The sequence below is a fragment of the Mesoplodon mirus genome (assembly GCF_964341445.2).
Source record: "Mesoplodon mirus genome assembly, chromosome: 19".
NCBI lineage: Eukaryota > Metazoa > Chordata > Mammalia > Artiodactyla > Ziphiidae > Mesoplodon > Mesoplodon mirus.
This window is the reverse complement of record NC_138995.1, coordinates 29377704-29521882: the sequence shown is the minus strand read 5'-3', so window position 1 is coordinate 29521882 and position 144179 is coordinate 29377704. Positions and strand designations below refer to the sequence as shown.

The window sequence follows — 144179 nt, the reverse complement described above, 5'->3', positions numbered from 1 at the left end:
AAGTGACTAAGCTGGCATTTGAATCTCAACAGTCTGTCTCTCTCGGGCAGGGGGTGGCAAAATATGGCTCACAGCCCAGCTCCAGTCCTCTATATGTTTTTGTATAGCCTGTGAGCTAGGACGGGTTTTCACATTTTTTAAAAGTCGGAGGGAGGGACTTCTCTGGTGGTTCAGTGGTTAGGACTTCGCCTTCCAATGCAGGGGCTGCAGGTTCAATCCCTGGTCAGGGAGCTAAGATCTCACGTGCCTCAGGCCCAAATAACCAAAACATAAAACAGAAGCAATACTGTAACATATTCAATAAAGACTTAAAAAAAAAAGACGGAGGGAAAAAGTGTGCAACAGAGACCATATGTGGCCCACAAAGCCTCAAATGTTTAAGAGAACAAATATATCAAATTAAGAATTCCCTGGGCACTCCCCATGTGGACACAGGAGTCACAGAGTAGAGATGCATGTTTAAGTGGCATCCATCAGGCTCCTCTTTTGCTCCAGGCGCCAGCTAAGCACCTTCGTGGATATTACCTTGTTGAGTCACCTCACAATCTCCAGCATAGAGATGATTAAAAGGAGGCCTAAGATAACGACATGGCCAAAGTCATATTTTAAGAGACAGAACCGGTGTAGAATCACAAAATCATGGCTGAAGAGGCATCTAACATTCATCTGTTCCCAGCTCCTTGTTTTATGGATTCAGAACACAAAGTAGCCAAGTCCCGGGGAGGCCGGGGACACTCGGGGTTAATACCGCAGCCCCTCGCCAATCCCTTGACCAAAGGTTTACCCTCTGCTCCACCCTCATTTCCAAACTCTCCGGGAGTCTACCAGCCCCAGCATCCAGCCCATTTCCTCTCCCCTTCCTGACCTTCCACTACACCCACCGCTGCCCTGCCTGCAAGGACGACTCCAACTACAAATTAAGTGAAGGGGAAAACTGAATTGATATGATCTGAGCAAGGGAAGCACAAAGGCCCCAATTTCCTCTCCACATTATACAGGAAGATCTGGGCCTCGTGGGGAGCCGGCGCAGGGCCTTTTGATGTTTGCCTTCCTGCAAGAAGGCAAAGCAGAAGGACGGGAGACGCCTTCACCTCCTCCATGCAAACTCACAACATCAGGTTTCCAATCATGCCTGAAACAAACCAGAGATGAAAAACCAAGAAAGGGAGCAAAGAAGGAAGAGAGAGACATGGTTGCTGAGAGAGTTTTAAGGACAACGAGACCCTTTAAAACTAACGACAGCATGTGTTAAAGAGCTTACAAACACTCTCCCAACACAGCCCTGGGCTGAGCTCCTAGGGATGTATCAACAGGGAAATCAGCCTGAGCTCGGGCCTTCCTGCAGCTCAGCTGGGCCCATTCAGGATGGGGACGCCAAGGCCTCCTCCCTAGGCTGGGATTTCTAAAAGCCCAGGGCCAGAATGCTGCCACCGGCCAGAGTTTAGACTCCAGTTCACATAGTCAATTCCACCAGCCATGGCGCTGGGTCTGTAAATATACCTTGATACCCTCATGCCCAACTCAGGTATCTGTGGTTCAGCTTGGGACATGTGCCCGTCATGGTGGCACTTAGTGAAGCACCAGTCAGTCTCTCTTTCTCTCTCTTCGCTTTCTCATTCTCTCAAACTTTTTGTTACAATGAGGTGGGTAGTTAATTTCTGTCTAAATAACCTTGGGCTTATCCTGTAGCACTAGTAATTCTGGGCCATTCCAAGGTACCAACTGAAGATCAAAGGTCCTATAGCATTGAAACACCTTCCTGCCTTCACTCACCACATTGCCACCAAAACTTATTTAGGAACCGTGGAAGAAATGTATCCAGACAAGAAATCGCAGTAGCTTTTTCCTTCCAGAGAGGGGGGAATGAAGTAAGATCCCTTTTCTTAGTTGAATCCTTTATGGCATGATTTTTTTAAAAAATCATAGTATCTCAAACAATACTGTCATTATTTCATAGATGGTGGAACTAAAGGCTCAGAGAATTTAGCTGACTTGTCCGAGGACCACATGCTACAAAGTTATGGAGCCCGACGTCCAGCCCAAGCTGTCTGATTTAAAAGCCTGAGCCCTTTCAGATAATATCCACACATATTCATCTTAAAATGGCCATGTGGGCCATTTGTGAAAGCAGAGTCATGTTGAGCCTAAATGTTCCTTGAAAATAATATCAGAGTAACCTGGATTTGGCACCTGCCTGAACTTGTACTTATCAATGTTGTCCATGTTGCCAGCAAAGCTGGAAGGTGAAGGTCTCCAGCTGCTGATGTACCTAAGTATGAGCATGCTTTGCCTGAAACTGGGAACCCGTTACTATGGGGAAGGGATAAGTCATTATAAAGGCAATTAAATGCTCACCTCCATAGCTAGATGCCAACATGTAGGCCTTTGTGCATGGATAACTTAGCTCTTTGAGCAGGGGTAAAAATCTTTAGTCATATTTTCTCCCAAACCTAGGGGTTACTCAAGAAGTCAGCCTTGGTGACTCCTACACAGAGGCCAATGTGTGTGGCCGTTGCCCGAAACTGGGGGGACAATGGCACGTAAAGCACATTGTGGCGACAGGCAGCCATTGAATCCGATCTTAATATTCTAGTCCATGAGCCTGCAGTTTCACTAGAGCCTGGTATTGCTTTTTTTTTTTTTTTAAAGGCAGGCAAACGCCACACACATTCTTTCAATTTCTAAAGGGAAATTTGACTCGAGCTGTAGAACAAAGGATGAAGAAATAGAAGTAAAAGAAAATCAAAGAAAAAGTGATTTGGATTCAAGGGGATCAGATGTTTCATTTACTGCAGGTTGAAGACCTTCAATCAGTCAAATGAAAGGAACATTTGTATTAAAATACCTACGAGGCAGAGAGAAAGCCTTGATCGGGCACGGGCGAGTTAAGTTACAGCAATCTTGCTGAGAGATATGAACCCACCTTCGAGGCTATCTGTTCCCAATATTGAAGGTTTTCTGTGTTACAAACCTGAGATGAAAGGTAGTTGTTTTGACGTCTGGGTCTGGAAGCCAGACGCTGAAATTAGCAGCATTCTCAAAGTGTGTGTTGCAGGGACAGGGAGCCCGGGATGGAGTGAAAATGTAGCTGCTTTATTAAAATGAAAAGATGTTTAATGCAACACTGAGGGTCCAGTCATCCATGCAGGCAGGGTATGGACGGGAATTATGAAAACACCTCCTACCGGATGGGAAGGGGCAGGGAAGGAGCGCTAGACAAGGAATCAGGGGACGTGGGATAGAGTCCCTCCTCTGGCCCTAGGATGGTAGCTCCATGGTAACAGGGACTGGGCCTGTCTTGTTCACAGTGCCAGGCATATTGGAGGTGTTCCGTAGATAGATGTCAAATGAATGCATGGATGAATAAATGAATGTGCCGTTGGGTAAACTCTTCTCCTCTTTGAGGTTAAAAGTCTTGTAAAATGAGAGGGTTGGACTAACTGAGGATCTCCCCAGTGGGATGGGCACAATGATGGTTGGGTACCATATGGATGGGATTGGGTGATAAACCTGAATACAGCATTAAATCATACTGATGCACAGAGGGAGAAAGGTATCTTTTTTTTTTTTTTTTTTGCCGTACGCGGGTCTCTCACTGCTGTGGCCTCTCCCACTGCGGAGCACAGGCTTCGGACGCGCAGGCTCAGCGGCCATGGCTCACGGGCCCAGCTGTTCCGCGGCACGTGGGATCTTCCCGGACCGGGGCATGAACCCGTGTCCCCTGCATCGGCAGGCAGACTCTCAACCACTGCGCCACCAGGGAAGCCCAAGGTATCACTTTTGAGCTCTCTTTCAAGCTTTCTGCTTCCCCCCAAGAGAAAGTCACCAGTCCAAAACTCGTATGTCTTTAACACCTCTCTTATGTTCTTAGACCTCCCTTCATAATAGTAAGAGAGGACGACTCGGGCTCCCATCCCTCCACAGGCAAAGGCATCCAACTAAAGTTAATAACACGATTCTTTCTTTTGTCCTTATTTTTACAGTTACCCATTTATGGCAAGTAAAAATAGTTTTTCCTTTACAGAACTGATTTTTTAAGGCTTCTTTATCAGACAAACATAGATAAGAAAACATGGATTAATGCAAAGAAATAATATTTCAAGAGGGATGCAGGTAAGTCAAACACCTTGACAGTGAGATCGAACGCCTTTGCTTTGGGAACTCCTGTTCCAACTGACCTCCAAGTTTCCCTCTAGAAACGCTCAGCATCCGAACTATGCTCCTCTGGTTTGTGTAGAGCAGATGCAGCTGTCTCCAGCAAAGAGGCAGCTGTAGCTCGAACTTTAGGATGATGGGCCCATTCATTCATCTAATATTTCAATAAATATTTATTGAGGGCATACTGTGTTCGCTGCTTTTCCAGGTACTGGGGATAGAGCAGGAGGAAGAAAATAGACCAAAAAAAAAAAAAAAAAAAAAGATCTCTGCCCTCATGGAGTTCCTGTTCTAGAGGTCTGGGGCAGGGCCAGGGTCAGGCGAGGCAAATGAGGCACCAGGGTGCAAAATTTAAGGAAGTACCCACTATCAGGGTCATGTATGACCTGGCCCTGGCTTGAAGACAGTGCCCCATCTTGACCATAACTTGACATACTTTGTCATCAATATGAGAACCATGGATTCTGCCTCCTGAGTATCTGCTGTTTGGTCTTAGGTGGGGCCTCCAGCATCAGTATTTTGCCAGAATTCTCCAGATGAGTCCATGAACATCATGATTGAGAACCACTGAGTTACAGACCGAGACCAAGAAACCTTTAAAATTTATAGTCTGGCATTTTTCAAAAGCATCTACCAATAGATGTTTACCAAGCCAACTAACTAGTAAGTGAATGTCAATATGTTACCATGCATCAGAGTGACAAAAATAGCTCCTTTCTTCTGTGCACTTGCTAAAGATCAGGGCCTCTTCTGAGTTCCTTACACTTCTTGACTCATTCAGTCCTCACAACCACCTCCAAGAAGTACGATTATCATCATCACCCCGTTTTGCAATGAGGAAACAGAGGCAGGGAGAGTTTAAGGAAGTTGCCCAAGGTCACCCAGAAAGCCATGCTCCTAACCACTGTGCACGACTGCCTCTGTGGGAGGGGCCGTGATGCTTGGGTCCTTAGGCACAGGAGTAAGAGTGAAAGTGAGGGAAATAGGGGGTCATTTGCATATTAAAGATAGCACATAGAAAGAGTCATTACTTCCACCAAAAAAATATGTCCTCTCTCATCCTCTCCAAACAAAAGGCCCACTCCAGCTTCGTTTTGCATCCACATTTATGAAGGCCATGACTGTATAATAATGTTCCTCCATGCAGGAAAAAACAACAGCAACAATACAAACGCAATACTACACAGCAACTGTCTTCCCTTCCTACTGTTGGGGGAATCTTGGGGAATGGTGGGGAGTGTGGAAAATTGGGAAGAGGAGCCTGTTCAATGTCTCCAGACGGTCTGACTTATCCAAAGAAACAAAAAATTCAGACCTAGTTGTGAAAACTCCCGATTTCCATGTGGGCTCTAACTTCTAAATAACTGTGTGGGGCAGATAAGTGTTTTGTAAAACATGAATGTGAAGTCACTGGGAAAGACCAAAGCTGGAGAAAAGTCCCTGGGGATCTGGTCTAAGATCACTGTGTGATCTGGGACCAGTGGCTGCATTTCTCTGTGCCTTGAATCCAAAGCCGTAAGAAGGATATAAAAAATATCACGGATTCATTCTTCAACTTTTAGTGACAATTTCTATATATTTAACACTGTGCCAGATGGCAGGTTTAAAGATTAAAGCAATATGCTTAGCACTGAGAGAGAGAGTCAGGGACAGCGAACTCTAGGTCCATGGAATGAGGGCTGCTATGAAATCAGAAGGAGGAGTTCTGCCTGGAACAGATGACATTTAAACCAGGCCTGGAAGGCTGAAGTGATGCTCCCTAGCAGCAAGGGCAGAAAGAAGAGGACTTTTCCTTGATACCAAAGTGCTCTGTGTGCCAACACAGCATGAATCTTTCATGAGTTCAAACATCACGCATGCACGCCCATAAATAGTTTGGAGAGTGTGCAAATTGGTACCACAAATCCAAAACTGCATCTCTGTTTTATATACGAGTTACTTATCTAAGTGTAAAACCAGACTCACTGGGTTTTCCCCTGAGCTACTCCCCCTCTTTAGTCTTACTAGAGTCACGATGTCCAGGAGCCTAGGTCAGGCGTGTTGGGATCACCTCCAACCCTCCCCTCTTCCTCCTCTTCCACGCTCGATCCAGAGATGTGTCCCTGCGATCAAGCGGGTGTCCTCACCCACCGCCCGCCATCAGGCCACCACCATCCAGTTCGACCACTGTCTCCTGTGTGCACACTTGCTGTTGTTTTCTCTCTGCTTTCCTTGTCTCTCTTCCAGTCGGTCCATTGTTGTTTCCAAATCCAGATCTGACTGCATTGCTCTGTGGCTTTAAACCTCCAGTGGTTCCACTGGCAGCAGGACAAAGTGTAGCATGACATCCACGGCCCTTGGCACTCTGGGCCCTGCATACTCTTCCTCCTTCACCATCCTTTAGTCCACAAGCCTCTAAAACAGATGCCCGCACGTGCCTTACAGTCCTCCAACCAAATGCTCCACAGAATATGCCTGACACTTTCCTACCTCAGTGACCTGCCACCGGCTCTTCTCTTTTTTTTTTTTTTTTTTTTTTTTTCTTGCAGTGCACAGGCCTCTCACTGTTGTGGCCTCTCCCGTTGCAGAGCACAGGCTCCGGACACGCAGACCCAGCGGCCATGGCTCACGGGCCCAGCCGCTCTGCGGCATGTGGGATCTTCCCGGACCGGGGTACGAACCCGCGTCCCCTGCATCGGCAGGCGGACTCCCAACCACTGCGCCACCAGGGAAGCCCCAGAAAGTCATTTTTTGCAAAAGCCTCAATCTCAAAACGCCTTCAGCAAGCATGGAGACCCACATGAGGAAAAAAAGAGAATGCAATTTTACACGTTGGAAAAAGGCCCTGAGCAGAAGACATGAAAGCCACGAGTTGGCAGTAGGTGCTGCAAGGTTGAGCAGGAAACCCATATCAAATGGGAGGTTGGGATGTTTCTGGGACGCATATGGGCCCCAGCCCTGCTCAGGCTGATACTTGCTTCTGAGGGGCGGGGCAGCCAGTCTTCCAGAGGGCTCAGACAGCCGCATGTCCCCAGACTTGTTCACAGCCAACGAGGGAGAGGGGACTGGGCAAGGCCGGCTCTGGGATGGGGCAGGTAAGCCTGCCAGGATAAGGCGGAGCACACTCAGGGCTGTGCCCTTATCAGTCACCAGGGAAGAGAATAACACTTCCAACTGGGGTGTCTCTCTTTCTGCCTTGAGCATCCAGACACTCTCCTTGTAAAACAAAGTCTCAAACTCAAACCCCTAGGCCGGGTAGGTGACATTAATGTCACCTAGTAGGGACAAGGATGAACAGACTATGTCCGTGACAGGCTGACTCAATTCCAGCTGATGGTCTCAGATCCGCTGATTTTTGTAGAGATGTCAGATATTGGAATTTTCATGGGAAATCTTGTTATTCAAATGTTTACTCGGTTTTAAAAAATACCATACAGTGCAAAAGAAAGAAGGCCTCCAGTGGCTGAACTCTGATGTCTGGGTTCAGATTAAGCTCATTAACTCAGAGCAAAAAAATATGACCCTTAAGTCTGCATGACTCCCTCCCTTTGGCTGATAATTGAAATTCTGTCGAGTTGGATTTTTCTTACTGTCTAGGTATTTAGCCCTGCAGAGATGGGGCTTCAGTATGCACTAAAATTCACGAGTATTTCTCTGTGCATTCTTGTGTATCTGTATTTTTATCCAAGAGCAGTATCCATATCATTAAAGAACAAGAAGAGTTCTTAGACATCAACTAGCCTTGTCGTCCCTCCACAGGTTTACACTGAGGCCCCGCGGAGGAGACAGGCTTACTGCAGCGCACAGAGCAACTTAGAACATCTGATCCCAGGCTCCCTCTCTAACCCTTCTTGGCGCACCGCGGCTGTATTTATACAGCATGCACACCCGCGCCGCTGTGTTTGTTTTCCCTGGTCCTGAGAAAAAGCCCACCGGGTTGCCAGATGTGCCGAGCTCAAGGGAGCCCGAGGAAGTGGTTTGCCAGCGATGAGAAGCAGGCCTGGTCTGGGTGTAATCGACACTTCACATCAGCCTCGCCTTTCTGCCTGCAGGAGATAAGAGGCCGACGTGGAGGAAACTGACACACAAGCACGCACTCCGCACCCTGAGAATGGTTTCCTCTGCCCTCTTACAATCTGCGGGCTTTGGCCACCCAACCCACGCCTAGGCACGTGCGAAGCCTCAGGACCTCTCAGCCCACGGGGGAGGGAAAGGCACACCCCTTGGATAGGTCCAGTCCTTTGCTCCTTCCTTCCATTTCTTGGGGCCCCCCCTTTCCTAGAGTCTCTTTTGAAAGAAGGCACCTGACATACCCATTTCTGCTTTATGTGTCGGCTCCTGCATTTCTCTAGGGAACCTACAGAAGCGAGGCCAGAGCCACACTCAAAGGTGTGAGATTCCAATGGTGGAATTACAGGCTGTTGGCCATGAGGGACTTCCTGGTCCATGTCAGACGATCCCTCTTGAGGGACCCCTTACTCCACCTTCCGGTAAGGTTGCCCTGAAACTCAAGGGGCTGTATCTGCCTGTGTCTTTCTTGTCCCACGTGTCACGTTTATTCTCACGTGCTCAACTACAAAATCCCTATTTTCACTTAAAACAATATACACACTCATGTGCGTATTTTGTGTGTACGTAGAGAGAGGAGGGGAGGGGAAGGGAGGGAAGAGGGAGAGTGAAGCACCTACTATGTGCTCAAATCCTCCCGACAATCACGATCTTATGAAGTAGGGGAGTTTTTAAAATTTATTTTATTGAAGTATAGTCGATTTCCAATGTTGTGTTAATTTCTGCTGTACAACAAAGTGATTCAGTTATACATATATACATTCTTTTTCATATTCTTTTCCATCATGGCTAAAGAAGATGTGGTACATATATACACCATGGAATATTACTCAGCCATAAAAAAAGAATGATATAATGCCAAATGCAGCAACACGGAGGGACCTAGAGATTATCACACCAAGTGAAGTAAATCAGACAGAGAAAGACAAATACCATATGATATCACTTATATGTGGAATCTAAAATATGACACAAATGAACTTATCTAAGAAACAGAAACAGACTCACAGACATAGAGAACAGACGTGAAGTAGGATTTATTATCCCCGTTTTCCAGATGAAGACCCTGAGGCTCCTCCCCTCCTCTCCATCCCTTGCCTTCATCTCCTTCCCCCTCTGTCCATTCCTCCTTTCCTGCATCAGTGTCATCCTCATTCGCTAAGTCTGAGGAGGTCCAGCATTGTGCACGTGCATTTCTGTCCTGCACAGACAGGGCTGTGGGTAGGCACTCTGTCTCAGCACGGGGCCCTGTACAGTGGAGGTTGTGTTGGATGGACGCCTGGCCTAGGCAGCTCCTGAGGAGTCACAGGATGCTGCCAGATGCTCTTTTCCTGGGCAGATGTAGCCATGGAACAGAACACCACTGTGGTCAGGCAGCCTGGGGGAGAGGAGCCCCAGCTGCAGAGTCAAAGAGAGCAGGGCTGCCCCTGCTGCCTGTGCCACCTCGGGCTAACTGAGCAGCCTCTCTGTATCCATCAAATGGGGTAGTAGTAACTAGTTCTAGTACTAACTACTAGTAGTACTAACTTGTACTAGTGCTAACTAACTACTAGTACTACTAGTAATACTAACTAGTACTAGTACTGGGTTGTTTCGAAGAGGAACTGGGATAATGGAGTATTTGGAGATGCACAGAGACCACAGATGACACCCAAAAGGATTTTAGATGATGCTCAGGTAAGACAGTACGTATCACTGATTCACACAGTACGTACGTTATGTCCTTGTAAATTCCCTCTGACCCTCCTAATCACATCAAGAAAGTCTCCAGTTGATGCTAGTGTGTGTTTAACACCTAACCAGGGTTTTCTTTGTGTTTTAACAAAGAGAGAGAAGACTTAAGGTGCTGAGTCTATTCTAGGCAGCAATACCGAGGTAGAATTTAAGAAAAAATTTTTGATGGAGGTAATTTATATGGTTATTGGCTTTCCATTTACACTGGTGTTATAAGTTTCACTTTGTAAGTAAATGGATTTAAGTTTCAGTAAAAGCAGGTCCACTTAAGGGGGGTGGGAGCACTAAGTAGAAAAGTTTCAATGACACTCATATATGGCCGAAGTTATAAAGGGAGCCACAAGTGATGGAAGTTTGGAATCACTGAGAAAACCCACATCAAGGGGCTAGCACAGTGATTGTGACCATGGTTTTGGTGTCCACCCAAGAAGTGACATGGGTTCTGAGAAGCAGGACGTGATCCAAATCCAGACCCTCTCTCCCGTTCCCTCCATCACCAGGAGGCAGATTGAAGAAGAAACCATAGTTTGTATAAAACTGTGTGAGGGTGGAAGCCTGGACCAGCACTCGAGCTGGTGCCAGGGCACTGGGGCTCACCAGCCTGGCCTCAGCTCTTCTGTGTGCCCTCCCCATGCCTCAGTGTCCTCATCTAAAACAGGTAGGACAAACTAGATGGCCCTTCCCACTCTGAGGATCTGACAATCCTTGCTTGTTTAGTCCGTCATTTTTCTCTGTCAGGTTCAAAGCCAGATTCTCTGATGAGAAGTGATCTTCATCTAATGCAGCCCTGGGCTTCTTCTAAGGAACATCACTACAGAAAGATGTTTGATGCAAAAAATGTCTGGGGTCAGAGAAGTTCACCTTTCTAAGTCTTAGTTCCTCCTCTGTAAAATGCTGTTCATGATAGTACACACCTCCTAGGATCTATAGATTCACTAAGATTATGTAATGTCTCACAACATGTGGGAAGTTACCTTGAGATGTATGTGGATGGTATGTGGACAAAGCATTAACTGATATTGACTCATAAAGCAAGTTTCCTCATTGCACCAAGGAGGAGTCTCAGTCTGGTACTAACACGGCTTAAACACTTCCCTGATACTTGCCTAATAACCCCTAACTAAAGCAGAGAGCAAAACCTCAGGCTCTTGGTAGGCAGCAGGGTCCAACTGGGATGCTAGAGGGATCCTTAGAGGAATATGAAGAATTTATCCCCAGGTGAGCCTTGGGGACAGAACAAGAGCCACAAGGTCAGTGGCATTTGAGCTGAGCCCTGAAGAGGGAGGAAGATTCCTCCAGGTAGAGCAGGCTTGGGAAGATATACAGGTATGAAGAGGGGCAGTTCCCCCGGAATCAGAGTGTCTTAGCCTGGTTTGTACCATGGACACCCCTGGTGAGGCCCATGAACCCCTTTACAGAACAATGTCTTTGTTTGACTGTGATTCAACTCCTCTGGGTACCTCAAACAAGTAGAATCATATAGTATTTGTCCTTTTGTGACAGGCTTATTTCACTTAACATCGTCAAAGTTTTTGACAGATAATGTTTTTACAGGCATAAAATTTTAAAATAGGATTACAAAGAAAAAACATATTAAATGACAGTTATTCAAATAATTTTAAAAGATATAGGAATTCATGTGCTTCTATTAACCTTTAAATAGCAAGACATAGAGGTGGATCTAATAGTTATTATAATTTCAGATATAATGAGTCTATTTTAAGATATCCTAGAGCAACTATAAATGTGACATTAAATATCTATGATTTCTGTTGATGACAGAAGCCACATGTGTAGTGCCAATATGGTTATGGTTTGTTACCTACATTCAAAATTTGAGGAAATGCTAACTTTCAGTTAGGAATTAGAAAAAAAAAAGTGTATGTGTGTGTATGTGTGCGTGTGTGTAGAAATTTTTCCCATCTAAGTTCACAGACTCCCTGAATTCTGCCCCATGGATCCTTTAAGGGGCTTCTGCTCCATGGGACCCAAGTTAAGAAGCCCTCTACCCCAGAGAAGGGGTGTTTTTATTCTCCACCAGCTTATGTCCATCTTGGTTCAGAAGTGAGGCAAAGGCCAGATCCTTCCAGCCTCCACCTAGCCCCAGAAACAGGCCCACTATCCACACCAGTGGCTCAGTTTCTGATGCACTGGGGTGCACAATGGGGCTGATTTCTGGACACCAAACAACCTTCCCTAACCCCACTCCCACCCCAGGCATTGTGTTTGGGCTGCAGCCCATGAAGGGGAATGATTACCAGAGAAGACAAGCCCGTTTTTGCTCTGAAAGCTCCTCCCTTTAGTCTTGTGGTTCATTTCTATTTGCTGTACATACAGCATCCGATGAAGATGAGGGGATGGCCTGAAACACGGGAGAGCCTCAGCATGTGGACTGGGGTTTTAACCGACAGAGGAGATGCGCTGCCCCCTTCATAGTAGTTGTTTAATTTTTCTCATCTGCAAACAGGCTTTGGATTGCCAACCTTTAATTAGGATGCAGTTTTCTTTTCAAAAGCAATGTGTTCTAATCAATACCATCTGAGCTGGGGCAGGGGGTGCTACAGAAATTATAACTGCAGCTGAAAAACCATGAGACTTCCAGCAGACTAACCATGAAGACCTTCTGGAAGGCAATAGTTTCCATGTGCTTCGGAGAGGAGGACACGCCTCGTGGACAATGTTCCCTGGCTTCAAAGCCAAGCCACCGTGCCGTGGCTTCTGCCTTCTTGTGTGGAGGGAGGACTGGAAGAGGCAGTGTCTTAGCTTACATGACCTCTGCCCTGGCATTTTGACTTCAGAATCAAGAAGGTACAAGGAGTGAGGTTAGAAGGATTTCCTACTGCCCTGAGACCTATCAGCTTCTGAGAAGGGAGCTCCTAGAAAAGAAAATATTTCTGCACTGAAATGTCTTGACATCCCTGTGACTGTTCCCTCACCCCCCAGTTAGATTTGCCAGATAAAATACAAGATGTCCAGTTAAATTTGCATTTCAGATAAATAATGAATAATTTTTTAGTAGAACTCTGTACCGTGCAATATGCTAAAATATGCAAAAACATTAGGGCTGTTTCTCTGAAATTCGGATTTCACTGAGTGTCCTGTATTTTTATTTGCTAAATCTGGCAGCTCTACACTGACTCAAACTGGATTCTGGAACATCTCCTTGGGATCTTGGGAAAGAAACACTGGGCCACTCTGGGACTTACTGAGGTCAGCTTACAGACATCTCTGCAGTCAGCACGATGGTTAAGAACATGAACTTTGGGTTCTTAAAGACTTAAAGTGGCTTCCAACTCAAGTCTGTCATTGCCTAGTGGGTTGCCCTTGAGAAGGTTACTTGGCCTCCCAGAGCTTCATCTCTGTCCTCTGCAGAATTTGGAGACTGAAAATCAGGGCTGATGTTCAACCATATCCAGATATGGTTAGTGGTCCAGCTTGTCCTGGTTGTTTAAAACTGAAAGCCCTTCCCAGGTCAGTTGTTAAATAGCCTCCCAAGCCCCCCTCCATCTTACCAGCCACCCTGGCTCCCCCTACGTCCTCCAAAGCTGCACCTCTTCTCATCTTGCAACGAACAGCTAACGCAGAGAAGGGCTTGGCTCCATGTCCTTTCTGTTTGGCCCCTATTGTAATGTATTGATAGTTAAATAGATTGACTATCACTCCCATTAGGAAAACCCAGCTCAAAAGGTTGTTGTAGGATTAAATGAAATAATGTAGAAGAACTGTGGGATACAGGACCTGGCCCATGGGGGACAGACACACATGAATGAATAAATGGATGAATGAATCTGTATACTACTTATAAGTGAGACCCTTGATTTTCGTTGTACATAGAAAAGTTATTCTCTCTCTCTCTCTCTCTCTCTCTCTGTGTATATATATATATATATATATATATATATGTAATTTATATATATGTAATTTATATGTATTTATATGTGTATATACACACATACATATATATGTGTATGTGTGTGTGCCAGAATCACTAATTATACCTGCTTTGAGAAATCTTCAAGATCATTCTAGTTCCAATTCAACTCCTTCCACTTTACACAGAGGAAAACTGAGATCTGGTTTAATTTACTGACTTATCAAAACAAGCCTATCTCTATGCATTGGAGAATAATTGTTTTGAGGAATCGTTGGAGCGATTTTTTTGTTCAAAAATATCTCTTTCATCCAATGGCCACAAAGCCTAGAATTTCCCCATTAGCATTTTCGCCATCTTTTAAAATTGAACTAAGAATTATCATGATATTTCTCAAAGTCCACTCTCTTGAAGCTGGAAATGACCCAGGGTCAACCAGAGAGACTTAAGTGCTGGGCTTGGGGGGAGGTGGGTGGTAGAAAGGAGATTCTAAATGAAGCTGAAATGGGACCTAGGACTTGTCAAAGACACATGTGGCCAACTTTAAAACTTTGTAACAGCCTGGCTATGCATTGAATTGTCCCACTATGACAGTTGTACATTTGTGCTATTGCATAATACAGAAGGACAAAATGCATAAATACTGACTGATTATTTCATTCAAAAGAACTCCAACAAGAAAGCCAGACCCCTTGATGTAGTCTTATGCTAAACAAAGCTAAAAGTCTTTCTTAGAGTCAAGGGTTTTTCAACTGGATGGCTGGAAATGTTTTTCACAGATCTACAAAGCATGGATGGTACAAAAAAGCCTCAAAACATCCAGGGGCAAAATGTGGCTGGGACTGTATCTGTTCATATACACGAATTGCCTCCACCACTTGGGTTAATGCTAACTGCTGGAGTTCAACATCCCTTGAGTTTGAATGTGGCTTTCTCTGCTGCCAGTTAAATTCAGCCCACCTACATGCTATTTTGGGGATGGACGGTTGCTGGTACAGACTAGACTGTTTTCTCCAAAACATAATAAACACAACCTCCAATAATTTGATTGGCTTAGTTTGGAAGATCAGAGTCTTAGGGAAATGAAGAAGGAAATTTCTGGAAAAACAGGGTTTCAAATTCTGAACTTTTCTTCCAATATCAATATTGGTGATTTATTCATATGATCACTAAAACATCGGTGGGGCGGGGGGGCGGGTGGTGGTGGTAGAAAGGAGATTCTAAACGAGGGATTTTTCCCATCAGAGTCTAATTACTTTCATTGTCCTTTCTCTGAATTCTGTTGTATTCCACTCTACCCATTGGCTGCCTGTTTTAATTAATTTTGTCCTGTATTCAAAGGTTTTGCTTTTGTGCCTCTCTGTTTGATTTAAATTCCTTTTTGCAAATAAATAAATAAATAAATATCAAAGCTAATGAGGCCCTGAAGATTTGAGATGTAAATATCATATGCAGATTCTTTTTTGGGGTCCCAGCTCAACGGAAGACCAAAAATAACACTTGGAAGTTTGATTAAGAAATCTCAGCCCCCCCCCCCCTTCCCTGTCTCCCTCCAGACACTCTTTCTGCTGGCAAATCTCAGTTATTTGACAAAAAAAAATCATGCCCCACACAAGCAAAAACCCAGAAGCAAGTTTCAGAAGCAAGTTTCTTTCAAGAATAGCTCATCCGGGTACAAGATTGTGCTGAGCTATTTGAGATGCATCTCCCACTGACAAATTCATGTCCATCCAGAGAGGTTTCCTATGTACACACTCACACACTCGTATAAACTCACACACCTACACACACGGGTGCTCTCTGGACATATGCGCCACTTATGCTCACACATACAACACACACACCAACTCATACAGACACATTCTGTATACACACACCTTCACACATACACCAAACACATGCACACACACACACAAAATCATGAACGCTGTCACACAAATTCACCCACATTCCTACACACAGACACCCACACACATATTCTCATGCACACTCATAAACAGCGCACACATTTTCACACACAAACTTGATTTCATACACGCACTCACACACATGTTCACTCACACATAAACACACACACATTCTCACACCCAACACATGTATCATGCCTCGGCCAGCCCAGGTTTCCCATCTCAAATCTATGCCACCTGGATTTGACCCATATCTCCAACATCCTCTCCAAAGACATCTTTGCAGGGCATCTCAGGAACCCCCCTCCTTTCGGGTGTACATAGGGCCTCCCGGGGCACAGTTATTAAACTGTATCTGAAGAGCTCTTACACTGTGCAATCTGCTTTTGCCCAGGATATGTGTATCCTTTACCGAGAAAGTCTGATTCATTTCCCAGAAATTTTCATCTCTCTATTAATCTTTCAGGATATGGTTAGTGTTGTGATATTTTCAGATATTGTTTTCGGGTGGCTGGGGGGAGGGGAGGGCGGATTTCACGTGGCTGTCCCCTGGCAGTTTCTGAGATTACTCAGTGCTCTAAGCAGCTCAGAATTGTGTGACAGCATTTCCATGCAAGGGACTTACAATCATGTTTCATTAATTCGACGTGAATGAAGCCTCATTTCTGGCCTTGAGGAGCTTAAGATTTATGTGAAATTAATAACAGAACAGATGTCTTCACAATTTGGTTCCTCTGGAAAAAAAAAAAAAAAAAAGGAACCTGATTACTTTGAAAACTTCAATGCTGGAAAATGCAGACCCAGGGAGTTTTTACTCCAGGGTAAAGAGTTACGCCTTGATATGGTCCACATCTCAGAACTAAGTGGAATTTAAATGTCAGATTTATATTAAATAGTCATATTCCCCATTATGACATATATAAACAACAGCTTATTACTTTCATTAATAAGATGTGTTGGGCATTTAAACTAAAGCTTCCGAGATAAAGCTGGCACCTCATAAGCAGGAGACACTGGGGAGGTATGGGGGAATATGCAAGCAGCCTGGTGTTGAGCTTGGTTTCTGATAATTTAATCATCGATTCCTCCTAGGAAAACAAAATGCATCTGTGCTCACACAAAACTCACCGCTTTCCAAAGGAGTCATCTCCCGCGGACGTTTGTGCTGAGGGGCCAATGCTCCCCATTTCACAGGACATTTTAAGTCTTGCCTCTTTATTTTATTTTTTCCTCTTGCCAGAAATCTCCTTTTTTTTTTTTTTTTTAAATCTATGCTTCTATCTCACTAGGCGCCTCTCCAGCTGAATTTTAACATTCCTCCAGGCTCAAGTGTGGCTGCACAACAGCAGGGGCTCGGTTTTTACTTCTCAAAGTCCAAAGAGGGAAAGTGACATGGAAAGATCACCCATGGGCATGCTCTGGAGGAGGGGGCGAAAGAATAAAGACCCCCAGGCACGGACGGTTGGACGGATGGACAGACCAGAGTTCCCCTCTCTCTAGCTAATTAAGTTAAAGAGGTTGTGGGGGGAGAGGGATATTAAATTGCAAAGTCCAGAGTTAAGGTCCCTACTACGACGACGATGACCCTTTCCTCTATTCCCAGCCTACTGTGTCTCCTTTAAGCCACCACGTCCCCCATTTCTTCCATGGAGAAAACAAGAGCATTGAACCAAACTACCGGAAGGCTCTTCACGTTCACATCCTCCATTTACTCTAATTTGGGGCTTTCCTGACACTGACTCTCTTCCTTTCCCTCCTTTCAAACCTGGACCAGGTCAGGGGGTCCCCTGCTCCAGTCACTTCTCCAGACTGACCCATAGATGATGGTCAAGGGAAGCTCTCAGCTCCAGCCCCGGCGCTTCCTAAGGGCATGGCCTTCGGCAAGACACAGAGTATGTTGGACCCCCTGTCTCTTTACCTGAAAGTGGATAGAATAACGCTCGCCCAGGGCTGTTGTGACAGTGATATGAACTGATGCTGGAGAGTGGAAGAGACTGTCCAGCTCTGCTCTTAGGATTCCACAGCTTCACAGGGATGACAAACAGTGGGCCTGAGGGAGACAGAGGTACCCAGGAATGACATTAGGAAACTGCAGGCTGCCACAGTCCCTACCACCACCCCACACCCACGCCTTGAAAGAGGATTGTCCGAATCTTCTCTATCCTTGGCTGATCTTGGGCTATGGGTGCACAGCAGTGGGGACCAGGCCAGATTGCAGAGGGTAGGCCCTTCCAAGGGGTCAGGGGCCTCTCAGAGTTCAACAGTTGTCACCCCAGGGGTGCATGCCAATGGCACTGTGGGGAAAGGCTGGCCCTCCTTCCACCACTTTTTTTTTTTTTTTTTTTTGGCCATACTGCACTGTTTGCAGGATCTTAGTTCCCCAACCAGGGATCGAACCTGGGCCCTCGGCAGTGAAAGTGTGGAGTCCTAACTACTGGACCACCAGGAATTCCTTCTTGCCACCCCTTCGAGGAAGCTGGAACTATTGAGTTTTACGCGAAAGTCTTTCTGGGTTTTTTTTAATACTTTTTTATTGAGTAAAAGTCACACAATATAAACATATTATTTTAACCATATTTAACTGTGCAGTTCAGTGGCACTAATACATTCATATCGTTGTGCAACTCTCACCATCATCCATCTCCCAAATTTTTCACCTTCTAAACTGAAACTCTGTCATTCAGAGTAAAGTAAGTCAGAAAGAGAAAAACAAATATCGTATATTGACGCATATATGTGGAATTTGGAAAAATGGTACAGATGAACCTATCTGCAAGGCAGAAATAGAGACACAGACGTAGAGAACAAACGTATGGACACCAAGGGGGCGGGGCAGATGGATTGGGAGATTGGGATTGACGTATGTACACTACTATGTATGAAGTAGATGGCTGGTGAGGGCCTACTGTATAGCACAGGGGGGAAGAAAAAGGTACAATCTGTTTGCAGGACACAGATTAAGTTAACCTTAAGAATACTTCCTGGTGGGCTTCCCTGGTGGCGCAGTGGTTGAGAGTCCACCTGCCGATGCAGGGGACACGGGTTCATGCCCTGGTCCGGGAAGATCCCACTTGCCGCGGAGTGGCTGGGCCCGTGAGCCGTGGCTGCTGAGCCTGCGCATCTGGAGCCTGTGCCCCGCAATGGGAGAGGCCACAGCAGTGAGAGGCCCGCGTACCGCAAAAAAAAAAAAAAAAAATGTCAATGAAATACAAAAGTGCATTGGGGGCTTTTTCAGGAATCATTCCCTTTTCACTTTTGGATGGTTGGCTGTTCCTTCCCTCAAGCCTGCCTGCACTCAGAGCAGACACTCGAACCACCCTTTTTCTCTGCCATGGGGGAGCCCTTGTCCAGACCCTTTACCATCCCCTTGGGAGACTGGAGGGAGGTGGGCTGCAGGTGCCTGCTTGAGGCTTCCCTGTATCTTGAGTTGCCCGAGTTAGAAGGCAGGGGTTAACATCACCTGGGTACATAGCCCAGAACTGCAGAATGAGGGGCGGGGTGGAAGAGCAGGGGGAAGGGAAGTGAGAAAACACAACCTCAGAGTGACTGGGGCAGCACTGGTGAACCAAGGGAAACAGGAGCGACACAGGGATGTTTTTAACTCAGAAGATGAAAATGCAGATACCTATGGGGCTAGACAAGGGACATAACTGAGGATGTGGGGAAGATGCAGGGTAGTAGGGAGTGCTGGGGATTGTGGTGAACTCAAAATCAGTCTCCCCTTGAAAGGGGCAGCTGCTGCTCAGCTTCAAGATTGTTTATATGTGGGATGCAAGCTGGGTGTCACCACATCTTCTGATTTTTTTTCAAGAAAATCCAGAAATCTGTATTTTTTAAATGTGGAATCTCCTGGTTTTGTAGTGGCTACTTATTATTTAAATATTTAACATTTTTAAATATTTAAAGCCCTTGTGTGGGTCACCTCTATGACCAAAATAAAGCATTTGTGTGGATAAACTTTGGCCTTCAGTCCTAGGAGACAACTATTAGCCCTCAGTTTTGTCCCTTCTCTAATTTCAATATCCATCCATCCATCCATCCATCCATCTGTCTATCCATCCATTTATCCATGCAACCAGTTATTCATTTATCTATTCATCTATCCATCCATCTATGCATCCATCCATCCATCCATCCAGTGAATATTCAGTAATGCTCCCAGGTATAAGGGAATGTGATAGAAATAGAAATAAGTCTACCCCCAAGTCCAATCTTATCTCCAGCCCCATTCTGGTCTTATCTTGACTTGACAGAGGGAGGCAGCCAGATATAGTTTTTAAATAATAGTGTGTGTGTGTGTGTGTGCACGTGTGTTTTAAGCACAGACCAAGGATCAAAAGTCAGCATGTGGGATCTTAGTTCCCCAACCAGGGATCGGACCCACGCCCCCTGCATTGGAAGCAGGGAGTCTTAACCACTGGACCACAAGGGAAGTCCCAAAAGTCAAGTTCTTGAGGCCTATCCTGGCTCCTAAGCTGCATGTGACCTTGGGCTCATGCCTTCCCTTCTTTAGGCTTCTTCTTTCCCATAGCACAAGCTGGAGAATCTTCTTTGATACTTGAAGCTGTCACCTGTGACCATTTCTGGTCCGTTTCTTTCTTTCTTTTTTAAATAAATTTTATTTATTTATTTATTTATTTATTTTTGGTTGCGTTGCGTCTTTTGTTGCTGTGCGTGGGCTTTCTCTAGTTGTGGCGAGCGGGGGCTACTCTTCATTGTGGTGCACTGGCTTCTCATTATTGTAGAGCACATCTTGCTGCGGAGCACAGTCTCTAGGTGCGCAGGCTTCAGTAGTTGTGGCTTGTGGGCTCTAGAGCTCAGGCTCAGTAGTTGTGGCGCACGGGCTTAGTTGCTCCGTGGCATGTGGGATCCTCCCCGACCAGGGCTCAAATCTGTGTCCCCGGCACTGGCAGGCGGATTCTTAACCACTGTGCCACCAGGGAAGTCCTCTGGTCTGGTCCTTAACCTCATTTCAGGCCCAAGGCCAATGCTAACCTTTGTGCTTACGTCACCTCAGTCTTAACAGGTTTACCTATTAAGCTGGTCTTAATAGGCTCACCTGCCTGAATCTGCCACAGTTTCCTCCCTGTGCCCCACCTGGACCATAACCACAAGAAACGTCTCCATAAATGCCTCCCCAGAAGGAGGGAAGAGACGCCTGAGACAGGGCCTGAAGATACGGGCTGATCTAAGGCTCCATGGGACCGCAAGGCACTCTGGGTGGGCTCTTCTCCCAGGGAGCCCTTCCTCTCAAAAGGTACCCGGGTGGGCTTCCCTGGTGGCACAGTGGTTGAGAGTCCGCCTGCCGATGCAGGGGACACGGGTTCGTGCCCCAGTCTGGGAAGATCCCTCATGCCGCGGAGCGGCTGGGCCTGTGAGCCATGGCCGCTGAGCCTGAGCGTCCGGGGCCTGTGCTCTGCAACGGGAGAGGCCACAACAGTGAGAGGCCCGCGTACCGCAAAAAAAAAAAAAAAAAAGGTACCCAGGTTCATGCTAAATATTTGACTCTCATTCAAGTAGCATCTCTCAGGAAAAACTGTTACCTTGGCAGCGATCTCCTGGACCTCAGGCAGAGGTATCAACCTGGGAGGACATTTCCGCTGATGGGGAAAACTGTCCTGTCATTCTTGAAATCCCATCTCTGAGGCAGTGTTTACTTCTCTGGAGGCATGAGGAGGGAACACACACTTCCACAAGTGCATCCAGACTTGGTCTTTGGCTGAAGAATGAAACATTAAGTCATTTATGTCAAGAGTTGCAAAACTGCAACATAGCTTCTAGGCTATTCTTTATTAAAAGCTCAAGATGGTACCTTTAGACCACAAATGCATACTCACTCTGTGTCTGTTTCTCTGAGTTCAAGGTTCCTATTTCCTTTATCTGCTTATCTTTTCCTGTGTGCTTATCCTTCCTTTTATGGGTCTGTATGTTTCCAGCACGTATTCGCTGATTTGGGGCCATTTCTGGTCTGTTTTCTGGGGCTTTTATTCAACTGCCCTTGAAAATTTATGGGTCTCCAGCGGATCATTTGACCATAATTTAACATTTGGGTTTCCTCAACTCTTTCAAATGTTCTTCTTTTATGGGGTTAGCAGCCCTAAAAGGAGGCAGGGATGAGAAGACATGCTTGGGTTTGTTCTGCCTTTGTTTAAGCCTGTTGCTGAGAAATAGTGTATACTTCGTTCACCATCTTATCTTTCCAGCTTTTGATTGATAGCAAAGTGTGGTTTTTATATAAGAACTAACCAAATTTATTCAATAGATTATACCTTCATTTTACCATTATGACATCAGGCAAACAGATAATCCACACACACAAAAAAAGCTTTGGATTTCTTAAAAGTGAATTTAATTATAAGTAGTCATGTGTGCTGGAGAATTATAATTATGAAAAGTCGTGTTCTGTAAGTCTGAAATGACAGATTATATTTCAAAGGCTTATTGCAGAGGAATTAAAGGACCCAATTTATTAGTTGTAAATGTACGATTATTGCAGATTTGCTTTTAAAAAAAACCCACACGCACACACACGATCACAGTATATTGTAGCTGGATTTACTATGTCTAATCCTTTCGACAAGAATCATATTTGGCACCAAAAGCTGCCACTTGGTTAATTTGTTTGTGAGACAGAGACAGGCAACTAATCTTCGTCTTCTGATCCCTGAATGGCAATAATTTCAAGGACTTTGCAGGCATGTTTTACTTCCCTCATTCCCATCCTTGCAAAGTGATTAAGAAGTTGATGTGGATCAAAGAACAGAAATATTGTTGTCAGGGAAGAAATTGAGATAGTCTCGTGGATGCTGGTAAGGAGGGTGGGGTGGGAGGTGCAGGGGCTTCAAAGAACCTGGAACTGGACTACATTTGTTTCTGCAACAAACATTTTTGGGGGTGTCTACTATGTTCCAGGCACTGTACTAAGTACGTTCTGTGTGTTTTCTCAATAAAAACTCTCAGAACAACCCCCTGAGGTCACAAAATTGTAAGCATGTCTTACAGATGGGGAAACTGAGGCTTGGAGACATCACCAAGCAACCTGCCCAGGTAACTGAGTTCCTGAGTGATGGAGCCAGGACTTGACCACAGATCTGTCTAGCTCTCATGTTTATGTTGTCACCCCAGGCCCCCCATTTCTCTCGCTCGTGGGACTCACAGGCTCACTGGAGAGAGAGTGGTGGGCAGTGTGCATGTCCCAGTGGCATTAAGCGGGGTGGGAGGGCTGTGTTTATAGCACTCCCCAAGACACAGAAAGGGAAGGAGGAATTAATCATGTATATGGGGATGAGGAGGGGACATCGGGAGGCCTAAAAGGATCAAGCAACGCTTTGTAGCCATGACATTGAGCCAAGCCCTGGAGGACAAGTAGGTTGCTCCAGGCAGTGGAAAAGCATTCCCAGCAGAAGGAACAGCCTCTGGAGGAGACAGATTCTGAGGTGTACAAAAAACGTGTCTTGTGTTTGCAAACACTTGCATGATGAGGGCTTAGGGTATAAACGAGAACAGGAGAGAAGAGTTAGAGGCAGGGGGTAAGCTTGGAATAGAAACAGGGAAGAGCTTTTAATGCCCAGCTAAGGAGCTTAGACTTTCTTCCGTAGACAATGGGGAGCCATAGATGGTTAAGGAGCATGAGTTGGTGGTATTGGGGGAAGAGATCACCAATCACTTGTCTACAGGAGCCAGGCGGGATATGGATATGAGCAACGCAGGCCTGGAGAGGTTGCATAAGCCTGAGAAAGCACACTCTGTCTAAAGCGGTGACCGCTACTCAGCTCCAATCGACGGTGGACAGGGAGAACCAGATCCCCGAGTTCTTAAGAGAAGCTAGAAGTAGCATCAACTCGGTAGATTGATTTCAAACAAGCCCCATCTCTTTCCTTATGCAGGACTCTCACAGGGTGAGTCCCCAGCTCCTCCCATCATGTGTTGGAGCCTATTTCCCACCCACTAAACCTGCTATGACCCACTGAATGTGACAGAAGGGAACATGTGTCCATTCTGAGTCTGAGCTCAAGCGGCCTTGAGGACAAGCCTGGACCAGCTTGCGGAGGATGGAGACCACGTGCAGTGGGGCCATGTCATCCCAGCCTGGCCTGCCTAGACCACACCAGCTCCAGCGAGCCACCAGCTCTTCTGGAAAAAGAGAAAGCCCAGCCCAGAGCAGCAGAACCAACCCCCAACCTGTAGACTAACATAAAATGATCGATGTTTGTTGTTTTAAGCCACTGAGTTTTGGAGCTATTTGTTAGGCAGCCATAGCTCACTGATACAGTAACTAATGTGTATTTTTAAGAACTCTGTGCTGATGTCTCCCCCTACCCCACCCCCCAAAATGGAAGGATCAGAGACTCAATACTCAGCATTTCTTGTTCAGCAAGCATCAAAAAGTGTTCAGTTCTAAGTTGCTGGATGGGGCAGAGGAGGGAAGGCCTAAGAACACCTCACACACTGCCACCTGCTCTGTCCTTCCCACAGGAGGCTGTGCCAACAGTGGAGTCCACCGTGGTCCCAGGATCCCCCACTGGTGCACAACCACCAGGCCCTCCTGCTCCCTGTTCAAGCAGCTCCCCCAGCCTCCACCCAGCTCCCCACCTGTAGTACCTGCACTCAGCAGACCCCAATCCAGCCATCTCTTCCTCACCCTAGACCCCCAGCTCCATTTGTCTGAGGCTGTGACACCCAGGAGCTTGAAGCCCCCAGCATTTTAGTCTGAAGTCACTCCCATTTTAGTTCCAACACGATTTGCACATTCTGTGGACACACCAAGCCCTCAGGCAGGCTGCACAGGTCCCCCAGCCTCCAGACAGCCCGCTCCCTCCAGGCCCTGCGTTTGTGGCTCAGGGGACAGTGGTCACAGGGCTTGGGGTGGGCTCTCGAACTGGATCCTACTCTGCCACCCTGGCTTTGCTGCCATGGGAATTAGAAACGGCCTCCTCCAGCAGGCGTGGGCAGACACAGGAGGTCAGGGGCTTGTCTTAGCTGGATGTGAGCCCCACTCAACCCCCAGCCAGGGCCCCTGGTTCAAGATGAAACATGACATCCATCAGAACTTGAACCAGCCCAGGCTTTCCTGACCCTTGTCCCCAGCTATGAATGCTTTTCCTCCTCGGCCTTCAAGGCTCCACTCCAGGGATGCCTCCTCTGGGAAGACCTCCCTGACCCCCTCTCCTGACCAAGCCCCTTGACGCCCTGGGAGTCACCCCTCATCAGCTTGTGCCTTGTCCTGGGGGTCTCTCGACGCCTGGCAGGCACCCCCAGTAGACTGCAGTCTCCTTCAAGGGCAGGGAGGTGTGGAGTGGGGTCCTCTGGGAATCAGAATTAAGGGGAACCTAGAGTCTCAGAAAGGAGGCTGGCCTCCCTCACCTCTACTCTGCACAGCTGGATGTGCTTGAAAAATGAATATTCCCTCAGGAGCCTGGGGCACTGCTCACACGTGCACTTTGGAAACCCCCAGCCGTTTTCCAGGCCTTCCTGAAATCCCTCCTAGCTGCCTGCCTGCAATTCTGCCCTTAAGTCTCTCCTGGATTCCGTGACAATGAGCCTCCACCAGGTGAAGGAGGGGGCAGGGACCTCCCTGTCAACCCCTCAGTGCTGGTCACCAAACGGGGAGGCCAAGGACCAGTTGAGTTTGATGAGAGTGGAGATGGGACATGGGGAAAGTGCCAGAGTTGGAGCCTGACTTGGGCATCACAGTTGTGACTCCAGCCTGCGATGGCAGTTTGCGGGTCTCTGGGCTACAGCTGGGAGGGCAGCAGACAAAAGCCAAGCTGTGGGTTTTCCTCTTTGAAGGGTTTCGCTGACCCGAGGGGGTGGTACTTACAGGAAAGGGGATTGACTGGATTCTTAGAAAAACAATAGCCAGAGCTTACTGCTGCGGCAGAAGGATTGGGGTCACCAGCTGGCTGTTTGATACAGTGATTGGTTCCTGCTGCTTTGGAATTCAAGGGCAAGAGGCACTTTGGGGCCTCACCTCAACCTCGGGCTCCCAGGCCCCCTCCTGAGCACCCTTCCCGGATCCTATAATATGTAGGATGTTCTGATTGTCCATTTCTCCTTCCTTCTCACTTGACTTTGCTTTCACTGGAATGTGGCAGGGGATAAAGTCTCAGAGGCATTTATCTGAGCCATGGAGGGAACTTTTGGGCGGGGACAGGAAACAGATAAATCATCTCAAGCTCAAAGCCATTGGCTTTCTGCTCTCTGCCTGAGGGCAGCTGCTTGCTAATTATAGAGAGGGGTAGGGACCTGGCTCGGGTGGGGAAGGGAGAAATTCTGGATGAGGGTTGGTAGAAGAAAGGTCATCCCTGCAGGTAAGAAGCCACCTACACAAAATCAAGAGATCTCAGAAGGGCAGTGTCAGAAGAATCCACAGGATCCCATAGTCATTAGAACACAATCCAACTCCTTAGCTTGGCCAAACAGCAGGATCTGTCCCCAACTTCATCTCCCTTTATTCCTACACTGCTTCATTAGGGCTATTTGGGTGCAAGCAACAGAAATTAATGCTGGCTAACTTAAAACAAGTGGGCATTTATTGGAATAATAATAGCAGTGGTGGCAAAAACTAGACAACAAGGGCAGGCACCAAGATGGGAACACCAGGTCCGTGGGACCCCACAGTTGGCATGCCTGGGTTCCTAGTGTTCTGTTTATATTTATGTCATTCAAGATTCCCTGAGTGTTCCATTGGCTGAGCCCAGATCACAAACCCAGACCTGCTTGTAACAGAGAAAGGGTACCCAGAGGAAGGGCCTGGCCCAAGAAGGCACCAAGGACCCATGTGACTTCTGAAGAGGGAAGGCAGGTACCCCAGTCTGTCTTCCCAGCAAGGGAGAAGTTCTCCAGCAACATTGTCCTCAGTGGAAGGAGAGAAGTATCCCCAAAAAGGGGATGGGCAGATGTTTGCAGACCAAACCCATGAATGTCTCGTGTGTCCTTCACTCTGCTCCCACCACAGGGCCTTTGCACCTGCCATCTTCTCTGCCTTGAACATTCTGCCCCTGGTTCTGCACATGACTGGTTCCTTTTCTTCCTTCAGGACTCAGATCTCACATCAGCTTCTCTGAAAGGCCCTTCCTGACCACCCATTCTCAAGTTTTCCCCATCAGATCATCTTGATCCTGTTACCGAGTCCAAGCTCACTCTGCTCACCACACAACAGGCCAATAAATCGGGAGACAAGGTGTTGAGATAAGAAATAATGACTTTATTTGGAAAGCTGGCAGACTGAGTCCTAGTGTCCCCAGAAACCATCTTATCAGGGGTCTGGATGCCAGTTTCTCTTATAGAACAGAGAGGGGGTGGAGGTGAGGAAGTAAAGTAAAATGGCCATTAATCTTGCAAGATATCTCCTAGCTTGGCCCACATCAGGGAGGGGATGTATTAATTTCTTCTTTTCTGCAGCCATTCACAGGTGAGCAGGGATCCCTGTGGCAGGCCATCATGTATGTTTACAGCTATAGACAGCATCCTTTTAGTGATTATAATAACAAAAGCAATGAAAAGCAAAGGTTAAAGTAAAGGAAACAGAGCCAACATGGAGTCAGATTTTGCTCTTCACTGTTACAATCCCATCTTCACAGGTCTTCCAACCATCGAACATTACTTTGTTTATTAGTTTATTAATTTGTCTGCTTTGTATTGTCTGTCCCCTTCCCCCGCCACCAGAATGTAAGCCATGAGAACAATGACTGTAGTTAATCACTGCTGTATATCCAGTGCCCAGTGCAAGGCTTTAATAAACATTTACCAGGGAAACAAACAAATAAGGACAAAGAGACCCAGACAGAGAAGGTTGCTTGGCCAAGGATGATCAGAGAGAAGACACTGATGTCCTCAAAAATGCAGAAGCCAAACCTTACCTGCTCTGGGGCACTGGATGGCCCCTGGCTAAAAGCATGGGCCCAGAGCAGATTGCCTGGGGCAGTGCTCACTAACTGTACCTCAGTTTCCTCTGTGCAAAAGGATATCTCTCTGTGTAAAGGGATAATCATAATAATATATTCTCAGGGGCGTGTTTGTAGGATCAGATGAACTAATACATAGAAGGTGCTTAGGGCAGAGCCTGACATTATCATAATGCAAGTTGTTACTATTCTAGACCTTCTGTGTCCTTATCCCTGACAGATCAGTGCCCCATCCCCCCCTCCTGCCAACCAGGATGAAGAACAGGCAAGCAAGATAGTTATAGTAATAATCCAACAGACAAACAAACTGCAGCATCATAAGACCAGAGGCCGGGAGATCCTGCCACAGTGATCCAGCTCACCTTGGCAGAGCCCTTCATTTATTTGCAAATAGCAGGTAACAGATGCCAGGTCTCCTGATGGCAGATATGCTTCCTTTCTGCTCATCCACATGCCCTAGAGCTGGGAGGGGAGATGTCTGCTGGTTCGCTGGGTGGTCATGGGTGAGTGACTGCCACTTTGTGGACCTCGGTTTCCTCCCCTTTAAATGCAAAAATGAGAATCTCGTATATGAAGTGGGTTGATGATTTTATTACTGAACAGGTGGGGAGCAGGTAGAAATACATTGGTAGAAGTCCCTTTACAGTCCTGCTTCTCAAACGTAAACTTTCCTTGAGTTCAGAATCACGCCTCCAAAATCTGGCTCATTAGTTCTAAAGTGGAGTCCTGGAATGTTTAACGAACCTCCTCGGGTGATTTCTGAGGTTGAAGCTGATAGAGTGTGATTGCTCACTAACGCCACTAGATGGAGTCACAAGCGTAGATAACGGTCTAACCCAGCGGGCTCCGAGCCCTGAGGCTGCTTCACCAAGAGTAGCCACTAGATGGCGCAGCCCGTCTGCAGAAGGAGCCGCTCCTCCACGGTACGGGGTTGGGTGGAGGATAGCCTGGCCACACGATACCAGTGGTCTGAGAGGTACAAACTTCCCTGCTGAGGTGGGTTATAGCCTCAAGACGGAGCTCTGGGGTCAGGGGAGACCTAGTTCTATTTCAGGGTTATGAACATCCAACCCAGCCTGTTCCATCAGAACCCCGTCTGCCCGTCCTGGCACTTGCCCCAGTGTAAAGGCCTTGCATTCAGTAGGTGCTCAACAAAGACTTTTGATCACTTGAGCTGATACCCTCCCCATCCCACCTACACACACACACACAGAGGCCTGTTTGATGAGCCCTGTGGGGAGCACAGTCATTACAGTGATCAATTATTAAGTGCCTACTACACGCATGCCAGACACTTTTTTTTTTTTTTTTTTTTTTTTTTTTTTGCGGTACGCAGGCCTCTCACTGCTGTGGCCTCTCCCATTGTGGAGCACAGGCTCCGGACGCGCAGGCTCAGAGGCCATGGCTCACGGGTCCAGCTGCTCCGCGGCATGTGGGATCCTCCCGGATCGGGGCACGAACCCGTGTCCCCTGCATCGGCAGGTGGACTCTCAACCACTGCGCCACCAGGGAAGCCCCAGACACTTTTATTTTAATGTTCTTTTTATTTATATATATATATATATTTTTTTTTTTTCTTGGCTGTGCAGCATGCAGGATCTTAGTTCCCTGATCAGGGATCGAACGCTTGCCCCCTGCAGTGGAAAGACAAAATCCTAACCACTGGACCGCCAGGGAATTCCCCAGACACTGTGTTAAGGGTTTCATAAACACTAACATATTCTATACCCAGTCCTGAGAGATGATTATAATGACTATTGCACAAAAAAGAGAGAGGTGAAGGCATGAGGTGAAGGCATCTGGAGTCACAGGGTCAGTAAGTCATCGGCAGCACTTGACTGTAGTTACAGAACAAGGGCTCTGAATCAAGGGCTCCCTGGGGGTGAGTTTCAAGCTGGCTTTACAAGTAGGGTAGAGTCATGGAGGGAGGACATTTGGAGAACACCCCTGAGCAAGGGTGAAACCGGTGAGCTGAGGGCAGCAGAGGGCAGCGGGAGGTTTGGCTGCAGGGGTGCTAGAAGGAGGTAGAAGACAGTGGGGTTGGGGTGCTGGGCTGACAGGACCCAGCAGGTGGGAGAGTAGCAGCTGCTACGGGGGAAAGAGTCACTAGACTCAGGTTCCAGCGTTATATGCTGTGTGTCCTTGGTCAAGCTACTTGCCTTCTCTGGGCTCATTTTCCCCTCATATTCGTAGCCTAGTCACAAGTTCATTGGGAGGACTGAGTACAGTGACCTGTGTGAAGGTGCCTGCCTCACTCAGCCCTTGGAACAAATTGAGCCCCTGGGGGTGGCTCGATTTCTTTCCCTTGTGTGGCCCGGGCAAATCTTCCTGTGTGCCTCCGCTTCCCCCATCTCTCCAGGGTGTCCATGTAGTGTGGTGGTTGGGTGCGAGGACCCTGGTGTCAGAGAGCCCCGAGGGGTATCCTGGGGCCGATGCTGCATTCAATGACCTTAGCAAAGTCCTCTCTCTCTGCCTCATTTCTTCAACTGTAAATCGGAGATGCTAACCATATGACCTGCGTCAAAAGAGCACTGTGGGAATTCAACGTCCATAAAAGACCTGACCCAGTGCCTGACGTGCAGTCAGCACTCAGGTTCCCTTCCAGTGGTGACTTCCATTAAACTGAAAGGTGTAATCAGACCTTCTCAAGGATCTGTGCAGATCTGACATGCTGGTTAGTCTTTTCTTTAGTTGACAGCCTCTTACTTCCTTTTCTCTTTTCTCCCCCCTACTATACCTGCCTGTCATCTGGGGTGCCCTGAGCGCTCGGGCAAGCCCCATAACCTCAGACTATGCTCCGATTTGGGCCTCCCCTTCCCCGGACCGCCCGGGGCCTCCCACCCTACAGAAAGGCAGCCTGCAAAGGCTGCTGATGACAAATGAATGGGCTGCTCAAATATGTGGCCACAGCAGGGTATCACTCAGGATTCCTCTTTGCAGCCTCCCCGAATGGGGTGGGGGGGGCAGGGGCAGCCTGTTTGAACATGTCCAAGTACAAGTACAGGGAGCTCACTGCCTGGTTTTCATCTACCTACCTGTAACTCACACTTCTCAGGGCCATTCAAGCAGCGGTGGGAATGTGGACCCTTCCTCGCAGATGCCCTGGAGCCAACGGGGCAGATCTGCACTCTGCCATCTCTTCCACCACATGGCGCCTGCACAGGAAGACCAACCCCCAGGAGCTGAAGAAGGGGGGTTCTCTGCCTGGCTTAGCGATGTGCAGACAGACAGACAAATCGATATCATCACAGTCTCATCCACTGAACATGCTTACCCCGGGGCTGCATCCTGCCAGCAGAAGCACCTCAATGGTGAGCCTTCCCAGGTATCACAGGGATTCCCCTGCACACTTTCAGGTACAAATAACATAAATGCTACCCAAATCAGATTAAGTCTAAAAGGGTTCCTCAGACTGAGAAATCCAAGGTGAGATGATTTCAGGTAAAGCTGGATCCAGGGTCTAAAGTAGTGCCTCCCAGTCTGTGTCTTCTTCTTCTGCCCCCACTGTGAGGCCGGATTTACCCTCCAGATAGAAGCCAGCAAGTGGCTTCTGTGCCCCAAGGGCTGGATACTCCAATTGGCCAGGCCTGGGCCACGTGGGAGGAAGGTATGGTTTCCCAAGGAGAACCCAGTGTGCTGTGAACAAGAAAGGAGAATGGGGGCCAAGCAGGCACAAACAAGGGCTGCGCCAGTACTACATTCTGTCCTGATGATCATGGCCAGAAGCCACGCATCTGGACGAAAACAAAGGCAGGGGGAGTGGGGAGGGGCAGAGCCCCAGGGGAGGCAGTGACCCAGGGACTCAGAGACCCCGTGTGGATGTGGTGGCGAGGGGATGGAAGGCCGATGGGCAAGGTGGGGATGGCAAGGACGGAAGTCGATGGCCCACTTGGCTTTCCCTTCCTAGTCAAGGTCGTTTTGCTGTCTGCAGGTCTTTGTGTCCACTCAACTAGTCTAGGTTAGGCCAAACAGGGTTTCACCTGTCCTCTGTCTCCCCGAGGTCCCTTAGGGAAGCCGTTGTCTAAGCCTAACTTATGGACCCTTTAAGGCCTCATTCCTTCTCTTCACTGTTGGGAAGTCTACCTGACATCTACCCCAAGTTTCTCCTGCTGTTGGTTACAAATGAACAACTCGGCCCTGTGACTCTCCAAAACCTAAAGCAATCTGTTCTCACCTGACCTCCACATGGCAGAAAAGGGAAGACTTAGGATGGCCACCTGTGTCTTTATAACACAAGAGAAGCCCCAGAGTGTTGAGTCATCCAAAATGACTCCAGGTCAGAGCCCCGGGTGCTCATTCTGGCCTTTCTTTCTACTTGGGGACCACCACACCATTCCCACCTCTGCTTACTGGGCCTGCCCTTGCATCTCCCCACATCTAGGGGCGATTCATTAACGTATTCAACCATTTATTTGACAACTATTAATTCAATACCTTCTATATGCAAACCCTGTTCCAGGTACCAGGGCCACAGCTGACATTATGGTACAGGAGTCAATAATCAAACAAGAAATTAAAGTTAACACGATTGTTTCAAGACAGCTGTAGACGCTTGGAAGGAAAAAACACAGGGGGTGGATCCTTTCTGTGGATGGTCAGTCAAGGAAGGCTTCCCTGGGGAGGCAGCATCTGAGCTGAGACCTAACGGATGAGAAGACCTGCAGGCCAAGAGGACAGGCATGTCAGTTGGGTCCTCCAGGAAGTACATTCTGGGATGGGGTCAGGAGTTCAAGGAGTTTGGGAGGATAAGGCCAGAGAAAGAAAAAGAGTGGGAATCAGGATGGGGCAGAGAGTCTCAGCCTCCAAGACAGCTCCTCTGGAGCTGTCCAGAGGGGAGCTCTGGAGCCCTGGTACCCTATGTGCTCAGTCATAGTCTGGGGCTTTGGCCAAACGAGCATGGTGTAGGCTCAAAAGCTCAGGCTGATTCCTACAGCTGTAGGCAGTCAGCTCACTGCACTCTTTGCCACTGAACAGCATGTTCTTTCTTGAAAGAAGATCTATGGCTGTCACAAGAGGGTTGCCATCTTTCAGGGACAGAGAGAAAGCCAGCGTAGCTGCAGATAAAATGTGCAGGAGAGAGGAGATGGCGGGCGTGCTGGTCAATTTCCATTTTCTCCTCCAGGTGGCGCTCCACCTCCCTCCCCCTTGGACTGCTGGGGCCAGCGCCTCCCGCGCTGGGGAGCCCCGCAAAGGAGGGAGGGAAGGAAGAGAACAAAGGAGGGTGTTTATTCCTGGATCCCTCGGCAGGAGGTCTCTTGGGCTGTCGTTTCGTTAAAGGCACCTGCTCTCCAATAACTGCGTCCTCCGGTCAACCTTCTGGGCCAGATGATCACGGTCCTGCTTCTGGCCCATTAGTCCCCCCTACCTTCCACCCACACACTTTGTATTTAATCCCTTCCTCACTAAGCACTCCTGGAATTAGCCTCCTCCAAGAGTGCCATCTGCTCCCTCCTGGGCTCTTGACTTTATGGAGAGGACATGGCTTGGAGTCTATAGGCCTGGGCCTAGGGTTGGGGTCCCAGCAGGAAACCAAAAGGTACCTGGGGTTCCCTGGCCCCAGAGAAGGTCCTGCTACGCTCCTCTAGGATGGAGCGTGTTGGCACACTCCTGTGCCCCCAGGACTGCTTCTCAGATGTCCCTGGGACCAGAGACAGGACAAAATGAGGGAGGGCTGTGACCTCAGGCAGAGGGTCTGACTGGTGCTGATTTCTCAGCTAAGTCTTTCACTGTATCAGTCAGGAATCTCAGGTTGCAAACAACAGAAACTCAACTCAAGCAGACTTAAGCAAAAAACAAACAAACCACATACAAAGTTAGGAGGAGAGGCTATATTGACTCACAAACTAAAAAGCTCAGGATACTTTGGCTGCAGGCAGGGCTGGATCCAGGAGTTCAGCCGATGCCAGCAGGAGCTCAGCATCACCATTTCTGTTCTCTTTGGTGTAGTTTCAATCTTAGGAAGCCTCTGTCCTTAAGGGCTCCTCCACCATTGCATCACACCATTTATAGCTGAAAGTGTAGGCTACATCCCAAATACCTCCAGTGAATGTCCCAGAATTACTTTTCATGGGCTCCAGTGGACTCATAAGCCTTCTTCTGGACCATCATCTAGCCAGTGATATTGGATCTGCTTTTTAGCCAGGCCTGGGTCACATGGACCCACGATCCAGGAGGTAGGTCACATCCACTGAACCTCATAGACCAAGAATTGGTTAGAGGAGGTTTCCTGAAAGGAAAATTAAGGGGCCACTACCAAAAGGAGGACAGGATCTTGGGAAGCAATAAACAACAGATGGCCAGTACCCCCCCACCAGGGCCCAGTCTTCTCATGTTTGGTATCTCCCATCCTTGTTTTCCCTCTTCATCAATACAAACTTTATCTTGATGCTGCTGTACCCCAGCAACTGGAACAGTGTTCATTAAGTTTTCCTGAATGAACGAATAAATGAATGCATGGCAGAAACTGATGCCATATCCTGGTGTCATTTAACTGAAGCCTGTATTAATTTCTTAGGGCTGCTGTAACCAAGTAGCACAAACTGGGTGGCTTAAAACGTCAGAAATTTATTCTATCATAATTCTGGAGGCTAGAAGTCCAAAATCAAGGTGTTGTCAGACCCAAGCTCTCTCCAAAGGCTCTAGAAAAAAATGCTTCCTCGTCTCTCCCAACTTCTGGGGCTCCTGTCAGTCCTTGGGATTCCTTGTCTTGCAGCTGTGTCACTTCAAACTCTGCTTCCATGGTCACATGTGTATCTCTGTGTGCAAATTTATTCTCTTATAAGGACACCAGTCATTGGATTAGGGCCCACCCTAATCCAGTATGACCTCATCTTAACTTGGTGATATCTGCAAAGACTCTATTTCCAAATGAGGGCACATTTACAGGTACTGGCGGTTAGGAGTAGAACATACCTTTTGGGGGGGGCCCACAATTTTTACCTGTATTAGTATTGGCTGAAAGATGCTGCAATACCAACTGTATCCCCAGATCTCAGTGGTTTATAGTATTATGTCAAAGTTTCTTTTTCCACTTACCAAGTCTACAGTGGGACTGGTTGCTTTCATTTTGTGGTTCTGCCACATCACCATGGGGCTCCTGGGGTTACCATGGCTCCCAGGGCAACCATGGCAGGTTGCCAAGGCAGAGAGAGCTAAAGGGATACACAGGGGTCCTGGAGTGTATTGCATGCACTCACCGACAAGTTCATTTCCACTAGATACTGCCTATGCTCTCCTGGTCCCCAGGGCCTTAGTCACTACTGGGCACTGCCACTGCTCTGCTGGGTATAATGGACACCTGTTTCTGCAGTTGTCACCATCTCTAAATGGGCACCAAGCACCTACACTGGGCACCAATGCCCTTGGAATGCCAAAACTACACAGATTGTGAGGAGGCCCAGTCAAAGCTGCCCTGTGCCAGAATTGCCCAATGTCTTACAAAGGTTTTCGGGAAAATGTTAAACCTCAAATGGGACAAGTGATGTAAATGAGCAAAACTGAGCTGAGTCACATGCAAGGCAATAGAGAATGGTGGGGACTGTGGCAAACCAAAGTACATGCCTCAGCTAATTGTTGCCATGTGGACATTGGCACCCAGTATTGCCAGATTTGGGGGAATTTCTGAAAGAAAACCAGAAGGTCAGATTTTTAGATGAAGTGTCCCAAGTTTCAAAGTGCTGTTCAGGCGGGATTCAGCCCACAGGCCACGAGTTTGTAAGCCCTGCTTCAGTGAGACAACTTTTTCCATTTTCACTCCTAGCTCTCTGCTCTCCAACTTGGCTCTCTGGTTATCCAGAGGATGTGGACCTGAGCCAAATGGGGCCTAGCCAGGAGGCAACCCCCTCTCCCACTGACCTCAGACTCACCCTCCCCCAAATAGCCAAGGCTTCTCCCTGGGTCAGGATGATGGGCTGGGCTCCTCCTGTGGAGCGAAGTCCTTCCCAAGGGGTGCCTTTCAGGTTGACTTCTGGCCAGCCAGCAGTACATGCCTGCCAGGCAAGCCTGTACTTCTCTGAAACCCACTGACACCCAAGCTGCAGAAGCTTTTCTGGTTCTTATGATACAGACCAGATTCATCACCCTGACTTCCAAGGCCCTCACAGGCAGATTGTTGCTGACCCTTTCAGCCCATGACTTTGCTCCTCAAATTGGTCCCTGCTAATCCCCAGTCCCATCTCCTCACCCTCCCCCCTCACCCTCAGTTTTCAGATAGAGTGCATCTTGCTGTCCTTCATCTCTGGACCTTTGTAAATGTTGTTCCTTAGACTGTGCCTTCCACATCCCTCCCCCCACCCCAATACTCTCATGTCTTGTAGCTCTTCAGGTGTCAGCCCAGAAGTCCCTTCTTCCAGGGAGCCTTCCCTGACCACCTATACTAGTTTAGGGACTGAGATCAGGTGTTCCCACACCTGCTGGAGTTCCCCATCACAGCTTAGCACCTAATGAATTCTCCTTCCTGAGGGAGGAATGGGACATTCCTCAGGGACAGAGACCAGGACTGCTGGGTTTCCAGGTGTTTATCTAGCACCTAGCATTATGCCTGAAGCCAAGTAAATGCTTAAATAGTCATAGAAGGAAGAAGAGGGGAAGGAGAAGGAAGGAAGGAAGGAAGGAAGGGAGGAAGGGAGGGAGGGGCCTTCACTTTGTTTCCATCTCTGTATCTCTTTCCATTTCTGCCTATCTCTCTCATCTCTCTCTCTCCATCTCTAATCATCTAAAATCTCTTTCTCTGACGATCTATAGGTGCAGCTGATCATCTGTTCCTGACCCTTCCTCCCCATCTCTGACCTACGCCCCTGGGAGTGCAGGCCGTCCGGCCCGCCGTCCGGCCCCCCGTCCGGCCCCCCGCGCGTCCCTCCAAGAACCGCTGCTCTCCAGCCTCAGGACGTCAAGTGTCTAGAGTGGTCGCGCCAGATGTTTCCCAACAGAGGTTCCATAGGTTTTGCGCCCGGATTGGGGAGTAAAGGTTGGAAGGTCGCCGCACTGATGGTTCTCGCAGAGGCCCAAAGCTCTGGCTGAGGGGAAAAGAGGCGGAGAAAGGAAAAGAAAGGAGAAAAGAGGAGGAGGGCGAGAGGGGGAATGGGGCGGAGAGGGGCGGGCCTGAGCGCTCCCCTCCACCCGGCGCCGCACTGCCAGCGCCCTCCCAGCCCAGCCGGCCACATCTGGCGGCTGCCCTCCCTTGTTTCCGCTGCATCCAGACTTCCTCCGGCGGTGGCTGGAGCTACGCATCTGGGGCTTTAAACATACAAAGGCTTTGCCAGGACCGGCGAGAGCTGGCGGCGGCGGCGAGGGCTGGGGGCCGGACCATGCGCCGCTGAGCCGGGCAAAGCCGAGGAGACCGAGTCGAACAGCCCCTGGGGGCGCAGCGCTACGCGGGGGAGCAGGCGCCAGCCAGGCGGCGACGCGGCCACACGCACCGAGCCAGCCACCCCCCGGGCGACGCGCGGGGCCCGGGAGCGCAATGACCGAGGCGCGAGTGGCTTGGGGCCCGCTGGCCGGCCCCCTGCGGGCGCTCTGCGTCCTGGGCTGCCTGTTGGGCCGCGCCACCGCCGCGCCGTCGCCCATCATCAAGTTTCCTGGAGATGTCGCCCCCAAAACGGACAAAGAGTTGGCTGTGGTGAGTTCCGAAGCGAGCCTCATCCAACCGAGTTTAGACAAACTTAGGAGGTGGAGGAAGGGCCACCCCTCCCCCCATCCCCACGGAGGGCACACAGCGTGGGGGAGGGGCTTCAGCAAACATCATGCGGTGGTCTGGTTCGCGGGAGGAGGGGCTGGGGAGCTGCGGTAAGAGGAGAAGCCCAATTTGGCAACTTTCAGGACACAGCGGGGGGCGCGGGGGGTGCTTTGGCAAACCGCTGGAATGGGCCCCCTTTGCAAATAGTAAGGACATTGTCTAGTATCCGGGATTTGGCAAAGGGGGGCGGCTTTGTATACATCTCTTGGACACATCTGGGGGGTTGGCTAACGAGGCCGTTGGCCAGCGTCCTGCTAGGCCTTTGGCAAAAAGCCTAAAGGGGTCTCTTTTGCAAACGGTGGAGGATCCTTTAAACCCCTGTGGGACTTAGAAAAGAGGGGCCTTTGGCACAAAAGTTGGATAAGTTTTTGCACACGTGAGGGTGGGAGCTCTGAGCAAAGCGGAACTTTGGCAAACGTCTGGGAACCTTTGGCACACATCTGGAGAAGGGCCTTGGACAAACCGCTCCCCGGGACCTTTTGGCAAGCATTGGGGGCAGGAGGGAAGAGGACAGCGCTTTTTCCAGTGGCTCAATGAGCAAGTCGGTCAAGGAGGGTCAAGGATTGGACCTCAGAAACTTTCCTCGAACTTCTCCGGAGGGGTCGGAGGACAGAAGGAGAGAATTGGCCGGCAGGGCGGAGGGAGGGGCGGCACGAGGGCCCTGGCGCGTGGGGCGGGGGCGGACTGAGGCCGGCTGGGGTCGGAGAGCGGCCAGGGAGCCCTCCCTCCTGGCGGGGCTCCGAGCTGCGGCTCAGATGTTGTTTTGCGAGCGCGCGCTCGCACGCGCGCGCGCCTGGCCAGAGGGGCATCCAGGCCACCACACTGCACAAGCAGAGATGGGGGCAGCTGAAGGGCCCTCCCTCTCACCCTGTAAGCGCCTCGGGCTGGGGACCCCTCAAGATGTTCTTTCCAGCGCACAAGACATCTGCCACGTTATTGCTTCAGCCACCTTAGAAAGCCCCTATTCTCCTTCAACGTGGTCCCCAAACTGCCCAGGACAGGATCCTCGTGCCCCCTGGTCACCTGGGGGGCCCCTTCTCTGGATGTGACACCACCCCTGCCCCTTTTCCAGCATCTAGGTCTCTGCCTTCTCTGGACAAATGGGTTGGGAGACCTTACAGTTTTAGGGGGTTATTTTTCTCAAGGGTCTGGAGGTGGTCTGCATAATGAGGGGGCAATGGCTGAGGGCGAGGGTGGAGCTTTGGAGCACTGACAAAGCTACCTGGGTCCCCATGCTTTCTACAGCATATGGAAGTCCATGTTGCCCAGAGGCAATGCAGTGGGGACGGGGGCTTGAGAAGCCAGGCTTTGAACTTAGTCTGCCTGGCCTCAAATCTGGGGGTGCACTAACCAACTGGACTAGTAAATCTTGGGCAAGTGACTTAACTTCTCTCAACTGCTTCTGCAAACTGAGGGTAATAATGGTACCTGTCTTGGGGTTCGAGGAGAGGTAATCTTAGACACTTTGAAGGGTACCTGGGACATGGTAAGTGCTCAATAAGTATTAGTCATTATATTGTTATTATCATTATTATTATTATACCCTTTATTTCTTCTTTCCTAACTACCCTCTCAAACAAGGTTAGGGCCCCAGTAATGAGATCTCCTGGCTCCTCCCACCATTCCTATCACATATTTAATTTTCCACTTATTTGTGGTCCATCAGCCTCCCCACACTGGGATTTAAACCCTAGAGACTAGAAACATCTGTCGTGCTCACCACTTGACCCCCAGCACTAGCACCAGGCTTGGCGCCTGGTACGTGTCAAAAAGTATTTGTTCAACAAATAAATGAGCTGATTGGTCCCCGATGCCCTGCAGGGGCCTGTTTGGTTTTGGCCTCCGTTTGGGCAGAGCCTGCTGCACAGGACCTGAGGGACAGGACTGTTTTCTTCTGGGGAATGGCAGATTCAGGATTTGAACCCAGGACTGACTGCTGCTGGAGCCCTGGCACATAGCCCTTGAACCTCTTTAAAGAAAAGTGAGGAAAGTAATCCCTATGTCATCAGCAGTTTGGTGGATTAAAAGAGACGATGGAGGTATAGAGGGGTGGTAGAGAGGTACAGTTCTAAGCCTGGCCTCTGGAGCCAGTTTGCTTGGGTCCAAATTCAGTTCTGCCATTTGTGAGCTGTGTGATCTTAGGCAAGTTTCTTAACCTCTCTGTGCTTTAGTTTCCTCCTGTATGATGGACTGTCTACATGATAGAGTTGCTGTGAGCATTCAGTGAGTTAACACAAGCTGACATTAGTGCCTGGGCCCATAGTAAGCACTCAACATGTGCTCCCAAGCCGTGCTCTCTACAGCTTTTATGTCACTCGGCTAGTGGGTGACAGAGCTGGTTTGGGAACCTGGGACTCCACCCAGTGCCCTTGGGTCCCTGACTCCTTTGGTCAGTACTATGCCATCCTAACGTGGCTGCCTGTGCCGGGGTGCTTACTTCTTCCAGCAATACCTGAACACCTTCTACGGCTGCCCCAAGGAGAGTTGTAACCTGTTTGTGCTGAAGGACACGCTGAAGAAGATGCAGAAGTTCTTCGGGCTACCCCAGACAGGTGAACTGGACCAGAGCACCATCGAGACCATGCGGAAGCCGCGCTGCGGCAACCCCGACGTGGCCAACTACAACTTCTTCCCCCGCAAGCCCAAGTGGGACAAGAACCAGATCACCTACAGGTGCCGGGGCAGGGCTGCGGGAGGCAGGGCCCTGGGCCAAGGGACACCGCGTCTCATTGGGCGTTGCCTCCCCGCTCCGGGGACCCGGGAGCTATCTTGGGAGGACTTGGCCTCTTAAGGAGCTTGCATGCAGAATTCTTAGGACCTGGAATAAGACAGACCAGGACTTGAATCTCACACTTACTGGCTGTGCAGCATTGGACTCCTTCCTTTTCAGCGCTCTGAGCCTTGGCTTTCCAATCTGCCAAATGGGGTTGAAATGAAGCCTTACTTACGGCTTGGGAACTGGATCATATGTATAAAGGGCTTTTAGTGTCCAGCATGTAGTAAGAGTGTAATAAATGCTAGTCACTATTATTATCAGATGAGGTCATTGGGGCGGGTAAAGGGAACTTGATGATTGGTTGCTAATTGGGTTTTTTGTTGTTATAATTAGTTGTTAATTGGGCTGCGGGCTCTGTTCTGTACGGCTCATGTTGGACTCCAAGGATGAGATCTCTGTGCTGTGTCCCTTAATGCACTATTTACACCCCCATCCTTCTCCCTCGGCCAGAGGGAAGGAAGAGACGCCTGAGGCGGGGCCTGAAGACACAGGCTGATCTGAGGCACTGCCGGACCTCAAGGCACTCTGGGCGGGCTCTTCTCCCAGGGAGCTCTACTCAACATGCACACGCATTGTCTGCCTGTGCATCCACACTCACATGCACACGCTCGTGCACACAGACTCGCACACCCCTCCCATGTATGCACACCCTTGCACACACACACACCCTTGCACACACGCACACACTCACATGCATAGGTACACGCACGTTCCTTTGCACACTCACGTGCCCTTCTGCCACCTCCAGGATCATCGGCTACACCCCTGATCTGGACCCTGAGACAGTGGACGACGCCTTCGCTCGTGCCTTCCGAGTCTGGAGTGGTGTGACTCCACTGCGGTTTTCTCGGATCCATGATGGAGAAGCTGACATCATGATCAACTTTGGCCGCTGGGGTAGGCAGAAGAGGGGCCAGCAGGGGGGTCAGTGCAGAGACAAGGGGGCGATCCGGACATTAGAGAGGCACAGGGGACTCCTTTCCAGCTTAGCTTGGAGGGCAGAAGATGAGACACTGGAGAGCCACGTTGATAGGAAGGCAGTGACATGACTCCCTGGAGGCCGTGTGAACCTGAAAGCAAATGGCTCCCCATCTCCTGTCCAACGTGGTAGCCCCTGGATCCATAGGGCTACTTACTTTTAAATTAGTTAAAATTAAATAAAATTTGAAATTCAGTTTCTCTGTCACACTAGTCAGATTTCAAGTGCTCAGTAGCCACATCAGACTATTAAGTTGGACAAAGAACATTTCCATCATGGCAGGGAGTTCTATTGGATGACACTCAGAGACACTGAGGAACTCTAGATATGAGAGTGGGTCAGATGGACCAGTGTAGACATGAGAGTAAGTGGAATAGAACCCAGGATCCAGGGCGCCATGTGTGTTGGGGTGGGAACACTGGCAGTAGTGTAGACACGAAGGTAGGCAATGTAGACATTGTGAGTGGTATGTGAGGAGGGTAAGTGACACAGGCACAGGAGACAGTGTAGGCATGTGGCCCTGGGTGGCAAAGCAGTTATAAGGGTGAGTGTTGTGGCCACTGGGGATAGTGTGACATGAAGGGAGGTGATACGGCTGAGGGAGAACAGTGTGGACTTGAGGGTAGATGGTATAGACACTGGACAATGAGGGTGGGTGGTGAGGAGACTGGTATGGCAGTGTAGGTATGTGGATAGCTGTAGTGTCATTGGCAGTAGTGTAGACAGTAAAGGTTGGTGGCAGAGATTCTGAAGGCTGTGTAGACTTGAGGGAGTAGTGAGACCATAGGATGGTGACAGTCAAGTCAGCAATACTCTAGACTCATTGTGTCCCCAGTCCTGGATAACCCAACAGGACAAGGGAAGGGGACAGATGCTAGGTGGGCTAAAGGGCCCCAACCATGGATGGCATGTGCTTGGGTTTCAGTGCCCAGCGGGGTAGCTAGAAGCTGAGATCCAGTGTGTTTCAGAGCATGGAGATGGGTACCCTTTTGACGGCAAAGACGGGCTTCTGGCTCACGCCTTCGCCCCAGGCCCTGGTGTCGGGGGAGACTCTCACTTTGACGACGATGAGCTGTGGACCCTGGGAGAAGGGCAAGGTAAGAAAGTGACCATCCACGCGCCCAAGCCTCCTCGCCCGCCGGTCCTCTGCATGCCTCCCTGTCACCTAGCAACAAAGATTTTGGCTTCCCTGGCAACCGCGGACCCCTCCATCTGCTCAAATGGGAGGGGGAGGGAGGTCACACACCCTGGTGAGTCACAAGCCTGGTCTCCAAAGAAAGGCCTGGAGAGGTTCACCCTCCACCCTGTGTGGCCCCTCAGTGGTCCGCGTGAAGTATGGGAACGCCGACGGGGAGTACTGCAAGTTCCCCTTCCTGTTCAACGGCAAGGAGTACACCAGCTGCACGGACACGGGCCGCAGCGACGGCTTCCTCTGGTGTTCCACCACCTACAACTTCGACAAGGACGGCAAGTACGGCTTCTGCCCCCATGAAGGTGAGTGTCCTCCTGGCCCCAGGCCTCCACCTTCCCGGCCTCCACACTCTCCAGGCCTGGCACTGCCAGTCAACCAGTGTCCCCTCAACTTCCTTCAGGCCCCATGTCCTGATCTGAGCCATCACTGTGCCCCTCTCATCTGTTCCATTATTCAGTTAATACTTTCATTAAATCAATTCCTTTTTTTCTTTAAGTTTTATCATGAGTAATAATATTTTTGAACTCACCAGTTTGATGCACTAATTATTTTTTTCTAACATGCGTTAGAGGAACTTAGAATGATGAAAATGCCCAGCGGATCTCTAGAGAACCACTCTCTACCCTCCAGCAGGATTGGAGGTTCAAGGGCATGAGGAGAGGCTTGGGGGTAGATGAGAAGCCTCGCAGTGGGATTGGGAGGCAAGACTCAGACACCAAGGCTGGTACCCAGCCTGGCTTGGGGACGCCAACCTAGGGAATTTCAGCCATCACTTCTGGTTCTGATTTGGACTCTGAGTATGTGTGTGTGTGTGTGTGGCGAGGGTGGGGGGGTGTCTGGGAGCTGTTGCGTCTGCCTTTCTTGGTCTCCATCTGTCTTTGCTTGTGGCTGCATCTCTGTGTCTTGGCAAAGGCATTAGGTTTGACGCAGTATTTGTGTGTGCCTTTTTGTCAGTGCTTGAGACACAAGCTTCAGATATTTTGAAGCAATGTAGAGGGAAAAGTTTTTTAAAAGGTGAGGGTATTGACATACACACTCAATCCTTTTTCATCTATCTATCCTTGACACACTTCATAATCAGAAATCATAAAAGGACAGCATACGTACTTCATACTCTATCAAGTCATCGTGTTTAATGATTCTAGAGATTGAAAGCTGAGAAAGTTTGGGGAGAAGGGGAGAAAGTCCAAAACCTTTTAAAATACTTTTAAAAAGTATTCACTATCCCATAAAGATTCCCTGTCTTCTTGGCTGTAATTTTACATGTTTGTGAATCTCTGTGACTTTATTGCAACTGAACCCTAAGCATTAGCCATATTGACAGAAGGAAAAAACAAAGACCTAGTTAACTGTGTTCCTGTTTACGCTTTTGGTACCAAAGTGCACGCAATACTTTGTATTAAGTAAGAGTTCAAGACATTGACCATCAATAAGTCAGAAATATTTAAAACCAAAAATATTTAATGTATCTTGCATTTCCCAGTAAGGATTTAGATGGCGTTAACCCTCCCATGTGTCAACCCCTGTGTTTAGAACAGAATGTCTTGATAATAGAAGTGGAAACAGCTGGAATTCATAAGTTAGGGAAGGGTTTTTCCCTGCCCTGAACATTAGCCATTGATTTGGTCTTTAGCCAGATGCAAGTACGCACGACATGCACGTGTTTGGGTCTTGGGGCAGAGGTTCTGGTTACTCAGCCCCTCCTGACTGCTGAGTCAGCGTCTGCTTCTCTCCATCCCTTTGGGGGCAAGGATCTGAGAGGAGATGGGGGCTTCCTGGGTGGTAGAAATGCAGCTGATGGAAGGCCAGAGGTGGAGACTGGCCTCCACTGAGGTTAACACCATCCTGCCCACCATGGATGATATATTTAACAATTGCCTTTCCCACTTTGAGGTCACCAAGGCATCTGGCCTCAGTGTTTCTTCCTCCATTCATCCCCTTGTTTCTGGCATTGCAGGAGAAGGTCACTTGGTTGGGGAGACGGGAGCAGTGAGGGTATGGGGCCCCAAGACCTGTGCTGGGGTCACCACGGACTGGGCTCAATTCTGGCCATGGCGGAGTTAACGGGGGCTGGTGAGGTCACCTCTGGCGCCGTAGTGCACAGATGGTCCTTGTTATGCACTTGTGGTTTTGCTAGTTGGCAAATCCAAAGACACACCATTTTGTAGCTTTGGGGTGGATGAGGGTACAGGGGAGCAGGGGAAGACCCCAAGACAGATAAGCCCAGACTCTTAATCCCACTATCTGCCCTGAACTCTCTAGTCATGGCCCAAGTCTTGGGGAGGTCAGAGTGGGAGCCTGGGGTGTGACTTGAAAGGTCCCCAAAAACACCACGTCCCTGTCCTGCCCTCCATCTCCTCTTCTCCTCCCTCGTGCAGGGACTGCAGCATCCAGGAAAGGGCCTGGGGTTGAAAGGAGGTGAAGCTTTCTCTGTGTGCACGAGCGTGTGTGACAGAGGAAGGGAGAGATTCCGATTCAGTGTGTTTTGTTGTTTTCAGTTACAGCCCTCATCCAGTTTTTCCGTTTCTATGACCATAAGCAGTTCTGGAACCAGCTTCTGCAAACCTCAGTTTCCCGATCTATCAAATGGAGAGACTCTTGCCATCCTGCCCACCATGGATGATATATTTAGCAATCCGCAGGGATGTGGGCAACAACCAGCCAGAGTGGACAGTGATCCTGGGGCTGGGGCAGGGATCTGAGGGCCCCACTGTGTGCCAGGTGTTAACTATTTTATTGCTGGTGTCGAGGAGCCGTCCATAAGGTCCCAGGGGCAGGATGGGGTTGGCCATGTAGGCAGGGGTAGTTACCCCCTGGGAGCTCAGAGGAGCAGCAGTTTACCAGCCAGGATAGACGTTTTTTTAACATTTTACCAACGCTACAATTTCCCTGGTATGAGCGGGCAGGTGGGCAGCAAGCCAGCTCTGCGCCCAGGCAGGTGCCCAGCAGATGCTCCCGTGGGCAGATGGGCGGTCTCCCTCACATTCGCATCCTCCCCCTCTCTCCTGCACCCCAGCCCTGTTCACCATGGGTGGCAACGCCGACGGACAGCCCTGCAAGTTCCCGTTCCGCTTCCAGGGTACATCCTATGACAGCTGCACCACGGAGGGCCGTACCGATGGCTACCGCTGGTGTGGCACCACCGAGGACTATGACCGCGACAAGAAGTACGGCTTCTGCCCCGAGACCGGTAGGTGTCACGCCTCTCCCTGTCCTTCGATAGCAAACCCACAGGAGCCCTGTCCCCACCTCCTTTCCCCAGGACCGGGGCGCTAGTCAGGGTGCTTAGCAGCTGGTCCAGCACGGACACCAAAATCAGGACAGACGCTGGGCACCAACAGCCAGTTCAGCTGAATTGGCTGGTGATGTCTAATGTCAGGTCCACCCAGGACCCTCTGAATGGCCCACAGTCTCGCAGCCTCCCTGGCAATTGTCTCTTCCTCTCTCTGATCTCAATGTCTCTATTGCCTGCCTTTCTTTGTCTTAGTCTGTATCTCCTTTGGTCTCTGTTTTTCAATAAGGACTCCCTCCCTCCTTCCCTTCTTTTCTTCCTCCTTTCCTTCAGCAGACATTTGCTGAGTCCCTGCTCTCTGTAGGAGATACAGGTAGGTCTCCCGCGAGACCATGTGTGATGGAGCTCCCGGTCTCGGGAAATGTGTTGACACCTTCAGCTCTGCCCAGCCCTCTTTGCCTCTAGCCGCTGTGGTCCCATCCATGGGAGGCTAATTAAAGCTCTGGAATCTGGCTGCCTGGGTTTGCACCCCAGCCCTGCCACTTCCTAGCAGCATGTGCCCAGGCAAGTTACTTAATCTCTCTGAGCTCCAGTCACCCCATCCATGAAATGGGGGGTAACCTAGGGTCCCAGCCTCACAGGGTTGTTGGAGGGGGCCAAGGGGGTGAGCGGTGTGTAAAGCACTTGAACACGTGCCCCGGACTGAGCAAGTACTCAGTAAGCCTGGTTTATTAATGGCCGCATCATATCATTGCTCCCTGGTGGTGGCCCCAGACCCCCCGCTGCCCGCTGACCCATGTCCCTAACCCCACAGCCATGTCCACTGTGGGCGGGAACTCGGAAGGTGCCCCCTGTGTCTTCCCCTTCACCTTCCTGGGCAACAAGCACGAGAGCTGCACCAGCGCCGGCCGCAGCGATGGGAAGTTGTGGTGTGCGACCACGGCCAACTACGACGATGACCGCAAGTGGGGCTTCTGCCCCGACCAAGGTAGGAGCCCTGGCCATTGGGCAAAGACACTGCACACCCCGCCCCGCCCGCGACTGACCTGGAAATCTTCCAGAGTCCCCACCCACCTCAGCCACAGACACTGCCCCCAGACACCCACCTACCCTGGTAGAGACACTGCCCACAACAGACCCGCCCACTTGGCAGAGATGCTGTCCGTTCCTCGTAGAGACAGTGTCCCTGCCTTGGCCTTGTTCCTCCGGGCAGAGACATGGCCTCCGAAATAAGATCCCGTCCATCCTAGTACCCGATTCCTGGGTGGGAACCAGCTTTCCCAAGGAGATGCTGCTTTTCCCTCCCACATATGTACCCCTCCAGGTGGGGCTGTCAAACCCCAAAATGTCTCAATGCTGGGCACAGGGAGCCCTGCCCCAGAGAGATGATTCTCCTGCGAGGCATTCGCACTCCAGCAGAGAGCTGCCTTCAGGGAGCCAGGTGGGCAGAAGAAAGGAAAACAGGAGGAGCCTCATCTTTGCTCTCTCCACCCTCCATGCAGCACGGGGAATCGTCCACAGCCCTCCTGCCCCATGGGCGCCATCCTTTGCCAAGTTGTGAATGGAGGGGTCCTCGTCCGTGCTGGGTGTTGAAAACACAGCTACCTGGGACAGTTCTCTGCCCTCCAGGACTCACAGGCTGGAGCGAGAGGGTGACCAGGAGACAGGTCATGACTGTACTGTGTGGTCACTGCAGTGAACAGAATCCTTGGGGGCACTGTGCCCACTCTAGGCTGTAGGGCCCAGTGTCATTGGGTTCAAGGCCCCAGATGGCCAGGTGAGAGTGCTGGTCCTGGGCCAGCCAGAATTAGGTCAGCCTCTCTTTAAGTTACTTTTCTTCTTTTTTACTCTCAATGAGATGGAACTTGGAGAACGCCAGCTGACAGAGGCTGGCCAAAGGAGTTTTTCTCATCCTCCACCAAGTGCCATGCTAAGACATACCCTGATTTTACCTGCTGCAGTCTCTACCTAAAGGTGGGGTTCTCCACCTGCCTGAGTGGTTTAAGGCTCCAGAGCAGGTGTGGTGCACCTGGGGGGTGGCGTATTAGTGTCCTAGGGCGGCCATAACAGGGTACCGCCAACCAGGTGGCTTCAAACAACAGAAATTTATTCTCTTGCACTTCTGGAGTCAGTCATCTAGAAGTCTAAAATCAAGGTGTGGGTAAGGCCACATTCCCTCTAGAGGCTGTATCCCTCCAACCTCTGCCTCTGTTGTTATTTGGCCATATATGTTCATCTCTAAGTATCTTCTTTTCTTTTCTTTTCTTTTTTTTTTTTTTTTTTTTTTTTTTTTGCGGTACGCGGGCCTCTCACTGTTGTGGCCTCTCCCGTTGTGGAGCACAGGCTCCGGACGCGCAGGCTCAGCGGCCATGGCTCACGGGCCCAGCCGCTCCGCAGCATGTGGGATCTTCCTGGACCAGGTCATGAACCCGTGTCCCCTGCATCGGCAGGCGGACTCTCAACCACTGCGCCACCAGGGAAGCCCTATCTTCTTTTCTTATAAGGACATGGGTCACATTGGATTAAGGGTCCACCCTACTGCAGTATGGCTTCATTTTAACTTGCATCTTAATTTATCTGCCAAGACTCTGTTACCGAATAGATAGTCACAGGTACGTGGGGTTTGGAGGGACACAATTCAATACACAACAGGGTGTGACAGTAGGGTTTGCCCACTGTCTGGCTTGAGCTTGGGCAACCACTCCAAGTGAGAGTCTTTTTACTGCTTCCCCTGGAGCAGAAATGGGGGTCCCAGGGGTTACCTCTTTGGAGACCCCACAGAGCAGGTTTTGTCCTTAGTCTTTATAGAGAAAGAGCCAGGAAACAGGATTTTTAACAAATGGGACTCTACAGAGAGGATTTGCCGATGCTACATGCTCCCCTTTATAGCACACATGCAGCCCACCTGGAAAGGGACAAGCGGACTTTGGTTGACTCTCCTTGAAAACAATAGGCATGGTCTGTTAACCCCAGAATTCTTGGGAGAAGGAAAAATCAGTACATGTCACCTCCACGCTCTCAGTCCCACCATGGGGATGTCCTCAAATGTCGCCATCGCCAGGGCCAGGCCTGACTTCTCTCTCATCTCTCTCCCTGTCTTTCTGTCCCTCCTCCCCTCCCTGCGGGCCTCAGGGTACAGCCTGTTCCTTGTGGCAGCCCATGAGTTTGGCCATGCAATGGGGCTGGAGCACTCAGAGGATCCCGGAGCCCTAATGGCCCCCATTTACACCTACACCAAGAACTTCCGCCTGTCACATGATGACATCAAGGGCATTCAAGAGCTCTATGGTAAGCCTCAGCTTGGGGTCCCTGGGGCAGGGATCTGGGGAGGTCATGCCACTGGGAATGGAGGCCCAGGGAGTAGAACCATCCAGGTCCCATTTGTCTAGGACTGCAGGAGACAAGGGCAGAAGTGTTAACCTGGTCCAGGTGTGTCAGAGCAACTCTCCAAGGGGGCTCTTGGACAGCCCTTTCCTTTCCAAATAACACCAGTGTCTGTGCCCCACTTGGTTCCCCAGAGCCATGCTGTGAGGCAGGCGGGGCAGAAATGGACTCTCCATTTTCTAGGTGGGTCAACTGAGGTCTGAGAAAGGTAACCCTCTGGCCCAAGATCAACCAGGTTTATGCATCCAAGTGAGGTTTAGAATCCAGGAGAATTAGCTAAACACAGGGTAGAGTTTCCCAGTGCCTGGAATGACCTTAGTGATACTGGGGTGCAAGTTTCTAGTCTTCCTAACGACTCTTCTATTTTAACGTGTAATAGGATCAATACAACTAGTACCTGAAACTAAGGATTTTATTTATATTAATGCTTACAGTGAGGCCAGAGTTTACAAAGTAACACCATTTTAAAAAAAGAAAAGTAAATATATAATAGTACTGGTGGTACCTGGACAAAGCTGAAATCATGAAACTGGCTCTGGAGTGATGAAGTGTGGGGAACATTGGACTTGGGGAAGAACTGCAGTAGAGTGAGAGGCTGTGGGTTCGAGTGCTGCCTCTGCCACTCACCAGCTGCAAGAGATGGAGCCAGTCTTTACCTCTTTCGACTCAGTTTCTTCATCTCTAAACTGTGGCTGGTTATCCTAAGGAGTGAAGGAAATGCTGGACACACGAGTATCCCCTCTGACCGCCGTGACTCTCTTGTGGGCTTACTAACATGAGCTTTGGGTTTAAATATTTGGGCAAATCATATACAACCTTTCTGGGCCTCAGTTTCCTCATCTGTAAAATGGGGGTAATAATGATGCCTACCTCTTAGGGATGTAGAGAGGACTGATTCTGAGGATGTCAGGGAAGAGCATTTGTAAAAGACGAAGGGCCACAGGATTCTGGTTTCGTTCAGTCTCCTCTCTCCAAGTCCAGGCCTCATCCCCCATCCTCCCTGGGCTGACACCAAGGCCAGAATACTATTCTTCTGATGCTTCACAGGTTGGGTGGGCCAGCCTAGGGGCTCAGCCTGGTAGGGAGAACCCCTGGAGCTGGGGAGAGTCTGAGGTCAGGTGTCCTCCCCCAGGGGCCTCCCCTGACATTGACATTGGCACCGGCCCCACGCCCACGCTGGGCCCCATCACTCCTGAGATCTGCAAACAGGACATCGTCTTTGATGGCATCTCTCAGATCCGCGGGGAGATCTTCTTCTTCAAGGACCGGTACGTGCGGGATCTTGCTTCTTGTCCTCCTTGCCCTCTGCCCATTCTCCGTTATTCTCATGCCTCCATCTCTTGCTCAAGGATCCCACTGTGGGCTTCACAGAATGGCCTGTATGAGACCATTTTTGCTGCGTGTTAGATAGATGCTGGTGGCTACCACAACAGGCATTTCTTGTGCCCTCTCCTAGTCTGTGGGTCTACTAGGTGCCTTGGCTTCGGGCTGCACTTTGGGCTCAGGTTTGCTCTGCATGTCACTCATTCTTCTGGGATTACCGGCTACTTGTGGCAGATGGCAGGAGCACAAGAGGCCAAATCAAACCACACAAGCACATTTAAAGCCTTCAGTCTCCGCATGTTTGAGAATATTCCACTGGCTCAAGCAAAGCACATGGCCGAGCCCAATGCCTACTCTAGGGGATAGTACTGCATAGTCGTGTGACAACACACATGGATGTATACTTCTAAACTAGGGATGGAGGGAAGAATTAGGAACAATAATCCAGTCTACCACAGGCCTTCTCCTGGAATGGCCTTGACCTAAAACGTTCTATGTATGAGGAGCAAGTAACCACAGAGTAGAAAGAGGTGGTGTGCTTCGTGCTATAAATAAAGGCCCTGGGCTTCCCTGGTGGCACAGTGGTTGAGAGTCCGCCTGCCGTTGCAGGGAACACAGGTTTGTGCCCCAGTCCGGGAGGATCCCACATGCCGCAGAGTGGCTGGGCCCGTGAGCCATGGCCGCTGAGCCTACGCGTCCAGAGCCTGTGCTCCACAACGGGAGAGGCCACAACAGTGAGAGGCCCGCGTACTGCAAAAAAAAAAAAAAAAAAGGCCCCGACTCAATCCATCAGGGCTGAGACTCACCCAGCTATCCTAAAGGCAGGCAGAATCTAGGACTACGTTAAAGGGTCCATCCATCATCCATCAATCCATTCACCTGTCTGTCCATCATCCATCCATATATCTATTATCTGTCCATCCATCATCCATTGTCCATATCCATCATCAAGCCATTCATCATCCATCCATCTGTCCACCCATAGAGCATAATAGCTGAGAGAATGGTTCTGGAGCCAGATTGGCTGAGTTAGAATCCTGGACCTGCTACTAACCAGTTGCACGATTATAGGCAAGTTAATTGTGTATCTCTTTTTAACCTCAATTTCCTCATCTCTAAAATGGGACGAATATTCCAACCTATCTCACAGGGCTGTTGTAAGGATTAGGTGAGCTTAGTGCTTAAAACAGTGCCTGACACAGACTAAGTGCATTCAAGTGTACTAGCTGTTATTATCGACAAATAATTACTTACCATCTACTGTGCCAAATCCTTTGCTAGGCTTTGGGAGCTGGGGGTGTGAGGTGTTGTTCTAGAGGCGGAGGGGCTGCTTAATGCCTGAATCGGTGTCCTCAAAAAGAGGTCAATGGATCTCCCACACAGAAACCACCTAGGGTGTGAGGGTTAAACGTGTGAGTTTCTATCCCCACCCTCAGGCCCTCTGACTGGAATCTCTGGGAATGGGTCCCAGGCATCTGCATTTAAGAAAATTTCCCCAAGGGAATTCCTGGCGGTCCAGTGGTTAGGACTCTGAGCTTTCACTGTCGAGGGCCTGGGTTCAATCCCTGGTAGGGGAACTAAGATCTCACAAGCCATGTGGCACAGCCAAAAAAGAAAAAAAAAATTTCCGCAGTGATTCTGATGCACATTAAAGTTTGAGCACCCCCAGTCTGGTTTAGGGAACAGAAGCATAGAGGACTGACATGGCAGAATGAAAGAGATGTGACTGCAAGGGACATTAGCAAAATGCTTGTGGACACGTCCAAGTGAAGGAAAAGCTCTGCAGGTGAAGCAGCACTCAAGGGGAAACGTCAGAGGAGAAGCAGATGCGGATGGACGTGATGGGGCTGGCAGGGTGGGAGCGTGTTTGAGACGAGGGAACTGCAAGAACAAAACCGTAGAGATGTGAAAGTTCCTGGCTTATCCCGGGAGAGCCTGGTGAGGCTGAAGATGTTCCAGAAACTCTTGTGAAGGGGCTCCTCTGCTTCAGGCGCTGGGCTAGGTGCCGGGGGGCACATGCCAGTAGGGAGAGAGAGGGCAAGAATACAGAGCGAGATGAGACCCAAAATGCAGTGAGAAGTCAGGTCCCTCAGGCCATGAATGCCCAAACCAGGACATGTAACAACAGATGTCAGTGCTGTCCTGCAGCCCCCATGACAGGGCTGGGGAAGGGGTGAGCCCAGGGGCCCCATGCCCCAGCACCACCCTTGGTCTGGAGCACTTCTCCCTAAAGAAGCCCTGACCACACCTGCAGATCTGCGTACAGAGTTAGGAAAGGGTGCAGTGCCTAGGCCAAGGTCAGAGCCATCACCGGCCTGACACATCACACTTTCTTTCAAAAGGACGTTGATGAGTGTTTAACGGATTCCTTGAATTAATCAGTAAATATTTAAGCGCTGACCATATGCAGAAATTGGTGCTAGGCATTGTGGGGGACAAGAAAGGCAGTACTGTAGGATAATTAAACTCAGACTTTGGAGTCAGATGTGGATTTGAATCCTGGTAATTCCATTACCTCTCTGAGCGTCATTTGCCAAGTAAGGATTGTGATACTTTCCTGTATCAGGATGTTTTGGCTGCAAGTAACAGAGAATCCCAGCTCAAACCAGCTTAAACAATGAAAAGAAATTACTCCCACATGGTACAAAGTCCAGGGGTAGGGCTGCCTCCAGGGGCAGAAAGAGGGTCACTGATTCAATGATGTCTTTGTCCACTGCTCTCCTTGGCATTGACTTCATCCTAAGACTGGGTCCCTCAGGGTCACACAATGGCTGCCAGTGGCAACTGGGGCTATAAACTTCCTTGCAAACATCCAGCAGAAAAGAAAGAGAGAGACAGATCTCCAGATGTGAAATATAAGTGTATGTGTTCAATCTTATTGTGCCAACATAGGACATATGGCCACTGCTGAATCAATAACAGTTGCCAGGGAATGCTAAGCTCCGATAGGCTTAGATCCGTGGTTCTCAAACTTTGGCATGCATTAGAATCATCTGGAAGGCTCTTAAGACACAGATTACTGGGCCCCAAGCCCAGAGAGTCTGATTCATGGGTCCTGAGTGGGGCCCAATAATTTGCATTTCTAATGAGTTCCAGGTGTTGGTCTAGAGATCACACTTTGAGAGCCGGTAGCTTAAACTCATCAGAATGGGGATTAGGTCCACCTATAGGAAAGGAGGGGCCATAAATGTGGGAATTTTGTGAGGAAGGATGATAGGGAAGTAAGATAATAGATGCTGGGTAGACCACTGTGAGTGCATATTATCTTATAATATTGACATTGAAATTGACATTTTACAAGCCACATAAAGTGCTTGGCACTTAGTAGGCCCTCAATAAACGATGGCTCTTTACTACTCCTTTACTACTCCAAAGTGCCTGAACCCATCATTTCAATTCAGGAAATACTTTTGAGCGCCATCAGCCTCTGCCTGAATTGGCTTTGAATCTGACAGGAAAGATAAGACACTTAAAAAAAACAAACAATCAAGCTACTCTTCTGGGCACTCAGTGTTGATGATTTTAAGAGGCTCAGAGGAGGGAGAACACAGTAAGGGACAGAAGTAGTTAGGGAAGGCTTCCTGGAGGAGGGAACAGGAGGGTGAGCAAAAGGTTGCTTCTCAGCCCTGGCATCTTGCAGAGGGGGCTCTGCCCATTCTCCAGTCCTTCTCCACCCTTTCTTTGATCTTCCCTCCCCCCCTCCCAGGGAATCATCCAGGGATGTTTCTGAGAGGGTTTATAGAGGCATGTGCAGTTACAACTGCAGAGTGACTGAAGGTGTGGTTTCCTGTGTCCCCTTCCCCCACCCAGGTTCATTTGGCGAACAGTGACACCACGTGACAAGCCCATGGGGCCCCTGCTGGTGGCCACATTCTGGCCTGAGCTCCCGGAAAAGATCGATGCTGTATACGAGGCCCCACAGGAGGAGAAAGCTGTGTTCTTTGCAGGTGTGTGGGAGGGGAGCTGCCTGGCCCTCAGCTCTCCTGTACGGATCCACTCTTTCAACCATCATCTGGGAGATGGGTTCAGACACCCAGCATCAACTAGCATTGGCCCACAGAACGACCATTTCAATAACCTTTTAATTCCTTTTCAATCCTTCTGATTCCTTTTCCAGAGGGAAAAGGACACTTTAGTTCTAGTGTCTTTAACACCTTCCTAATGCTAGTGCCTTTGGCAGATGACAGTTTTAATTAGAATTTTTTAAACACCTATTTATTTTCATTTTTAATGTTTAAATTTATTTCTATAGACTTCAAAATGAATTCCTTGAAAGCAAAATGTTAATTCAAGAGTTAAGTAATACGAGGAGACTCTATAAGTGGTAAAAATCATCGAGGTGGGGTCACATGGGTAACATTTGGGAAACCCTGCTCATTTAATCTTTATTCGAGCACCTATCATGTGCCAGAGATGCAGCCCCTGCTCTCAGGGAGCTCATGAACTAGTGGGGGAGACAGAAAACCAGGCTGTTATGAGGGAGCTCAGGAAAGGCTGCGGTGGAGGCGCAGGGGTGGCTTCCTGGGGGCACTGAAGCGCCACGGGCGCATGTTCCACCAGCCGGCTTCCCAGCTCCTCCATCCCAGAGTGACGAGGGCAGCTGCTGGCTCACAGGGGACCTTTGTGCAAATTAGAAAAAGGTGCCTATTCACAGCAGGTGTGGCACTTAGAGTCTCTGGCTTGGTGAGTGGAGCCAGGCTAGGACTCACTCCCGCTTACCTTCTTGGCCAGGGACCTTCCATAACCGATTTGTAAAACCTTATATGTGGACCCTGATTCTGGACACTGAATCCGGAACTAGGCAGAATTTGTGTCCCTGCTGAGAAAGGCCACAGTGGGGTCCCTGGCAGATGGATGGTGGGAGGAACAGCCTCCAGCACCTGCCACCAGCCCACCCTCTTCTTCCACCCCAGGGAATGAATACTGGGTCTATTCAGCCAGCACCCTGGAGCGAGGATACCCCAAGCCACTGACCAGCCTGGGGCTTCCCCCTGATGTCCAAAAAGTGGATGCTGCCTTTAACTGGAGCAAGAACAAGAAGACGTACATCTTCGCTGGAGACAAGTTCTGGAGGTAAGGGAGGGCGGTGCACAGGAGAGCAGCACCGCCAGCTGCGTGGACAGAGAGAAGACACTGGCTTTGAGCCTCCTGGGTTAAGTTTGGAGCCTGGTGGACCACGGATGCCCCCTCTCTGGTCTCTAATCTGCCAGGGTTATTGGCCCTCTGAAAAGTCACCACGGGGTGAACTATTCTTGGACACATTACTGGTACAATTCTGGTTAGATCCTCCTTTCCCTTCTCAGAAGTCTTTGGATTGGGCCCATGTCCGTCTGGTCTGGAGCCCCATATTTTAGAGTGAATCACTGAAGAAGGGAGTGATAAAAATAAAAATAATAGCTGCTACTCTGATGCTATGTGCCAGACACCATTCCAAAGGCTTTATGGGGTGGATATTATTATTACTATTCCTCCCATTTTACAGGTGAAGAAAGGGGTTCAGGGAGGTTAAGTGTCTAGCTTAAAGTCACACAGCCAAGTAGTGGCAGGCTGGGATTTAAACCCTGGAATTCTGGCTCCCAGAGAACATTCTTCACTTTTCTACACTGTACCTGAGATAGTGGGGTCCCAAGAGGTGGGGGTGGTGGAGCCAGGGATGGCAGATGGCAAACATAGGATGAAAACTGAGACGGGTGTCCACTGGAGCCAGCATCCAAATCTGGCCTCATTGAAAACAGTGGCACCTTCTGGCCCATCTGCCACAGGCTCAGTAGCTGTGGGCTCAGGCTGGCCGGGGGCCAGTGTGGAAGCAGGTAACTCTCTGCTCCAGCTCATCTAAAGGGAAGGGTCTGATTCTGAGAGGCCACGGTCAGGCCTGAGGGTCAGGGAGCCTGATCTCCAGGAAAGGTTAGTGAGAGGCAGCCCGGACCTCAGGAGTTTAATTTTAAATCTTCACATTTCCTAAGTGAGGAATCTGAGGTCCATAGAAATGAACCAACTTGGCTAAGTTATTTATAGGCAAGTGTGTTGGCCACAGATCATAGGATTATAACCGCTTCTTCTGGCTTCTAACCCTGGGCCCCCTGCACTGTACCCTCAGGGTCATTGGGTCGGTGGGGGAGGGGTGATCTTCCTCCTTCCCTCCTAGCGTCCCCATGTTTCCTCCCGTGGCTGCATCTGGACCTTTGTCTGCCACCCCTGGAACAATCCTGCTTCCCTCCCAAGGCCTCTCTCCTCCCGTCTCCTCCCCACCACCCGCCCCCAGCTGCCCTGCATTCAGGAGCTGTTTATGTCCCAGGCTGCCGTGGCAGGGTGGAATTCCAGACATATCGCTAAGATACTTAGCAACTTAAGCTGATTGATATCTCAAGCCTCAAGAAAGGAAACAGTCAGCCAGGAAACCACGGAGCAGGCACTCTGCCCACAGGCTCCAGAACACTCTCAGGCACGCGCACGTACTGTGGAAGGGCATCTCGGCTCAGTAGGCACTCCGAATCTCCAGATCTTAGAATCATGCACAGCAAGAGGCCCAGCCTCACAGAGCAGAATCATAGAACCCTTGTCTTTGAATCATGGTGTTGAAAGGACATTTATAATCACCCTCCAGCATGTATGGTGAATGTAAACATATGAGAACAGACGTGTCCACGTGCACGCGCGCGCACACACACACACACACACACACACACTGATGCTCATGCTGTGGTGGTACCTTGCTGGGTTTTGGGCAGAGTTATCTGCTTCCCAGTCCTTTTCCACAGCAAGCCCACCTCACAAAGCCTGGATCTGGGATGGACAGCCTGCTCTACGGAGGAAGTTCTGTGAATCTTCCTTAAAAGCAGCAGAACTGAAACATCTATTGGAGGATCTGGGTGGGGTTTCCAAAGGAGATGGATCTTTTTCCCAGGAGAGGTAGTTAACGAGCTCGAGACACTGGTCCTGGTGGAGTCTGCCGATGCCCAGGCCTCCTTTCTGGAGAAGGAGAGAACGCTCCAGAATGACAGAGGACGAGCAGCTGCTTCCAGATTGGGCAAACCCTAGGTCATGCCAGGGAGTGCTCAGCCCTTGCTTCTAGAAGCTTCCACTAAACCCACAATAATATATTCAATATCTCCTATGTGCCAGGCAATTACCTAGGTGCTGGAAGACAGTGGTCAAGAAATAGTCGCTCTGTGGAACTTACAATATCGTGAGGGGAAGAGACATAAACACATACAAATAAAATAGTGATGGCTCTTGTGACGGGACCTGTACCACATCCCACGGCTGTACATTTCACCTGTATTTCTCATTTAAGGTAGATGCTATTATTAGCTCCATTTTCTAAGTGTAGAAACTCAGGCTGAAGTGCCTCAAGGATATACCTTTGAAAAAGCTTGGACACAAATGTCTGTGTTCTTTTTTGTGTGTGTGTGTGTGTGTGTGTTCGTGGGCCTCTCACTGTTGTGGCCTCTCCTGTTGCGGAGCACAGGCTCCGGACGCGCAGGCTCAGGGGCCATGGCTCACGGGCCCAGCCGCTCCGCGGCATGTGGGATCTTCCCGGACCGGGGCACGAACCCGTGTCCCCTGCATCGGCAGGCAGACTCTCAACCACTGCGCCACCAGGGAAGCCCAATGTCTGTGTTCTTAACACCTGCTCTGCACTGCAATTCTACAGCCAGAAGGGAGAAGTTCAGAGGGTCACAGAGAAGCCTTTCAAAAGAGTGCACCAGCGAGCAGGAAACACTGTAGGAGGAGGCTCTGGGGACAGAGAGGAATGTGAAGAGGTGTGGTCCTGTTCAGAGCCAACATGTTCTGATGGCTCCATGCTGTATTCTTCCTGGAGGAAAAGAACTTGGAAGCAAATTGATTCACTTCTCCAAGCTTCAGTTCCCTCATCCATCAAATGGGGTCGCTTCCTGCTGTCCCTACCTTCCGTGGGTAGGGTGAGAAAGAAATGAGGGCAAGTTCAAGGACACATAGCTCTCAGCCATCATCACTCTAGAGAATGTAGTTTGGGAGGTCAGTGCAGGTGACATGGATGGATTGCTAGAATTTTGAGCTGGGAAACTTGGTTTTGGTACCCCAGGTCATGAGGAAGCATGCTAGGTTTGGCAAAAAGAAGTCTCATGACAGAACTGGGATTAGGGAGGCTTTTCTGGCAGTTCTGAGGGTGATGGGCACAGGGGGAAGACCCCTGTAGAAGGGGGCTCAGAGAGGAAGCTGCTTTTGGCATCTGGGGCGGAGGTCATCAGGCTGGCTGTGGGGAAGAAGAGAGTCAGCTATGAGGCTGATGCTTGACTGTCACCGGGATGGCATTCAAACACAGATCTATCTAGAAAATCAGCATCATGAGGGCAAGACTTTATCTTGTTGATTACCATATCCACAGTGACATAGTGGGAGCTCATTAAATATTTACAGAATAATAAATATATTGAGTGTAAGTGGAGAAGCAATGGCATGAAAATAACCCCAGCGTTTAAAAATTCTCCCTCCAAATTAAAAAGACACAGATGTTGCTAGCCAGAAAGAAGAATATGCCAACTAATACTCAAGGTATTTACACAAATTAAAGGCAGAGCCCAAGACAACGACTTGCCCTGAGAACTGCGATTGGGACTGAGGTGGCAGGAAGTCGCCCTGTGGCTGACAGGGTTTGGGGTCACGCACCACCTTGTACTGTAACCTCACGGTCCCAGCCAAGACCATCGCCCAGGATGTGGACTGTCAGCTCCACTTGACAGATGAAGAAGCAGTATTTGTCCAAGCTGAGCCGTGAAGGGCAGTGATGGGGCAGGACCCTGTCTCTGGGCTCCTGGGCCAGTGCTGTTTGTACTGCAGCAGGGATCAGAGTTTGTAAGGGAACTGACATTTCCCAGATACCTACCCAGTACCAGATACTGGGATAGGCACTTTGCATGTTTTACTCTGTTTCACATATATGTTAATTAAATACATTAAATTAATTATAACCCATTTTACAGATGGTAAAACTGAGGCTCAGAGAGCAGTTTGCTGCCCTGAGTCAGACAGGCCGGGGTTGGACTCCCACTTAGAAACTGGGTGCCCTTTTTAAGCCTCTGGTCTATAAAATGGGTATTATGGGGCTTCCCTGGTGGCGCAGTGGTTGAGAGTCCGCCTGCCGATGCAGGGGACATGGGTTCGCGCCCCGGTCCGGGAAGATCCCACATGCCGCGGAGCAGCTGGGCCCGTGAGCCATGGCCACTGAGCCTGCGCGTCCAGAGCCTGTGCTCCGCAATGGGAGAGGCCACTACAGTGAGAGGCCCGCATACCGCAAAAAAAAAAAAAAAAATGGGTATTATGGCAGTGACTGTGTCTTAGGGTTGTCAAAAGGATTGAGAAAGTATATGGAAGGTGGGTAACACACTGCTTAAACGTGAGCAGTAATCACAAGATTGTTTTCATGGGACTTTCCGAAGTCACCTAATTAGTGAGTAGTGGAATTAGGATTTACCCAGGTCTGACTCACTGCCCCTCAGCTCCAGTCAGTGGCCTCCCTGAAGGGCTAGGTCTGGCTTCCCAGGCTCACCCAGGAGCCATCATCCTGGCCCTCCCATCAGGCTGGGGAAGGGCTGGCCTTTAGGGATTCCCACAGGTTCACCATGGCCATTTCCTTGCAGATACAATGAGGTGAAGAAGAAAATGGATCCTGGCTTCCCCAAGCTCATCGCAGATGCCTGGAACGCCATCCCTGATAACCTGGATGCCGTGGTGGACCTGCAGGGCGGGGGTGAGCTGCCCAGGCCTCTGTCCACTTTCTAGGACTCCCTGCCCCCCAGACAGGGCCCTGTCCTCGCAAGCACACACTCCCTTATTGTGCAGGAAAGCATGCGGCGCCCCGGGAAAACAAACCAGCCCCTTCAACCCAGTGCTGGGAAGGCATCCAGACCCCTGACCTCTGCTCACTCAGCTGGCTCCAGGCAATAAGACCCAGAAAGGCCCCTCACAGCTGCAGAGCCTGGAGCCAGGGAGCAGGGAGGGCGGGAGGCCTGCTGGGAGTGAGAAACCTGGGCTCAGTGCCCTGGATTCATTCTGGGGTTTGATCCAGGCCCTTTTGGGTTCCACAAGAGGCCTTGTGACTGCTTCCCATTAGCAGAAGGATGGCTCCATTTGAGACAGCACAAACTTTGTTAGGCCCTGCTGCTGAGGTGGCAGAGATATCCCATCGGCTCAATTTGTCCCTGGTCCCTTGCTGAATGAAACACCAAACCAGCGAGGGATAGAGTTTGGAGTTTCGAAACCATATTCCTGAGGAGGCTTCTGGGAAGTCTCTAGGGCCCTGGAAATGAGTTCAGTTTGGCTTTTTAGAGGAGATTTCAATTAAATTTCACAAAGATGCTTCTTGAGTTCCTATCACACGCTAAGCACATGGCCCTGACCTCCAGGGGCTAAAGGTCTTACATGTCCAGGAAAAAGCAGGATACAATCAGGTGCTAGGTTAAAGATTATCTTCAGAAATAAATGTCTACTGAGCACCTACTATACGCCAGTGTTTGAAAGGAAGAAAATGAGATCATATATGTTAGGAGTAAGAAATCCCAAAGCCCACAGGGGCCAAGCTGGTGGCATGAATAAGTGAAGCGGGCAAGGCAGACAGTAGGGAGTGGTGGGCTCTGTGGAGCACCAGAGAGCACATGGCTCATTTTCAGGGAACAGTTGCTTCTCGGCTTCTGGTGATCTCTGCCCTGCAAGAAAAGGGGAGCAGTGTTATTAGATATTCTAACTCTTTTAAAAGGAAGTGAGAAATCTGTATTTTCATATGAAATTTCCAGATGTTTACATGTTAGCCAGTTATTCAAAACAAAACAAAACAAAAAACTTGTGTGAACTAAATAAAACCAATCTGTGGGCCCGATGGGGCTAGCAGCCTCCCGGTTTGCCACCTCTGGAAAAGGAAAGTGCCTAGTTTGGAGCTTGCGCTCAGTGGAGTTCTGTTATTTATCTTAATTATAGCATATATCATCTCATTTAATCCTCAGAAGCCTTAAGAGGTGGTATTGTTATCCACATCTTAAAGATGAAGAAACAAAGACTCGGAGAGCATAATTCCACAGCCGTTTCCCTTCTTCCAGCCTCACAGGGGTGTCCTGTGATTTAAAAGCTTCTTCCCTATGGCAGGCAGACTTGTAAAGCTCTCAGGAACCTTCCCTGTGCCGTAATGCCTGAGGATGGCTCGGTCACAGCCTCTTCTCTTTCTCATCCCAGGTCACAGCTACTTCTTCAAGGGTGCGTATTACCTGAAGTTGGAGAACCAAAGTCTGAAGAGCGTGAAGTTCGGAAGCATCAAGTCCGACTGGCTGGGCTGCTGAGCTGTCTCTGCCTCCCCCAGGGCCTGCCTCTCTATCACTTTCTGCACACTGGGCCCCGAGCACCAGGGAAGGACCCAGATGGGCCTGGCAGCCCTCAGCTCTGTAGTTAATCAGCATTCTCACTCCCACCTGGTAACTTAAGAAACCACAGAGTGGCTCTGCCCTGTGCTCCAAGAAAGGTGCTGATTGTACCCCTCCCAGGTGCCCCTCCCCCTCCACACCTCACCAGCCCTCCAGAGCCACCCCCAAAGAGATGCTTTGATATTCTCAATGCAGCCCTGTCTTGGGCTGCGCTGGTGCTATCACCCTTCAGGCTCTTCTCCTTCCACAATCTTCTGTGGCTGTACAGCACCCTTGGAGCCAACAGAGACTGTCTGAAGAGGGCACTGGTGGCCCGACAGCCTGGCCCGGCATGGGGCAGTGGGAGAGGGGCACAGCCCGGTGGCCACGCCAGACACCTGGCCTTCTCACTGCTGGCTGCCTTAGAACCGTCCCTACATTAGCAGTTTGCTTTGTATGCACTTTGTTTGTTTGTTTGGTTTTTGATCTTTTTTATTTTTCCACTTTGAAACTGCATTTCCTGACAGAAGGACTCAGGTTATCTGAAGTCACTGCACGATGCATCTCAGCCCACGTGGTGATGGTCCCCTTGGTCACTCTATTTAGTATGTCCCTCCTCTGTCACTTACTCCACTGGATGGAGGAAAACCAAACCCCGGCTCCTCACCCAGCTCTCCCCTCCTCTCCCTTCAGCAGTTTCCCCGTGGGAAAAATCAACGAGTATGAATAAAGACACCGATTGAGTGGCCATGTTGGCCGGCTGTTTTAGCAGAGACTAGAGGGACCCCAGCCCCAGCCAGAAGAGGAAACTTAGAAAGTCTAAACCTCCACTCCCTGCAGCATACAGGTAACATATGCTGGAAAAGTCACAGATGCCCAAATAAACAGCGAGAGACTCAGGGTGGGTGAGCTGGAGTCCCTCTGTCCCGTGGAAAGAGCCCTGGAACAGCAGCGTTTCTGTTATTTAATTGCAGGGCCTTGTTCAAGGTTTCCTCTCTTCTTGAGTCTCAGTTTCTTCGTTGACAATAACACCAATTCTAATACTAATAACCGTGAACAACAGTAATACCCCTTCCATTAATAGAACGCTTACTATATGCCAGGCACTTCACATGCATCACTTCATTTAACCTTTATAGCAACCTAAAGAAGGGAGAATATTATTAGTCAACTTTTATTGATAAGGAAACTAAGGCTTGGAGAAAAGTGATTTTCCCAGGATACCATAGATACTGGGTAACATCCTGACTCAAGGCCAAAGATGACCTAGAGAAGGAGATTTAGCCGGAAGCTGAGTATCTCCCTCAGCAGCATTAACCTCCACCTCCCCCAAAACCCTCTAAGTAAACTCAGCTGGGGAGAAATGTGTGTGCTTTCTAAACACAGCTTCTATTAATGGGTAAGCTCCTTACCTTCTTCTCCAGCAGATTGCCCATCTTTAATCCCTTCCTATATAGAAATTCTGGAGCTGCTACAGAGCAGAAACTTAAGGCCTGGGGTTATTTCAGAGGTCCTTTCTGGCTCCGATAGACTATTACTTCAGGCCTCTCATGGTGGGGCTGGTAGGAAAGGGGATGAGGAGTGGACAGGTCTCTCTGGAGGTGACCTTGGTGGAGTCCTCTTTTCTCCTGTGGCCTGCCCAATCGCTCAGGTCCTTGAAGGCTCTGGAGAGACTGCCTTCTGTGCTAAAGAGCCACAAGGGTCTGCCACCCTCTACTTGAAGACCCCAAAGCTGGGGCACTTTATATCACGGCTGTAATATGTTGTTATTAAGGTTCTCAATTAAATACTGAGAAAATTCAGCTGCTCCACTACATAATACCTAATACTCCACTACGTAATACCTAATACCATTTCTTGAGTGCTTTTCTATGAACACTACACATGCATTATTTTACTTAATTGATACTACTAGGTTGGCCAAAAAGTTCATTTGGGCTTTTCCGTAGCGTGGTGTGGAAAAACCCAAACAAATTTTTGGCCAGCCCAATACAATCCTATGGGGTAGGAATTAGTCTTCCCATTCTGAGATGAGTACGCAAGCTCAGAGAGGTTAAGTGAGTAGCTGAAGGCTGCATCTATCTGGTAGGGTCGGAAGATTCTGAGATTCTACAGTGGACACCTTGGAAGGAGCAGCTGTCCCAGGGCCCAGAGTCAGGTTCTCATCATGCCTCCAGCCTGCTGTGAGCAGTTGACCAGTAAAGATAAATCATTCACCACCTCCATCTGCCTCTCAGCCACTCAGGGCTTGACCAACTGGTCTCAGGTCCTGGGAAAATCCTCCCCCTAACCCCCACCAACAAAGGGCCAGATAGGCCCTTGAACTTCTTCAGGGTGAAGTGGAGCCACAGCCCAAGTCACTTCCCTTTTTGAGGCCAGGTTCCTCATCTAGTGCAGAGGGCAGTGGTGGTTTTGTCATTTTCTAGTAATTGCAGCTTCAGTTTTCATTTGGAGAACTATCTCCCCATTGTCAGTCCATATTTTGAGTGAAAGAGATTCCACTCCCGGTACCAGTTTCTATATTAGGAGTCTCAGCGGTAACTGATAAATATCCCACCCAAATGGGTGTAAGCAAAACCAAAACATACACCAGAAATCAAATCCACCCTGGATAATTAACCCTCTTACTGGAACAGCCCAGGGGTTGCTCCTTGAATTGGCTGGATTCAGGTTGTTTATCTAAGTTCCATTTATCCCCGATTACGATTACGAAGGGGGCAGCGGAGGCTCATGGAGACAGTGATTTGACCAACGTCAAAGAGCCAGTAAAAGCGAAAGGAGGGGTTTCCCTGGTGGCTCAGTGGTCAAGAATCCACCTGCCAGTGCAGGGGACATGGGTTCGAGCCCTGGTCCAGGAAGATCCCACATGCCGCGGAGCAACTACTGAGCCTGCGCGCCTAGAGCCCGTGCTCTGCAACGAGAGAAGCCGCCGCGATGAGCAGCCACCGCTCGCCGCAACTGAAGTGGGCAGCAAGGAAGACTCAACGCACCCAAAAATAAATAAATAAATAAATTTCTTAAAAAAAAAAAGCAAAAGGAAATCTAGGTCCGCCTGACCCTAAAGCAGAGAACTCAGCCTAAACTGTCTCTCACTGGGGGATGCCTTGCTCTGAAGGAAAAACATTCACCCGCAAGGAGGCTGAGCTATTAACCCCAAGAAGAAGAGCCGGACAACCTAAAAGGGTGGGGTGTGCTCAGGGGGGTGGGGCCAGGGCCTGGGCGCGTTCAGAGCCAGAGGGGGCGGGGCGAGACCGGGGGGCGGGTAGGTAACTTTGGCGCCTGCGCAAAGGCCCCGGACTCCTAAGCTACTCCCTCTCAAGCCTTGGCGGCAGCGGCAGCTCGCACGCGCCGCCTGGGTCTCTTCGCTCCTGTGAGACGCCGGGCTCGGCCATGAACCGGTGCGCTGAGGCGGCGGCGGTGGCGGCCTCGGGGCCCGGCGCGGGCGTCGGGAGCGCGGGGCTGCGGCCGCCCATAGTGCCCCGCCAGTCGTCCTTCTTCCCGCCGCCCGTGCGCAACCCCTTCGTTCAGCAGACACGGCTGGGCGCGACGAGGCGCATCCAGGTGCGGGGCGAGGGTCTGACAGGGGACGCAGATTCAGGTGAGGGGCGTCTGACAGGGGACGCAGATCCAGGTGAGGGGCGTCTGACAGGGGACGCAGATCCAGGTGAGGGGCGTCTGACAGGGGACGCAGATCCAGGTGAGGGGCGTCTGACAGGGGACGCAGATCCAGGTGAGGGGCGTCTGACAGGGGACGCAGATTCAGGGGAGGGACGTGGGTCCGAGAGAGGAGGCAGTTTGAGGGGAGCTTGGGTCTGTCAGGGGAGGTCGCCAGAGGGGAGTGCGGGTGTGAAGGGGAAGTGGCTGAGGAGGGCGTGAGTCTGGGAAGCAAGGCTCTGAGGAAGGCAGGGATGTAGATCTGAGAGGAGAGGGCTTTTGAAGGGGCCATGAGTCTGCAGGGGACAGAGATGCGGGACTGAGAATTGAGGGGCCTTGGAGGATGGTCTGGGGGCGTGTGTGAGAAAAGAAGATGCAAAGAACATGGGGGCCTTGGAGGAAGGTCCTAAACAGGAGGAGGCCGAACAGGCAGGCCATTGGCAGAGGAAACATTCCTTGCTGAGAAGAGGGAACGACTGTGGAAGAACTTCGACTTGAGTGTGTGAAAGTCTAGTGGGAGGTCATCGTAGCACAGGAGAGTGGGTTTGGGGAAGTTTTCGCTTTGCCGCAGGGAAGGAGAGGAGTCAGTTTGGGATGGGAAGAGCAAGGGAGAAGGCAGAGAACCCAGGTCTGGAATTAGAACAAGAAGAAAGGCTGGGATGCTCTGGCTGAGCAGGGACATCAAGGACGGGAAATCACAGTCTAAGAAAAGGGATAATATGGGGCAGCTTAAGGTATTCAAGAGTTTTTTGGTCCTGAATCAGTTTTCACCCAAACACTTCTACATTCAAGGATGAGAGGCAGCTCAGACTTGCACTTACACTCGCTCTTTGGACTTCCTGTTTGGTGAAGTTAGTGATCGGAGAACAAGATAGACTGTGCAGGCTACGTTTGTCCTTTGTGTTCTGCATGGAAAAAATGGCTTTAATATTTTCTTGTCCATCTCACCCATTTATTTACTTTGGATTTGAAATAGCGTAATTTTTGCACGGCATACTTGTGTGCCCTGAGACTGTTGTTCTCTACGATGGAAGCAGGTTAAGTGCTGGGCCAAGCAGCCTGGGGTGGTGGTTAGAATAATGGTGGATGGGTGTCTGGTTGAAGAAAGGTGTGAGAGAGGAAGAGGAAGATAGCGAATGTAGTAATACCTCTTTGTAAAGAAACTAAATGTTTAAAAATTTGATCTTCATGTCTTTAACTGGATAGATATTCCCTTTATATCTTAAAACTTCTGAAACACTTAATAAATACATGGACTATCATTCAAGGTTCCTTTTGGTCTGATTTAGTCAAATCGGTCATACTTAAATGAAAGTCATGTCCGTCTATTTGGCTTTATGTTTTGGAGAGAGGCTCAAAGTGGCATATTTATAAGTATTTATATTGTACCTGGAGTAAATTATTAAGTTTTTGAGGGTTTTTTTTTTTAATAGCATGCCTGCAACCATTTTGAGAGCACTTTCAAATAACCCTGTAAGAGTTGTAGTATGATAGAAAGATCACTAGTCTTAGTCAGAAAACCTGCTCAGGCCCTGCCATTTATTAGTTGTATAACTTTGGCCAAGTCACTTAACCTCTCTGAACTTTACTTTCCTCATCTATTAAATTGGAATAATAATACATGGAAGAGGGATTAAAATTTAAGTGAGATAATGTGTGAAAGAATCTGGTATTGTTTGCTGATCTTAATATTGATAGTTATGCTATTTGTTATCTACAACTGTATACTGCACTTAAAATTTACCACTTGGATTGGATAGAAATGAATATAGTCTCAATATTTTTTTAAAAATTAAAAATGCATGTAGACCAGAGATCCCAAAGTAGTTTCAATGGCTTGAACAGTCTGGGTAAAAGGAAAATTTAAATAGACATGATTGAAAAACAATGTTGTCTGTATTATCCAGTTTAAAAGATTGATATACTTGCATTTAAGTATGATTTGATATGATTAAATCAGACTAAATTTAATCCTAAATGATGATCAATGTCTTGCTTAAGGACTGTTGTGACTTTTGCGTCTCATTATAGGGCTTAGCTTTATTGCTCGCCTGCTCTTTTTTGACCGTTTAAGGGTCTGCTACATAGTGCCGTATAATTACGTAAATTAGCCTAGCTTCTATTTCCTCAATAGAATATGGAATTAAAATGAGTGGTTGTAATTGTGGGGTCATTTACCATACCAAAAGTATTTGTTGGATGCCTACTATGTGCCAGGCACACTGTTAATCCCCGGAGACATAGCAATGAACAAGAGAAATAAGGACCCTGCCTATTTAAAGCTTGTATTTCACTGAAAAAGTTAAACAAGCAAGTATAGAAATATATAATTCCGTGTTTTAGTAAGTGCTATGAAGTAAGTCCAGAGAGGAAAATAATCCCAATAGAGTGTTGAAAGAAGGCCTTCCTACAGAGATGACATATTACCAAATGGCAATATAATGGGTAATCCTCTTAATTCGACAGAGTTACTCAGAATTGATCTTGTCATCTTAATAATGTTTAAAGATTAAAATTTTAAATCAACTTTGTGTATATACTAGCAGCAAACAATTGCAAAAGGAAATGAAATAATCTCGTAGTAGCAATAAAATGACATTAAATACGTAGGAATATATTAACCAAAAGCATGTAAGACCACTACAATGAAAACAACAAAACACCATTGTGAGAAATTAATGAAGATTTACATAAAATGAAGAGATATACCATGTTTATAAGTTTGCAGAATCGACATTATTAAGATGATAACTCCTCCCAAATTGATCTGTAGATTCATTGAAATCTCAACAAAAGTCCCAACAGGCTTTTTGTTTGTGTGGAAACTGGCTAATTCTGAAATTTATGTGGAAATGCAGAGGATCTATATTAGCCCCAAAAAAGCTTGAAAAAGAAAAAGTTGGAGGACATACACTACCTTATGTCAAGAATTACTACAAAGCTATAGCAATTAAGAGAGTAGGGTAGTATCGACAGAAGGACAGATGAATAGATCAATTGAACAGAATAGAGAGCCCACATGTATGTTCAATTGATTTTTGACAAAGTGGCCAAGAGAATTTATCGGGGAATGTCAAGTCTTTTCAAAAATTGGTTCTGGGGAATTCCCTGGCGGTCCAGTGGTTAGGACTCGGTGCTTTCATTGCTGGGGCCAGGGTTCAATCCCTGGCTGGGGAACTAAGATCCCGCAAGCTGCAGCGCAGCCAAAAAAAAAAAAAGGAGGGGGAATGGAATTGGTTCTGGAACAGCTAGATAAATCTGTGGATAAAAATGAAACTTGATCCCTTCTGCACACTACACAGAAAGTAATTTAAGATGGATCATAGTCTTGAACATAAAAGCAAAACTCATATATCTTCTAGAAGAAGAAGAAAATATAAAATAATCTTCATGATCTTGAGATAGGTAAAGATTTCTTAGGATGCAGAAGAGAACTAAACAGAAAATAAAAATTGATAAATTAGTCTTCATCAGAATTAAAATTCTTCTCATCAAAGGATACCATTAAGAAAATGAAAAGGCGGACTTCCCTGGTGCTCAGTGGTTAAGAATCCGCCTGCCAATGCAGGAGACACAGGTTCGAGCCCTGGTCCAGGAAGATCCCACATGCCGTGGAGCAACTAAGCCCGTGTGCCACAACTACTGAGCCTGCTCTCTAGAGCCCGTGAGCCACAACTACTGAGCCAGTGTGCCACAGCTACTGAGGCCCGCGCACCTAGAGCCCATGCTCCGCAACAAAGAGAAGCCACCACAATGAGAAGCCCGTGTACCACAATGAAGAGTACCCCCTGCTTACCGCAACTAGAGAAAGCCCACACGCAGCAACAAAGACCCAACACAGACAAAAATAAATAAATTAAATTTTTAAAAAAAGAAAGAAAGAAAGAAAATGAAAAGGCAAGCCATGAAATGGGAGGAAATATTTTCAATACATGTATTGAAAAAGGGCTTGTAAACAGAACATATAAAGAACTCCTACAAATTGATAAGAAAAGGACTAAGTACCCAATAAAAATGGGCCAAAGACTCAAAAAGACAGTTAGGTTAAAGGGATGACCAATAAGCACATGAAAAAATGTGCTCACCGTCATTGTTCATCAAGGAAATATGAATTAAAACCACAGTGAGATATCATTTTACACCCACTAGAATGGCTACAAAGACTGACAACACTGAATGTTGATGAGGATGTGAAGCAACAGGAAATTTCATACTTTGTTGGTGGAGATATAAAATGATACAACTACTTTGGAAAACAGTTTGGCATATGCTGGCCCAACAATTTCACTCCCCTTGAAATGAAAATGTATGTCCACATAGAGACTCAAACATTAATGTTTACTCATAATAGCTAAAAACTTATAATAGGCTAAATGTCCCTGAACAGATTAATGGATAGATTAAGTGTGATATAGTCATACAATGGAATATTACTCTGCAATTAAAAAGACTATACTACTGATACATATGACAACATGGTTGAATCTCAAAAATATGAAGTGAAAGAAGCCAGACATAAAAGAATACATACTGTGTGGTTTCATTTATATGAAAATATAGAACAGGCAAAAACTATAGTGAAAGAAAGACTGTCAGTGGTTGCTATACACTGAGGATATATTGACTGCAAAGAGGCACAAGGGAACTTTTCTGGGTGATGGAAACGATCTATATCTTGATTATAGTGGTGTCTGCATAGGGTTATGCATTTGAAAACCTCATACTTAAAATAGGTGCATTTATTTTATGTAAATTATGCCTTAGTAAAATTGATTTTTATAAAAGACTACAATCACCAAATGTCAGCAAGGACGTACAGTAACTGAAATTCTCATACACTACCAGCGACACTTTAAAGTGATGCAGCCACTTTGGAAAATTGTTTGGCCAGTTTCTTATAAAGTTAAACTACATCTATGACCCAGCAATTCCACTCCTACGTATTTACCTCAGAGAAATGAAAACAACTATTCCCAAAAAGGCTTGTAGAAGAATGTTTGCAGTGGCTGTATTCATAATAGCCCACAACTGGAAACAGCCCAAATGTTCATCAACAGGAGAATAGACAGACTGTCATATGGTCATATAGTGGAATAATACTCTGCAGTCAGAAAGAATGACTTACTGACATCGAAAGCAACATAGTTGAATTTCAAAAACATGTTAAGTGGAAGAAGTGAGACACACAAGAATGCATAATGTATGGTTCCATTTATATGGCACTCAAGAACATGCAAAACTAATAATATATGATGATAAACATCCAGCATTGATTGCCTAAGAGGATAAGGATTGACTGAAAGAGGTATGAGGCAACTTTCTGAGTGGCAGATGTGTTCTGTATCTTGATTGAGGTGATGTTTACAAGAGTACACAGTTATCAAAACTCATTGAATTACACATTTAAGATCTGTATATTTCCTTGTATGTAATTTTTAATTCAGTCGTACACATGTACACAAATAATTTGATAGAGATCTGATAACTACAATATTTTTGGCATTTCTCGTAAATTATTTGATGATGCTCAGATTCACATTACGGGCCAATAGAGCCAAGAAGGGCAGCACTGTTTGAGTAGTCTAATTGGCTAAAAAAAAAAGAAGACAATTTGTGATATACAAGGATAGTTTATTTCACTTGAAAGGCATTATGGGATAGGATTAAGAGCAAGACCTTTATAACCACATTGGTTTCAAATCCTGGTTCTGCCACTTACTGTGTGATCTTAAGCAGTTTAACTTAATTCCCTCTGTGCCACTCCTTTCTTGTATGTAAAACAGCTTAAGGTTGTAAGACTCAGATAAGTTACTACATGCCAAGTACTTAGAGTGCCTGGTACGTAGTAAGCACTCAGTATTATTTGCAGTTCTTATTTATTTAGTTTTTATTCTTATTCTTATTTAGTTTTTATTATTTTTTGTATTTCCTCCCCCATCTCCTTATTGTTAGTTATAAAGGACTGGCAGGTATATAAAATAATACATTTACTTCTTCACACTCTAATGCCTTTACTAATATTCATCCTGCTTATAGCTCTCAAAAAGCTATTTCCCCCTCTTACCTTGCCAGCTTCTGCTTGCTTCTTAAAGCAAGACGTTTCAGCTTCAACTCCTCCAGGAAGCTTTCCCTGACTACTAAGTCCAACAAACCTTTTCTTAGTTCCCCCAGCAGCCCCTATTCACATTCATTGATATACAGATCAGGTAGTACTTGGTTTTCTTCCCTGTTTCTTTTGCTGCTTTGTAGGCTTTGTGAGGTCAGGTACAATGTCTTATTTTCTTTGTGCTTAGATCCTTGTCTGGTATAGGGTAATGCCCAATTCATCTTTGAGTGAATGCATGAATAGCATAAGATTTTCCTCTTATGTATTTCTGTTTGATAACTACAGCATTAAAATAATGTCATCTGTTTTTTAAATCAACTTTGATTTCAGATTTTCTTTCTTGGAATTATCCTGCTTCCAATTCGTGCCCTGTTGCTTGCATTAATTTTATTACTGGCGTGGCCATTTACTGCAATTTCAACAGCATGCTGTCCTGAAAAGCTGACCCACCCAATAACTGGTTGGAAGAGGTAAGAAATAACTATGTCTAAATATTAGGAAAATCAAGATAAAGAAGAGTTTGTCAAAGTTTAGTCAGTGATCAACAATTATGACTCTGAATATAAGATATTTTGGAATATAGTTTTTACAGGCTATGTCACTAAAAATAAAAAATAGGAGGTATGGAGATTCTGTGAAGGGATGAGCTCTTTATCTTTAAATAAATAGAGATCTCAACTCTAAACTACTGGGCAAGGAGAGATCGGTCATTTCCCTGTACCCTCTGGAAAAGTTCTTTGGTTTTCTGTGTCTCACTTCTCCTTACCATGAAATTAAAGTTAGAGAAACTTCCTCAGGAGTTAGTTGCTTAATAGCGCCTCACTATATTATTATGTGAATTTTGAGAGAATTCTATAGGAAGCCCATTTTTTAAAGCTCCCACTGGATGTCTTATGGGAGACATTCTTCATGCAAAGCTATAATGCTTATTCACGTACTGAGATGTCTGTCATGTGTTTGCACTTCGAGGGCTATTTTTTTGTTTCTCTACTCAACTGAGTTTATCAAGGACAGAGACTGGATCTTACTTGTCTTGTGTGTCCAACACAATTCCTGGCACAATTTGATGAATTAACTAATCTTTAATGACAGATTCTTTTTAAAGAGTAAACAATTCAATTTCTGGAATTGAAATTTCTCTGTTCCAGAGAAGTGAGATGGTAAATTTACTTCTTAAGATTCTTGATGATGTCTAAGGGCTATAATGATATAGGTAATAAGGCTTACTTTTAAAATTTTACTCCTAAAATAATTCTGAGGACAATTTCCACATGCCGGTTCTAAAAGTGTTTTGGGAGGTAGTGGCATCCTTGTTACACAAATATAGATTTCCAAGGTGACTCCTTTGAAGGACAGTACTGATTTGGATTTCTCAGTGGTGGATGCATGTTGAAGATTCATTCTTATTACTTTATAGTCACAGAATAAAGGAGCCACTTATTAGCCACATGGCCTTGGGAAAATTACTTCTCTGGGACTCAGTTTTCATGTCTGTAAAATGGGGATAATAATAAATGCTATCTATTTCATAAAATTGGGCTAAGGATTAAAGAAATTAATATGCATAAATTACTTAGAACAGTGCCTGGCAGAAAGAGCTCCACCAAAGTGTTAGCTATTCTTCTTAGCTCACATTTTAAAATGAAGTGCTCCAGCTTGTCTTGGTTTTTGCATTGTGCTTTAGAGTAAAACCCTGCTGTTAGCTGCAGTTGGCAAAGCTAATTATGTCCTTTTTTGTATTTATTTCCAAAGGAAAATTACTCAGCCAGTCTTGAGGTTTCTAGGCCGTGCCATGTTCTTTTCGATGGGATTTATAGTTACCGTGAAAGGAAAGATCGCAAGTCCTGTGGAAGCACCAATTTTTGTTGTTGCCCCTCATTCAACATTCTTTGATGGAATTGCCTGTGTTGTGGCTGGGTTACCTTCTATAGTATCTCGATATGAGAATGTGCAGGTGCCTCTGATTGGCAGTAAGTACTTTATAAGATAACAGAGATAAAATATTTTCATGCTCATGCTTTCAATTTAGAAAATCATGTATAGTTCATTGGTAGGCTTTTTAAAAACTTTAAAATAATAAAACACTTCAAACATATTTCCTTGCTTTTAATGAGGTACTATATCACAAGAATGAATTTATGAAAAAAGATTAAAGACTTCCCTATCTGTACCCTTATCATTCTTTTTAAGTCTAAACTCTGTCACTGCACCATCACCTCTTTCTGCTCCTAAATATAGCCAAAAAGAAGTTTTTAAATACCAAACATGGTAGATTTTTTGGAGAGAGAATTTAATCTAAGAGTCTGTGAAAGCACTGGTTACATGCTATTTCAGTGAATTTCTCTTCAGGGTATTAGACTGATAAATAAATGCACTAAGTCTTTTCTCCTCTCTGTTTTCTTCATTATTGCCCAGATCTCCATGAGGGACAAATGTGTAACTCTTTGAAAATTATGATGTGGAACAATTAATGCTTCCTGCCATAAAAAATAATGAAGCAAGTGAAATGTTTTTCCCACCAGATGCTTTGCTCTCTCCCCAGGGGATTAGTCTCCAAGTAACTGCTACCAGTTGTCCCAAGGTTATTGCCAAGCATCAAGTGGTGAGAAAGCGCGTGTGAAAACTGCCTGATGTTGCCTTGGTACTCTGGAGAAATAATAGTAGTTCTTACAGCTTTGTCATTCATCTAAGAAAGACAGACTCTCTCTCTCTCTCTCTTTTTTTTTTAAGGTAACCACCTTGCTTTGTGTAATATGACATTTTCCCCAAAAGTTGTTTAGCAATAGTCTTTTGGTAAATTGAGGTTTATTTTGCAGGTGCTAGGAAGCTACCTACTTAAAAGACTATTGCGCTGAAAATTTTAGTAAGATAAATAATAATTGCCTCCTACCCACGTGTACTATCACTTCACATAATCGGTTTGCAGGATATTCCTGAAATAAAACAAGATAATCTTATAGTATATTCCAAATGTTTAATGTCAATTGAGGAAGAAGTCTTTTAGGGAGAAAACTGCATTTGCTTCTTTTCATATTCCTGCTGCTAACTTCTGTTAAATCAGTGAAATATTTTTAGGTCTAAATATCCACCTATCCTTTTGAAACTGGAAGCTAAGTTCTAATAAACTTTGAATTAGAGAGCTTTTTAAAGTTGTTCTCTTTGATTTGCTATCATTTTAATTTTCCATACAATTTGTTTTATGATTTATCTGGTATCATTGCTGTAGTAGCTTTAGCCCCCAAAATGACTTAGTTGTGACTTTTCATTTGTTTTAAAGGAATATTGCGGGCTCTGCAACCAGTGTTGGTGTCCCGTGTAGATCCGGATTCTCGAAAAAACACAATAAATGAAATAATAAGGCGGGCCACATCAGGAGGGGAATGGCCCCAGGTAAAACATAGTAGATGTTTATTTAAATATATTGAAAGTTTATTTATTGTACACTTGTATACATACTCATTTGGATCCACAGATCCAATACTGGGGGACACCTTCTGCTAGATGTCTAGAAGCAGAATAAATGAGTGAGGATTAAAAAGTCCTCTTCCCCATGAGATACTCTGTGGAATTAAATGTATCATTATTTTTTATTCTCCAAACTCTTTGAACTGGTTTTTACTTTGTGTCATAAAATGTTAATTCTCTACCTCTGAATTTATTTACCCTTTTAAAGATGAGATACTGAAGCTCAGTTATACTCAACAATATGGTGGGTTTATTTTGAAAATGATTAAAATCTTAAGTTTATCTGAAGTGTATTTAGATAGTCTTTTTAGTTCAGGGGCATATCAGAATCACCTGTAGAACTTTTTCACATTTTACCATCCCACCACCTCCTTCCCCTGGAATGCTTTTTTTTTTTTTCTTTTTTAGCGGTATGCGGGCCTCTCACTGTTGTGGCCTCTCCCGTTGCAGAGCACAGGCTCTGGACGCGCAGGCTCAGCGGCCATGGCTCACGGGCCCAGCCGCTCCGCGGCATGTGGGATCCTCCCGGACCGGGGCATGAACCCGTGTCCCCTGCATTGGCAGGTGGACTCTCAACTGCTGCGCCACCAGGGAAGCCCCTGGAATGCTTTTTGAAGGTGTGGAAGGGGCAACATTTATTGCATAAATGGAGCCTCATGGGTGATTCTGATAAGTACCCCTCTATCTTTGCCCAGGTGAAAACAAGTGATCTCTAGCAGAACTCATGGTCCTGAGGTGATCTGGCCACTCATGGTGATTTGTAGTTGTTAAAGTACCAAGAGGCATATGACCAACCAGGAGGTTTTAGAAACCAAGGCATGTAAGGAATGATTTAAAAAGTCACTGGGAAGAAATGACATTTGGAATAAGGGTGTGATTTTGCTCTTGGCTCCAAGGAATGTATCTAGGACTTGTGGGTGAAAGTTAACAAGTAGGTAGATTTCAATTCATTTTGCTCATCTCAAGTTTTCTGTCCAGAATTAGAATGGTCTGATTTGGAATCTCTTTCTGGAATGTTCAGGCATTGGCTAAGCAACAACTTGGGTGGGATATCGCAAAAAGAATTCAAGCATTAGAGATGCTATATGACTTTTAATGCCCCATCCGGTTCTTGAGATTTTATGATTTACTCTATATTAATTTATTGTTTATATTAATTTATTGTTCATAGAATATCCACTCCATGAATCATATTTGATATTGTATCCGTTTGGGGTAGGAAACCTGGTTTTTTTTTAAATGGAGGATGGAACTGCGCCTATTCACAATTTTTATTTTACAAATAACTTGTTATTGTGACAATTTAGCTTAATAATGTTTTCCTTCTCTAATTATTATAAAATACCCATTACTAACTGCTGTTAGTGCAGGGATTTTCTTTCTTGTTTTATGTGCCTAGCAATTTATTCATTGCTAAATTCTAAATGCTTCAGAAAAATGAAGCTGCTATGCTGTTCAGTTAATGAGGAACTGTACTGCGTATCTTTTGTGTGGAAAACATAAAGAAGTATATTAAAAGCTAAAAACACCTCCTCAAAAAAGGACATTAAATTGTATTCCATATGTCGATGAATTGAAGTAAGCATAAAGCATATTGTAGGCATTTCCTCCTTTTTTCTCAGTACTTACCAAAGCTATATGTTGTAAGAGGGAATATCATTTAATGGGAAAACTGAAACAAAGAAGTAGGAAATGATTTGGTTAAGGATGTACAGCAGTAGAAGAAAGCATTTAATATTGCCTAACATGCACACTTTGACCATGATTCAGGGTCTACATCTTCGAAACCTATTCAGATCATTAGCATCATCATTAAGAAACATTTACTATGTGAATTCTCTCTTCAAAGCTTTAATTCATTTTCTAGTTATCTTAATGGTCAGACGACACTTCTTCTAGAGCAAAGCCGAATAATCAGATTCTAGCTTTCACTAGAATCAGGTGTTAGCCTTTTATTTTATTTTTGCTTTATAAAAATTGGCAACTATTTGCAAAGTCTTAAGAAAGCAAGTAAAACGCTAATCTATTAATTAGACTGAAATATTAAATCTATTCCTTTTCTCCCAAGATACTAGTTTTCCCAGAAGGTACTTGTACTAATCGTTCCTGTTTGATTACTTTTAAACCAGGTGAGATCAATTAAATTATGTATTGTGACAAAGTAGTATGGAAGATTTCTCAATGATCTGATAATAAATATACAAAATAACTTGTCAGTTTGCTTGGAGCATTTTTTATTTTCTGATAAAATGTTTTGAATGATGTGGATCTACAGAACTCACTCCTTTGCTTTCTCTTTTGGTATCATAACCCCTTCTTCCTTGGAATGTCCCGTGTGTGTGTGTGTGTGTGTGTGTGTGTGTGTGTGTGTGTTTGAGCAGAAACCACTAGCAGATTTTTCTTTTCCTCCAAAGATAACCCTCACAGACACTTGGGATCCTGTGTCATCAAGTTAGAAAACCTACTTCAATTATCATTAAAATACCTTCAGTTCCTTCTAAGGTTCACTCCTTTTAAAAATATTATGAAGTTTTGAATTTTATAGTAATTTGTAATTTCATATGTCATTTCATAGTAATTATTAATACTTTAAAATGTTTTTGTATTGGCTGCTAGAATGCTCAGAGCCAAAGTTAGAACTCAATTCTAGCAAGTGTGGTAGTTTAGGGTTCAAGCATTTGGTTTCAACTAGATTTTCTTCTCTTTATTTTCTCTTTGTCTTGGTTTCATCATTACTGTTTTTTTTAATCCTGTTGAATAATAGGTATTTGGCAAATGAAAACAAATGGAGATATAAGCAATATTTTAGGTGACTTGGGCATAACATTTAGTATTTTGCTTACATAATTCTGAATTCAAAAATCTGTCATTTTGGCTAACACTAGGGATTTACCAACATTTAACCAATAGTTTATATGTGCTCTTAAAACATTTAACATATTTACATCATTTATTATTAATTTTTTAATTCACTGTAAAGTTTGTGTTCATGTAAAGAGCATGTTATAAAATTTCACTATGTGGTTATAGGGGCCTTCATTCCAGGAGTTCCAGTGCAGCCAGTTCTCCTCAGATACCCAAACAAGCTGGTAAGCATCGTAGTTTACTATGGGAAGAATCTCAACATTCCAAACAGCACAAATTCTCTAGGACCCCTTTTGTTTGAATAAATAAAATAGATGAATAGATAAATGGTGGGCGCAGATGGGTAGACTCATTCTCCTTGCTACAATTTAGTTTTTAAAAATTTGCAAGATAGGCACATATTGGTTGATACCAATTTGACATATTGCTTTTGCTATTACTAAGCTATAGGAAGATATTTCCTTAGCTTCTACCCTGTAGTCACTGTGATGGTATGGTTAAGTCTCAGATTCAGGGTCTCTTAGACTGGACTTCAGAAAACTCTCATAAATTTGTAGTTTTTTTTTTTTTTTTAAGTTCCTAGATTTTATTTATTTATTTATTTATTTTGGGCTTGTAGGGTCTTCGTTTCTGTGTGAGGGCTTTCTCTAGTTGTGGCAAGCGGGGGCCACTCTTCATCGCGGTGCGCGGGCCTCTCACTATTGCGGCCTCTCTTGTTGCGGAGCACAGGCTCCAGACGCGCAGGCTCAGTAGTTGTGGCTCACGGGCCTAGTTGCTCTGTGGCATGTGGGATCTTCCCAGACCAGGGCTCGAACCCGTGTCCCCTGCATTAGCAGGCAGATTCTCAACCACTGCACCACCAGGGAAGCCCTGTAGTTTTCATTAAGCCTAGAAGGAGCAACTTCTCCTGATTCAATGGTCATTACTGGTAGAGAAGGATTGAAGTAGTAGGATAAATTTGGAAAAGGCTTGGTGTTTAATTTCGGGCTCAGTACTTAGTAGCTGTGTGACACTTGGCAAGTAGCTTAAATAAGAAAATATCTGAAAAGAACCTAACATCCTATAGAAAGTCCATGTGGGATCAGGAAATACTCTTCTGCCCCAGCGAGGAGCATTGTCAGTTTCTGGGTATTGACTGCATCACCATTTTCCTAAAGAAAGTGGTTTTTTGGCAGGGGGAGGGATGTTCTGTTTCGGAGAGGAGCTTTCTTTACTAGAGAATTTACATTAAAAGGCAGGATGTAATTATTAATGATCTATGTCATTTAAGATTGAGCTCTTAATTCAACTTTCTATCAGCGGCTTATTTCTCAACCTTGGACACTTGTAGTTAAAAAATTAAAATTCATCAAATTTCTACTCAGTGTACTTCTACCTGTGGGTTTGCATTTGTCATTTACTCAAATTCTTTCACTGTGCACTACCTCACTACTGTAGTTTGTTTTCCCAAATAAACTTTTTGTTTTTGAGAACTGATGTATTCTGGTTTTTGTAAGCCAATTAATTATCCAGATATGTTCATATTAGGAGAAAAATAGTTAAGCATGCACAAGTTTTTTTAAAAATTCAAAGCAACTTAATTCCATAAAAAGATAGGTGGTTACATATGGAAGACAGATCTTTGCCATGTAGGTATGTGATCCAAGAATTTATAGATCAGTTGACTCTTGTTTAACAATAATATTATGCTTGTCTTACTTTTCAGCATATTGCTTTTAATTCAGAAAGAAAGTATATTCAGTATCAAAATGAAATTTTTGTTTTATTTGGTATTTTTTCTCTGAACTAACAGTTTAAATACTATTGTTATTCTAGGATACTGTGACATGGACATGGCAAGGATATACATTGTAAGTCACTTATATTATTATTAGTTTATATAAATTTTATTCGAGTGAAGAAAAAGAATTTGTTCTTCTTTTTTTTTTTTTTTTTTTTTTTTTGCTGTACGCGGGCCTCTCTCTGTTGTGGCCTCTCCCCCTGCGGAGCACAGGCTCCGGACGCACAGGCTCAGCGGCCATGGCTCACGGGCCCAGCCACTCCGCGGCATATGGGATCCTCCCAGACCAGAGCACGAACCCGCATCCCCTGCATCGGCAGGCGGACTCTCAACCACTGCGCCACCAGGGAGGCCCTGTTCTTCTTTTTTTTTTAAAAAAAAAAAGCCTTGTTTTTGTAGAAGTAAAGACTTCTAATCAGATCCTTAAATCTTGTAACAGAGAAGTTTCTGTAGAGAGCATAACTATCTTGCCCATTAAACCCCAGTGTCTGCCATATGCAGGATTCTAGTTGTTTGTCATGTTCTAATGGGTCTCAAGTGTTTATCTACCAATTCTTAAGAAACATTCCAGTGATCTCATTTGCATCCTACTTAGCTTAAGTTTTGTAGTTTCATTCCCATTGCAAATTTAGCATTATCTGGTGTCTCCATCTTTATTTTACTGTATTCATTTAAACAGTCCAGAGCAGTTTAGTCATATGGTCTGAAATAGTTGTGATGTGTCTGATTTGAGTTGAAGAAATAGCTAACCAAGCTTTCACTTCCACTCTTGGATTTTAAGAGCCTAGGGATCAGCAGTTTCTATAAATGTTGAAGAGAAGAATACAGTTTCACTGTTAAGCTAGCTGAAGTGAAATAGACCTTTTAAAAAGAGCAGAACATGTAGAATCTTACTTTCTCTCAAGAAGTTCTTTTGTTTAGCTCCCCTGCCTGTTTACGTGCCTCCTTTGGTCCTTTACCTGCATGGAGAGTGTCGACATCCCTCTATGTTCACCTCAAGGAACCTGGCTGGCTTTGGGTGGCAGAAGAGAAAAAAAATAAATAAACCTTCCCCAAACTTAAAAAAATTTTTAAAAGACAGCCTGTTTATATTTTGGATTTGAGGACTTTCCCAGGACTTACGAAGTAATGCCTTTTGATACTGTTATACACAGAGCTCAAATTATTGATGGATAGGTGACGATCACTTGGAAGTATTTAAAAGAAATCACCGTTTGCCTTCAAGTACATTGTAGACAATCCAAACAACTTCTGAAAATTAGATTTTTTTAACTACAACATACTTATTTTCTCCATTTTTTTGTGTATGTAAGTTGCTTTGAAATGATACATTTAAATCAGAATAGATGGGCCAATTACATGTGTTAATAAATATTGATACGCCTGAGACATTTATGTTCCTGTTATACTTCAGTCCCTGGTAGTTGAAGTTAAGTAAACAACACCAAAAATAAGGAACATAAATTGTAAAAGGTATCTAGACATTATGCTATCTTTAACCCTACAGGAAATCAGTCTATTCCCTTGGCTAGAATACATATTTCCTGTCATTACTAATTACGAATTCCTTGTTTTCAGCTTCTATACAAGGGAAGAGTAGGAGAAACAAGTAGTGTGAGAGCATTTTAGAAAAAGAAGTGCCTGAAAATTGAGGGGATAACATATTTATATTTCCAGAGGTGTGTCATCCTTGGGGACTTTACAAGTTAAGTCCTCATAGAGATAGTGACTTTGGGTTCATTGTGACTTTTTTTGGTTTTGCAGCTGGGCTGGTGGATATGAAGGTCAAATAGGAAGCTTTTCTGGAAGGGAGATCAGGGATAAATAGAGTGGTTGAGTTAATCTAAGCTCTAACCTGAGAAATGTGTGACAGAGGGGGAAAAATAGGATTCAGCAAAGAAAGGAAAAAAAGTATTTTCAGAGTTAAAGATTTCTTAGGATTTATAAACAAACACAAAATCTTCTAAAGATACAACGTTGTTTTATCCAAGTGCCACATCACACTTATGTGTGGTAACCTCTCGTTTACACTTTTATCTTCTGATCTTCATGTTATATTTAGCACTATGTCTCTTACTTCTAAATCAGTTCTCTCAGTTGCCCTGGCTCCAAGTACTACTCTGACTCAGGATCTAGGGAAGGGATTTTACACCAAAGCAGATGTCCTAGGGAAGAGGAGGCTCAGGGACTAACCATCAAGAAGGGAAAGCCTTGGAAAAGCTGTTTTATGTCAGTCTAAGAAGTGTTGTTTGGTTTGTCTGTAGTGTGGACAAGTCAAGTTTAAAGAGATCTTGTGTGTGGTTTCATTTGTGTTTTTTTTTTTTTTTTCTTTAACAGCATTCAGAATTTTCAGAACGAAATATGTATTCAAGTCATTGAATTCCAAAGCTCAATTTAAATCATTAAAGAACAATTTACTTAATGATAGATAATATGGATTGGCTTTGTGGCTTGGAGTTGATAGTAAAAGATTCTTTCCCTTTCAAACAGAAGATATGAGAACTGACACATTAACAATTTATAATTAATTATGGAATTAATAAACCTGTTTCCTAAATTCCTTCTTTTAAGTAAATTCCTTGTTTAGATTCCTAAATTCCTTGTCTTAAGTAAGTCCCTTCAAGCAATTTTTACAGGTAAATCATATTTTAATTTCTTAATAGCAAAAAAAGCTTGGTTGGTTGTTTTCTTAAACATGTAGTCTAATTTACCCTGCCTGACTTCTGGGTCATCCGTCTACATGAGGCGAAATAAAAGTCCCGTAGAAATCTTATCCAGAGAGTCTAAATATACACTGGAAAGCTGCAAGTGGGAACCATTTCAAAAATTATCTTTGAGAGGATTGATTATAACCACTTTAAAGAAAGCCTTTGTCTAGCTTTACAATGAAATCTGAAACTTTTCAGAAAATTTCCCCATAGCTAAAACATTTATTAATAACTGGGACAATGATGATAAAGTTTCAGCTTTTAAGGAAAGGCCCACTGTTTTTTTTTTTTTAATATTAGAAAAGAATTTAGTAATGTAATATTCTACTCAGCAGTTTTTCTATAAACACATTAATGTACCTTAAAATGTGACCATGGTTAGTTTCTCTAGGCCTATGAGTCTTAGCTGTCAAGAAGACTTCAAATTTGGGGTTTAGTCTGCTGAGCTGTGGCTCTGACCCACAAATACATATTTGGTATTGCATTCGGCAATTTAACTTTTGAATATCAACAATAGTTCTCTAAACCCAAGAAGTGTTATAGCTACAGTGTGGCATTTATAAATGCAGAATACATACAAAGAGTGACATAGGGTTGCTTGTATGTAAAGAAAAGATTGCTCAGTAATATTAGATGGTACTTGTATTACCACATAAAGATGGCCTTCTCTTTTTTTCTCTTCAGCATTCAACTTTGTGTGCTCACTTGGTGCCAGCCCTTCACAAAGGTGGAAGTTGAGGTAAGTGGTTCAAAATGTAGCCTTGGAGCCTAAGATTTGGCCTTACCTTTCATTGTGAATTTTTAGTCTAGAGAGACCAGATGTAGAAAGATTGGAAGTTAAATCCGCCACCTTGAAAATAAACCCTGGTCTTTTGCAAATTGTGTGCCTTAACCCAGTCTGTCAACCCTAGCCCTTAGAACTGTGTTAGGAAACACAGTTTCCTAACTTCTGGGAACTTCCAGCATGTCACCACCCTAGCTGGCCAGACTTACATCACCCGTTCCTATCTTTTAATCCTTTTAGTGCTGACCTCTGCCAAGTTGTATGATATACCTTCACATCCTGACCAAAGGAAGTACAGTAGCTGGTAGAACCCCACAACTTCTTGAAGAAGTATGTTCTCTGAAAGCTGAGAGATTGTGGGAGAGGTACAGAGTGAGAAACCCTCACTTTTGGAATCAATCTGCACATGGAAAGCCTGAGGAAATCATGTTGTATGAGCCGTGAAGGCAGCTCATATCATCTTTCACAGGACAGTTTTTCAGTTTAAGTCACAGTAGCAGGCTGTAACACTGGAGGAGTGATTAGAATGTTCTGAAAATTCTGACCAGATTTTTAAGACTCTGAAGGTTGATTCCAAGAACTATGCTTAGTTTCCAGGAATGACATGGAATAATGAACCCCTGAATTCAGAATCTCGTTGGCTTTACTGATACCCTCAGGTAGCCTCTGAAGAGAGAGGGTCAGAATAGTGGTTCTCCAGACTCTTGCCTGGATTTTCCAATTGCATCCATGGCTTTTGTAATGAAAACCTTAAGTTTGCATATGTAATTCAGAGTTCTGAGCGGGGGGCCAGTGCTCCAGGTGACAGGACTGTGGAATGGAAGTCACAAGAATCCTATTTTATTTTGTTGGATAGCTTGGTTGTTCAGCCATTTAGGTGTTGTCAGCAATACCAAATGATGTAGGAGGGCAGATTATGTCAAAGTGAATTTAACTGCAGTGAAATTTTTCTTGAGACTTGCAGGTTGTCTGCCTGCCTGCCTTGAAAATACCTGTTTACTAATTATATGCCACACCTCCCCACTTTTAAAACCAGCTCAGTATCTCTCAGTGTGCCCAGAAAACACTAGATCTTGGAATATACTTAGATGTTTCTAGAGAAAAAAACTAATCTGTATCCTAATAAGTTTAGGAAGTACCAGGGTAAATAAAATGAATCAGATTTCTTTTCTCAAGACTTCTCAGTGCCTTTGAAATGTTTGACCACTGAACCCCTTTTTTCTCTGGATACCTCCTAGAGCCAGTTTCCATAGAATACATTTTGGGAAACCCTGGTAGAAAGAAATATCTTATTATTTCTAAGTACTTCGACTGAGCACTGCTCTTCCTTCTTGAAAAGCTGCTCAGATAGCTAGCCCTGTTTTCTTTCTTTTTTTTTTTTTTTTTTTGCCGTACGCGGGCCTCTCACTGTTATGGACTCTCCCATCGCGGAGCACAGGCTCCGGACGCACAGGCTCAGCGGCCATGGCTCACGGGCCCAGCCGCTCCGCGGCATGTGGGATCTTCCCAGACCGGGGCACAAACCTGCGTTCCCTGCATCGGCAGGCGGACTCTCAACCACTGCGCCACCAGGGAAGCCCCGTTTTCTTTCTCTAAAAAAAAATAAATAAATAAGAAAACCCATACTTAAAACAGCCATACTATCTTCTCTGCAAATTTGGAAGATACTGTTTATATATATATATGCTGTTCCTTCCTCTAAATTTACCCCTCTTTAGCTAAGATGAAATCTAGCAATAGATGTGGAAATGCACATAGAACTGTACATTTTTTTTGTCTAGCACACGTGTCAGTGGTCAAATTGTGTTACAACAGAGGTATGCAAATTCCTCATGCTTTTGCCCTGACCACTATTACCACATTTCCTTTCCATGTCATGGCTGTCCTTCTTTCTCTTCAATTACAATATTTGCATTCTCCAACCTGTTCTCAGACCTGTTTGGATAATATTTTCTGCAAATAAAAGAATATATCCTTTGCTTGATAACTTCACACACAAAATGGCTTTCAACCAGTTGAAAAAAGCTGAATAGGTAGGGATTTGATGTATAAGAATTGTGGTACAGGGTAAGAAGATGGAAACTTATAGGCTTCAAACTGGGTATTCTTATTTTAACTGTAATTTAATTTGAGATTTATGAGTCTACCTTTCACCCAGGGGATTCCTAACTACTTTATGATTTTTGAATATTTTAAATTCCCTACTGTTGGGATGTAACTGGAAAATGTATCCCAGCAGCCTGCCAGGCACTAAGTATACCCACACCTTGGCTCAAGACTCTCAGGGGCTGGGCACTAGCTCTGAGGCTCCAGGTTTTCCACCACGTCAGAGGAGGCCCAGCTTGAGCTGCCCCAATGCAGCTCAGTCAGAAGTCTCAGTACATTTAGTTGCTACAATTTCAGTTGTCTTGGTTGTTCAAAAGCACCTCCTCTGCTTTTCTTTTTCTTAAAATGGATGGAAATCCTAGGTATTATTTTTAACATGTGTTTTTAGACCTTCTTGAATATTAATTAGGTAAACCTAATTCAAGATGTATTATTCAAGAATATAGCCTTAACTTTATGGTTTTTAAAATGAGCTATGAGTGGATTATTACGAAAATGTCCATTTAGACACACTTGTTCTTGTGAGTCAAGGACTTCTCAGTATGTTGAAGGCTGTATCCTTTAGTTTCACAAGTCTCCCCTCATTAATGATGATTATCAATCTCTTTAATTACCAAAATGATCAGATATCTAAAAATCTAGGGAATATAATATTTAGGACTATTTCCTTACCCACTCCTTCTCTGCTTCCCCAACACAAAGACTTATTTTTGAAAAGGTTATTATTTTCTTGACTCTTGGATCTTAAAAATACAAGTTCCAAACCTCATGCCCTATGGAATTGGTCTTGTGGCATCTTTGAACAATGATGCCATGTGTGTCTACAGAATGGTTCTATTGAAAGTTATTCTTTGAATCATAATGTGGCATAGTGGGTGTACTTAAAGCATCTTTTAGTGATCACTTTTATCAGCCAGCTACTCCACAAGTATTCCTTAATAAGCATATGGCTTAGGGGCATAGGGAATAAGCTAGCTAGTAGGGAACATTCCAAAATATGACATAAATTAAGAGCCTTCTAGTTTATCTCATGAGAGAGAATATAAGCAAAGTCAGACTATATAGCACTCTGTGGATAACAGCTAGTTTCTGAATGGAAACATGACATTCACATTGACTCTACAATCAGTTTCCTTTTTCATGGGCTATATCTTAGTTTGCATTCAAAATATGTTGACTTTAAAGCCATCCATTATATTAGAGATACGTAAAAATGATTTGTCTGTAGACATACATATATTGCTTTAGGAAAAATTCCTTGGCAAAGCTTATAGTGAGCTTCTAGTGGCTGCTGGCATTACTTGATGGTAGGTAATTCATTGCCTTGTGATAGAGGTGTTTTTTTTTCATTAAAAAATTTCTGATGTAGGAAAGGATTATAATAATGAGTGTTATGATCAACACCTATAGAAATATATCACTTTTTAAATCTCTTAAAGCTAATTACTTAGAGAAGTTTCAAATACATTTATATAGTTTATTTAAGTATACAAATGCACTAAAATGATGTGTAGTTTTTAATCTAAAACGGGCCTTTTAGAAAACCATCACACAAATACATACATACATACACACACAACACACCCCATATGTACTTGTTCTAACAGAGGTAATTTCTTCTGGAACTTGGTAGAATTCTGGAATTTGTAAGTGGAGAAATAGAGTGCTACAAGAAGAACGTTAGCTGGGGTTTTTGTTCCAGTTCTGCTAGTACTTACCTGTATTTGCTTGAGCAAATTACTTAAACCGCTCTAAGCCTGTGTTCTCACTGGTCAAAGGGGGATAATAATACCTATTTTATAGGGTTGTGAGGATTTAATCAGGTTGCTTGTGTGCTAGTATGTGGTGAGTTAGGCATTAACCTTTATTCACCTTATCAACTAGATTTTCCTGTTCTTTTAAAAAGGAAGGAGCTAATGTTCATAAAACATTGTTCATAAAACCTTTCTTCTTTTGCATTTCTCCTTTTGAAGACTGTAAAGGAGAATCACGAGCAGAACTAGAACTGCACTTTTCTTCTTCTTTTTCTTTCTTTTTTTTTTTTTTTTTTTTTGGCTGATCTGCGCGGCTTGTGGGATCTTAGTTCCGTGACCAGGGATTGAACCCCAGGCCCAGCAGTGACAGCACCAAGTCCTAACCACTGGACCGCCAGGGAATTCCCAAAACTGCACATTTCTTAAGATTCACCTGTTAAAATCCTTTTCTGTTCCTTAGAAGAAGAAAAAGTTGACTGTAGCGTCATCACTTGTCAATCTTTTTCCCTCTCATCATCACTTATTTAATAGAAAGGAATGTGCTTGACGTGGTTAGTAAAAAATGAATACACCAGTCTCACTGGTAGTGAGTATTCATGTAAAGGACTGGTTCTGGGTAATGGAAAGCCTTAAACAATAGGCAGGGGAATTTGGGCTTTATCTTGTGTGCAGTCTAAGGCCCAAGAAGAGGTAGGAGGCTCTGGGACCAAAAGTGCAAACTAGAGGTGCTGGTGTGGGAGACAGGCCAGTTAGTCTCCTCCTCATCTGGGTCAGGATGGTACAGAGTAAGCAGGGTGAGGGAAGAGGTGATACTGCGGTGAGGAGGGGGCTGGAGCTGTGGAGCCCGTCTCAGGTGCAACGGGAAAGGGAATTGACGAAGTTTACACAGGATGCTGTCAGGGAGGAAAGACTTCCCTCTACCCACCCAGGTCTGATTCCTGGGTCTGTGAAATAAACTGATAATAGGCAGATTAACAGCAGAAAAGATATACAAATTTATTAAGTTTTAATACGATATGCACAAGGGCATCACAGGGAATAAAAAGTGAATACCCAAAACAGTGAGATTTGAGAGCTTATATACCATATTAAAAGAAGCAGGGGATACAGCCACTATGGAGAACAGTATGGAGGTTCCTTAAAAAACTAAAAATAGAACTACCATATGACCCAGCAATCCCACTACTGGGCATATACCCTGAGAAAACCATAATTCAAAAGGACACATGTACTCCAATGTTGATTGCAGCACTATTTACAATAGCCAGGACGTGGAAACAACCTAAGTGTCCAATGATAGATGAATGGATAAAGAAGATGTGGTACATATATACAATGGAATATTACTCAGCCATAAAAAGGAACGAAATTGGGTCATTTGTAGAGTTGTGGATGGACCTAGAGTCTGTCATACAGAGTGAAGTAAGCCAGAAAGAGAAAAGTATCATATATTAATGCATATATGTGGAATCTAGAAAAATGGTACATATGAACCTATTTGTAGGGCAGGAATAGAGACGTAGACGTAGAGAACGGACATGCGGACACGGGGAAGAAGAGGGTGGGACGAATTGGGAGATTAGTTTTGATGTAAATACGTGGGAACCTGCTGTATAGCACAGAGAGCTCAGCTTGGTGCTCTGTGACGATCTAGATGGGTGGGATGGGGAGGGAGGGAGGTCCAGGAGAGAGGGGATATAGGTATACATATGGCTGATTCACTTCATTGTACAGCAGAAACCAGCACATTGTAAAGCAATTTTACTCCAATTTAAAAACAAGATGAATTAGAGCTTCCACATAGTTTATAGCAGAAATAAAAGTTTCAAATTAAAAAAAAAGAAGCAGGGGAGGGAGGGCCTAGGCCACTTAGGGGAGAGTAAATGATTTTTAAGAAAGACCAGTGGGCCCTTAGAACAGGTGGGAGACATGATGGTGTGTGATAGTTTGTCTGGGTGTGATGTTGACTTCTAGTCTCCTCCCCTCTGATGAGAGTCAGTCTTCCCTGTTTGATGAAATTCCCCAGGAGCACATTTAGGACAATTGAGTTCTTTTTGGAGGATCTGTCTTGGGCAGATAAGGGAAGTTCAGAGAAAGCCTCTCCCTGCAGTGCTGTTTTTAAGTGCCTACAGCTCAAAATAATTGATATACCCAAGTGGCACATTTTGCAGTTGCATGTCCTGAACTCCTTCACTGTCTTCTTTCTAAAGTTGGAAATGAAGTATCATTGAGACGAAAGTGGAATTGCAACTTGAGAAGCAAGGAACATGTTTGAAACAGGAAAATATGATGGCAGCAGGTCAAAGAGGGACAGAAGAGGGCTGCCAAGCAGCAGTGAGGTTCGATTTAAGTAACTTGATCCTCGCCCATCACATCAACATTAAAGAAATAGACCCAGTGTTGAGATCATATATTTTGGCCCACCTACACAGATTAGAAAGATAAAAGAAGATCTTCAACAGCAGAAACAAAAAAGTATTTTTTTATGTTTGGAGGCAGCATGGTCACCTTGGGAAATTACATAATTTTTCAAGCAGCTCCAAGGAACTGAACATGAATTTGTAGTAGCCTCAGCCAGTAAGATTTTGTACCTTTGTTTAGCATCTCTCAGTTAGCATCGCTGTCTAACAGGATTAGGGAGGCGGGATCAGGAGAGGTGACCGAGTATGTGATTAGTGCCCTGCCTGTGGCAGAAGTGACAGATTCTAGGTGACAGAAAGGTCATAGAGAAGTGTCTGATTCTCAAAGTCCAGTGTAGACAGGCAGACAGATGTTGTCAGCAGGGGGTGGTAGAGAGGGATGAATAGTTTCTGAGGGTGACCGTCAGTTTCTTGCGGTCTCTGCGGGACCAGGTTAGGGGTGAAGTAAACACTAATAGGTAATGAGGGGAAACTCTCATGGAAGAACTTGTCAGAGGAGGAACTAGAATTGCATGTTTTTTCCATGGCCAAGGTGGAGTTGAGAAGAATATCTGTGGCCAGATGAAGGGGTGTGAAATCAAGATGGGCCATCAACGTGGATACTGGGGATAAGGAGAGAAGATAAAAGTAGAAAGGATAACTTGTGGTCCTGGGGTCACTGGGGTATTTAGGTGTGTATTAGTGTTCAGTAATAGATAATGACAATCACGTTCCCCTCTCTCTGGCTGATCTTCCTTCCCAAGTAAAAGATATATGTTCATGCTGTGACCCTTGAATGACTTTGTACAAATTGGAAATGTGATATAGAGGGCAAGATCTTATCCAAGGAGAGATGACTTTTTATTAGAATTTCCACTGAATTGCTTCTCAGGAGGCATGGGGGCCTCCAAGACCAGTGAGTATCAAATCCAGGCTTTTAACTGTTTCGAACTCTCGGGGGAATTATTTTCCTCAAGAATAAAATGCCATGCCAATATGAGCATTATTAAAAATCATTTTATGGAAAATATTCCCTGCACTAAAAGGAACCAAACCCATAGTTCATTGTATTGTGTTTGGTTAACAGTGTAACAGCAATTTATATTTTAGGGTTTTCAGTATGAACTTTTATGACCTACCAATCAAGTGTATTATAAATGAGCATTTAGCTTATTTTAATGAAGAATTACATGGCAATTTAAAACTTTAATTGTATTATTTTGTTAGGTTTTTATGAACATTGATTTTTAACATAGTTTTCTTCCTTGGATTTCATCCTAAGCAACTATAAGAGATTTTACTAGAACAGGATGGAGGGAATTTTTAGAAATATTTATTTGCGAAGATTTTTCATTGCTCTGGATATATAAGTGATGTGGGGACCTCTGGTGGCTTAGTTTATTTTTCCATCTTAAAGAATGACTGGATACTAAGCAAAAAGATAGACTTAGAAGTCCAGTTGGAAAGGACCTTAGACGGCATCTATTCAAACTTTTTCCTTTGACAAGAGAGGGAATTGAGGCCTATAAAGGCTAAATGACTTTTCCAGGATCTCACAGCAGAGCCAAGGCACCAATCTGGGCCTAGTGCTGTCTCCGCAGAATGCCACTGTCCTCTCGGAGAGGATGTTAATAAAATAAATGTGAGAAGTAAAATAGCAAATAGCACATTATCCTATGATTTCTGTCCATTTTATCCTAAAAATGCCAGTTGGGTCCATGCTGGCCCGTACACCCTCCCTCTATTCATGGTCTTACCATCACTCACAAAGTGATTGTGGTTGCCTCCAGGGGCTCTCCCTGCTCTGAGCCTCTTCCTCTTTGGTTATCCACTCCCTGCCACCAAAGTTACTGCTCAAAAACTTGGACCGGGTCATTTCACTCCCTTGCTTAAACGTCATCTCTGAGTCACTGTTGCCCGTAGGCTTCTTAAGCATGGTTAACAAGCTTGAAAACAGGTCCATGTGAGTCTGAAAGTGGTGTTATTTATACAGATATTTACTTTTCTTTCAAATTGTGACCCTGCCATTTGTGTGTGGCTTAGCTATATCGTTTAACCTCTCGGAGCCACATTCTTTACCTATCAAAGGGAAATGGTAGAATTTGCCTCAAGAAATTGTTGAAAGAGTTCAGCATATAAAACCCCTTATATAAAGTACCCAGTACACAGTAGGTTCTTGAAGGATGGTAGCCCTTATTGGTGGACTTAGCTCGCTGTATCGTACATTTATTCCCCACTGCATGAAGAACTCCTTGAGGGCAGAACTTCCTTGTCATGTCTTCAAGGCTTTGTGTGGTGCCTGGCATATAACAGTGTGCTTAAGCAGTATTTGTTGAATGGAAATGAGCCATGAAATCTTGAGCAAGTCATTTAATCTTTGTGATCCCCAATTCCTTATGACTAGAATTGGGAGGGTTAGTAAAATGAAATAATGCATATAAAACACCTAGCATGGTGCCTGGTTCAGTTAATAAACAGTAAGAATTGGCAAGATCATGTTTATCCTCAGAAAGTCAAGATCAAGTATTAGCTCTTCTATAAAACCTCTTTGGTTGCTTTTCCCAGCCCCCGACCAAATTAATCATTTCCTATCCCTTGTGTTCATACTCCAGGAAGGATGGTTTAGTGGGGAAAACAAGGGTTTTAAAGTCTGACAGGCCTTGAGCTGAATGCTAGTCACGTGACCCATATAACTTTAAGTAAGTTAATTAAGCTTTTAAGTCCTATCATTATAGGGGTAATTATAGTTAGTGTGTGTTGTGTCAACCTATCCTGTTAAAATATGGATCTTCTTTAGAGTGGGAATTAGGGTCCTGTTCATCTTGCCGGGTGCTCAGAAAATGTACAATGACTTAAATATAGCACTGAAAGCTTGTTAATGTTAGGAAACTGTAATTAAAAACAATAATAGTACAAATGAGGTATCAGAATATCAAGTGGAGAAAAAAGAGTAAAATTTAAAATGATAAAGCAAAACATGGTAGAAAGCCAATATAAGGGTTCAAAAACAAGCAGAAGAAATGATAAAACATAAAGCTTGATCAAGTGATAAAAATATAGCTGATATAGGAATGGATAGAGAAGATAAACTACAAAAAACAAAGTACTACCACTAATAACATTTTCACACAGAGGGTAGGTGGGAGAAAATGCAGCTTTGAGAGTAAGATCTGAGTAGTTTCAGCTTTACAACTTCCAGAATTCCAGACATTGGTTCATTTCATCCTCACCACAACCCGGGACATGGGTGGTCACAGCCCTCCTTTCAGAGTTGAGGAGACAGTTCAGAAAAGTTAAAGGTCGTACTAGTCAACACACAGAAAGACCCAGAGCTTGGATTCAGATCTCTTGAGTCCAAGCACAGTGCTCTTTACATTCTATCCTATAAGCCGTGTGCTAGAAAGGCAGGGGATTTCATATAATGACAGCTTATGAATTACTTTAGCATTTAAAGTCTTAGGCCTCACAATTGTAATGGAAAGGTATATTTGCCTTTCAGTTTATGCCTGTTCAAATACCAAATGATGAAGAAAAAAGTGATCCTGTCCTTTTTGCCAGTAGAGTCCGGAATTTAATGGCAGAGTAAGTATCTATATGTGATTATGATCAGTAAATAGTTTTAAAATTATTGGTAAATGGCATTTAACATTGTTTGAAGTCTGTTTTTTTCTGTCTGAGGGCCTCATTCCCCAGCTCATTTTGGTAAGGAAAAATCATGTGCCTAGGAATGCGGTCAGTAAGAAAATCTATAAATATTTTCCCTGACGTAACCCCAAACTAATGGAGACGTAGCTTTGCCAGAAGGTGAACAGGGAGGGTACATGAACCGGGAGAAACCAGCCAGTGACCTCCAAAGGGTGAATTCTCCCAAGCTGGCCAGTCGCTGTCAGACAAAGCTAATGACGGTCTGAGTGGTTCCTGCTGTGACCCACCTTCTATCCCCTCAGCCTCCATATAGCTGCCAAGGCCACGTGTTTCAAAGGCCTTAATGATTATAGCACCAAAGAGGAAAAAGTTTGCAAGGGAATGCAATAGATGCATAGAAGAGGGGGAAAGTCACCCTCATTAAGGGGATGGCTATAAATTTAGGATTTAGAAACTGCAAAACATAAGGCAACATATACTTTCCTACTTGACTCTCATAATAACCAAAACTATGAGAAAAGCCAGGCAAGGATTAGAATTCCCACTTTACACATGAGGAAAGGAGCCTTGGAGGGGACTTATCCAAGGTTGTACAGCTAACTGAGGTCTTTCTTACTCTTTATCCAAGGCCCTTCTACCTCCACGCCTCCAAATCCAGGAAAAGGCTGCTTAAACAAACCTTTCCTCTGTTTTTAGGCAGGTTTTGGGAAGTCAAAATATCTGATGTAAATTCTCTCAGTTCCTAATACTTATCTTCCTTCCTAAATTTTGGACATAAGCTAGTATGAAAACATAATGGAAGAGGGAAGAAAACAATATCAAAGCAAATTTTGTAGCTGCTCTAGAAACTAGGTAAATCAAGTACATGTAGGGACACATAGTAACAAAAGTTTTTCAGCCAAACACTTAAACATTTATTCTTTTTTGAAAATAAAGTTAGTCTCCTGTGAAATAGGAGACTGCACTTAAAGGAGTTTTAACTGGCCACTATCCTGATTAGATAAATCACCTCTCCTCCTGTAATGAGAGTGTGTTATACTATCCGCACCACCCAGGCAGCCTCAGAGCCCTCCAGGTGTGCACCCTCTCCCCAAGCACCACCTCCCTCAGTCATGCCCAATGGCAGATTTGGAGCTAATAAGCCAGCAGTATTTATTCTCTTCGCAAAAATGCAATGAGAACTCTGAATTTAGCTTCATAGCTGAATTTGGCATTATAAGCAAGATTATATATATTATTTGTATATTACATATATTAATATTTCACAGGAGACTAACTTTATTTTCAAAAAAGAATAAATGTTTAAGTGTTTGGCTGAAAAACTTTTGTTACTATGTGTCCCTACATGTACTTGATTTACCTAGTTTCTAGAGCAGCTACAAAATTTGCTTTGATATTGTTTTCTTCCCTCTTCCATTATGTTTTCATACTAGCTTATGTCCAAAATTTAGGAAGGAAGATAAGTATTAGGAACTGAGAGAATTTACATCAGATATTTTGACTTCCCAAAACCTGCCTAAAAACAGAGGAAAGGTTTGTTTAAGCAGCCTTTTCCTGGATTTGGAGGCGTGGAGGTAGAAGGGCCTTGGATAAAGAGTAAGAAAGACCTCAGTTAGCTGTACAACCTTGGATAAGTCCCCTCCAAGGCTCCTTTCCTCATGTGTAAAGTGGGAATTCTAATCCTTGCCTGGCTTTTCTCATAGTTTTGGTTATTATGAGAGTCAAGTAGGAAAGTATATGTTAAAAGCATTTGAAAATGGTAAAGAGCAAAGCCGAGGTAAGTAGTGGTGGTCGACCACTAATAAATATTTACCAAATCCTGTGCTAGGCCATTTGCTTGTGTTACCTAACATATTCTTCACGGCAGTTCTGAGGCAAGTGAGGAAATGGAGGCTCTGAGGTAGTGAGAGTCTCTGGGCTGGGATTCAAGTCCACACTTCCTATTACCAAAGCCCAAGCTCTTAACTGTTTTGTTCTACTGTTTACTCTTATAATTCCTGAAGTGTTTTTAATTTTTATTTTCCTTATATATTCTTACACCCAAATAGTCATTAATCAAAAACAGCTTAGTGGCAGGTGGGGAAAAAAAGTTTATTCATATTGCATTCATTGAAAATTGAATGTTCTTAGCCATTATTCAACAAAATCAAATAACAGTTGATGACATAATTTTATGATTGTCACTGAATGTGTGTGAATAAAAATTTAGCCAAGAGGGATCTGCAGGAAATTATTTTATGTACAGCACAGATTTTCTTCTTGCCACTCAAGTGTTTTTTCAAGTTCTTGTTAATATGTATTTTTTCCAAATCTGTTTCACTATTAGTAGATCTCTGAGCAGGAGGGAGGTAGTCAGTGTTGTGCACTCCTCTGAGGATGGAGGGTGTTTAGGTTTGGAAGAAATATGATCTTATAATCAGTCCTCGTTAGTATTTTTTGAAGATTGCTATGTAGCAAGAAGGTGATCTTCAGTCTTAAAAGATGGAAAGATGCAGATGGCTAGCAATATGGATAGACTGTTCACTTATAATATGTACAGGTACCATTTATCTGTTTAAATGGCACTTCCACAGGCATTCTTAGTTGGTCCTTAAAATAACCCTGTGGAGGAAGTGATTATTCCTATGTGCAGATGAGAAAAGTGAGGCTTAGGTTAAGTGCCAGCTGGTAAAAGACTCCATAGGACTTGAACCTAAGTCTTCTCATTACTTTCCATGGACTGAACTCAACTATTATTATCACTGTAGTCAAAACACAGAACAGAAATGACTAGCTGGCAGAAGCACACAGACATAAGGAGATTAACTCGGGCCACAATAAGTCTGTGAAGTAGAGAAATATGTCTCTTTGGCAAATAATAAGCCAAAGCCACTGGTTCAAAAAGTAGTAAATACTTTTCCATTTACTGTCATTTGTTGACCACTTCAGGCCTAATGAAAAACCATCACCTTTTTTAAAAAGTTGAATCTGTTTGTTTTTTAATACTTTAGAGCTCTGAGAATTCCAGTAACAGATCACACCTATGAAGACTGCAGATTGATGATTTCAGCAGGACAGCTAACACTGCCTATGGAAGCTGGGTTGGTGGAATTTACCAAAATCAGCCGGAAATTGAAGTAAGCATATTTTAAAATTACCACACTTTCCTAAAGGTGTCCAAAAGAGATCTGAAATCCCGTTATGTTTATTTTCTCTGGTTTCATTAATGCTCAAACTCTAGAACCTACGTGGTGTTTATTAAGAAAGCCAGGGATGTGAATTTATCTCCCATTTAGTTCATCTAGTTTTGTTTTTCCAAGAACAGCTAACTCAGAAATATGTGTGTTGGTCATGAGAGGAGAACGAGATAGTAAACATGAGTCAGTGCAGATCTGCCTCCCTACCCAGAAACAGCTGAGTAGGTGGTCCTGCCACCTTCTTATAAGAAAGATGGCATAATTATATGGGACTGGCACAAGGTGGTCAGAACTCCTCATGTGAAATAGGAATTGACTCGTAGAGCAGCAATTCCGACCATCATTGAATTTTAAATACTTCCCTAGATCAACCTTCTCCTTCTGGGTACATAATTTTTTTTTTAAGGCAAAAAAAAAAAATTGCGATTTTTATGATCTGGTTTAAACCATTTAGAACATTCCCTTTGAACTTCCTGGTATGAAGGTGTAACTCCCACATCCCTCTCTGATTACAGTTCATTGTTTTCAGCCCTGACAGGGATCTGCAGAATTTATTAACTCAGCAGACCTTGGCATCCTCCCTAGGAGGGAGTTGCAGAACCAGTTACTGTATTAAAGTTTAATATTAAAAAATATTTTTTGATAACTGATGTAGCAAACATTATTTATATCTTCTAGATAGCAATGTTTTGATGTTATATTTTTACAATATTCCAATAGATTTGAAAAAATTAGATAGTTACTGAAATTGGATGTAGAAGTATGTGTTAAGTCACCTGTTTAATTCTACAGGATGTGATGTAAGCTACAGTATATTTTTCAGTGTTTTGTTTTGTTTTGTTTTGTTTTGTTTTTTTGCGGTACACGGGCCTCTCACTGTCGTGGCCTCTCCTGTTGCGGACCACAGGCTCCGGACGCGCAGCCTCAGCGGCCATGGCTCACGGGCCCAGCTGCTCCGCGGCATGTGGGATCCTCCTGGACCGGGGCACGAACCTGCGTCCCCTGCATCAGCAGGCGGACTCTCAACCACTGTGCCACCAGGGAAGCCACCAGTGTTTTTTAAAGTGTTTTGCAACTAATATTGGAGGAAGTGTACAAAGTCTAATGAATCCCCCATCACAACATTTTGTGAAATGTGAGTTCATTATCATCCGGAAAGCTTGAAAGCAAGAATTGTATATTTTTTTTAACAACTCAGTAAGTACTGTTGACTTACTAAGTAATATTTAGATTAAAATGTGAGTTCTTTTTTTCTTCTCATGAGTCATTTATTATCTTACCACATTGCTCCTTTTCCCAGTTACTTTTCTTTCCCTCAGATATTTGGGATAATTACAGTTATGCTAATATCCTTTAAAAAATTAGAAGTCTGTATCCATGTTCAAAGTGTGCCTTAAAATATTCATTTTCGGGGCTTCCCTGGTGGCACAGTGGTTGAGAGTCCACCTGCCGATGTAGGGGACGCGGGTTCGTGCCCTGGGCCGGGAAGATCCCACATGCCGCAGAGCGGCTGGGCCCGTGAGCCATGGCCGCTGAGCCTGCGCGTCCGGAGCCTGTGCGCTGCAACGGGAGAGACCACGACAATGAGAGGCCCGCGTACCGCAAAAAAAAAAAAAAAAAAAAAAAAAAAATCGTTTTCTTCTCCTTTTCAAATGTAACACTGAATATATTTTTCCCTCAGACAGATGAATAAAACAAAGCTCACAAAATGTCCATGTGGATTGTAAAACGCTAATAACACATCTTCATAACTCTTTGTTTAGATTAGACTGGGATGGGATTCGTAAGCATTTGGATGAATATGCCGCTATTGCAAGTTCCTGTAAAGGAGGAAGAATTGGAATTGAAGAATTTGCGGAGTATTTGAAGCTGCCTGTTTCAGATGTCTTGAGACAACTTTTTGCACTCTTTGACAGGGTAGGTTAAAGTTTAATCTTTAACACACAAATATTTTTATTTCGCGAGTCCCCACAGGGTATAAATCAGTATGGCAGGCATTAGAAAAACTTGCTAGGTCAGTGTTAGAAGAAGCAAGGCTGAGCCCATAGTTTAATTGCATGCTTTTGTTTTCAGCTTAATAGTAGAAGTAGCAGTAGTAATAATAATAATGATATAATAATAATTGTGTGTGTGTGTGTGTGGCAACAGTCATGATAGTGTCTATTTATTTTAAACACCAGGTCAGAAATAAATATTGTGACCATATACCCATATTTGTGTATGGAATTGGAAAGGTTTACATAACTAGCAAGAATTTTAATATTTATGTCAAAATCATACATTGATGACATGGGTGGTACTATTCTATCCTGAAGGTTTCTGGACTTCCCCCGAAACATCCGAAGACCAAATAGATTTTAGTTTATTTATAACAAAGTTTTCAATTAAAGCTTGACTGTTTGTCCTTATATTGGGGATTCAGTTTTCTGCTTACGAATATGTACGTACATGGAGTTAGATAATTGGAATGTCAAAGTTTCCTTAGGAAAAGTGCATCAAGGTTTCAAGTTCTCTCTTTTTAATTTGTTTTTTAATATATAAAGTTGACAGTAAAGTTTACTTTTTTGGTTACAGTTTTGTGAGTTCTAACAAATGCATAGAGGCATGTAACTACCACCACATTCAAGAAATACAACTGCAAAAAAAAAGAAATTCCCTGTAGCTAGGCTTTTATAGTCAAGCCCTTCCCTCACCTTTAACCACTGGCAATCACTCCATCCCTATAGGTTTGCCTTTTCCAGATGCCATACAAATGGAATCATTTAGTATATCCTTTTGAGTTCAGCTTCTTTCACTCAGGCATAACGCATCTGAGATTCAGCCACGTTATTGCATGTATCTGTAATTTGTCACCTTTTATTGCTGAGTGGTATTCCATTGTGTGGATGTACCATACTTGGTGTATCCATTCCCCAATTGAGGAACATTTGGTTTGTTTCCAACTTGGGACAATTATGAATATAACTGTTCTAAGCGTTCATGTATAGGTTTTTGAGTGAATATAGGTTTTCCTTTTACTTGGGTAAATACTTAGGGTTGGGTAAATACTTAGGATTGTTACCTTTTTTATTTCACATTCATTCCTGAGGGATATTTTTGTTGTACATATATGGGATTCTGTATAGAGTTCTTCCCTTTCAACAATTTAATAATTTCATCCTGCTGCCTTCAGGCCTATCTGGTTGTTTTTCAGGTTCCTCCTGCTATGGTATTTTATCCAGAGGTAGTGCTTTTTGTATTTCGATCAAAGTTTCTAATTGTAGTGAGAAGGAGAGATAGGCTAAACTAGGCTCATTCCATCCTGGCTGGCACCAGAAGTCCCAGGTCTCTATCAACCACTGGGAAAAGATATTTTGCAAAGAAATTATAGCCTGCTGACAGAAACCAGGACAGAGCTTTTCTTTTTCTTCTTACCCAGAGGTCACTAACATTCCTAATGACTTATTCCATGACTTATTCTCTTAGATGAACTTTTTTTTTTTAATTTATTTTAATTTTGGCTGCGTTGGGTCTTCACTGCTGGGTGCGGGCTTTCTCTAGTTGCGACGAGCAGGGGCACTCTTTGTTGCGGTGCGCAGGCTTCTCATCGTGGTGGCTTCTCTTTGTTGCAGAACACGGGCTCTAGGTGCGCGGGCTTCAGTAGTTGTGGCACGTGGGCTCTGTAGTTGTGGCTAGTAGGCTTAGTTGCTCCACGGCTTGTGGGATCTTCCCGGACCAGGGCTCGAACCTGTGTCCCCTGCGTTGGCAGGTGGATTCTTTTTTTTTTTTTTTTTCTTTTGGCGGTATGCGGGCCTCTCACTGTTGTGGCCTCCCCCGTTGCGGAGCACAGGCTCCGGATGCGCAGGCCCAGCGGCCATGGCTCACGGGCCCAGCCGCTCCGCGGCATATGGGATCCTCCCAGACCGGGGCACGAACCCGTATCCCCTGCATCGGCAGGCGGACTCTCAACCACTGCGCCACCAGGGAGGCCCGGCAGGTGGATTCTTAACCACTGTGTCACCAGGGAAGTCCCTTAGATTAACTCTTCTTTAACATGCTGCAGGTAAGCAACATTCTTCCATATGGAATGCACAAGCCTCTCTTCTGTGCTTGTTGCAGCATACAAATATTTTTTCCTTGTCCATGCAATGGTAATGTGTCACTGCCATGGTGCTACTATAAAGTGTAATGAAGATTTAGGGAAAAGGAGATGTAAATTATGGGATGTAACAGTGCAAGTTGGGAAAATAGAGGCACTTTTCACTTACACTGTTACTAGTATTTCTGTGAGATTTGTATAGCATTTTTCAGTATGGCTCTGGAAACCATGCAAGCAATTTTAAATAAAGTTTCTATAAATATGAACTTGGTGACAGGAAGGAATTTGGCAGGGACATACAAATAAGAACAGGAGATGGGGAAATGGGAAGTGACATGAAACAGGGACCAAGAGGGAAGTTCAAAGCACATGATAGACTTTATGCTCATCAGGATTTTTAATCAAGATTAAAAATAGTCTCCATAGAAGTTGCCCTGTCTTTCAGGTGTCATACTGTCATAACAGCAATAACAGGATTGCTTTGATACCAGTTCTGTCTTTTGATGACTGATGATACCTGCCAGTGGCCCCATTGTTTCTATAGCACTGGGATATGTGGGAAGATTTGGGAGTGGGGAAGGGAGTGTAAACCAAGGATTACAATAAGCCCTAGTTAGCCAGATTGACTCACTCTGAACGAAAGAATACAATTAGCTCCAAGCAGTTTGGAGACTGGTGAGCCTTTGTGGCCAGTGTGGTTAATCACACTTCTGCATGGACTGCTTCAATCGGCTCACGTATCAATTGTAACTGTAAGTTTTCTTCACTTCTTTGTATAGTTATAGACTTCACTTTAGATATAGACCATGAGTTGGTCTTTAAAACACTTTTGATCTCCAACATACTGGAAGGTAGAGAAAATAATCTGGAGAATTAACAACCAATGCATTTGACCTTTCTTTACCTCTTCCTTTTCTCTTCTCTTTGTCTCTCTTTCTCGCTTTCCTTTTTTTTTTTTTTTTTTGTTTTTTAACATACCTGCATGTCTGTGCCTGTGAAGATTTGCTTTGTTTTGAGAAGCTGAATTATGCAATCGTTGCCACGCCCTGTGCACATCCCCACTTCCATGCTCCCTTGGAGGGATTTAGCTGGGAAATGTTCCACAGAAAAGACAAAGAAGTTCAGTAACGTCATAGTTTATTTCTCTCTGTGTAGCTTATCTTGCTAAACTCAATACTTATGAGGGGTGGGAGAGGAAGAAGGGTGGGAAAGAGAGAGGGTGGGGTGTTCCTCTTGCTCCTTCATTTCAGTAGCTATAAATTTTTGCAGGGCAGAAGGCTCCTCCCATGTGCCTTTCCCACTTTATTCTCCCTTTCCCCTTCCTTCTTTTCTTCTCTCAATCTCTCCCCAAGTCTGGTGCAATTGTGGTTGGTATTTTGGGGAAGGGGAGAGATCTGTATATCTCTCCATGTTCCCTTACTCCTTCCCACATACATTCCTGGCAAGTCTGCAAAAACTTCATAATGGTTTTCGTCTCAGTCTGTCCTAAAAAAAAAAAAAAAAAAATGTGCTGTCTATTCAGTTTCTTCTGACCATCTGATGTGTTCTTTTAGATTGTCAGATATGCGATGGCAGATGATTTCAAGGTCCAACAGAAATGTGGCATTCATGATCCAAAGCATAGCATGGCTCATTGGATTAGGATAGTTTCTTGTGGAGAGGTCTCATCTCTGAAAAAAAGGAAAAGAAGACCCTTTTCATCTTTAGGTTTCATTCAGCTTCTTTATTTTCCCAAATGTACACTGAAGTCTCTGAATCAGAGACTGATTGGGATTAGTCAAAAGTCCACATGAGTTAGAGCTGAGAGCTGAGAGAGTAGTTTAAAACAGTGGCTTCTCAACATTTTTTATGTTCATAATTCAGTTTCCAAGACTAGATGTTTTTGCCAACACTCTTGAAGGCATTTAAATACACTTAATGGGACTGAGAAACAACACTGGCTAAGTCAGAAATAATTATAACACAGTCATGTTTACAGTTATAAGAATATCTACACAGCATCACCTTATTTCATTCATTCTTCAACGCTGTGTTATTGAGCAGAGCCGTGTGCTACCCTGCCAGCAGTATCTTACATACCTATGAGACAAAGTTCTCAAATATTGCAGCACACATGTCATCTTTGTTGCTAGTTTGACAGTATACCATGTTATCTGCCTCTTACCTCTTACTAGTGGCAAGTCATCTCATCTGCACTACATCTCATGATACATTCAGGGTCATGTTCCATCTGGCACACATCACCATAACGGTATGTGTATTCGCTGGTGGCAAAGCTGTATTTCAGGGGTCAGCAGACTTTTTTCAGCAAAGAGCCGGATTGTAAATGTTTTTGACTTTGTGGGACATTGGGTCCTAAACTTTCAGTATAATTTGTACAACTGAATAGAAAAGTTAATCCACCCCACTCAGAAAGATTTCTCTGTTTATTTTCAGTCACTTAAGCCACATAAATGCCCTGTCCTAACTCTCAGCATGAAAATCTGCATAATACAGCACCCTACCTTCTCTAACAGGGAAGGGCAAGCAAGGATGCTTGTTATTATATGCTCATTATTTGCTCATGATTTAACACTTGAACTAATGCCAAAAACAAGGCAGACAGGAAGAACTCGGATAAAGAAACGCATTCATTCCACACAATGCAAAACAGTAATAAAAGATCTCCAGAATAGCCAGAAATGCTGGATTGTCAAAGTGCTAAAGTATACACACACTTTCCTGTTCTAATATTTAAACAAAGGACATAGTAATGCCAGAAGAACTAAGTACCAGTTAGAAGGCCAAAATGGGAAAAATCAGGACAGTTTTCACATTTTTTAGAGAATGGAAATAGTAACCATCTATCTAAATTTTCTTAGCCTGTGGTCTGTTGTGTGCGTAATGGTTTTGGTAAAAAGAGAGTGAGCTCATGCCAGACTATAGCTGAATGATTAGAAATCAGTCTCTCTCATCTGTGAAGATGAATGATATACCACTAGTTAGAAATGGGGAGGATGTCAATAAGAAGTAGACAGATTTGGTGAGAATAAAGATTCAGAGTGACCCCCTTTAAATCAGATGTGGAACAATGGTGGCTATAATGCCTGACTGCAATCCTTCAATCAGTCCTTAAACTTTACCAGCATGCTTTATTTTCATCAGTTTAGGAAATATAGCAGGTGACAGTCAGCAAACTACAGCTGATAGACCAGATCCAGTCTGACGCCTATTTTGTAAATAAAGCTTTATTGGGACACAACCATGCCCATTTGTTTATGTACTGTCTATGGCTGCTTTCATAATACAGTGCCAGAGGTGAATGGTTGCAACAGTGAAGTCTTCTATCCTTTTTTTTAAATTGAAGTATAGCTGATTTACAATGTTGTGTCAGTTTCTGGTGTACAGCAAAGTGATTCAGTTATATTTATATATTCTTTTTCAGATTCCTTTCCATTATAGGTTATTACAAGATATTGAATATTTTTCCCTGTGCTACACACTAGGACCTCATTGTTTATCTACTTTATATCTAGTAGTGTGTATCTGTTCATCCCAAGCTCCTAATTTATCCCTCCTCCACCCCCCTTTTCCCCTTTCTTCTATCCTTTAAATTTCCAGTTCGGGTTTGATGTGTACTTTAGTATTTCATAGCTCATGTGAAAAGAACTCATCTTGATTCCAATCTCAATTAATCAGGATTTGTTATATGAAATCTAAAGCTCATATGATATAATTAACAGAAGAAGGCTATAACTTTCTGAGTGGGCTAGATGAACATTCCTATCCAGTTGTACCAGTCATCCTGAAAGTTTGATGGCCTATATGTCTGACCATTTCCTTCTTCAATTCTCAGGGTGACCTAACTCCCCCATGTAGTCCAGCATAATATTTTCCCTCCCTGAGTGTTCTTACACTAGAAATATCCTTTTAAGCATGAGAATTGTATGCTTTCTTTTTGGCTTCTCAATGCAAGTCTACCTAGGGGACACTTAGAGGAAACAGAAAGGAGAGGGCATTGATTAAAGCTCAATTTTTTATTGGAACAAGTGAGCAATGGCCTCCTCCAAGAGCATAAAGAGGTAAAGAACAGGGCTTTGTACGGAGCAAATTGTGTCAGACCAATTTAATTTCCTCCTATGACAGAGTGACAGTCCAAGATGATAAGAAGAAATAGATATTATCTATATGGACTCTAGAAAGGTTTTTGATTTCATCCAATGTGACATTCTCATCAATAAATTAGGAAGGTCTGGTCCGGATCATGTTGCAGTTAGGTGAGAGCCCCACTTGACAGAGAACCCTCACTGAAAGTGGGAGCTGTGTGTCCTGTGTTATTCGAGACCTGCTTCAGTCCCCCCACCTTGGAGTTCTGTCTGGAGGAGAAACATATTTGATAGGTTACCGGAATACTTTTGAAAACCAGACAATACATCAAAGTGAGGATAAGGGTATGTACGTATGTCTTTAAAAGTTGTAGAACCAGACCCAAGAAAAAGATTAAATTACAGTCATATATAACATAAAAATACTTGGGCATGAGAAGGAAACTGAATGCAAGATAAGAACGAAGCTGCAGTCACTTCATGGCACCTGAAGATCTAGACTCAGAGAATTCTAGATGTCAGATTGCCCATCTTCCTCATTTCTCAGGAAGCTTCCAGCCCAAAAGAGGAAGTTGTATGCTCAAGGCTACAGAGCTGGTTAGTTGCAGCACTGGGAACTCCTAGTTCAGTATTCTTTTTACTACAAACCATCTCTGGACTTTTTAAAAATAACTTTCTTGAGGCATATTTTACATATCATAGCATTCAGCCATTTCAAGCATACAGTTCAATGATTTTTTTTAGTAAATTTACCAAGTTGTGCAACCAGCACCATAAATAAGTTTTAGAGTTTTTCCATCACCCCATTATGATTCCTTGTGTCATTAACTATTAATTCCTGTCACCTACCTATCTCCCAACCCTAGGCAACCACTATGGTAAGTCCTCCTGCGTTGTTCTAGACCTGGTCTAGAATAAAGACTAGAATAGAGACTTGTATAGGTTTGCCTTTTCTGGACATTTCATATAATGGAATCTTATGATATACAGTGTCACGTCTGGCTTTTATCACTTATTGTAAGTTTTTTTAATATAAATTTATTTATTTTATTTTTATGTATTCTGGCTGCATTGGGTCTTTGTTGCTGCACGCTGGCTTTCTCTAGTTGCGGTGAGCGGGGGCTACTCTTCGTTGCGGAGCACAGGCTCTAGAGTGCAGGCTCAGTAGTTGTGGCACACAGGCTTAGTTGCTGCGCGGCATGTGGGATCTTCCCGGACCAGGGCTCAAATCCGTGTCCCCTGCATTGGCAGGCGGATTCCCAACCACTGTGCCACCAGGGAAGCCCACTTATTGTAAGTTTTTGAGGTCCATCCATGTCATTGCCTGTATCAGTAATTCATCCCTTTTTATTGCCAAATGGTACTCCATTATATGAATTTATCACATTTTGTTTATTCATTCACCTGTTAGTCGATATTTAGGTTGTTTCTACTTTGGAACTATTATGAGTAGTGTTGCTAGTAGCATTCGTGTGTCACTGTTAACTTTTTAAGTTCAATAACTCTTCCCCCTCAAATTGAGGTTAAATTTTCCATTGAATATGGCCTCTTCCCCTACTCTTTTTCTCCAGAGCTGCACAGTAGAGTTGCCCCAGACAACAACCAAAGTTCCTATTAATGTTCTAATAAATAGCCTTAGGGGATTAAATAGTCCAGAGAAGAAAAGGCTTGTTAACCTAATAACAGTCTTTTATTCTATGATGGCTTATGAGAAACTGTTAGCCAAATGCTTTCCATCTTAGCAGAAAATAAATGAGAGGAATTGGATTTAAACTTCAGCGAAAAACACTTCAGATGGTCATAAGGAGGCACATTTTATATGACAATGGATGCTGTCAAGTTAATTTGCAATATTATAAAAACAAAGCCCATGTAATTTCCTCAGAAGCTTATATGAATGGATTTAAATCTATCTGAGGCCAGATGGCCCCTTGTGATCCCCTAAAGGGAAGAAAGTCCTTCTGTGGTGCTTCTTCAGTGTGGTAAAGGAAGACATTTGGCCTTTGGTGTTTACAGAGACTGTTTCACGGTGCCCCTGAGACCAGTTATTGGAGTCATTGTGCCATAAAACCAGTTGATGGAGAGTTTTCTATAAACCACTAAGTGTGGCAGGAGACATTGCTCTCATGTCCTACACAGAGCAGTGTCTCCCAGCTACGATTCTCTCCCGAATAATAGCTAGAATAATCATTATTTAATTCTAGAATTGTACAGTTTATAAAGTAATTTTACATTTAATCTCCTTTTGACTTCATATTTGAGCCTTAGTAGTTTCCAGAGTACCCTGTGAGATAGACTCTGTCACATGGCAGTTCAGAGTCCTTTCCAATTTCATTCTCTTCTATTGAGTTGCCTTTATCTCCCATCATTCTCAGCAGTAAACTCTCATCACACTGGACTACTCATTATCTCTTGAATACCACACATGCTTTAGTTCCTCTATCTTTTCACTACACCACCCCTTTATATATATATATATATCCTGTCTTTTTGGAGAACTCTGACTTAGCCTATAGTCAGGCCTACACATTACCTCTTCTGTAGGTAAATGTTCTCCTTTCCTTTCCTCAGCAGAACTTATTGTTCCCCTTTTGGACACCCATATTGGTTTGATAATCCTATACAATATATTAGCTGTGTGACCTTTTATAAGTAGCTTAACTTCTCTGAGTTTTTCTTTCCTTATTTCAAATGCTTTTATGTCTTTCAGGGAAATTCTATGAAATTGATATACCAAAGAATATTCTATACAAATGTAATAGTTTAGTATTAATAGTAGAAATGTGAAAATAGACCTCAGATTATAGTTACAATACCTAGTTTTCTGTGGGTCTCTTTGATCCTTGAGGACAGCAATCCTGATGTTTTCATCTTTCTCCCCTAAACATTGAGTCCAAGTCCTGAAACATAATAAAAGAAATGGAATCTTTATGAAGTAGGCAGGGGAGATACTATTATCATCAGTTTGCAGATTAAAATTAAGGTCCAAAATGCTGAGTGATATAAGGATTTAGTTATGTCCTGGCCACTTTTCCCTGAGTTTACCAATAGAACTTCCAAAGACTGCTGAAGGGCTTGTACCCTGACTCTACCTAGTATCAAGGGTGAGGTTTCTCAAAGTATTATCTGGGACTATCTGTCATAGACTGACTTCTGAAGATACTTATTAAAAATATAAAATCTCACAAATGTAATTTTGAGCAAAGAGAATCCAGACACACAAAATCAGAAAAGAGAGGACAGTACTACCAAATTTACAGAAATAAAAAGTATTATAAAACAGTACTATGAGCAACTGTATATCAACAAATTGGTTAACCTAGATGTAATGGACAAATTCCTAGAAATGTACAACTTACCAGGACTGAATCATGAAGAAACAGAAAATATGAACAGACCTAACTAGTAAGGAGATTGAATGAGTAATTTTTTAAAAACCTCCCAACAAAGAAAATCCCAGGACCAGATGGCTTCACTTGTGAATTCTACCAAATGTTTAAAGAAGAGTTAACACTAATCCTTCTCAAACTCTTCCCAAAAATTGAAGAGGAGGGAATACTTCCCAACTCATTCTATGAGGCCAACATTATCCTGATACCAAGGTCAGAAAAAGATAGTACAGTTGACCCTTGAACAACACAGGGGTTAGGGGAACCAAACTAGTAGAACTGGAGGCACATAGTTCAAACCTGTATTGTTCAAGTGTCAACGGTACATGAAAAGAAAACTACGGACCAATGTCCTATATGAATTGTTTTATTTATTTATTTATTTTGGTCTTAGTTGCAGCAGGCAGGCTCCTTACTTGTGGCTCACCAGCTCCTTTAGTTGCAGCACGTGTGCTACTTAATTGCAGCACATGTGCTCCTTACTTGGGGCTCATGGGCTCCTTAGTTGTGGCATGCATGTGGGATCTAGTTCCCTGACCAGGGATCGAACCCATCTTCCTTGCATTGGAAGGCAGATTCTTAACTACTGCACCACCAGGGAAGTCCCCCATATGAATATTGATGCAACAATTCTGAACAAAATACTAGCAAACAGAATTCAACAACACATAAAGAGGATTTTACATCATGACTAAGTGGGATTTATTCCTTGAACGCAAGGGTGGTTCAACATATGAAAATCAATCAGTGTAATAAACCACGTTAACAGAATGAAGGGGGAAAAAACACAGTTACCTCAATCGATCCAGAAAAAGCATTTGACAAAATTCAACACCCTTTCAGATAAAAACACTTAACAAACTAGGAATAGAAGAAAAGTACCTCAACATAATAAAAACCATATATGAAAAGCCCACAGCCAACATCATACTCAATGGTTTGAGCCTGAAAACCTTTCCTCTAAGATTAGGAACACAAAAGGATGCCTGCTTTCACTACTCCTGTTCAGCATAGTACTGGAAGCCCTAGCCAAAACAGTTAGGCAAGAAAAGAAATGAAAGGAATATGAGCTGGAAAGGAAGGAGAAAAATTATCTCTGCTCACAGAATACATGATCTTATATGTAAAAAAATCCTGCAGACAACACACACACACACAATTGTTAGAACTAATAAACTAATTCAGCAGAGTTGCAGGATACAAATCCACACACAAAACTTAGTTGTGGGGACTTCCCTGGTGGCACAGTGGTTAAGAATCCGCCTGCCAATGCAGGGGACATGGGTTCAATCCCTGGTCCGGGAAGATCCCACATGCCGCAGAGCAACTAAGTCCGTGCGCCACAACTACTGAGCCTACGCTCTAGAGTCCGCAAGCCACAACTACTGAAGCCCGCATGCCACAACTACTGAAGTCCACGAGCCTAGAGCCCATGCTCCACAACAAGAGAAGCCACCACAATGAGAAACTCGTGCACCGCAACAAAGAGTAGCCCCTGATCACCACAACTAGAGAAAGCCCGCATGCAGCATCGAAGACCCAATGCAGCCATAAATAAATGAATGAATGAATGAATGAATGAATCTGCCTACCAATGCAGGGGATACAGGTTTGATCACTGGTCCAAGAAGATCCCACATGCCGTGGAGCAACTAAGCCTGTGCAATGCAATTACTGACCCTGCACTCTAGAGCCCGCCTGCCACAACTACTGAAGCCCGTGTGCTTAGAGCCCGTGCTCTGCAACAAGAGAAGCCACTGCAGTGAGAAGCCTGTGCACCGCACCGAAGACCCAATGCAGCCAAAAATAAATAAATTTATTTAAAAAAAAAAAACTTAGTTGTGTTTCTATATACTAACAATAAACAATATGAAAAAGAAATTAAGAAAGCAACTCTGTTTACAGCAGCATTAAAAAGAATAAATATAGGATAAAGAATAAAATAGGAATAAACAACCAAGGAGGTAGAAGACTTGTACACTGGAAACTACAAAGTGTTGTTCAAAGAAATTTAAAAAGATGCAAATAAATGGAAAGACATCCTGTGTTCATGGATTGGAATTCTTAATATTGTTAAGAAGTCAGTACTACCCAAAGTGGTCTACAGAGTCCGTGCAATCCCTATCAAAATCCCGACAACATTTCTTTTTACAGAAGTCAGAAAATCCATCCTAAAATTCATATGGAATCTCAAAGGATGCTGAATAGACAAAATAGTCTTGCACAAGAACAAAGTGGAAGTCTTATACTTCCTGATTTCAAAACTTACTACAAAGCTACAGTAATCCAAATAGTGTGGTACTGGCATAAAGACAGACATATGAACCAATGGAATAGAATAGAGAGCCCAGAAATAAACCTGTGTGTGTGCATACAAATGATTTTCGATAAGGGTGCCAAGACCATTCAATGGGGAAAGAACAGTCTTTTCAACAAATGGTGCTGAGAAAACTGGATAACCACATGCAGAAGAATGAAGTGGACTCTTACCTTATGCCATATATAAAAATTAACTCAAAATGGGTCAAAGACCTAAGCATAAGAGCTAAAACTATTATGTTTTGTGTTAGACAAAAACATAGGAGAAAAGCTTTGTGACAGTGGATTTCTTGTTGATTTTTTGGGTATGACACCAGAAGCACAAGTAATAAAAGAAAAATTAGATAAATTGGACTACATCAAAATTTAAAACTTTTGTGCATTGAAGGACACTATCAACAGAGTGGAGAGGCAACTCATGGAATGGAAGAAAATATTTGCCAATCATATAACTGATGAGGGGTTAATATCCAGAATGTAGAAGGAGCTACGAAATAACAACAAAAAAAACAAACAACCCTATCAAAAAATGGGCAAAGGGCTTGCATAACATTTATTGATATACAAGTGACCAACAGGTATATGGAAAGATGCTCAACATCACTAATCATTAGGAAAATGCAAATTAAAACCCCTATAAGATATCCTGTCACACCCATTAGGATGGCTATTGTCAAAAAACAAACAAACAAACAAACACCCAGAAAATAACAAGTGTTGGCAAGGCTGTGGAGAAATTGGAACCCTTGTACACTGTTGGTGGGAATGTAAAATAGTATAGCCACTGTGGAAAATAGTATGGTTGTTCTTTAAAAAATTAAAAACAGAATTACCATTTTATCCAGCAATTCTGCTTCTGGGTATATAACCAAAAGATTTGAAAGTAGGAACTTGAAGAAATATTTGTACCCCCATGTTCGTAGCAGCATTATTCACAAAAGCCAAAAGGTGGAAGCAACCCAAGCATCCACCAATGGATGAATGGATTTAAAAAAAATGTTATATACATACAATGGAAGATTACTTAGCTTTAAAAAGGAAATAAATTCTGACACATACTACATCATGGATGAACCTTGAAGACATTATGCTAAGTGAAATTAGCCAGTCACAAAAGGACAAATACTGTATGATTCCATTTATATGAGGTACCTAAAACAGTTAAATTCATACAGACATGAAGTAGAAGGGTGGTTGCCAGGGCCTAAGGGGAGGAAGGAATGTTTAATGGGGACAGAGTCTCAGTTTTGCAAGAAGAAAAAATTCCTGGAGATGGATGGTGGTGATGGTTGCACAACAATGTGAACATACTTAATGTCACTGAACTGTACACTTAAAAATGGTTAAAATGGGGGACTTCCCTGGTGGTGCAGTGGTTAAGACTCTGCGCTCCCCGTGCAGGGGGCCCAGGTTCGATCCCTGGTCAGGGAACTAGATCCCACATGCGTGCCGCAACTAAGAGTTCACCTGCCACAACTAAGGAGCCCACGAGCCGCAATTAAAGAGTCCATGTGCCACAACTAAGGAGCCTAACTAGGGAGCCGCCCGCCGCAACTAACTAGGGAGCCACCTGCCGCAACTAAGACTCAGTGCAACCAAATAAATAAATAAATATTTTTAAAAAGATGGTTAAAATGGTAAATTGCACATTACATGTATTTTACCACAATTTTAAATTTTTTTAATTAAAAATTTAAAAACAAGATACAAAAAAGTATATGCTATATGATTCCATTTATTTAAGCTACAAAAATGAATCTGTGGTGTTAGATATCAGGACAATGGTTAGTTACCCTTGGGAGAGGAGAATAGCTGGAAAGAAGCATGAAGAGGCTTCAGGGGTCCTGATGATGTTCTATTTCTTGATCAGAGTGTTATGACATGGGTATATACATTTTGTGAAATTCTTTGAGCTATATATTTGTGATTTGTACAGTTTTCTATGTGAATGTTACACTTCCAAAAGATTCCAAAATCGTAAATCATGAGCCCCACAGCAGACTATACAGAATCAGAATCTCTGAGGATGGGACCTGGGGACCCTGCATTTAAAAAATCCCCCTTCTAAGTTTTTCTTAAGAACGTTGGATGCTGCAGATCTTTGCTAAAGGAAGAGAGTTAGGTAAATATTTTTCCAGTGCCCCAGAATTCTTCAATTGTACCCTAACAATAAACATTCCTTAGAAAAGAAATTCTTGATATCCTTGAATCATTTACCTTCTCCTGTTAGGAAACTCCACGTCATCTTTCAGGTGCTGAGAAAGAGAACTAAAAATAGTTAACAGCATATAGAAATGTATAGTTTAATATATTACACTTAAAAATATGATTTCTTCTAATTTGTCAGACATACTATAACTTAAGAGTGTTTTATTAACGCCCTCTGAAAAATGGCAGGTGCTAGGGCCTAGTGGAATTCAGGCAACTAGGGTAGGAGGTGCACCCGGGGTGTGGTACAGTGCAAGCAAGTACAGAAAAGCCAGTTCTTCCCCATGTAAACTACTTAGACTCCATTTCATCTTTCTCATACCACCTCCAAGATTTCAGCAGCCTTTACCCTTTACCCTTTCGGTAAACCAAAAGCATGTTTCTTGCAAAGGCTCTTTTGGATGGAGCAGATCAAGATCGAGGTCTTGGACAAGCTCTTGGAGACCTTCTTGGAGGAGGCGGTCAGAAAAGAAGAGGAGCAGGAAATATTGGAGGGATAGTTGGAGGAATTGTGAATTTTATCAGTGAGGCTGCAGCTGCTCAGTATACCCCGGAACCACCACCCACTGAGCAGCATTTCACCAACGTGGAGGAAGTGAGGAAGTTAGGCGGTTTCGGCAACAATTTGCACAACTGGCTGGACCAGACATGGAGGTGGGTGCCACTCACCTAATGAATATTCTCAACAAAGCCCTGTCTAAGCACAAGGATCTGAAGTCTGACGGCTTTAGTCTTGACACCTGCCGGAGCATCGTGTCCATAATGGACAGTGACACAACTGGAAAGCTGGGCTTCGAAGAATTTAAGTATCTCTGGAGAAACATCAAGAAATGGCAGCGTGCTTATAAGCAATATGACAGGGACCATTCTGGGTCTCTGGGAAGTTCTCAGCTGCGGGGGGCTCTGCAGGCAGCAGGCTTCCAGCTAAAGGAATAACTTTACCAAATGATTGTCCGCCGATATGCCGATGAGGATGGAAGTATGGATTTTTTTTAAATTTATTTTATTTTTACTTATTTATTTTTCGCTGCGTTGGGTCTTCGCTGCTCCGCACGGGCTTTCTTTAGTTGCCGCGAGCAGGGGCTACTCTTCGTTGCGGCGCACAGGCTTCTCATTGTGGTGGCGTCTCTTGTTGGGAGCATGGGCTCTAGGCGCCTGGGCTTCAGTAGTTGTGGCACACGTGCTCAGTAGTTGTGGCTCTCAGGCTCTAGAGCGTAGGCTCAGTAGTTGTGGCACACGGGCTTAGTCGCTCCGTGGCATGTGGGATCTTCCCGGACCAGGGATTGCACCCCCGTCCCCTGCATTGGCAGGCAGATTCTTAACCACTGTGCCACCAGGGAAGCCCAGAAGTATGGATTTTAACAACTTCATCAGCTGCCTGGTTCGCCTGGATGCCATGTTTCGTGCACCCAAATCCCTGGATAGAGATGTGGATGGCCTGATTCAGGTGTCGATCCAAGAATGGCTGCAGCTGACCATGTATTCCTAAAGTGGGCACTAAGTCGGGACTACCCCGGGGGACAGGAGTGCTGGAAGCTTAGCCATGCTCTCTGCACGGTTGCGGTTACCCCATCCAAAGCTGTCATTTTCTGCCGAGTTCTTTCATAACCCGACCTTTTTCTGAACTTGTGCTGCCCTTTACTGCTTAATTAAACAGATTTTTCATGAAAAATGTCCTGAGTGGTTTGTATGTCGGCTCTTTGAGACACGGGATTTATATGGACATATATGTGATGGGAGTGCAAGGCAGGCTCTAATGGAGTAGATTTTAATAGGTCATTTCTTATTTGGTGAATGAATTTCAAAGAGCAGGAAAGCTGTTGTTGTTATTGTTAAGAATGAAATTTTGAAAAATATCCTGGAATAAATCAAGAAAGCTCTCAGGAGATATATTTTTTTCCTTTAAAAAAGGTGAGGAGGCAGGAAATTCAAAATCTGTTTTTCTCTTAATTCACATCTGGTCTTTCTATTACATTTTTTTTTTAAAAGTGTTTTCCTGGAAACCTGCTTAACTGTATAGAAACAGGTTCAGAAATGTGAAATTAAGCAGTTTTATAAAAGGTAGTATTTTTTTAATGGTGGAACAACTATCTAAACTCTAGAATTCTTTAGTCTCGTTTCCCTAGTAAAATAAGCATGTAACAGTTTTGTTTTGATATAATTGTAAAAAGGATCAGGGCATTGGGGAATGAAAGAGTGTACTTATAGTTGAAATGTCTCTGGTTGCCTTAATGAATCAAAGTGATCACTCTTACATGTACTTCAAACTCAGGCACGCCCTGCTGATGTTAGCCAGCTCTTGTCATGTCTTGCCCTGCCTCAGAGCAAAGAATATTCTTTCATTTGTTTGAAAACTGCAGACAGGAAAAAAAGTAGACAAAGAAAATGTACACAAATCATAACCCGTTATTTGGTATCTAAAGCGATAGAGAGATGTATAAATATATATAAATGTTGCTGAGTCTTTATTGCAGTGGTTCTCAGCCCTGACTGCAATTTAGAATCACCTGGAGAACTCTTGCGCTGAGTCCTACTCCACATGAGTTAAATAAAAATCTTTAGAGGTGGGGCTCAGAGATGAGTATTTTTTAAAGCTTCCCAGGTGATTCTGATGAGCAACCAAGGTTGACAGCCACAGCTTTAAGGTTAGGCTGTCTTCACTGTATTTTTCATATTAGTCTCAGCTGAAAACTGAGGTCCCCACAGGAGTCAGTGTTGCCAGCTTCCAAAAAAAAGAAGATAGGAGTATGGAGAAACTGCCACCCAAAAAGCAGGGGTAGTTGTGCCTTTCTTGTGAATGGCCCTTGGTTTGGCTTTTTCATTTTGATTCAGGTGGTGATAACGGGGCAAACAGAATCCAGGAATCCCCGGCCAGTAGACTCAGCTAGAGAGGCTACATTTTCAAGTGCTCTGTTCATCTGCCTATTTAATTGGTTTCTACCCCTACTGCTTCTCTGGTTTTTAATGCATTCCCTCTCTCCCAATCTACTTTGGAGGATCATCCTGAGTTTGGAGATAAATCCTTCCTTTTTGACTCATTTAGAGGAAAACTGTAACTGTTGAAATGATGTAACTGGCCTGTTAACAGCCCTCAGCTGCCTGTTAGAAATCCCCAGTGAAAATAGGAGAGGTTGGCACTTGGCCTCTGTGGACACCATTATCACCATCATATAATATTTATGAAATACCACATGCGTGTAATTCTGAATTGAGCCAAGCCCAGAGATCACGTCCGCTTTCCTCAAGGGACTTGTAATTTAAACTTGGTCTGGGAAGCTACTTAAAACAGGTGTGGTTATATTAGAATGAGGCTGCTGCCAGCAACCACACATTAATATCAGGATTCCTGTTTTAGAATACGGCCACTAGTATGTTAGGCATGGCTGTAGTAATATAGCCAGGAAAGGGGAAATCTGCCAAGATGCCTTTTAAGGTCTCAGAATATTAAGTTTATAATTTAACCTTTCCACATGATGGTTGGGGAAAAGAAAATGTAGCCCCACTTTTCTCGCCTCACTTCATTTTAAATGTTTTATGAAAGTTAAGACAATTATCTCACACTAGGGGTGGTATTAAGTATTTCTCTTGCTCTTCAAGTTAAGGGATTACCTACTTTGATGATTCTCTTCCTGCATGCACAGGGCAAAACATCCTGAAGTTACCTAAGTTTCTCTTTTGTTCTTTTCTGAATTTGTGTAAAATTAGACAAATAACCCCAGGCACTAGAGTGGATCCCAGAAAATTTAGTCCGAAGTCTGGATTTTTCCAAGTAAACAAACTTTTGGCATTGTGTAGAACCAATAGCCTAACAAGTGATTGGTTTTCTTAATTTCCATCCAATGGTTTTTTTTGTTGTTGTTTGTTTGTTTGTTTTAGTTGGTGTTTTAAAGGCACATCTTCAGTGTAAGAGGGAGTATTTACCTGATAACTTTTTTCAAATGTTGCCTTTTCTACATGGAAGACTACTGATAGCCTAAGATGAAGGGCTCTCATTAATATAACTCCATCTCATTTTCAAATTTCTAAAAGCAATACAATCAATGTAGTAAGTTGAAAATAATTATGATTTTGTTTAAATGTGAAATTATACATCTACGTTTTTAAATTTCAAAATATCCCATATGATTTTGAAAAACACCTTAGTCGTGATATAATACACTGAATTCTGTAAGCTATAATAGCAGGAAAAAGAACTGTGTGTTCTGTACCTAAGAACAGCAAATGTCCAAAAACATTCAAAATTTGTATATCATCTTAAAGCTCACTTTTAAAATATTTTTTGAATAATAGTGCATGTGATTTAAAAGTTGATTTATGTATCAACTTCAATCAGAAATTTCATCAGTAATATTGCACAACTAACCCATAGTCAGGCCTTAAAAAATATTTGCTGAGGCACCTGCAGGGCACTGATACTTAATGTACCTATTAATCTTGAAGTGCTTTCAGAATTACTTCTTTTTAAATGTCTATTTTTAATGCTAAGTGGATTAAAACAATTTAATTCCTAGAAAATTGATAATACAATTATGCAGGTGGGTAGAAATATGCTCTTAATAAGAATATTAAGGTGAACAGAATACCTCTTCCCTGACTCTCCTGGATAACTGAGAATTTATTGAATTTGAATAATACTCTTCCTGAGGAGTTCCATTGGTTTTTAAAGGAAAGACCCACAGCTTTGAGGAATAATTTTTTACCATGGGACTGATTTGAATTTGAAAAATTAAAGGAGTGTATTTTTCTGTATACTTTTTTATTATCTGTTTTTGAATATATTTTGTCAACTTGTCTGCTTTAATTTGAATGATTGGGAGTCAGATTACCTAAATGTTAATTGTCATTATGGCAATAGTGAGTTTTGTGAGCTCAAGTAAAACTTACACCTCAATTTTTCATTAGTAAAAATGAAGAAGTTGAATGGATGATTTCTAAGATTCCTTCCAGTTCTAAATTTTATTATTCTGAAATCGGAACATTAAAATGTATTATTTTATTAGTCCTATAATGAAATCTCTCAGAATAATTTCTATGCTGCCTTTTTTCCTTCACATTACTAGGATGAAAACTTACATATAGTTTCTCATGTGATTGATTATCAAGAGTCTGCTTTAATATTCTTTTGTCGGTCAAAGCCACTCATATAAAACTGTTAAAGAAAACCAGGGGTCCAGAATATTACCTTTATTCGTGAATAGCAGTAATACTAAGGGTCTTTTACATTTGTCTTTCTCCATCTGAAAAATAAGCTATAATGCTTGACCTGTATTATACATAGGGTCCAGTAATATAGATAAAAATTGGATGCCTCACAATAAATCAAAGGCGTATTTCCAATCATACTACCTATGACCATATCTTCAATGTCCATAGATCATTCTTTTTTTAAAATTTATTTAATTCAAGTATAGTTGACTTACAATGTTGTGTTAATTTCCACTGTACATCAGAGTGATTCAGTTATACATATATATACTTATTTTCATATTCTTTTCCATTATGGTTTATCACAGGATATTGAATATATTCATAGGTCATTCTTATATCTATACTTCAGAACTTCTTTTTTTTGAATTTTAGAATTTTATTTTTTTTATACAGCAGGTTCTTATTAGTTATCCATTTTATACATATTAGTGTATAAATGTCAATCCTAATCTCCCAATTCATCACACCACCACCACCACCCACCTCCCCACCATTTTCCCCCCTTGGTGTCCATACATTTGTTCTCTACATCTGTGTCTCTATTTCTGCCCTGCAAACCAGTTCATTATACTTCAGAACTTCTATTCAAGACTTCTATGTTGCTTAGTGGAGAAAACCAATTGCAGAATAAATTTACCTTTATTGAGCATATATTCACAGTACAATAAGCTGTTCAGCCTCTAAGGCCTAATGAGCAACAGCCCTCCATAGTACAGAAGAAAATTAAACGTTAGTGGCACAAGGAAAATTATGTCCCTTAAAAACTCTACCTTCTCTGAAACTTCTGGGGTGATGAAAATATCATAGCCATCAATTGTGATGGTGGTTACCCTGGTGTCTGCATTTTTTCAAAGAACATCAAACTGTACACTTAAAATGGATGCTTTTTATTGACTGTAATTGATACCTCAATAAAGTCGATTAAAGGAAAGGCAGAAAACAGCTGTCTTAGAGGCTGGTAATCAGACAAAATTGAAGTCGGATGACCTGAATTTTAAATCCTAGGAAGAAACCCTGTTACTTTAGGGAAATCTTGAATCCTCTGTTTCTACCTTCTCCGATGAGAAAGTGAAGGTAAATTATTCCTTTTTAGCTCCCACCCTGCAGCAAGATAAAGTAGTATGGTGACAGTGAGTCTTGGTTGCTTTGAGAAGCTGAGGAAAGCTACAAGATTTTTTTTCCCTAGAAAAATGTACATATAAATAGGGCTGGGACTTCCCTGCTGGTCCAGGGGTTAAGACTCCACACTTCCACTCTACGGGACGTGGGTTCGATCCCTGGTCAGGGGTTAAGACACCACGCTTCCATTGCAGGGGGCACAGGTTCGATCCCTGGTCAGGGAACTAAGATCCCGCGTGCCCTGTGGCTCGGCCAAAAACAAAAAAACAAAATAAAGGCACACCCTTTCGGGGGCTTCACAGCCTTCCCTTTCAAGCTCATCTATGAAACCCAGTGAAAAACACTGCCTAAGTGTCTTAAGGTGAACCCAAAGTATCAATAGTAGGTAAGGGTAGGTGAGGAAAAGGTAACATCGTTTTTAGCACCTACCTGTGTGTGCTAGGCAATGGGAATACACTGCACAGAGGAAGGCAATCCCTGCCCTAGAGGAACTCTTGATGGTTGAAATGTAGACACTTAGTCACAGTTAAAGATTGCGCTCTTATCAGTGCCAAACATCTGCTAACCTATCAAGTGTCACACTTAGCTTTGTTGTTACTAGTTCATTGTTTATCTGGCAACATGAAGATCTTGCTGCCAAAATGATTCCACAGCTGGGATCATAATCATTGTGCTCATTGTTCTCTTCCTTTCTCCCTCCTCCTCCTCTCTTTCCCCCTCCATCTTTCTCTTCCACTCTCCATCTCACTTTTCCTTTCTCCTCTTCCCCTTTCCTTCTTGTTCTCTCTCTTCTATCTCTTCCTTCCATCCTCCCTCCTTCTCTGCCTTGCCTCTCTCTCCCTTTCTTCCTCTCTTCCTTAAGCTTTCTCTCCTTTCTCCCCATTTCATCTTCTCAGTGTTCCCATCTATGTGAGTAGTTCACGTGTAGGAAAAACTCTGTATTCGGTCAGCATGGATTAGAATTATCAACCCCTTCTTTTATAATACCATCAAGAAATACCTGCTGAAGTGTATAGATATAAACATCATACGAATTGTTTAGTTTCCAAGGCTTAGAAGTGCAGGATCGGGCTTCCCTGGCGGCGCAGTGGTTGAGAGTCCACCTGTCGATGCAGGGGACACGGGTTCGTGTCCTGGTCCGGGAAGATCCCACATGCCACGGAGCAGCTGGGCCCGTGAGCCATGGCTGCTGAGCCTGCGCGTCCAGAGCCTGTGCTCCACAACGGGAGAGGCCACAACAGTGAGAGGCCCGCGTACCGCAAAAAAAAAAAAAAAAAAGAAGTGCAGGATCTTCCAGGGTCCGATATCACTAAGGGGCCCTTGAAGTTGCTCGGGTTTGCTTACTTTCTCCTGCTTTATTGCAGAGTAAGCACAGAAAGAAGAAAGAATGTAGCTGTGATTATTGCCTCAATTTGCCCCTTTCCTTTCCCTTCTATCTCCTACATGGAGAAAGTCTCTTAGTGACCCACTGGTGTTGGCCATCACGGCAGGCCCACCATCAATGGTGGAATGAAGGCTTCAGTCCCACCTAGGATGAAATCCCCCATCCTGCTTCCCAGAGAGGCTCCCATCAAGGCTGAGCTCAAGAACCCACAATGAGTGCCATAGAACCACTCTAAATGAGCCTCAGTGATAAAATGTTTATACTGATCACTCAGCAGGAATATATTTTTCTTCCTTCTGAGTTGGGTATGGGTGGGCCACTCACTAGCTGTTCTATCTCAGTGCGAACTTTTTTCCAAATTGGCTCAGTGCATGACGAGGCTGAGCTCCGTGGCATGTCTGAATTTCGCCTTGTGGGCTGTGATTGATAGTCATTCAACCAGTGGCCCTGCTAACTGATTTCTCCCATCCTTTCACAGAACCATGATGGCAGTGTCGACTTCCGAGAGTATGTAATTGGCCTGGCTGTCCTGTGCAACCCTGCCAACACAGAGGAGATCATCCAGGTGGCATTTAAGGTACTGTCAGCCCCACTGAAATCATCTTGGTCTGTCTCGTAAACAAGTGTTGACTCTAAGTGTATTATCTGAAAATCAGTGCATCTATTACGAGTGTTTATAGATCTGCTGTGACATGTACATGAGGGCAATGTGATTAAGACAATCGCTACCGAGAATAAAGAAAAGACAAGCATCCATTTAAGCAAAAAGAAAGTCTTTGGAAGCAGCCTAGTTAACAGCATTAAAATTGAAGAGCAGGTGATTTCATAAATTAGTTTAAAAATTATTTCTTTTCAGCCTCCCCATTTTGGAGCCCCAAAGTGAGGTTTATAAATAAACGCCACCTGTCTATAGTCATCCCAGTTCACCAGGCAGAAAGTTCTGATCCATTCTTATTTTCTCACTCTGTATGTCAGAGATATTTTAGGTGATCTTTTCCCGATGGAGTTTATTTTGTTGTGGTGGTGTCAGGTGAATACCATCATAAATGTCTCAAGTTTCCACCCTATGTGTTTTCCTGTATATCACATATATTGTCACAGCAGTATGGGAGGTTGAGGGGCAGATGAATAAAATCCATGTCCCCCATCCCTAGCAAAACTTAATGGAGGTTTGAATTATGAGAACTCAGATTCCATTTTATCACTTATATATGCAAAAAGGAGAGGGAAGAATACATTCCCAAAGTGTGTTTTGGTTCTTTGGAGATGAAACGTGCTTTATCTAATTAGTATTTGAATGGGATGTTCCCTTCCATATTCTAATCTTACATGATCTGCTCTCAAGTAAAACAAAAACTTGATCTCACTTACCAAGCTGTGTATGTGGAATCTTATCGTACAGCTCTTTGAGTCTCTGCTTCATCCACCATAACAGCTGAGGACCTTCCCCATGCCTCTTTCCTACTCTTATTTCTTCCTGATTTTCTCTGAGAAGAATACCCCACTGTGTCCTCAACAAATGTTTTCCCCTCTATCATCTAGAAAGACCCTCTTCCTCCCAGAGTCCTTTCTCACATCTTAGAGGCCACCTGGGATAGCCTCACGAATTTCCATGTGTTCTATCCTTGACAGAGGAGTCCCCAGGTTGACTTCTTATTTCAGATTGGTTTCAACAGAGTTAACTGCTAGGCCTATAAAGAACCTAAGAGGTTGATGCTTAGCAGATGGTCTCAAGGCAAGGGCCAGAACTCTTTCCAAGCTGAAAACTTTTATAGACTTATTCATCATAAAACCTAAAATTATACACATAGCTAACTTATTCCAACCCAGACATTTCTGTTTCTGTTCTGAGATTGTCTGTGTGATTATAAGGTCAGCTGGGCAAGTGGTCACTTTGGGTTTACCAATGAAAGACCTGATAGAAAATTTGGCCCTTAATCATAGTAATTATTGTCTTTAAAGAAGTCCTGAGATTTTTCTCTAGCCTAGACCTTGGTTTTGAGGGGGGACAGGGAGAGGAAAGAAGGACCTAAAACTATAATTAGCTCTTTTTTCAGTAAAGCAAGTGTCATGTTTTACTTTGGTTATTTTTTTAACCTTCTCAGGGGTGTATGATGTTTTGGTTTTTTTGTTTTGTTTTGTTTAAGTGTCTATTTTTTTATTTTTTTTATTTATTTTTTGGCTGTGTTGGATCTTCGTTGCTGTGTGCGGGCTTTCTCTAGTTGCGTCGAGCAGGGGCTACTCTTCATTGCAGTGCACGGGCTTCTCACTGCGGTGGCTTCTCTTGTTGTGGAGCACGGGTTCTAGGCATGTGGGCTTCAGTAGTTGTGGCTCGCAGGCTCAGTAGTTGTGGCTCGCGGGCTCTAGAGCGCAGGCTCAGTAGTTGTGGCGCACGGGCTTAGTTGCTCCACGGCATGTGGGATCTTCCCGGACCAGGGATCGAACCGGTGACCCCTGCATTGGCAGGCAGATTCTTAACCACTGTGCCACCAGGGAAGTCCTGTATGATGTTTTTGAAAATTATTTTGGCATGCTTCTATTTTTCATTTAGTAGTATCATTTTGTATATATTCAGAATGCATTCACATCCTTTTATTTGGGTAACACTTCACAGTTAACTTCCCATCTTTGATCATATTTCATCATCACAGTGACCTTTAGAGGTAGAATATTAGTCAGCATTCTTCAGTTGTAAGCAGTAGGCATAGACTCTCGTGGAGAAATCAGTTGTGAGGACAGCAAGCAGGCTCCAGGGAATACTCCCAAGCAGGCAGCTCCAGAGGTCCCAGCTGCGGGAGCTGCTCTACATCTCCCTTGGGCACTGCCGTTAGAGTGAGCAAACTCCAGCGCTGTTCATCATTCAAATTCCAGGCAGAGTCCAAATGGCCTTGGACCATGTGCTTGCTAGGAAAGACAGGATGTTTTTTTTTTTTTTTTTTTTGCGGTATGCGGGCCTCTCACTGTTGTGGCCTCTCCCGTTGCGGAGCACAGGCTCCGGATGCGCAGGCCCAGCGGCCATGGCTCACGGGCCCAGCCGCTCCGCGGCATATGGGATCCTCCCAGACCGGGGCACGAACCCGTATCCCCTGCATCGGCAGGCGGACTCTCAACCACTGCGCCACCAGGGAGGCCCCTGACAGGATGTTTTGATGCAGAGTCCCACAGCATTCCGTGCACTGGGGAGATATCACTCCCCCATTCTCCGAGGAAAATGAGGTGTTAAACCTTCTACCAGAGCCCAGAGCATGAGATTTACCTTAGGTCGGGGAACTCTGTAATAGGGAACCTATTGGGAGAGATGAGGAATTGAGAGAAATGGAGGGGTTTTTGTGGGGTAGTTGTGACAAATGACAAATGGAGAGGAACTGAAAGTCCCCAGAATGGATGTGTGAAGGAAACTTATACAGAAGGAAGAGCCATCAAAGCACCAAATTTAGATGATTTGATAAGATGGTGAGAATTCTTTAGGAATGGAAGACTTTTACAGAAAAATTAGAATTTGTGAGGGGGGGGGAGGTTGTGACTGAATCCTGGCAGTTAATGACTGAAGTCCAAGGCCCATAAAGAGCCCTGGGGGTACTGTTGTGAAAACAAATGCTAGCTAATTCACTTTGCACTTTCCAGCTATCTTATCGTCCATTTAGGGGCTGAGTAGTAGAAAATGGACTAGGAGTCCGTGCCTTCTTATCTGGGGGCAGCAAATCACAACTTCGAATTATATTTTTCTCCTCCCACCCTAGTGGGCAATTAAAACACTATTCAGTATTTGCTTATTGTTCTTTTCATGATTATCACACCTTATCCAATGCCTGTTTTTGATCGTGTATTTGGTCAGAAGTGGATACCTTAACATCAGGAACTGTAGATATCTGCCTGCATTTGGGCGACAGCTGGACCATTTACAAGCTGTGTGACCTTGGGAAAGTTACCTGGCTTCCTTGTTCCTCAGCTTTCTCATCTGTGAGATAGGGCTAATAACAACACCTCCCTTACATAAGACTACTATTAGGGTTAAATGAGTGTGTAAAGTGATTTGAACATGTTGGATCAGTGCCTGCAAAGAGTCAGTGTTGATATCATGAAAAAATGTTAATACCCTGGAGAGGATTATGAATATGGCATATTAATTATCTATCAGTTACCCCTGCTTTGCTGCTTGACTTTCAGTCTATCCCACCCTTTCCCCTCTGCCTATAAACATATTGTCTCTCCCTTCCTGAAGGCAGCCTCCTTTTGTATGTGGCTATTACCCCATTTATCTCCTGTGCTTTATTCCATAATTTCTTAAAAGAAGAGCCATGCCTGTTGCCTCCATGCCTCACCTCTCTATTCATTGCTTGATTCCCGTTACCATCCGTCGCCAGGATCTCCTAATTGCCAAATCCAGCAAACCTTCTTGCTTGGCCGAGTTTCTTCCTCTTTCCTGAAAACCTTCCCTAGCTTCCAAGATGCATGCTCTTTCTTTCTGCTTCTCCGTCTCTCTGGCTGCTGCTTCTGAGTTTTTCTGGCCGGTTCCTCTTCCCTGCACACACCTCAACTCTTGCTGTTCCCAGGGCTCTGCCTTACTTTGTGCACTTTCTACAGAGAAGCTCAAACACACTCGTAGTTTCAATCTTTACCTGAATTCATATCTCAAGCCTCATCACTCTCCTGAGCTGATGTGCTGAATCTTAACTTCCTCCTGGCACTTCTGACTCAAATGTAAGCTCTCCAGGTCTAACCCTTGATCTCATTGGGAACCTGTTTTCCCACTCTTGGTAACATAACCCACTTTCACCCACTTGCCCAAGCTAGAATCCCTCAGCCATCTTTAGCTCCTTCTTTTCCATCACTACAGACCTCTAATTGATATGTAAGTCCTGTCTTTGCTTCCTTATAAATTGTCTCTTCCTGCCCTTCCTGCTTCTCCACCCCAGACTCTTTAATTGTTTTTCATGACTCTAGTCTTTTCAACTTTCTGCCCTCTCTCCATCCTCCACACTTTGCCTCAGAGAGCTCCCTCAGTTCACAGGCCATCACACCACAGCCCTTCCCATCATAATCCTGCAGGGGTAGATGAGGCCTTATATGTCCATCATGATCTGATCCTTGCTTGTCTTTCTCTCTCCTGACTTGAGCCCCAGGCAATTGCCTGCCAGTCCTTGTATGTTCTGGGAATATCTCTTCATGTTTTAAGACCCAACTCAAATGTCATAAAGCCTTCCCTGACCTCTCCGGGTAGGATTCATCTTGTTCTACACAGGACTCCCATGTGCTTTTGTACTTAGTATGGTTATAGCCCCTATTTTTACCATGTGCTTTTGTACTTACTATGGTCGTAGCCCCTATTTTTTTTTAAGATTTATTTATTATTTTATTTATTTTGGGCTGCGGCACACAAGATCTTTTGTTGCAGCGCACGAGCTTCTCTCTAGTTGTGGTGCACAGGCTCCAGGGCGCGTGGGCTCTGTAGTTTGTGGCATGGGGTCTCTCTAGTTAAGGCGTGAGAGCTCAGTAGTTGTGGCGTGTGGGCCTAGTTGCCCCGCGGCACGTGGGATCCCAGTTCCCTGACCAGGGATCGAACCCACACCCCTGAATTATAAGGCAGATTCTTTACCACTGGACCACCAGGGAAGTCCCTGTAGCCCCTATTTTAATCCTATCTCTTTCTACCACTAAACTATAAGTATTGTGAAGGCAGCAGATACCATACTTACGGACATATATCCCTAGCCCCCCAGCACAATGAATGTCTGAATTACTAAACAGTTTATTTTTTAAGATTATTACATACCACCATTGCTCTGGAGGAGCTCAGTCTTAGGCTTTATTTTCTTTTTCCTTCAGCTCTTTGATGTTGACGAGGATGGCTTCATAACAGAGGAAGAGTTCGCCACCATTCTGCAGGCCTCCCTTGGAGTGCCTGACCTTGATGTTTCTGGTCTCTTCAAGGAAATAGCCCAGGGGGATTCTGTTTCGTATGGTGAGTAGGCAGTTTGGCTCCTGACTCGGTGTACTGTACAGTATACAGTGTACGTCCAGACTGTGACTGACCCTCATACAAGGGTGTTGTTCCCCCCACTAATATGTTAACAATAGAATTAATAGTAACAATGATGAAGATAGTAATAATAGTAGTAGTGGTGTAATGGTAGAAGCTGATTATTGAGGACGTACCATACGCTAAGCACTCTTCACACATTTTATATATATCAATTCATTTATTCTTTATAGCAAGCCTATTCGATCAATACTCTTCATTCTTCTTTTTTTTTTTTTTTTTTTGCGGTACACAGGCCTCTCACTGTTGTGGCCTGTCCCGTTGCGGAGCACAGGCTCCGGACGCGCAGGCTCAGCGGCCATGGCCCACGGGCCCAGCCGCTCTGCGGCATGTGGGATCTTCCCGGACCGGGGCACGAACCCGCGTCCCCTGCATCGTCAGGCGGACTCTCAACCACTGCGCCACCAGGGAAGCCCTACTCTTCTGTTTTTAATTACTGTCATTTTGGCTCTCCTTATTCTATTTTGGGTAATTAAGTGCCTAGGGCACTTATCTATTATGTTCATTTTTAAAAAAAAGGATAAAATGGCAAGTATATACTGATATAAAACTTAAGAGTCTGGGCTTCCCTGGTGGCGCAGTGGTTGAGAGTCCGCCTGCCGATGCAGGGGACACGGGTTCGTGCCCCGGTCCGGGAGGATCCCATATGCCGTGGAGCGGCTGGGCCCGTGAGCCATGGCCCCTGAGCCTGCACCTCCAGAGCCTGTGCTCCGCAAAGGGAGAGGCCACAACAGTGAGAGGCCCGCGTACCGCAAAAAAAAAAAAAAAAAAAAAAAAAAACTTAAGAGTCATAAACCCCATGTGTACTAATTCTCTGACCATTTTCATTGCATAGTTAATACTCTGTATTCCTCCAAACTACAAATTTTGAAAAACTATTTGGAATAACTATTTCAATGGAAGCTAATACTAAGAATTATTTTTAGGTAGTCATATTTTTACCTGTCAGTTTTAATATGTTTTTCGGGAAATCTACTCTGTTTTTTGGAGTTCAACCTTTTTCTTTTTAGTACACAGGATATCTCCCTTTCCCCAATATTATGCAAGCCCACTTTTTTTTGCAGGAATGTTTGAGGTATTTAAGTATGATTTTATGAAAGAATAGGTATAGACATGTATCATGAACGTATCCATTTACATTATTTAAATGTGATCGTTTAAATTGTTTTCATTCTTGGTTTTCCTTTAGCCAAATTAATGCCCAAATTCTACTTATTGCCAGCTCTCAGCACTTCTAGAAATGAGGTACTCTTTAATGCCACGAGCATCCTCAAAGAGGACAGAGAGCCTTGATCTTTTGACCAGAGCACAAGTCTTAAAATTAAAGCTCATGGTTTCAGTAGATCAACACTCCTGCCCACGTATCTTAGAAGTCACTTACGTCCTCTGTATCTCCGTCACTGAAATAGACTCATTCAGATAAATCTTTATTTTGGATGTTAAGAAAGAACAATGAATAGCTTGCTTAATTTGGAAATATAAAGTGCTCTATCAATGCAAAATAATGTTGTAATTGCAAAGAATGACCTGGGCTCTATCTGGTGACTTCCTCATCACTAAGACCTGTTTTTATCTTCAAGAGTTGTTAGATAGTCTAATGTGCCATGAAGTAGACACTCGGTTATCGGAGGATTTTTTTTTTAGTGAATGGATAGAAATAGGATATTGGGTTAAAAGCCTTTTATTATAGAGTCAAATAGCAAGCTGATTCAAAGACCAGGCTCGCTTTGCTATATAAGAAGCTCAATAAAGTTTTCTCCATCCAAACAGAAGAGGAGAGAGAAATGTCAAACTTGAGGGTAGCATCATATTTCAGAAACTCCAGGTTACCGGAGGCTTGGGGTTCAAATTCTGATGGTTAATTTTGTAAGCCTTCTATACTCTACCTCACTTCCTAAATCTCAAACACCTGAGATAAAAGGAGGCCTAGTACTCAGGGGTCTTGTGATATGATTAGTGAATATTGTACACTCTACTTGCCCTTACTGATCATAAGTCAGGGCTCAGCTTTTCAAGATGGTTTATTTCTTTACCAGAGTTAAAGGTTAAAATAGTTTTAAAAGCCAGTAATAGAGAGTCCTGGGTAATAAATTTTGTTAACATTTTTTATTACAAAAAAATAATAAAATTACATAAAACATAAACATAGAGCACAACAAAGTTTTACAAATGAACCCTTGTGTAACTACCACTCAGGTCAAGGAATGGAGCTTTTCAATAACTCTAGAAACCTCCACGTGCCTATTCCCAAATAGAACCCCTTCCTCTGTCTTAAAGGAGGGAACTGTTGACCTGACTTAAAAAGGAATCTCTGCCTGCTTTGTTTTAGCATTTCACCACAAAAGTACACATCTTTAAATATATTTTAGTTTTGCCTAAGTTTTTGAACTTTACATAATGGTCTCATACAACATGTGTTCTTTTGCATCTGGCTTTTTTCATTCAACATTATGGTTTTAAGATTCATCCGTATTGTTACAACACAGCTATTCATTCATCTTCATTGCTGTGTAGCACTTTGTTCCACGAATATACCATGATTTACTTAGCCATTCCAACTGTTGACAAACGTTTGAATTGTTTCCATTTTTTACCTATTATGAATAATGTTGCTGTGAACATTCTCATACATGTCTCCCAGAGCACAATATGCACAAATTCTCTCGCTTATATACCCTGGAATAAAGTATGCATATCTTCAACTTGACTAGATAATGGAAAAAACTATCTCCCAAAGTGGTTGTATAATTTATAGGGATTGAGTAATAGACTTTTGCAATCATTGTATTATTAAGATCATATGTTAATCTGCATCATGCCAAAAGAAGATTCACCTCAATTTATTGGATTTTGTTTTTTCTCCTCTTTTAGAGGAATTTAAAAGTTTTGCCCTAAAGCATCCAGAATATGCTAAGATATTTACAACCTACTTAGACCTCCAGACATGCCATGTGTTTTCATTACCAGAAGAAGTCCAAGCAACTCCCTCAGTCGTAAGTAATAAAGTCAGCCCTGAAAGTCATGAAGAGAGTACCTCAGACAAAAAGGACGACTGAAAGCAAACATTCTTAATAAGGAAAATGCGGTGGCTTTTACTTGAAATTTCAAAGGCATTTACTGATAGTATTTTATTTGTGATTGAGTAATGATGTTTAAAATAGAAAGCTTTTTTATAAAAAAAAAGATAGATTTTCTTATTGAAATACTTCTATTCACATGTGTTTATCAAGTAATATTCATTTTCTTTTACATTATATTTTGCTATACTGATGGGCTTATTGGCGATAAAGATGTTTTTATGGATTTTCCAGGTTAATTTGCATATCCAAATGAATGAAATGGTCTCCCTTATTTACTGATGAGCATTAATCAACGCTGCAAAAAGTTTTAAAAGTATAAATAATTTTTCATCTACTTTCCTCTAAAGAAATAAGGTTAGCTTTAATCCCTTCCCATTCTAGAAATAAGAATGAAGAGTCTGAGGAACGTTGCAGAATTTTATACCTTTAACTTCACAGATTCATTTTTTCCATTTGCATTGCAGTTTCTTGGATTACTGAACATGGGGGGGATTGGAAGGGAGAGCTCCGCTAATTAGATGAGACTTCTTAAAAACTCATATTCTCTTGACCATGCATCCCTATTGTAGATTTCCTTAACCACCTGCTAAGGAGATCATAACCTTTTGCATGATCTACAGATTTAGAACTTTGTTTTAAAGACAACAGCTATGGCCAAAGGCTATGTGGGAATTGCCTTATTGAAGGTAACATTAACTGCCTAATGAGAAAAATTGTTTGCCACAGAGTTTAGTTTAATTTGAGTTGGGTAGTTTAGAATGTAGCCCTTGCCCAGTAAATGAATCAGATTTACTTTATTTATATATTATTAGAATTAATATATTTTATCATCTAAATGGGAGTTTTATTTTATTAAGTGTCCTCTCAAATTTTAGAGCTTGCCTGAAATATTTACAGGGAAAATACGAAAGGTTCCAAATTATCACCAAAAGCTAAGGAACCCAAAAACCTACTTTATTAATGCAAGACCACAATTTAACCCCCAGGCAAGAATTTAACAGTGATATTTTTTTCCTTTAGGTTAAGCAATAATTTCCCTCAAGTGCCATTTTATTATATGTCATGCATGCTTACTAAAAAGTTTCATCCTTAAGTATGAAGGATGAAACAGTATGTTTGTTTGCTTTTTACATATCTTAAGCTATTTAGACAAAGCATTGAATAAGCTGAAAACAATTTCTTAAGTAATTAGGAAAGTACATCTTTATAATATTGGTTGTCATATGCAATTGAATGTATGTATTACTCAGGTACCATGATTTTTATCATAGAAAACCCACATATTAATCCCATTAATCATGAAAAAGTAGCATTTTAAATTACAAGCTTTCTGTGAGGCTCTTGAAAGTGATCCCATTGTTTTCCTGTTTTAAAGTAATATTTTATGTTCTTTAAGTCCACTTCTGCCAATGTAATATGCCTATTTTATTATGTTACTGAACAAACTTGCTACATAAAATTCTTGGCAATTAAAAATTCTGGTTTTGCCATTCTGTCTCAAATGTAATATACCTTTTTAATATCATGGTTTGAATGTAAGTTTGCATATTTATGAATGTGATTAATCATTTTTGTTTGCATTTAAGCCTTATGAAATGTCAGACATAATTTTACCCTAATGAAAGACTCAAATTTTAGCCAAAGCAGCAATAGTTATTATTCCTAAAGAAGTTGACTTTTGACTGGTAGGGTGTATGTAATAACACAAGTCATGACTGTCAGTACTACTACCAACGAGGCCTCTACTTTTATGCCCTCTAAACAAAGATTTCCTTCAAAGAGTTTTTTCTCCTCTTAGAATTTAAAGTAAGAAATTAAATTTAACTAAATCAGTTAAATGCACTGTGGTTTTATATAATAGTTTGAGAAAACGAGGTTACTCTTTGAAATGAGAAATACTAGATCCTAAGACCTATACACCATAAAAATTTCCATCAGAACAGTTCTATTGAAGGATAACGACATACTGAATGCTTATAGAACAAGTTGCTTGCATTATGCATATTTAATTCTCCTTTGCCAATGCTTTTAGAGTATTGGAAGGCTGAGTGTGATCGCTAGTAGTACTCCCTGTAATGGATATTTAAAAGAGCCCCTTTTAGAAGACACATGGTCTGCTGTCTGCATGAGGCACAGCAGTACAGATATCTGACTCCCAGACTCAGGAGCTCTCCCTTTCAGACTGTTACAGATGCAAGGTGGTTACTTGATGGCAGTTAATTGATACACCATTGACTGTATTGGAACAAGTGGGCTCTCGACCACAAAGGTCCTTGTGGAATTCTTATAAAGGAATCACTAAAGAGGATTAAAAGACACTAGTAAGAAACCATTCCCTAGGAAAGCATACATATTTATAATTCTTTTTTTCTTTTCTGTTCACTTGAATGGACTTTTCCATTTTGGGTAAATTGTTATACCAGAGTATTCCATCGATGCCATGCTGTGAGTTGACAGAGGCGAAGGCCCTCACAAAGTTCTTGACATATATCCAACATACATATCACGTATACATATCATAAACAATGTAGATGGTTTTTATATACTGCTTTTTCACTTGCAATGTAACATTTTCCAGTATCATTAAAATTACTTGGAAATGTAAATTTTTAAAAGTATACCTAATATTCCTTCAGATAGCTATAACATAATATATGTGATCATTCTTCAAATATTGAAACTGTAAGTTTGATTTTCATTTTGGCACTATTAAAAATAATCAACTCCATACTCCATAATAGTTTATAATTATGAATAGTTTGCTAAGGGGCTTATTTATACTTACTGAATTCCAAAATGAAAAATTTCTTGGCTAAAGATTTTATAATTATTAACTTTATTTTAAGCTAATTTTATTACAGGAAAAAATTGAAATTATTATTTTTGATTCCATATTTTTAACCTCATGTAGTAGTTAACAGGTTCATGTCTTTTAAAGGTAAGTAGACTTCATCTTTTTGAAGGTATTCTTCCCTTTGTAAAAGTAACAGACTTACTAATTATTACAATAAGTAATAATAATAATACTACCAATCTGGCATCCTTACTATGTATCAGGCATTGTGCTAAGTGATTTACAGACATCAACACATTTAAACACTCAATGAAGCATAGGTATTATTGTCCCTAGTTTTACTAAACAAAATTTAGAACTATCCCTAAGTTACTCATTAAGTGGCGGAGCTTGCAATTAAACCTAATTTTGTCTGATTCCAAAGGCCATGCCTCTAATCATTTATATAAAGCAGCAAAGCTGCCTGATCTATAAAATTTATAGATTGAGCAGCTGCCCGTGTATTTTTCTACTTGTGGGAAATTTTGACTTAGTTCTTTTTTTATTTTTTAATTATTTATTTATTTATTTATCTTTTGGCTGCATTGGGTCTTTGTTGCTGCACGCGGGGTTTCTCTAGTTGTGGCGAGTGGGGACTACTCTTCGTTGTGATGCGCAGGCGTCTCATTGCGGTGGCTTCTCTTGATGAGGTGCACGGGCTGTAGGCACACGGGCCTCAGTAGTTGTGGCACGGGGGCTCAGTAGTTGTGGCTCACGGGCTCTAGAGCGCAGGCTCAGTAGTTGTGGCGCATGGTTGCTCCGCAGCATGTGGGATCTTCCTGGACTGGGGATCAAACCCGTGTCCCCTGCGTTGGCAGGTGGATTCTTAACTACTGTGCCACCAGGGAAGCCCTTGACTTAGTTCTTAAAGAGAGACAGAGGTAGTTCAGAATGGTTCCAAGCAGTGGCTGAGATGGGGAAAAAGATTGGCCAACCCCAGCCTAGAAAAGGGAACCCTCCTGACCCTCTTCATTGTGGCCCAGGATAGATCAGCTGAAAACCCTGAAACCTTCCTGTAGGAATAGTCCAAGTTACTGTAAACCAAAGGTGAGGTGAATGCCAGGGTACTACAGTAACCTTTTTCCTTTGTGGGTAGTGGTGGAGCATGAATTCTCTACTTCTCATGGGTCCCTCTGCTGCAGTGGCCTTTTCTGTCACATGTCTGCTCTCAGAATAAAGTATATGATCAATAAAGGAGAGTCTGAGGGACCGAGGACAAAGCCAGAATTGCAATATCTAGGACCTTCGTTCTAACTATTGTGAAGCATTCCCTTTGCTGGTCTCCCTGCTTATATTTTTTCCCTCCTATATATCCTCTTGCCATACAGAAAGCACAAGTATTGTTTGAAAGCATAAACCAGATATCACTTCTCCAGTTAAATGGTTTCAAGGGCTACCCATTGCACTTTGGATAAAATCTCAAGTATTCAACATGACCTACGAGGCCCTGCCTGGTCTGTCCCCTACCATAGTCTAGATCTCCACCATCTCCAATCTCCTCCCTAACTAAACTCCCACCACACAATCTTTCTTTTCCTCCAACTGATGAAAGTCCCTTCCAGCCTCATGGTCTCTGTACTGCTGTTCCCTCTAGCTGGAGTGCTCTTTCCCAGAGATTTCACCTTGTTTTCTCTTCTTCCTTCAGACTTAAAAAAAAAAAAAAAAAGAAAAACAGCTTCCTCAAGATATGATTCACACACCATACAATTCACCCATGTAAAGTATACAAATCAGCTTTTTTAGCATATTCACAGAGTTGTGCAACCATCACCTCTCATCTAAATTTTTTATTCTTGACTTCATTCAGATTCTAAATCAAATGTCACACCATCAAATGGGAATCTCCTATCACCTAATCAAAAAGCTCACTCTGTCTCTATGGGCAGTCTCAATCTCATTATCCTTTTTGGTAGTGCACTTAAACTTCTGGGGTTTTTGTTGTTGTTATATATATATATATATATATATATAAAACAAATATATATTTATATATTAAAATATGTTTATATAATGTATTATTTGTGTATTTATTGTCTTTTATTCATAGCACTTAGAGGGTGTACCTGACAGTGAACACTCAGTATTTGAAGAATGAATAATGATAACATTATCTTTCACTTATTGTGCCTTGTATTGTATTTAGAATAGAGATCATCTTTACAACAAACTTGAAAACCTGGGATTATGATCCCTAAAACTAATATAGAAAATAAGGCTCAGAGAGGTTTTGTCACTTGCTCAGAGTTACATAATTGGTGAGTACCAGGGCTGGAATTCAAACCCAAGGCTGCCTGGCTCTAAGTGAAGGGACTTTTGATTAGGCCAAGGTAACTTGAACCCATAAAGTAAGTAAAAACTTATATGACAAGCTTCAGGTTCCAGAAACGTGGAAACTAGATAATCTGAGAACCCTCTGGCCACAAAACCCCTAGAATGTTGAACAAAATATCACCAACATATTTGAAATGTGTAGCTGAGCATGCACAATACTAAGGGAAATGCTCAAAGGCCAAAAATGAAAAGGGAGCTGGAACCCAGAACTGTGTGAAGGCATAAGTTACAGTTGACCTGGGGACATTCATCAATCTTAGTAACAAAGAGGGTTGTATTTTGTGGCTATGGGAAACAAAAGACAAGATTTTTATATGATGTGGGGATTTGGAACTGAGATCTCAGGGGAGGAAAAAAAAAGAAAAAGACACTTGAAGGGCTACGCCCTCAGTAAAAGAATGAACTGCGAAAATTCATCTTCTGGTAAAGGAAGACTATGAGGAAATTTTTCTGTCCTGGCCTGGGTTCTAGGTTGGGGGAAAAATTCCTCTGATAACTTTTTTAAAACTTTCAATTCTTTTAAATGTTTTGAGACTCATTTTATGGCCCAGCCTATGATATATCTTGGTGAATGTCCCATGTGTACTAGAAAAGAATGTGTATTCTGCAATTGTTGGGTGTAATGTTTTAGAAACATATAAGTCCTCTTTATTATTACTGTTTTTTTTGTCTACTTGTTCTATTAATTATTGAAGAGGGATGTTGAAATCTCCAACTGTAATTGTGGTTTTAGCAACTGTCAGTTTGTCTGGAGTTTGCCATTGGTTTACAATCATTTTCAATTGTTATATAGTTTTGATAAAATAACCTTTTTATCATCATGAATATTCCTCTTTAATTCCAGTAATACTTGTTCTGTTAACATAGCCACTTCAACCACACCAACTTTCATAGTGTTTGCATGTTTACCTTTTTCTATCTTTTTACTTTATATTTAATATTCATCTCTTAAATAAGTGTTTTGTGGTCTGTTTGGGTCTTGCTTTTATATCTTGTCTGACTTTCTTTGATCTTCTTTGATCTTTTTTCCTCCTTTCCTGATTTATTTTGGATTAATCAATATTTTTTGGTAATTTATTATCTTATTTTCTTTTGCCTTCTTAGCTGTACTTATTTATTTTTAGGGGTTGCTCCAGAGCTTACAATATATATCTTTAAATTAATATAGTTTACTTTCAAATAATAGTATACTTTTCACTTAGAACATAGGAACCTTACAAATGTACTTCCAATTCACTCCATCCCATCATTTGTGCTATTGTAATATATCTTCTATGTGTTTTAAATCCCACAAGACACTTTTATCATTTTTGCTCTGAATAGTCAAGTTAAAAATTTAGAAAAAAAGGTCTATTTATGTACATATTTACTGTCCCTAGCACTCTTTATTTCTCTTTGTAATTCCACCTTTCCATCATTTTTCTTAAGCCTGGAGAATGTCCTTAAACAATTCCTGTAGTGCAAGTCTCCTGACAATAATTTCTCTCTGCTTTCTTTTGTCTAAATATGTCTTTATTTTGCCTTCCTTTCTGAAGAATATTTTTGCTGGATACAGAATTCTAGGTTAACTTTTTTTTTCCTTTCAGTACTTGAAAGATCCCTTTGTCTTCTTCCTTTTATTGTCTCTGATGAAAGTTAGAAATATTTCTTTTCATAGCTCTCTTGTATATAATGTATTTTCACCATCAGGCTACTTTTAACATTCTTTTCTTTATTACTGTTGAGAAATTTTATTGTGATTTGCCTTGGTGTGATTTTCTTTATGCTATCCTCTAGGGGTTTATTGAACTTCTTGGATCTGTAGGTTTAGAGTTCATCATATTGGAAAATTTTTCAGCTATTATATTTTTCAAATAACTTTTCTGCCCCTCATATTTCTCTTTTCTCTCCTCCAATTACACATATGTTAGACTGCTTGGATTATCCCACAGGTCACTGAGTGGGACCTCAAGTGGTGGGATTTTTTTTCAGTCTTTCTCAGTGTGCTTCAATTTTGGTCATTTCTGTTGCTCTTATTTCAGGTTCACTGATTCTTCATCTAATCTGCACAGCAGATGTTTCATTTCAGATACTGCAACTTTTGCTTCTAGAATTTTCATTTGGTTCTTAGTTTCTATCTGGCTAATGAGAAATCCTTATTTGTTTCCCTCATTATGTTCATAGATTTCTTAACCTTCTGGAATATACTAATAATAGTAGTTTTAAAGTCCTTGTTTCCTATTTCATCATCTCTGTCATTCCTGGGTCTATTTATATTGGCTGATTCTTCTGGTAATGGGTCATATTTTCCTTCTTCACGTGTCTTTGTACAAATTATTTTGTACACAAATGTGTACAGTTTATTTATGAAAGTAATTTTGTACTATATCCTGTACATTATAGATGCCACTGTATTGAGTGTCTAGATTTGGCTGTCATCCTTAACAGAGTTTTGAGTTTTGTTCTGCCAGGTAGTTAATTTACTTGCAGAGTATCACATGAACTTCAACCTAAACCTCACACCCTATACAAAGAATAACTCAAAATGATCACAGATTTAAATGTAAAATGCAAAACTATAAAACTTTCAGAGGAAAATGTGTGAGAAAGTCTTTGGGCTCTATGGATAGGCAAAGAGTTTTGAGACTTGACACCAAAAGCATAAGACTATAAAACGTTTTTCCCAAAGTAGCTGTACCAATTTACATTCCATCAGCAATAGATAAGAACCCTGAAGGCGCTACATTCTCACTAGCATTTGGTGGAGTCAGTATAAGTTGCATTTTTCAAGGAATTTATTTATTTTACTTAAGTTGTTGAATTTAATACAATAAATTTGTTCTTAATATTCCTGTGTTATCCTTTTGATGCCTGTACAATCTTGATGATATACTTTCTTATTCTTAACATTAGTAAGTTTTAACCCAGACTGATTTTCCCAGTAGATAGCTTCACAAGTTGTTGGATGCATTTTTGCCGTATAGAAAGATGAAGCATATGTGTCCGATGGAGAAAGTTCAAGTGAGTGATAATTTGGGGAACTGGAGGTGGGGGAAGGAAAGAATCCCTTCCAAAGTGGTTGTTTGAATAGCATTGCTGAATTGTAATCCACTTCTCTATAGTAGAATAGCCTGAAGTTTCCCCTAAATTTATTTTACACACACACAGAGTTTTCTTCAGTGAAAAACATTCATAATATAAACTTGCAAATTTTTCCAGGTTTCTTAGATTCAATCACCTGCTTGTCAGTGTTTTAAACTAGAAGGCGCTCCAAATTAAATTGAGATAATTGAAGCAAAATCTCTGTGCTCGGCACAGTTGTTACAGAAAAGGAATTTCCTTTGAAAGGTAAACACAGGCCTTATGAACAGCATTGACGGGGCCTGCTGAAATCACTTTTCACTCCATTCAGGGTTACTTTCCTTTCAGATGCACAGGGTGGAGGAGAACAAATGATTTGTCAAATAAAATGAACAGGGAAAAGTTTAGGAGGCTGAAACGGATTTCTGATACAGGAAATTTATTTGAACAAAGGTGTTTTCTCAGGCAATAGATTCAACCTGCAGTAGAATCCAACATTTGTTCAATAATCTCCCAACCCTACCATACTGTATCAGTGTCGTCTTTACATAGCACGTTTCCTCTTCATCCAAATTCTGCCACATTTATAGGCCTCGCATTATCTCCTCAACTCTGCCATGATATTTCTGGACAAATAAGTAACTGAATACTCTCAACCTCAGAGTTTCTTGGTGAAGAAACAAAACACAGAAATCCTGAGAGAGAAGCACTGTCACTTTCCCCAGTGACAATTTGGCTCTTTGTTTAAATTGTGTGTAAACAGAAACCCAACCTGCTAGTAAGCTGCTTTTAAATCTGCCAGAACTGCCCCTTTCCCCATCATCACCCTGCAATGCCTGCATTAAATGTTGGCAAATGCAGAACAGTTGTGGGAACATTCAAATGTAAACCATAAATGGCTCAGAAGTGAAGGAACCAGATCATGGGGTCCTGACCCTCAGAGGACATTTTTGGAGAACGATTTTGTTTTCTGCCTTGAGCTCACTCATAATAGTCACACATATACCTTAACTTTGTCTCCATTCATTCATTGAATCAGTAGATCATTTGAATGATGGGTCCAGAAAGTTGTTTGGTTTTTTTTTAATGATTCTCAAGGTACTATCAAAATGAAGCTACCTATTTGGATCCTACTAGCAGTGTCTCAAGAGAAGCATTAGGCCTCCTTTACAAATGAGGAAGCTGATACCCCATGAGGCGAAGTCACTGCTGGATCCAGCTCTGGGGGCAGAGTTCCCACAGTTCTGGGGACCAAGCTGGCTTAGTGACCTAACTCGTAGGTCAACTCTGATTCCCACACAGCACCAAGAAGCCACTTCCATCCCTCTGAGCTCAATTTCTGCCTCTCTAAAAGGAAATCATCATCATGGCTTTGTCGACCACACAGGGCCTTTGGAGAAAGCTGAGGCGACAAGAGATGGGAGAGGGCTCAGGATGCTCGTGAAGTCCACATAAGGGCAGAAGTGGTACTGTGACCTTGAATGGAGACCTCCTTTGCTTTGATCCCTCACATGGCAGCCCTTGAGCCACACCAACGGCCCATACTTCCTCGGGCAAGGAAGGATTCTTTCCTGGAGCCTTCAGAGGGGGTAAGGCCCTACAGAAACCTTGATTTGAGACTTCCAGCCTCCAGAATCATGAGACAGTAACTGTTGTTTAAAGCCACCAGTTTGTGGTACTTTGTTACAGCAGCCCTAGGAAATTCATACAGTCCTTTCTGGTAAATGTATTGTTTCCAAAGATGGCTCTGAACAAGATTCAGCAACAGCCCTTCAGATTCCCAGGCCTCCACCGGAGAAGCATGTGACCACACGTTCTCAAGGCAACTGGTTAATTAACACTCAGATTAGCTTGGTAAGCCATGTTTTTTTCCCCATCCCTCCTGCCTATTTCAGCAGAACATCTGGTCAGGTTCAAATGCTAGACCAGGAGGATGGACCAAAGGCACCTGACCTGGTTAGGAATCACCTGGCAACACTGACATAGGTAGGAATTCAGACAGAGGGCCAGCGATGGCTGGGGAGGTCAGTGCACATGGAAAGCGCCATGTAGAGGCAAAGCGATAACTCTTTCCCAGGCAGCACCACATTGCGGGGGCAACACTGGTGACAAAGAAGTGGAAGGGCCGAGGGCCGTGGTTGCAAACTCAAAAGCCACAGAGGCTCGGCAGAGAGGGAAGTGAGTACAGCCGTCAAGAAATAAGGGGTCTGGAGTGATCTGGAGAGCTCCTGCCCTCTCCAAAACTCAGGGTGGCCAGACATAACTCCCCAAGCTTTATGAGAAGCCAGAGACCTAGATTTTTTTCTTAATTGAAGTATAGTTTATTTACAATATTGTGTTAGTTTCAGGTGTATAGCAAAGTGATTCAGTTATCCCAATTTTTTTTCTATTCTTTTCCATTATAGTTAATTACAAGATACTGAATATAGTTCCTGTGCTATACAGTAAATCCTTGTTGTATATCTATTTTATATATGGTAGTGTGTATCTTATCAATCCCATACTTCCAGTTTATCCCTCCCCCCACATCCCTTCCCCTTTGATAACAATAAGTTTGTTTTCTCTGCAGAGACCTGGATTTTTATGTGAAATTTCCTGATCTGTAAAGCACTGGGTGGGCCAAGTAAAACACCGGGACCTCAAGGTGGGCCCATAAAGGCACTGGTTGGTGACGCTCTGTAACAGAGGTTAACTCCTTCCACCATCCACCCTGACATCTGGCTGTGCGTGGCCACAGCTGCCTTAGTGGCCCTTGGGCACCTTCCTAAGTGATCACAAAGGGTTATGGCCTTCTCTGGTGTGGAGAATGGGCAGGTCTCTCTGGGGCAGTGAAACAGTGTGAATGTTTGCATTTCACTGGGATGTGATAATTACAAACCGGATCAAGGAAACCAGAGAAAGTCAAGGGCTGGGAGGGGAAGAAATGTGTCCCTGTGGCCTCTTAAGCAATTAGTGTTGATGTCCCTAGCAGCTGCTGAATTCCAGAGGCAATTCCAGGAGCTATGATTTGGAATCAGTCTCTTAAGACACACTTAAAGGCATTGGGGCTGGATGCCTGGCCCAGAGAAGAGAAAACCCAAGGTGCGGGCGTGGTGAAAGGGAGGGAGAGGGAGTAGTTACCCCTGTCCTCAAATACCCGCCCGATTGTTACAGTTGGAGGGAAGTAGCTTCTTTTGTGAGGATCCAAGGGTTAAACCCAGGGCCAGCAGGTAGAAGTTATAGGGAAACAACTCCCTAGCAATCAGAGAGGTCTAAAGGTGGAGTCACTTGCCTTTGGAAGAAGTGAGCACTCCATCGTGGGAGGCATCCAAGCGCATGTTCAGTGCCTACTGTTTGGAGATTATATGGTGGAGAGAAGCATCATTTTGGACAGACTCTGGAGTTCCATCCATCCTAGAAATTCTGTGATTTACCTTACTAGTCACAGTTCAATTGACCTGCTTTATTTGGGGTCTTGTTTTTTGTTTGTTTGGGGTTTGATTTTGTTTTGTTTTAGAAGCTAGGCAGAAACTTCAGAATTCTCTTTCCACCCTAGAAATGGGACTTAGAACTCTCAGCACAGGAACTATGAGGAGTGGAAAGTGACCCTGGACCACGATACTTTCGAGGCGAAGGTAACAGGGAGTCACTGACAGTGCCTTAATTTGTGGCTGTCGGGAAGAGTTAAAGTACAAGCCAGGCTTCTGAGAAACAGGAAGGAAAATGGGCAGATAGGACACGGGATCCTGGAATTAATAAGAAGTCAAATGGCTGAGTCACTGAGATAATTTCCAAGTCTGAAGGTAACAGGAAAAAATAAGAAATGGAAAAAAGAAAATCGACACTTGGAGAGTAATGAAGGCTTTCCAGAGACCCCTGATGACCAACACAACAGGAGAAGTCAGGAAAAGTTAATTACACGCTGCTAGGGGAGTCCTTCACGGCAGCCAGACGTCCTGCTCCAGCCTTCGCCTATCACTGGATTCCTTCCCGGTCAATAGCAGCCCTCACACACACCCCAGGACCCAACGAGACCAGGGGCTCACCATTTGCGCAAGTGATCTCCTTCACGTCCAGTTACAGTGCTGATCAGTCCATTTCATCACCCCCCCCCTCAGTAAGGACGCAGAACATCAGAACAGAAGTAGACGTTGGGAAACACTGCACGCGTCGTACAGAAGGGAAAGCGGAGGCCCAAAGAATGGTCCCTGTACCAAGTGCGACAGGGAAGATTGAGATGTGCAAGAGCTGATTCATGTTCTCTCCTAAATTAATAGAAAAGAAGTTCACAGTGCTAAAGATAGAGCTCACGCTTCTGCGTTAAAAAACATCATCTCTGGAGATTAATATGGGAGTCTCTCCAACTCAATAACTGGCTTTTGAGGAATAGAGATTTCTCCTGTCCCACACACTAAAAGTCATGTTTTTGTTGACAGGGTGAGGTTTGGGGATGTTCTTAAGAACCACCAGGCTCTGTGTTCTGCCCTGTTCACAGAGCCACCCAGAGAGCAGGCCCATCCCTGGGTGGTTCAGGGGCATGGAGCCTGTTTGGCCCACTTTGAAAGACACAGAGAGGCCCAGCAGGGTTCCCAGCAGGACTGGGAAGGTTAGGCAGTTTTCTGAGCCAGGGCGGTCACGTGTGTAAGGAACTAGAGAGAGCAGGTCCATTTACTCTTTCAGTATTTCTTTACATTTTTTCAAGATCAGAAAATGTCCCCAGACTGTTCTTTTGGGGTGTGATTTAGACTCGTCGTTAAAACCACCCTTTGCTCCTGCTGTCCTCCTCCTCCTGCCTGTGACGAAGGCCTCAGCCCCCCTTCCTCACTGCCCCCTCTTTTCCGGTGACTCCAGGACCTCCTGACCAGGCCTCTGCCCCACCCCTGCCCGCCACTCTGCACACAGTATTGGACAGACCCTTTCAATACAATTTTGATTGTGCTGCTCACTGTATAAAGGCCTCAGGGGCTTTCTCACTGCATTGAGTAAATGCCATCCTCTTCAGGGTGGCCAAGAAGCAGATTAAAATTAGGCCACCGCCCACCTCTCCACTTCCTCTCCCTTGCCCTTGGCCACACCCCTGGGAGGCACCGCCCCTTGCTGCTCGCTCCCTCCAGCCCACACGGTGCTTTGTCTACCTGAGTCATCCCTCCCTGCTCCCTGCCGACCTAGGTCCCTTTCACCTTTTGGTCTCATTGGGGAGGCCTTGGAGAAGGCGTTCCCGAGCACCCAACTAAAGGGCCCTTCCCAGGTTTTCTGAGTTAACCCACTGCTCTGGTATTGTCTGCAAGGCTTTGTCAGTATGTGTTGATAGCTGATTTAGTTGCTTGTTTATTTGTTTCTAGTCTTCCCCCTGCTTGAGTTTAAGAGGGACCTCATCTGTTTTCTTTATTATTACAGTCCTGGCTCATAGAACCGTTCCTGATGCATAATAGTTGCTCAAGAAATACTTGTGGGAAGGAAGGAAAGAGGGAGGGAGGAAGAAAAGGAGAAGAAAAAGAGAAAGGATAAAGGAAGCCTCTTATATCTACATATTCTAGTTGGTGTCTAGCTTGAAGGGGGTAGTAGCTAAAACAAAAGTGGGCTTTAATGCATTATAAGCAGCAATATTGGGGGGCAGATAGGGGGTGGGGAGCCCTCAGTCTCACCTTCCAGGCAGCCAGCTCTGTGGTCCAGGGGAGGACAGACAGGAGCTGGGGAGGTAAAGGGAGCTGCCAGTGGGGCGTGATGGTTGGATGGAGTGGATGGAGGAGGGGAGAAGTCTCCACCCTCACAGGTGGGCAGGATCGGCCCTGCCTGGCAGACTTGTGATGGTAGCATCTGCCATTGTGTAAACAACATCAGGACCAGCCTTGCCCTCAAATAATCTAGAATCAATGAAAGAGTTGGTGGAATGCAAATATTTAGGTCAGAGCGAGGAATATAATTTATTTCCCTCCTTCAGCCCATGAGGTCCTTGGAGACGGGGCCCAGGTCTTCTGAAGTTATGCAAATGAAGTATGTCACTCAAGAGCTGGCCTCAGGTGGGCACTGTACACACAACTGAGCTATGATGAAGGTGGTTCAGGAGGGGGTGGGACCTTGTTCCAGGGAGATGGCATTGCACCAACCTTTGGTGTTCCAGAGGGCAGGACTCATGTGGCTGGACACGTGCTACACAAAAGCAGCTGGCTGGCCACCAACAAAGAAATCTCTTTTAACCGAGAGTGCAGACATTGGACAGCTTGACTAGGGAGCTGGAGCGGGCAGGAGCTTCCCACACTGGAGGCCGAGGAGAGCAAGAAGTGCTCAGGTATTAGGTAGGAGATGGTAAAGACAGTGGTCTGAATCCCTGCCACACCACAGATTATTCTATGATGCCCAGACTAGATCCATTTCCCGCTTATGCCCAAGTGGACACTTGGAGCCATCAGGAGGGTGCTCAGCTCATCAGGGGAAAGTCAATTCCCTACGGCTTTTACTTATAACTTTGTTTGCAGATAGTGGGCCTTTTCTGTCCGGCTCCTCATCCCCATCCTTTCTGCCTGTGACAATCACATTATTTAATTTAGACGAGTGAAGTTACCTTAGATCAATTATACTTATTTTTCCTGTGTAATTTCCAAAGCTTAATATCTCCATTCAGGCCCAGCCTGGGGGACAGGTTGTCTAGCAGAGTCCTAAACGATTTCAGCCCTTAATTCAATTGTACTTTTACCACAGCCCGGGCAGCGAGCATAATTCTTTTATCCCTAAGATGTCTCATTAGCAATAATCTAATAGCACATATTAAAATATAGGTCACCGAGGTGGGCTGCCAAGTGGAAGGCTTGTCATAACTTTGAAGGCTGGACAGCTGTCTTGTTCCCCCCACACGACACACCCCAATCCCAGGCTTAATTCTCAAACAATCAACTCACAAAAACAGTTTACTTTCTGCGGTTCAAGGTTAAGAACTAACCCTGGCTAGAAAATAGTGTTGGTATCTGTTGCCATGGGGTGTGGGGTGAGGGAGACAGTTCTTGCCAGCATGACACTGT

General features: G+C 44.0%; 3 protein-coding genes across 4 annotated transcripts; all 3 read left to right on the top strand.

The window, feature by feature from the left end:
• Positions 1-36747: 36747 nt before the first annotated feature.
• Positions 36748-62069, top strand: MMP2 (matrix metallopeptidase 2). Its single transcript, XM_082607717.1, has 13 exons — positions 36748-37236; positions 39800-40026; positions 40878-41026; positions 42077-42205; positions 42429-42602; positions 45317-45490; positions 46347-46520; positions 48665-48820; positions 50049-50184; positions 54050-54186; positions 55153-55312; positions 59860-59969; positions 61445-62069. Exons 1-13 carry the CDS (start codon positions 37081-37083, stop codon positions 61546-61548), a joined length of 1986 nt encoding a protein of 661 aa, XP_082463843.1. The 5' UTR covers positions 36748-37080; the 3' UTR covers positions 61549-62069.
• Positions 62070-64926: 2857 nt separating this feature from the next.
• On the top strand, positions 64927-130450 carry LPCAT2 (lysophosphatidylcholine acyltransferase 2). 2 transcript variants are annotated; one of them, XM_082607723.1, is made up of 14 exons: positions 64927-65169; positions 71699-71838; positions 73121-73338; positions 74646-74758; positions 76902-76962; positions 77864-77922; positions 79514-79548; positions 82871-82925; positions 92729-92811; positions 95865-95990; positions 97814-97967; positions 120319-120417; positions 125667-125802; positions 128752-130450. In XM_082607723.1, the coding sequence occupies exons 1-14, from the start codon at positions 64999-65001 to the stop codon at positions 128934-128936; spliced, it is 1635 nt and encodes a 544-aa protein (XP_082463849.1). In that variant the 5' UTR covers positions 64927-64998; the 3' UTR covers positions 128937-130450. The 2 variants fall into 2 exon arrangements, with proteins under 2 accessions (XP_082463849.1, XP_082463850.1); XM_082607724.1 differs by lacking the exons at positions 64927-65169; positions 71699-71838; positions 73121-73338; positions 76902-76962 and having other exon boundaries at positions 74668-74758.
• CAPNS2 (calpain small subunit 2) lies at positions 112696-113814 on the top strand. Its single transcript, XM_082607737.1, is given in 3 exon segments — positions 112696-113062; positions 113066-113108; positions 113467-113814. Coding segments are annotated over 3 exon segments (480 nt in total). The 5' UTR covers positions 112696-112777; the 3' UTR covers positions 113619-113814.
• Positions 130451-144179: the final 13729 nt, after the last annotated feature.

What these genes read in the sequence shown, in the direction of transcription:
- MMP2 (XM_082607717.1), top strand. Translation starts at nt 37,081, where the DNA reads ATGACCGAGGCGCGAGTGGCTTGGGGCCCGCTGGCCGGCCCCCTGCGG. An exon ending in CGGACAAAGAGTTGGCTGTG is followed by an intron (nt 37,237 to 39,799) that starts GTGAGTTCCGAA and finishes TACTTCTTCCAG; the next exon opens with CAATACCTGAACACCTTCTA. An exon ending in CGGCTTCTGCCCCCATGAAG is followed by an intron (nt 42,603 to 45,316) that starts GTGAGTGTCCTC and finishes CCTGCACCCCAG; the next exon opens with CCCTGTTCACCATGGGTGGC.
- LPCAT2 (XM_082607723.1), top strand. Translation starts at nt 64,999, where the DNA reads ATGAACCGGTGCGCTGAGGCGGCGGCGGTGGCGGCCTCGGGGCCCGGC. An exon ending in CCAATAACTGGTTGGAAGAG is followed by an intron (nt 71,839 to 73,120) that starts GTAAGAAATAAC and finishes TTATTTCCAAAG; the next exon opens with GAAAATTACTCAGCCAGTCT. An exon ending in TTTGATTACTTTTAAACCAG is followed by an intron (nt 76,963 to 77,863) that starts GTGAGATCAATT and finishes ATGTGGTTATAG; the next exon opens with GGGCCTTCATTCCAGGAGTT.